At 44.6% G+C, this 144,179-nt stretch overlaps 1 protein-coding gene across 2 annotated transcripts; it reads right to left on the reverse strand.

The window, feature by feature from the left end:
- Nucleotides 1–36,192: 36,192 nt before the first annotated feature.
- On the reverse strand, nt 36,193–88,029 carry SYT10 (synaptotagmin 10). 2 transcript variants are annotated; one of them, XM_007067329.3, is made up of 7 exons: nt 87,649–88,029; nt 78,255–78,612; nt 70,092–70,656; nt 45,882–46,002; nt 44,510–44,681; nt 42,373–42,502; nt 36,193–39,882 (listed from the first exon to the last, which is right to left on the reverse strand). In XM_007067329.3, the coding sequence occupies exons 1-7, from the start codon at nt 87,800–87,802 to the stop codon at nt 39,811–39,813; spliced, it is 1,572 nt and encodes a 523-aa protein (XP_007067391.1). In that variant the 5' UTR covers nt 87,803–88,029; the 3' UTR covers nt 36,193–39,810. The 2 variants fall into 2 exon arrangements, with proteins under 2 accessions (XP_007067391.1, XP_043397042.1); XM_043541107.1 differs by having other exon boundaries at nt 39,694–39,882; nt 87,664–88,029.
- Nucleotides 88,030–144,179: the final 56,150 nt, after the last annotated feature.

Here is a 144,179-nt window from a genome sequence, read left to right on the forward strand (position 1 = left end):
ACAGAATTTTGTACAGTGTCCATCACCATAATATGCAAACACTTCAGTTGAGAATTTCCCTGTTCGACTCCATTTTTGAAATACAATTGCATAGCATTTCATCCCCAACAGAGGTCAAAACGCTTAATTAAAGTATTCTTTCCTTGATGCATTGCTTACCGTATCTATATTACATACTGGAGGAGCAGCATTTTAGGGCCAAAGCCTAAGGTCTTCACTCAATTTTTATTAAGTCTTTATTAGGACTTCAATAGGAGTTTTGCCTATATAAATACTGAGTAAAACTGAATAAGGAGCTCAGGATTTAACTTGGATGCTTAACTGGGATGCTTTTGGACTTTCAGAAGACCAACATATATTTGTTCTTTCAGTGCAATATAATGTTGTCAGGAGGAGTCAGACTCAGGTGGCATGCGATGATGGTTCAAGAAAGCACAAAAGTTATGTTTTCTCAATCCCTGCATTATCAAGAATAGGGTCCGTTAACCAAAGAAATTTAGAGACAAGTCAGTATACAATTATTAACAATGACTAATGGTGCATGTTTATTATTCTATTTGTAGGTAGTCCTCTTTCTTTTCATTTTCTCCTTCACTCAACTCCTTATCCCACAGGGAAACATTTTATATAACAGCATCTATGAATAATAATGTGATATGCAAGGCTTTCTGCGAACAAACAGGGTAAAGGAGTTCTGAGCATTATATGGAGTATTTTTAGATGCTATTGAGAGCACAACCGCAGGGTTCTAGAGACTGAAAATCTTTTCAGGTTCATGATGCTGCTCCGGTCATCTATAGAGGACAGGAATGGGAGCTGGGGAAGTTACCAGGAAACAGATGGGGAAGAGAGGAAAGGAAAGGAAAAAAAAAAGCGATAATAGGAAGAAAAAAGAAGAGATTAAAAAAACAAACACAGAGAAGGTTCAGTCATCCTAGCCATTCGTGGTGACCAAACATGGGAAATGATCAAAGCTAGGCAATGCCTTCCCTTGGAATGGTAGTGATCTCTGCTAAATAATGGAGGTTGCTGTACTCTATATTTGGGCAACGCCAGTGGCCCATTGTGCTCAGCTGCACACAGAAAGCAGGTAACCCAGGGAAGGGAGGTGGGGTTCCCTGAAAAGTGGTTCTGGTGACAGGAATTAAACTAGTGTAGCATGAATTTACTAACAATGCACCTATAGCATGAGGAAAGTAAAGCAGCCCGAGGAAGTTTTAAAGCATCTGCCATAGTACCAACAGCCAGCTGAGTATACAAAATGGAAGCAGAGGAGCTGCGTGTCTTGATTTCATGAGTTGCATTTTCTCTCCGCATGTCCAGAGTGTGAATCACACTGGATGACTGTGTTCTGTATGGGGCCATGTTTCTATGGTTTCCACTGTTCATCTGATGGGTGAGACAACAATTATATATTGCTTTAGTGTCACAGCTTTTCTTTTAGGCATCCCCTCCAGACATATTGTCACCACCACCTTTACTGCCACCACCTTCAACTAGCAAGAGTGCTAAAGTATGTTATGAGAAGTGGCGGTGGGGGAAAAAAAGGAAAAAATACCCCCCCCTTTTTATATAAGCCCCCTACAAAAATGAAATAAATAATTTTCAAAAAGATTTAAATAAAAACATTTTTTAAATTTTGTTTTCGTATTTTGACCAGCTCTAATTCAATCTCCTATTATGCAAAGTATCTGTCACATCTCTGTATCTACAGACAGCAAATGACTACAGCAAACTCTGCATCTTCTAACATAACAAACTACTGTAGCAAACCTCTACAACTAATAATGTCAGAAGGTGACTGTTTGAGGGTTAGTCTCATCTGTTTAGTGGGGGAAGGATGGTTAAGGCTGGTTTTGGAGCCAGCCATTCTGCTTTGTGATCTGTGTTATATGTTAGCTGTTGTAATGGTCCTTGTTTTGTGGGTCAGGTATATATGTAGCAAATGTAGCAATCTCAAAACAAAGTTTTCTTTGAATAAATACATAATAGTTTGGTTAAAATATATGCACATCATCACCTGTATTCTTTTTTACTCTCCTACTGATATGAGTGCTTTTGTGGTTTCCTCTTAGCTCTGCTCATCTGTGCTTTTCTTTGTTAATATAAAACACGCAGTACAATTTGTGTGTGTGTGTGTACACCCACCCCGCCCCCAGACTCAACAAAGCAAAACATTATATTTATTCCTAGAATAATTGGATAATAAACTCAAAAAATAAATAAATGTACCATTCACAACAGTTAGGGAAATTACAGGTGTACAGAAATTCACAAATATTGGGAAGAAAAAGCTTTTAAAACAGTTAGCACTTAACAAAAGGCAGTTGGGCATATGTGTTAACGTAGTCACTTTATAAGAGATGTAAATGCCTGTCTTTGAATCACACATCCAGCTGCACATGTATAGGGATCAAAACCTCAAAGATGATAAAAAGCCTTTAAAGTATTTTATTGTTAAGAAAGAGAGCAGGAAAAATAAAACAAAATAGCTTCTCTACAGGAAAGAGAGAACCAATCTTACAAGGAGTTACTGAAATGTATTAGTTTTGTGTGTAGGAAGGGGTACGTGATGTTATCCTCTATTGACATGAAAGGATGAGGTGGAGGAGGGAATGCCTGGGCCCCCACCAAGGTGATATCTATGGAGAGAAGATAGTTAGGATGTTCCAGTAGGCCACTGATGCAGTGGTCCAGTGTTGGGACAGCAATATCTCTGCTCAGAGTTCTGACACCCATTTACGGTCCATTAGTCTATGAGGGTGGACCACAGAAACAGGAGGAAAGGCAAGCTTCTACTTCAGCCTGGAGGAGACAATGATCTGCCCACAGCACAAGTCTAATAAAATACCAGCTGAAATGCAGGTCAGATTCAGTGTCCCCCCCAGGTAAATGATATAATCCAGAAACCACTTGGGAACTGGTTTCCATAGAGCCCAAGAGGTATCAAGTCCTACAAGAATCATTGTCGGACTGGCTACTGAAGTCACTTGGAACAATAAGCTTGGATGACCCTATGACAGGGCAATATCCCACTCCTGTCTTCTGCTCTGTCTACACAGACTCAGAGACCTTCAGCTGCTAAAAACCGCAGTGCAGTTTATTTATATTTACTCTTCCCACCACCTTACTGAGCCATACACCATATTATTTACATATTATGAGTTTTCCCTCTGTTCTCTGCCCAGGAGAGGGAAGGTCTCTCTCTCTCTCCACTCAGAGCTTTAGTCTGCCTCTCTCCCCCTTGCACTCCTCCTGTGCCTTCTTATACCTCCAGTGTAAATGGGCCAATTTGTTCATTAGTCCTCCCTCAGCCCATTAGTCGTTCCTCAGCCCATTCTAATGCAGTAATTGGGCTCCATCAGGTACTCCCTGCGGGGGAATTAATTGGTGTTTAAGTGATGAGAGCACTGGCTCAGCTGTTGATTGCCAGCACTCTGTCACAACCCCAACTCCTGGCTCCAAAAGAGCTCATTTCACTACAGCAGCTGGCTTGGCGAGTAGCAGTTTAGACTGTGTGTCACTCGGATAATGGGACTTCTACATTAGTTTCATTCTGAGACTCACAAATAGATAGGCATGCTGAAATGAATCCCTCTTTGAGGTGGAACACATCCTACATCTGAGATCAAATACAAACAGCACAACTGCTATTGATATGCCTCTGGTGGGCTCATGTTGACAGAGTAATCACCTGGACAAAGCTGCACCAACACAGGGCCAGTTGGTTGGTCAAACCCGGCCTTGAGTATATGACAGAGGTCAACAATCCTCCATGATGAAACCAGTGATGGTGATAGATTAGCAACTGACAGTGCATTGACTCAAAAGCTCTAGTGACTCTAGTGACTACTATTGACCAGGACTCTCAAGTGAAGATATGAGGTGGGAACTGATAGACAGAAAAGAAATGCCTGCTAGCCGGCCTGTGCTCAAATACTGCTATTTTCCTTCCCAGCTTTCCTGTGCAAATAGTGATCAGAGAAACGGAAGAAACTCTATTTTGGCATGACAGATCCAGAGTAATCAGTAAACGTGCTCCACCATTTCAGCCAGATAAATACGATCATTGAGAGACTGCAGCTATCAATGCTAGGTTTTTTTTAAAGAACCATAGAATGCAGTGCCACAGGCATATTGCCAGAACTCTCTTAATACATCAAACTAAAGTGAATCAAGTTAAATCACCATATACAAATTCACTTTCACCCCATGCCAGTGCATACCCCCACACCTCGTTTCCAATGCAGTTGCTGGACTCTTCCAGCCCAGTTCAGACATTCTTTGGAAATACTGTCATTTCATAGTTCACGTATCAAAATATATCAACTATGGAATTTAAATGAAGATGGCACCTAGATATGGGGCACATCCAAAGTCTACTGCAGTCAGTAGGAGTCTTTCTATTGACTTTAATGAGCTTTGGCCCTAAATCTGTCCAGTAGCATTTTCTTTAAAAACTAAGATGAAGATATTATGAATATCAATTGTACTGTGCCTCACTTCTCAATTATGTTTCATTTATGTGCATTTCTTGTAGCTTTGCATGTGTGATCATTAAAGAGAATCAATGTATATTTCCCTGCCACCACATTAATGGACCTAATCCACTGAAATACAAGTCAGAAATGTCCAACTGAGAAGGGGAAAATTATAGTTCACAGTTTGCTCTTTAAATATGCCAATTAATTCTAGAGAAATCAATTTAACACCAGAAAACTTCAAAAAAGTCTCCTCAACCTGCAGAAAACATGTTCATAAATTCCAAGGGGGATGGAAAGAGAAAGAAGAAAGTATAAATTCAGTTGGTTGTTACAAGATTTTTTCTCTCAAGTGTGTTGTTTTTCCATCTGTGTGTCGATTAAACCACTGTACTTAGAAAATGTTCTTGTTCAAGAAGAAAGTGTTCTTGTTTTAAAAGTGGATTTGCTGTTAGTTATATACCTCATGGGTCTCCTGTTTTAAAGCTTGTTTTTCTGTTATATGAATAGCCAAAGAAACATTGTAAAAGAACTGTCTGACTTCAGCCATACAGATTCTGTCTACCTTGGGAAAAGCCTATAACTATAAAAGACAAGTAAGAGTACTTTAGCACTAAAAGGTCCTAATGGAAAACTAAACATGAAACCCAAGTAATTTCAAGGCTAATGCATTAACTATGTTAATTGGCAGTGCTCCTCTACCTCAAAAACAATTGAATACATAGCTTTCTTTTTGTTTGTTTCCATAGTTTTATAGGCTTAAATTCTCTAGATTTGGAAACTGGTATTTTCAAAAGATGCTAATGGAGCGTGGCTCATCATTTTTATTGAATTTCAGTGGCGTTTGGTTGGATAACTCCCTTAGGCTTCATTGATAACACCAGCCGTAAAGAACAGCCTAGTTGCTGGCTAGTTGTGCTATGAGAAAAGTGCTATGCTGGTGTGAATGGATGCAGCTTCACTGACTTCACAGTGGAGTTTTGCTCATATGCACCAGCAGAGAATTTGGCCAAACAGTTCACAGGCTGGGCCACGAAGGCGGTGTCTGAATCCAGATCTAGAATAGGTCAGGCTAGGATTCCAGATTTAGGTTCACTGTTGAACCAAAGCTAAAGTCTGACTTTGACAAGGCCAGAGTTTTACAAAATTTCAGCCCTAAATGCCAGAAGTCTCATGAGATCAACGGAGCTGGTAAGATTTCCATCAAATCTATTCACCATATTGTGTTATTTCAACCACATTGTAACCCAAACTCTAGGAGTGTGTTCAGATCTAGAAATTAGAATCTGAACATTCATCTCTGAAAGTCTGATTTTGTGACTTTGGTTCTCCTTTAGAGTAAATTATACCCCACTTCACTACTATCCTAAAGGCACAGTCTCTGGGCCACATCCAGTGAAGTTATAGACAAGACAATTTGGTCTTTCAAAAATAACTAAGCATTCCCTAGTAAACCAGGCACCATATAGAACAATCTTTTTCCTGCATTCGCAGAACACTGTTTTGAGCCTAGCCCCAAATGAAGTAAAATAGCATAGCGTAGTGATTTATTTAATAGTGTATTCTTATTGTTATTAACTTTTTCATGTTTAAATACAAAGGACTAGATTCCTGAGGAGAGTTAGGACCCTAAAGTGGCAGTTAGGCATCCAAATTCCAGCATCAGGCACCACTAGTATTCACAACCCCCGTCCCCTCCCGGCTGGGTTGCAGCCAAACCCTGAAGGCAACTAAACTCATTCGGCACCTAAGTGTTTGCAGTAAAAGTTCCATATTCATCTATGTTTCTGCCTCTAGCATGCACTCTGCAGGCTTGCTCTAGGTGTCTGGATGCTGAAGCCCCAGTGTAATTCTTGAACTGGAGGAAGAGGTGCTCCTTCTCCTAACTTTTCTGCAGGACCTGATCTGGTAGTCATGCTCATAGACATTAAGGTCAGAAGGGACCATTATGATCATCTAGTCTGACCTCCTGCACAATGCAGGCCACAGAATCTTACCCACCCACTCCTGCAATAAACCTCTCACCTATGTCTGAGCTATTGAAGTCCTCAAATCATGGTTTAAAGACTTCAAGGTGCAGAGAATCCTCCAGCAAGTGACCCATGCCACAGAGGAAGGTGAAAAACCCGCAGGGCCTCTTCCAATCTGCCCTGGAGGAAAATTCCTTCCCGACCCCAAATATGGCGATCAGCTGAACCCTGAGCATGTGAGCAAGATTCACCAGCCAGATACCCAGGAAAGAATTCTCTGTAGTAACTCAGATCCCACCCCATCTAACATCCCATCACAGGCCATTGGGCTTATTTACCATGAATAGTTAAAGATCAATTAATTGCCAAAATCATGTTATCCCATCATACCATCTTCTCCATAAACTTATCGAGTTTAATCTTGAAGCCAGATAGGTCTTTTGCCCCCACTGTTTCCCTTGCAAGGCTATTCCAAAACTTCACTCCTCTGATGGTTAAAAACCTTCGTCTAATTTCTAGTCTAAATTTCCTAGTGGCCAGTTTATATCCATTTGTTCTTGTGTCCACATTGGTACTGAGCTTAAATAATTCCTCTCCCTCTCCGGTATTTATCCCTCTAATATATTTATAGAGAGCAATCATATCTCCCCTCAACCTTCTTTTAGTTAGGCTAAACAAGCCAAGCTCCCTGAGTCTCCTTTCATAAGGCAAGTTTTCCATTCCTCGGATCATCCTAGTAGCCCTTCTCTGTACCTGTTCCAGTTTGAAGTCATCCTTCTTAAACAAGGGAGACCAGAACTGCACACAGTATTCCAGGTGAGGTCTCACCACTGCCTTGTATAACGGTACTAACACCTCCTTATCTCTACTGGAAATACCTCGCCTGATGCATCCCAAGACCGCATTAGCTTTTTGCATGGCCATATCACATTGGCGGCTCATAGTCGTCCTGTGGTCAACCAGTACTCCCAGGTCCTTCTCCTCCTCCGTTACTTCTAATTGAGCATGTCTAACTCCCCACAAAACAACTGGGGATGGTATGTGTGAAGACAACTATCATAACTTTTGGCCCTGTCACAAGGGTGCTCACCCAGAGTGTGGGAGACCCTCCTCAGTTAAAGCCCCTGCTTCCCGCCTGAGGCGGAATAGGAAACTGCTACCATTCAGATGAGTGCCTTAACCATTGGGCTACCCTGATGTGGGGCTCCCTCAATATCTCCTGCTGAAGCTGTTCCACTGTGGATAAATAATTAAAGAGTTATTGGCGCAGGGGCCTGGATCCTGGGTCTTCAGCATCCTGGGTGAGTGCTCTAACCAGCAGGCTTAGAGTCATTCTTCTGCAAGTGCTTTCTCTTGCTGGAGGAAGGATTCTCCAAAGTGAAATTTAATCCAAAGTGAAACAGTTTCAACAGGATAGATTGCAGGATCCCGCACATCAGAGTATCCCACAGTCCTGTGGTTCTGGCATTCACAGAAAGGTGGCAGAGCCATATTCATATACATTCTCCCCCTTAGGCAGAGGAGGGACCTGAACCAGGGGTCGCCCACTTCCCAAGTGATTACGCTAACCTGGAGCTAAAAGTTCTGAGCGAGTCCTCTCCTGGCTTCTTTCAGAAAATGCCCAGGTGCCTAACTCCCTCGGAGGGGCAGGGCTTTGGACATGCCCCTCTCCCTGCCACTGTGCATTGGCTACCTTAGGCAGGGAGCTGCCTAGTGTGCTGGCTTTTATGAATTCCATTCTGAGGTGCCTATATCTGCCCATTCATTGTATAGGAAGCCTGAGTACCTAACCCAGGCTTTGTGAAGCTCAGTGATTTTCTAGGCACCTGCAAGTTAGGGATGATGATACCCAGCATCATCATGCCTAAGTGTTTTTGTGAACATAGCCTCACATCCTAAAACTTTTGGATTAGACTCTGCCTAGCTGTAATATGGGTCCACAGCAGGGGCTAGAAAGGCGCAAGGAGCCTCCGCTTACCTTTGCACAGCCTATGTAAGGGCTGGACAGACTTTCAGCTTCTGCATTAACAGAGCTGACCAGGTATACATGGGGGAGTGTGTGCTTCAAACTGCATACAGGTGTAGCAGGTTGTGCTCTCACCTGCACACTGGGTTGCTCTTTTTGTTCTGTGTTTGTACAGCACCTAGGGCAATGGAGCCCTGGTCAGTGATGTCCTTGGTACTACCTCAATACAAATAATATAATACAATACAAATAAATAAATACAATACTAATTCTGCCTCCCTGAGGTAGAATGCCACAAGTGCACTCAAGGGAGGGATGTGGCAGCTGGGTACTAATGCAGGGCGAAAAATCAAAAGGTCTGATCAGGCCCGTTCCCGTTAGTGAATAAGAAGAATGCAAAGGATATGTTTTGAGCCTGTGACCTGCAAAAGGGAGCAGAGCATGTGAGCTCCTTGTTGGGAGAGTGCTGGCAAAGGAAAGATTTGCAGGATCAGGTCCTGGATTTGTAAATGCACTTTTTTTTTTTAACCCTCATATGTTGTTTGTCAATTTCCTACTCCTATTAGCTATCCATTTTTCTAAAAGACATGTTATTTTGGTAATGCACGTCAATTTTAGCTGTTTTTTATGTGTTAGCAATTACTCACTATTTATAATGCATGCCGCCTGCTAATTAAGTGGTGAATGTTCAGATTGGTTGTTTACTAATCATATTATTTGACCTCTAACGAAGAAAGCTTTTCCTGGAGCTGTCAAATGGAAACATTTGGAAATAGCAGGTTTCAAGGTGTTTGGGCTAAAATTCAACTTTATGGGCTAAATTCTGCCCTGAGTTGCAGCCTGTGCAACCCCATGGAACTCAGTGGATATGAGTCACAGCAGAATTTGGCTCTATTGGGCTACTTAAAAAAGAAAAAAAATGCATGATAAAATAGATTATGGAGCACCCTACAGCAATGAGCTGGCTGCAGCCTAGTTTCCTCAGTCTGGGTTTCAAGGGGGCTGGAACTAAGCAATGAATCACCTGACAAGGGACTTGAAGCTACTAGGTGACCTGGCCAAGGGGTTTGTAACTTTATAAAAGGACACATTCTGCTCTGAGCTGGCTCTCACTTACCAGCCGTACACTGGCTGACAACAGGCGTACAGTGCAGGAGGAAGATGGGAGAAGGGGCAAACTTGCCTTACACACTGACTAGACTTAAGGACTCACATAGTCTCAGGGGAGCAGAACATGTAGGTTTACTCTGTTTTTACCTAAAAATCTATAACCCTGACATGCTTTGAGAATAAAATTAACTGTGGTTTTTGTCTCATGTGCAAAGTCTCTGTGTATTTCTTTGCTTTAACTGCCACGTGTTCCTCAAGGGGTTAAACAAATAATCCAGAGGCTTCACAGCTTCAGAGGAACTCTGGGGAGTAAGCAATAGCTACTGAGGAGGCTTGGGAGAGCCAGTGCTAGTTTCAGTGCCTACGCAGCATACCTCAGAAAGTGATGCTAGACAGAGGATCTGCACCCTGAGACTGTGCCTAAAACAACATGGGATCCAGTAATTAGGATCCAAACACAACAAAATGTGTCCACAAGGGAAACTGGTCTGGGTCGTAACAGTGGTACTTCTAGAGATGTCATAAAAACATGGCAGTGGGTCCCCTATCCATTCAGCAGGTCAGATCTAAGTGGTTCTGAAGGAGACACTTGCAATTGGATACCCTGGGTTTGGCTCAACTCTAGGTAACATACCAGTTGATGGACAAAATCAAAGTGACTGTAGAGTAGGATTCTGTGGAATTATGGAGAAGTTCTAACCTGGCTTCTGGTTTCGTGTCAACTTTTACTGTACAGCTATAGATGGGATCTCACTTTAAAATCCCATCTGGGTAGTGGTGGGACAGCTTTTCATTTCCAATCCAACTCCTTTACTCTATTCGGGTGGTGCAAAAGAGCCAGACTCTGGCTAGAACTACCCCGTGGAGAATTCCCCTGGCAAGGGGTAAGCTCATGTGATATGAGTAGATATGGCTTGTCAAGGTTCCTCCCCCACTCTGAACTCTAGGGTACAGATGTGGGGACCTGCATGAAAACCTCCTAAGCTTACTTTTACCAGCTTAGGTTAAAACTTCCCCAAGGTACAAATTAATTTTATCCTTTGTCCTTGGAATAACCACTGCCACCACCAAACTCTAACTGGGTTTACTGGGAAACTTAGTTTGGACACGTCTTTCCCCCCAAAATCCTCCCAACCCTTGCACCCCACTTCCTGGGAAAGGTTTGGTAAAAATCCTCACCAATTTGCATAGGTGACCACAGACCCAAACCCTTGGATCTGAGAACAATGAAAAAGCATTCAGTTTTCTTACAAGAAGACTTTTAATAGAAATAGAAGTAAATAGAAGTAAAATCTGTTTTACCTCTGTAAAATCAGGATGGTAGATACCTTACAGGGTAATTAGATTCAAAACATAGAGAATCCCTCTAGGCAAAACCTTAAGTTACAAAAACGACACACAGACAGAAATAGTCATTCTATTCAGCACAATTCTTTTCTCAGCCATTTAAAGAAATCATAATCTAACGCATACCTAGCTAGATTACTTACTAAAAGTTCTAAGACTCCATTCCTGTTCTATCCCCAGCAAAAGCAGCATACCAACAGACACACAGACCCTTTGTTTCTCTCCCTCCTCCCAGCTTTTGAAATTATCTTGTCTCCTCATTGGTCATTTTGGTCAGGTGCCAGCGAGGTTACCTTTAGCTTCTTAACCCTTTACAGGTGAGAGGATTTTTCCTCTGGCCAGGAGGGATTTTAAAGGGGTTTACCCTTCCCTTTATATTTATGACATGGCTCTTCTCCCAATCACTCCCTCAGTCCTGGCCACTCCCAATCACTCCCCTCGCCTGGGAAAGTGGCAGAGAGACATGGAGTAGGGATGCTGTGCTGATCCTCATATGTTGTATTGTCCTTTAGGGACCGTATGCTGATGGCAAAAATTAGAGAAGCCTTAGGCTGCTCTGACACCAAGGCTGGGACCAGCTAAAACAAGGCCACAGAATCAAGGAGCCATAACCAGCTGCCTGACTCCCACCTCTTACACTGAGCAGAGCTTGGATACAGGAAAGAGTTTTCTCTGACTCACCTACCAGAATAGTGCCCCTTAAACTACAAAATACTGGCTCATAACACACTCAGAAGGAAGAGTGCCACTAAATGAATCACCAACACTGCTTCCTGCAGCATCTGACTTCACTTAGATATCTTTGACTCCACTGTATATAGTCTGTCCAATAAACCAGGCTTTCTACACTCTTTCCTCCTTTCCTTGTTCCCCTGCATTAGAGTCAAGCCTGCTGCTTGGCTGTGGAAAGTATTCATTCTATATGTCTTGAAGCTATTTCTTGTGCTCCCACATCTGACTCTGTCATCTTTTTAAATTACTGAATGGGAAGCTTCCCAGGCTGTCACTGTAAGAAACAAAGATGCCAGCCATGAAGCTCTTTTTCTGAGTAACACCCACAAGTTCTTTACATTTGTGCATCTGGCTGTAGAATTACACTGCCTTGCAGTTTGCTTCTGTCTCCCTTGAGTAGCTTAACAACAACGGAAACAGCAGCAGCGATCTGCTCTTCAGACTGATGGGCACTGGTGCTAGTTTCCGACAAAATGGAAATACACTGTACTGATCATAATGGTATATGCTTCCCTTGATTTCTCTTCCACTTTAGCCTGTTTTTTCCTGTTTACCTCTGAGGATCTCTTTGATTGATAACGTGCAGTAGTCTAACAGAGGTTGAGCACAGATATGGTGACTATCTATTGCTGGGTCCTAAGAAATGCAACTCGTAGCATCTTTTGAAGGTTCTTACCACTATATTTTTAGCTCAGTTGTTTTTGTTAATAAATAAATAAATAAATGGCATAATGTACTGAGTAAGACTGAAGCTATTTTATTTGTGTGGATATTGGACAGGACTGTTTTATGCTTGTTGAATAACTTCAGACTCACAGGACTAATAGCTAAGAATAAAGCCGGGCTATGGATTGCTTTATCCAAAGGCTTTGGGAAGAATTGCCTAACACAAACTATGTACCCTTGATAAATCAGCAGCCAGCAGATGGAAAGTGATATGTAGTTTAAAGAATGACATTTGGAAGCCCTTTATTGAATACATACATAGATATTGCAATGACCTCTGTAATACAGGGATTGTGACTTCCTGGGCAGATTATAAAGAAGTGCACAGGGTTGCAATCACTCTAACATTCCCATATTACTAACTGGGAGGGGGGCGGGGGATGCCTCAGCATGGAAAACCTGGGTTGAGAACCATTGTTTCAATATTTGAGCATAACAGATGCTAGATGACACTTGTTGTGTTGTTGAAAACTGTAAAAATTACAAGCTGTCACTTTAAATTGCAGGGATTTTTCTGCTCCTGCTTGCAGGCTAAGTGGCTCTGTAGGGAAATGTGCAATCTGGCCCTAACAGCAGCACAATCAGCCTGCAGACAGCTGACGTAGAGTAAGGTGGTGTGAGTTGAACCACTCTGTTTTAGGGAGCAGCCTGCTTTGTCTCTCCCTGTTTTGGGTGTGTGTGTGTCTTGCGGGCTATTCTGAATTCTCAGAAATAAAGCAATGTTACATTGCAACCTTCTAGAAAGAGTATTTATGTTTTTATCTAACTTCTCTGATGTGTGCCATGAAACATGACACTTATAAACAGGTGTGCTGAAAATTAACCTGTGGTACTGTAAATTGCCATCAGATTCACTTGATCACCTAAAAGTATCACTTTGTTTTTGGCTTGTTGAGAAAATCTTTGTGAAGTCTCTAGGCAATATAGGGTGTTTCACACACCTTTAAATGTCTAAACATGTGTTTAGATTACGTACTAGGAAATACTGGAGAGGGGCTGCTTGGGGATTTTATTTTGTATGTGCCTTCAGAATGTTAATTGTCTTAGTTTCTCTTTTTGTGAAGTGCTACTAAATACATATAGGCGTTTCTTAAAGCTTCTGGAGTCAGATGACGGCATGAGCACCCCAGCTTCATTATAAAAAAGAGTCTAGTGCAGGCAAAAGCTTGAAAATGTGAACTCTAAAGGTTCTCAAACCACAGGGCAAATAAAATGAACCCAGTGTGCTACTGCTACACTTCTGCAGAGCGTGCAGCATACTGTCTCCATGCTAATCCGGCCGACTGGTTGGCATATGTGTGTGTGTGTGTGAGAGAGAGAGAGAGAGAGAGAGAGTGTGTAGGAGTGAAGCTATGACCCTGCCTCCTCTCCCTCTTATATTCCAAATGCTGTTGGTACTGCAACTGTGCTCAGCTGCTGCCCAGGGAAGCAAAGGGTGTGTATGTAGTGGAGGCTGTTTACATCGTTCCCTAATACAGTTTATTTAATGACAACTAGGACCACGGGGCTAGTTGTACAGTCAGATTTTTTCCTGCATTAGACATGCAGGCTGGAACCCGTAATTTTTGGTATTACCAGCTGAATAGAATCATAACATTTAATAACACACCTAAGTACAAACTAAAGAGCACTCTTGACCTGTTTTGAGAAGAAATAGCAGATAATAGCTGTGTCGGTACATGAACCATTACGACAACATAATGTGTTCCAACAAGCTTTCCGTGGGCACAAAACAATAATGCACTGACACTTCAGAACACTTCTTCTATGGTTTTTGGATGACATGTTACACTACTGAAATTGTATAAGAGTATTTCATCATTTTAAACCAAAATTTCATCTGTGCGCTCATAAAATCTGCAATGAGATTATGAGTTTGACATTTCCCTGAACGTCATAAAGATGAGAACAATGGCAATAACTGGTAAGCATCAATCAAAACTTACTTTTTAAAAAAACTATTTTGTATTGAATTTTCAAACTGAATGAAGGGGCTTGTTTTGAATAGCAGATTATACAAGCAACATCGCAGGGGATTCGGTATGTTTGCCGAGACCATAAACATTCCTAAAAAGTAGGCTCCAAAACACTGTGCTATCTCACCAGGCAAGTGTAGTGAACCTGAAGAAAATGACAGGTTTCAGAGTAACAGCCGTGTTAGTCTGTAATCGCAAAAAGAAAAGGAGTACTTGTGGCACCTTAGAGACTAACCAATTTATTTGAGCATAAGCTTTCGTGAGCTACAGCTCACTTCATCGGATGCATACTGTGGAAAGTGTAGAAGATTTCCACAGTATGCATCCGATGAAGTGAGCTGTAGCTCACGAAAGCTTATGCTCAAATAAATTGGTTAGTCTCTAAGGTGCCACAAGTACTCCTTTTCTTTCTGAAGAAAATGGTATCAGTTGAAATCATTAACTCTTTTCTTATGGAAGAAGATTAAAGACTATTCTGGCTTTTGCACTGTTGCACAGGCTGGGAAGGTACAAGGAGTTTTATGCAATTCTTGTGTCAGGCAAAACGACAGTCCTTGGATTCTGGGAGAGCAGAAGAGAACAACCACCTCATGCCCCTGGGTACAGAAACTAACTCAAAGGGGATGGGGAGTACTGAACAAGAAGTGCTGCTGAGGCATAAAGAGTGGAGCGTGCTGCACCATCTTAGTGGTTGATGAAGAGCACGTATCTCACCTGCATGCCCAGGAGGTCTTCTCCATTCCCAGTACTTGCTAGTAGTGGACATATTCTGGTCTACAGTAATGAGGGAGAGGTGAATAGGTTTGGCTGAAATAAAAACAACCTGGATATTTGCCAAATATCTGAATAAAATCTGACAAACTTTTTGAGGGTTTTAGTCCAGTTGTCAACAACCGTGTTGTTTACAGAACAGTCTGGGAAGTGTAAAATGGGTGGGTTAGGAGAACAAAACAATACTCCCAGCACAGGCTCTTCCAACCTTCTTAAGTAGAGCTTGTCAAACATTTTTAGACAAAAATATTTTTCATCGAAAAATGGGGGCTTGGATGACAATGACACTTTTCATGGAAAACATTCCTTTTGGTTCAAATGTGTCATTTTTCAATATGGGTTTCTCCCCATATTCTCTCGGGTTTTCTTCTTTCTCCCAACTTTTTCCAGTGTGGAGGAAAAGGGATTTTTTTTTTAAAAAAAAGATAAAGTGGATTTTTTCCCCACCAAAATTAAATGAGCAATTTTGATTTGTTTTCAAAACAAAAATTCCATTTAGAAAATTTTTATCAAAAAGTGAAAAAAATCACAAATAATTTCAAAGAAAATTAAAAAAACCCACTTTTTTCTTCTCCCCCGCACACCCAATTTTCATGAAACACAGTAATCTTTCTTCTGTTCTACTCTTGAGTCACTTGCCTTGGCCTGCTCCTAGCATGCCACCATCACTTTTCCCTGCATTGGCCTGTGCACTGTTCTGCAGCACTCAGAAGTGCTCATGCACAGCTGCTGAGCCTAATCCACCCCGTACAGTCCCAAAGCAGATCCTAAGTGCCATGTAAGGCCTTGTACTGGCTTTTTGCATCACTAGTGAATTTCAACCCATCTGAGAATCTGATGGTCTGATCCAAAACCCATCCAAGAAAAGGCTTCCTGTGCATTCAGTGGTCTTTGGACCAAGTCCTTAAAGTACCTTGCACCTTTTAAGATAAACCAAACCATTTCCCCTCTCATACAAGCGAGTTAATTTCCATTGGTTTCCTTTGATTCTCCTGTCCACATGATACTTGACACTGTTTTACTCACCTTTAAAAATATTTGGAAGACCACTCACACACTTATTAAGCTGTACATTTTCTATTCTCCTTTTCTATTTAGCAATTGCAAATACATTACATGAAGACAGAATAGGGCATGAAAGATGAGAGAGGAAAAGATGTTTCCTGTGATCTAGCTGACAGTGGTGCAATTAAACTGCCAGAAAAGAAAATACATGCTTTATTTGCCTAAGAGTGGTTTCAAGCTGAGAACATTTTGTCCTGCACATTTAAGGAAGTAATTAGCATATCTGGCATTGTAATAGCTTAGGTGATAGGCATCAGGATATTAGTCACTGCAGATAACTGCAGTATGGAACTAAAGACCATTACAAGGATTGTTGTCTTACATCATTTGTTTGAAGAGTAAAAATATAAATAAATCTAAATAAATTAGAATGTGAAATTACATAGAGTTTTTGTTTTTTTTTTGCAAACAGGCTTTGATTTCCTGTAATGATTTTTCAGTGCCCATTTCACCTCATTGCTCATCCTTTTTGAAAAACAGAAGTTGAATTTAATGGATAACCTCATGTGTCATTGGGTGCAGTATTGACTTGAGGTTCCCAATCTGAAACTTTGCCTGAAGATGATGCAGATAGTCTTGGTTACAGCTGTAATCAATGCTGTGCTCAAGGCACCATGTTGTTAACATGAATTAAGAACATAAGAATGGCCACACTGGATCAGACCAAAGGTTCATCTAGCCCAGTATCCTGTCTTCTGACAGTGGTCAATGGCAGGTGCCCCAGAGCAAATGAACAAAACAGGTAATCATCAAGTGATCCATTCCTTGTCGCCCATTCCAGCTTCTGGCAAATAAAGGCTAGGGACACCATCTCTGCCCATCCTGGCTAATAGCCATTGATGGACCTATCCTCCAGGAACTTATCTAGTTCTTTTTTTAACACAAGCAATTCTTTAGATTGACTTAATCATAAAAACACAATAAAAATGAAGTCCTTAATCTCAGCTGTGCCAAGAGGAGGGGAATAGGTTTCAGTACATAATCTTCTGACTTCCCTGATCTGTATGGCACGAGGGGGGAAATTCAACCCCTGGAATAATTCAAGGCAGCCTCAGGTCATAAATCCCACACTAATTTTTTCTGGGAACAAACTTCCAGTTACAAATAAACAAAACCAAGCAAACACCAAAAAACAAACCCAGAACAAAAGAACAATAGCAACAAAAACTCTTAACACCTGTTCCCTTTTCCAGACTCCCCCAATATATTCCTTCAATAAAACTCTCACATAGTGTAATTCATTTGAGCCTTTAAGAATACTTTATTTTCTTGAATTTTCCAAAAGGATGTGCCATTTTCCATCTGAAGTTGCCAATATATGATTGGAATAGCAGATGTGACACATAATACTAATGATATGCCAGGACAGACAGGCTCTGAGGGTGAAGAATGGGGTGTTATTTAAAACAATTTTTAATTAGCTTTTTTTAAAAAAAACTTTTGTGCATTTAATCTCGTCTTAAGCTGGAACGCTTTCAAACTGTGAAACAAATAATTAAGGAAATGTTCACTGTGGGCCTAATTCTCTTCTCATTTACCGTACCAGTGTGATTCCTTTGACTTCAGTGGAGATATTCCTGATTTCCAGTGGTGCAAGATAGAGGTGAATCCAGTCCTCTATCTCTAGGTTTTGAAATGAAGTCTTCTTCTTTTTTTCCTTGGGTATAAGAATCCAAAATATTGTTGACATTGTGGGTGGAAGGTAGAAACAAAGACATTCATTTTAAGCATGGCACTTGTGCTAATATAAGCTCAATGCCCAGAAGCTCTAGAGGGGAACGAGCTCTCTGCTCCTTCTGCTGAAGGAAAGGGGAAAGTGCTGCCATACATTGCTTCGTTCGCATAGGCTACCAAACCACAATTTCTCCATTGACACTGGGGAGTCACCATAACAGTACATGAACTTGGATTTGGGGAGGGAGGGTAGGCTCAGAGAAGGGAACAAGCCCTTACCTTGCAACAATGAGCTCATTTCCAAGCAGCCAGGACTCAGCTCAATGGTCCTAAGTGCTCTTGCCTCCCTTCTGGCGTCAGTTTCGCCGTACGCGACAATGCAGACTGAGGATTTTGCTGCAAGGGCTGTGACAGATGGCAGCAGCAGAGCTGAATGGGCCCTGAGGAGGCCAGGCCCACCCAGCATCTTAATAAAGCTGAATTACTAAGATGGGTTTGGTGATGGCATCTCCTGGTGGGACCAGGCAAGCAGCTCTCTTGAAACTGGAGATGGACCTGCGAAAAGACACTTGGACTACTGCTGATCCAAACTGTGAGCAGGAGCTTACGGATGGGTGAAGTGGGGTGGCCAAGGAATGGGACTTTCTCACTGGCGGGTGGGAGAGGAGTTAGCCAAAATTACTGCAAGGGGAGGGGAATCAATTGTATGCTTTATTTGTATATAAGTATTCTATTACTGTGTTTTCCCAAGTTAATGACTGTGTTCCCTTTCCCACAATAAAGGTTCTCTTGTTTGTGCACAGTCTCAGAGCACTTGTGCATGGGGATGTACAGCCTGCTCAGGGCACCCCAGGAGCATGCATTTAGTTTCCGTAGTTTCTGGGTACGGACTTGAGCTGGTATAGTTTTTCTAGAGGGACCCTACATATATTGAACCCAGCCCTTTTTTGCTGCTGTGGACCACCTGGCAGAAGGGTTACACTAGATCAGAATGGATTTTAGGAGTCTTACATTTTGGTGATCTCAGTCTAGCCCTCTACTGGCAATCCACCTGTATCACAAAATACCATTTGTTACTGCCTGTCACATAGCTAGAATTAAATCAGGAGAGTTCAGGTTGTCAAGAGTTATCTACAGTCTGTGTCCTTTCATCAAATAATTTATATACTGCGGCACTTGTGTGATTTATGCTTTGTAGGGCCCTCAGCTGGGGAAAATTGCGGTAGCTCTGTTGAAATCAGAGGCACCACGGACATTTACACCAGCTGACAAGTGGCTCTCACTGTGCATTGTCCATAAGAGATTTTGTTTTAAATTAAAATTAGTTTGCTACTTTCCAGGGCACAATTATTACCCCAGATTTGTCAAGAAAGAGAAATTAAATGACAAGAAAAATATATTTTTTAAAATAAATAAAGTAAAATAACGTGGTGGATGGTCAAGCCATGTATGTGTGTAGCACTCAGATCTGTAAAACTAGCAATGAAATGGAAACTAGAGCATAAAGTGAGCGCCATAGGAAAAGGAAACCCAAACAGATGGTGCTGTTTACCTATTGTACCCAGGCCTACAACTTTCACCCCAACCATTCTAAGACTTATACCATAGATCAGGGGTTCCCACATTTTTTTCCTGTGCCCTCCTTCTCCATGGGAGTCACATAACAGCCCCCGCCCCTTCATCTCCTGCCCAGTTGGGGCACAAAGTGACTCACTGAGGCGAGTGGATGGCGTCCGCAATGGGTGGCAGCAAGACCTGGCTGTCGCGATCCCCGAAGCCCATGGCAGTGAAGTGCAGCTCAGCATGGAGCGGATCAGGGTTCATCACCCTCACTGCCCCTGCTCAGAGCGTTTCGCTGCCGTGGGCTCTGGAGAGTTTAAAATATGTGGGGCTGTGGCCGGCCAGGTGTCCGGGTCAGGGGAGTGGGGATACCGGGAGTTGCCTGTGGTCAGTGAGCGGAGGAAGGGGAAAGCAGCAGGCTGCTGCCAGGGCAGGGTGGAGCTGTGCTAGGCAGGCCAATCGTGCAGTTTTAAGCCAGACAGCCCTGTTTATGTAAGAACACTGGACGTGGTTTTGTCCACTGTCATTGTGGATGCACGGAGGACGCCATTTTTCAGTGTGCACTGCTCACGCAAGTGGGGGAAGGGAGGGTCAATCTGCAAGATGGCGTCCTCTGGGTCGGCCATTCATGCAACTGAGGGGATGTCCAATATTCTGAGGATACACCAGTGTCCACCCTAGAGCACGCTGTCCCCAATCCCAGATCCCTGAAGACTCCCAGCACACTCTCCTCACTGCTGCCTTGCCTTGGCCGGGACACCTGGCCAGCAGCAGCCTCGTGCCCTGCCTTCTGTACCCCTAATAACCTTGTTGTGCCCCCCTTGGGGGGAGGCATGCCCCACAGTCTTCCCTAGGTAGCAGAAATGCAGAAAGTTGCAAATGTTTATTAGCAGAAAGTAGATTGTCATTGTGATAAATGTCCCCAAAACAGGAACTTGAAAAAAATACATCTGTGTGACTCTGACCTATACGAAATGGCCTTCAAAACAGCTACAGGTCACACAGGTCTGTGCCTCAGCATCCTGTTGTTAGAAGCCAACATATAACGATAAATGTAAAGTAATGGGGGGGGTAAAAAACAAAGGAAAATCAAGTCACTGAAAAGGCATTGCTGAATAAATATTTGCAGAAAATGCTAGTCCAAATACAGCATGAAATCAAAGGTGTGGACAAACCCTGTAAAGGATGGATTCCGGTTCATACTCATTTAGATTCACATGAATTTCATGTATCTGAATTTGCAGCTCACTCCCTGTTGCATGAGAGAATGTACAGTGTACACAGCCCTGGCCTTAGGGCTCCTGGTCTTTGGAGTGAAGACAGAGGTAAAGGAAGAGGGGTGGTGAAGGTGCATATAGTTCCTCCTTTTCTGTTAGAAGCAGATGGAGAGCTCCCTCGCCTGACTTTCAGGGAAGCTCATGCTTCCTCAGAGCTCCCACTTCTCCTTGGCTGGGTGCCATTTTGCAGCCAGAGGACTGTGAAGGGGAAGCAGCAGGAGGGACTGAAGGGTTTCTGGAGCTCTCAGTCTGCCCAGCAGGTAAAGCAGCAGCAGCACCTAACAGTACTTCCCCCACACCCCTGAAGGTAGGTGGGAAGTGGTTGGCGAAGGGCAGGAAGCAGGCTAAGTGTGGCTCTGTCCACAATGGAGTACATATCTCTTGTGAAAACAGATCTGTCCCTGATGAATTTTATACAAATCCCTCTTTAGAAATGTCTTAATCTTCTAAAAAGCAGGACATTGGCTGCTCCCAATAGGCTTACCTAGCGGCAACCTTACGAAGGCTGAAAGAAACTGTAAACTTCTTTACATTGTAAGCTCAGTATTCTAATCTTCCTAACCCAAAGTTTCCAAAAATCATGATACAGACCACCATATACCTGAGATTAACTTTAAAATAATCAGATTTTTTTTAAAAAATAATATTAAAACTTGGGTTCTTTTTATGTCTTTGGTTTGGGGTTTTTTTTTGAGTCTTTAGGGTACACTTGGGGCTGCTTTCAGATTTTGCTCCACAACCAGGAGAAGAAGCTTACTTTTTTAAAAAATGAAAGCTGAGATTCTCATGTATTTGGATGACTCTGGGGACTGAGGCTTCATGAAAACCAACCCAACTTCCACCATCCCAAATATTGCGAGACTCATGATAAAATTGTAAAGGTTGGCAACTGTGTAAATTCCACAGGGTAAGGCCCATGTTTGTTTTGTGTCTTGTAGAGAACTAATCCTGCTGTAGGGGTTTAACAAGCAAGGATTACAGCAATAATGACAGCTGGTTAGCTCCAAATGTCATTACTGAAAAATGACTTACCAGTCAGTGTATGGTGGCAAACTTGCTCCTGCGAAACCGGAGTCCTGACATGCTAAGTTGGCCTTGCACTATTAGAAGTTAACCTAACTGAGGTCAATAGAATTAAAATAGTGAAAATGAGAAGTGAGTCAGGCCTATTAGTTGGGTGGTTAAAAACTGCTCCACTGAATCCTGTTTGCATAATAAGCCCTCCCGCCTGCCCAAATGTTGCTTTGCATGTACAGAGAAGTTATTTGTCTTTGCATTTCTTTTCAGGGTGCTATTTGCTTGTTTGTGAGATTCAGTTGTACTTGAACTAAAATGCTCACCATTTGAAGAAGGCCACTGTACACATTCAAGAACCAAATGGGAAAGTAGCTTCCTTGCTGTTTTGGTTTATTAAATCTAAATAATATGAAGTGACACTGAATAGTGAAAGTAATTTATGTGACTGCTGTCACCCAGCATTACTACAGAAGATGGATGGTAAAACTCACTGTGTTTTCCTCTTTCCCAGGTAAACAGCTGAAGGAAATGTGCCTGTGTTTCTCCACTCTTGACCAAGAGCATTTTGATTAATATTGTCATCAGCAAACCCCATACTAGTGGGACTCAAGAGGAAAATCACATTCCTGGTGACTAATTCAATACGGACAGCAGCAAGCAGTTTGAATGGAACAGAGAAAAAATATTTTTAGTAGATTTCTCATGAGTCTTTAACTGTAACAGGCACTTAGTAAGAGTTGTCATTTAGCAGACTATTCTCCATTTCTCAGAGAGCTTTCAGAGTGATAAAATGATAGGTTTTTGTCTTTTTCAGCACCTTGCCTTTTATAGTCTCCTGTGAAAAGTGATTTATTTTACGCTCCAACTCATTTGGGAGAAATCTGCTCTTCAGAAGCATCCACTGATCGCCAGGGATAAGGAGTTGAATTTGGATGAAATAAAAAAACAAGATGAACCTTTGACAGATTTGAACTGAACCAAACTCAAACCTTTTTCATAGACTGAACAAGTTTCCTTTCCTTGCCTTCTTTTATTTTAACAGCTCTTTGCTATCTAGTTTAGGTAAGAAATATTGCATCACAAGAGTAGCTAGGCAACGGCAAGCCTTATGTGGACATTTGCAGCTTCCACTGATGTCATGGGGAATTGCAAGTAATGGCACTTTACAGGATTTTGTTGGTGGTATTCATCCCTCAGTGGGAACCAGAAAGGCAATTCTGTGGGATTTGCAGTCTAACAAAGCTTTTGGCTAAGCTTATGTTAAGCAATACTAACACTAGTACTGACTGTTACTTCCCAAGAATAATTACAGACCAAGAATTTGTTGGAGAATTCTTCTGCAATTTTTTAGCAAATACATTTGAGAGGAGAGGGGGAAAAACCCACCTGTAAACAATTTCCTAACAGCAACAGGAGTAAAATATCTTTAATACATTATTGATTATGAGATAGTTCTTTTTTTAGGGGCCAGGCCATGGCCTTGCCTATGTAGTCACCCAGAAGTGTAAGGGGGAATAAAATTCTATACTTCCTTACCTTATAGCTACTGGCATAGGGAATGGAGTGCGGGTTGCATGCCTTGTTCTTCCCCCCACTCAGGCAAATAAAGGGAAAGGGCAGGGAATGGGCCAAGCCGTGGTTCTGCCTCCCTTTCCCCAAGCAGCAGCCTGTGGAAATGAGTGAGGGTGAGGAGGTAGGAATCTGTTACTGATAAAGGACATAACAGATTATTGCACCTTGGAGCAAATGGGAAACAGGGAAGTAATTGTAACTTCATGAGTCCCAGTTCCTTCCCTTAGTTTGTCCTAGGTTGGCATAACTTTGCACCACATTGTACAGGGTTAGATGGATAGGCACAATCTAGCCCTATAAATATTGAACCCAAAGAACTATGGAGAGGTGTCCTGTGGAATTCTTCAACAGCAATTATTTTGCGTGGATGAGCGATCACCCAGCTCCATACTCTTGGTTCTTTCTGAAAGGGAAGAATGCAAAAATTCTTTCCTGAGCAATTCCATCAACCCCTAGTAGGGTCAGTAGCTGAGCCACAAAAGTCTAAATGATTCAAGATGGTCAGTTCCTGGACACATGGATAACTAAAAGTGTTATTCCTAAAGCTGGAAATTTTAGGCTGTAAAATCAATCAATCAATCCCATTTGATCATATGCTTTCACCATTATTCATACAGCAAATATTTCCAAAACATAGACTTTCAGCTTTTCCATTAAGTTTGTGAACTCACTGTTAATAATTTACCTTATGTTATTGAGTGTGCAGGGTGTCTCTCTTGGCTTGTGTGTACGGAACCTAACTTAAATAGTCAAATACAATTAAGAACTGATGTAAATATTTAAATCCAGGATCACTTGCAGGAAGCACACTGACAATATTACCAGAGAACGATGGCAGTTGAAATTTATGCTTAATTCGCTGCACTCTGAAGACAATCACAATTTATATGAGCAGTCATGTTCTTTATGCAGTACAATGAATGCACACATTAGCTTGTATTACAACATCTTAGGCAGGTTATCACAATCAGCTAGCTGAGATCCATGAAGCACCAGGGATGGATAGTTTCAGAGAGCTTTTATTGCTGCATTTGAAAGAATTAGGAAACACAATATATTCCTATTCAGGTACATGAACACCATCTGCCAAACTGCTCTGCTGCTGTTGGTATTTGCAGGATTTACCCCCTAAAGCCAGGCCAGAGGGATTAGAGAGAGAGTAAACACATGGCAGCCAAAGACGGATACTTAAGGGTACTGGCTGCTTGTGGGAGCCAGGTGGGATTGGCAAATGTATTATTTCACTTTTCTTGATCTGTTCTGGACTTTTCCTTCATTCTTTCCCTCAACAGTGGTTGCATCTTAGAAGTATATTAGACTATGTTTGAGTTTATGATTAAGTGACTTTATTTCTTACTTTATGTTGTATTGCTGAAGAGAATTTGTGGTAAGAATACAATCTGTGGGCCAAATTCTGCTTTCAGTGTTAGCATTTGGTTTATTCACTGTGAGTGGACAGTGAGAAATACCTTCCTTCTCTTGTTTTATTCCCTGTTTTCCTTTTGCTTGGTTGGTTATTTTGAATAGGTGTAAGATTGTCTGCAGCCGAAAAGGAAAAAGAGGGAATGAGTTTTCTCGTGTTTGTCCTGGATTATTTTTGTGTGACTTATCTCTTTTGAGGATTCCCATTTTACAAAGCAATGATCCCAAACCCTTTGAAGCCAACTGAAAGATTCCCATTGACCTCAGCAGGTTTTTGGATCAGGAGCCAAGAGCATCTGGGCCCAAGTTGTTCTTTTGTTGTTGTTTGTTGGTGTTCATGGACGATGGCACTTGGCTAAATTTTGGGACAGTCTCTTGTATATGGCTTTGGACTGAGAATCAAGAGGTTTGGATTTGGTTTCCAGTTTTGTCACAATCTTCTGTGTGACTTATTGCTGAGAGCAAGTATTTTTGTATTAGTGTGCCAGTATACAACATACAATTATGGAACAATTTAAATATTATTTATTCTTACCAGTTGAAAGATGGCCCACTAAGGGCCCAATCCAACTCCCATTAAGTCAATAGAAGTTGACTTTAATGGGAGCTGAATCAAAGTTCAATGGGACCACTTGTGGAATTAGGGCAAGAAAGATTTGGCCACTGCAATGTTTTCTAGGAAATATCAGGAAGTGCTTCTGCAGTATTATGAACCCCAAGCACTCACAAATCGTGACTCGGGCTATCAAAAGTCATGAGCTTGGCTTAAAAATTGTAAAGAATCTAAAAAATAATAAACTATGGGTGTTTTAATTTGCCTTCTGGCTCTTAAACCTTTAGGTTTCATGTTTTCCAGCTCCCCTCTGCTTCATGAGGTAGAAACTTACTTTTTTCAAAATCAAACCTGAAACTGTCAGCAATTACATGACCCCAGGAGCCAGAGTTTTAAGAAAAACACCTAATATTGCCAGACTCACGAAAATCTCATGAAAGGGCGGCTATACTGCTTCTAAGTGGAGAACCAGAGCAGCTGATTTTCCAAAATAACTGGTAACACTCGTGGCAGTCAGGACCAGTCTGCCTGATGAATGTGACTATTTAGTGTATTAAACAGGAAATATTGAGATTAAAGGCAACATCAAAAAGGGAATGACGTTATTCTTTCTTAATAAGGACAAGCAACCTTTCAAGGGAAACTAAATCATCGGATCACACTTGTAAAGTGAATCCCCACCATGAAGCTCAAAATCAAATTGCATTTTCTGTCTTAAGCAGACATTTCACTTGGAACTGATGAATTTTGTGACACCAGTGATCAGAAGCATGACTTGAAACCCAATAGAAAATACCGCTACTCTCATTTAGGCAAAATCATCTGAGCATAGAATGGGGCAATTTGTGATACATTAAACTTTATTGCCATATTTTACAAACATTTTCTTGTACAATAAATATGGTATTCTTTTTTAAAATTTGCACACCACACAGTAAAACTCATTTTATTTTTTCCACATAGAAATAAGCAGCTGATGGGGTGTAAAAAAAAACCACACGTGAAGTTGAAAGTAAAGCTAATTCAGTCTGGGTTCTAATTGTAATAATACCATCTTTCTGAAAGACATGTAATGAAAAGTCAGTGACGACTGAGAATATAAGACCAGAATCATCATTTACCTCCACATTATGTAGTCACTTATACCAGTGCAAAGTTAGTGTAAAAAGAACCAAATCAGAATTTTCCTTTCTATCCCACTGGTAGCAGTGTTTTAAACTTGAATAGGTGTAAAGGATAAGACAGTTGAGAATCGGGGACCTATGGTTTCTGTGTCAGACTTACAGTTACTTATTTTTGAATATTTAAATTAGGCACTATTATTCTCAATATTACACTGAATAATGTTATAGAAGAAATTGTGCAGAATAGTACCACACCAAATCCCCTTTGCTGCAGTGTGACTTCTTGTTTAAATTTCTTCTTCATTCCCAGATGTGCTGATTTTTACCCCACCAACTGGTGGCAGAAATGTATGCCTTTATTTGATTATGTTCTTTGCCAAATTCATTTATGTAGGTCATCAGAACTTGAAATAGCAAATCTGTTAGAAGAAAAAATGCTGAAGAAGTATTTTGGTACAGAGCATCAGTTCTCAAACCGCGCATTGGGGGGGTGGGGGGGAAGTGTCACAAACACATCTCAGAGGCTTATGAGCATTCTACCCTTCTCACTGTGATAAACAGAAGGGAGTTCCTGGCTAGGCCCTTGATCCTGTACCATTCAAATCAATTGAAGGGTTTTTTAATTACTTGAATGGGAGCAGGATCAAGCCCTAGATGCAAAGAGGGCCCTGATATAGAAAGAAAGGAGAATCATCATGTGGAAAAGGATGAGACTTGCTGGTATAGCCATTTACTTAACTATGGCCCCAATCATGCAATTGATCGCAGATTCTGCATGGGCACACCACTGCATCAACTCAGGATGCCACTGAAGTCTGCAGGTCTCCATGCAGGTGCAGCACTGCACCTGCACACAATCTCTTGCCAGACTGGGGCCTATATGTGTCTATTCCATGAACAAAACTCAGGAGAATGTGGGCCAAAAATCTCTGGTTACTTTCCACTGTTTGCTTTTTGTAAGAAAGACAAAAATGAATAATTTTTAATCACTTTATTTCTTGTTCAAAATACATATGAAACAAATAGAATAAAATTATATTTCAAATGTGTTCTTTTCTTTTTCTTTTCTTTTTTTATAAAATTATCACAAACTGTACACTTCATAACATCTTTTGAGGTTTCATTGTTACATATTTTTTCAGAACTGACAAATAGATTCACACTTTCTAGAGAATACATTGTAAAAATACTGTAATGTGTTACATCTCTTAAAGGCTAGTGCAAAAACATTTACTATCAGTAATACAATTATATGCTGTCAAGTTTCACAAATGGCTGTTTAGCGCGTACAAAAAGCCAGTAACACGAGTTCCAAAAAGTTTTTATTTTCTTTCCCCTCTATAATGCAGAAGCCATAGATATTGACTCGAACAATGGCTGGGTACCAAATCACAAACTGCATTTAAAAAGTCACACCATGAACACTGAATAAAAGGTACCAAAACAGTCAAGTATTTAACTTTAGATCCCAGTCAACCAATACCACATAGCAAGAAGAGGCGAAAGCTTAGAATAACTCTGAAGTTCTTCATAGGCTACATAGATTTGGCAAAAGTTGTGATCTAATTGTAAAGATTATCTTAAAGGTAGGCAGTTTATTGGCGATTTGGGGCCTAATCCAATGCCCACTGAAGTCAGTGGAAGGATGTCAGTGGGATTAGAATGGGCTCTTAATTCTAAAATGTTTTAGATTTATATTTTGTATTTTAGCCCTCAACTTTTCCACAGCCCAGGAACCCAATCTTAACTTCCAACCTTTCAGGTCATTCGCTCTTGAAAGCAACTTCACCATAAATAAACAAAATATTCTCTTGTGAAAAAAATAGAGTCCCAAAGGCTAAATCCTGTTCACATCACCTCATTCACATGAGTAGTTCCACTGAAATCAATGGGCTGGAATATGATTTGTGTTACATGCCTTCTCAAAGGAGTGAGAGGTGTAAAGAACCCCCTTTAGCTCCTACACAAATTAGTTGGGCTCTGATATGGCGTGCACAGGGTTAGGTGCCACTAACTTGGAGGGTGAGGAGTAAGCAGAGATAGGTGGGGAATGGATGGAAACTTGACTCTACCTCCCACATCCTGGTTAGTGCAGCTGAGCTGGTATGAGGGCTATTGTAATTTACTGCTAGTATAGGGTATGAGTAAGACTCTGATACAGCAGTCCATCTCTATTCAGCAAAGTACTTTAGCAGGTGCTTAACTTTAGGCACATGCCCAAGTCCCAAAGACTTTAATGGGACTTAAGTTTCATGTTTTTCTGTATAGGAAGAGACTTAAGCATGTGCTTAAATCTCCTAAATGACTGTCCCCAGATCAAAGTGGAAAGAGGGAAGGAACTGGGAACTGGAGGGGTGTCCTCCTGGTCTGCTCCCGGGGTGGTGCAAGTAGCTGCTACCCCTGGCTCAGGGCTGTGCCTATAAAGCCCCATATAGTCCATTGAGACTGCTCGTGTGAGCAAGGTGGCAGTGTTTAGGCCTACATTTGGAAGAAGCGAAGAAAATAAATGATCTGAAATATATATAATTTCTTAAATTAATAAGTAGTTTTCTACTTGGTATTCTTAGCAAAAGTATATTTTATTTCCTATTTTTCATAGAAATATATATTGAAAATAAGTGCTTCATGTTTGCTGTACAACAGGACGATCTAAGGGTGACACCGGAAAGGTCTACTCTGTCCAGACACACGCCGAGCTTCACTACTAATATGGCATCAGATGGAAAACTCTAGGCTACAATTAAAATAAAAGAGCCAATAAAGATATGTCTGACCTCGACACCAGGCTACAGACACCAGACATTTTTATTTACTGAATCAGGCAGCTGAGGCTTACATTGCTTGCCAATGCTAGTCAAATCAACCCACGTGACAGGCAACAGTTCATACTCTAGAGATGCACTGAAGACTTGAATGTAAACTGAATTGGCAGCAAACCAGAAGCATCAATACTGGAACCTTCAGAATTAATTCTGCTTGCCTCCAGTTGGTTTGCTGGGTTCGTTTCATGACATTTTTACCTTACTCGTATATTTTATCATATGCAGCCTGATCCAAAGCTCATTGAATTCAATGGGGATCTTTCAATTGATTTCAATGGGCTTTGGATCAGGTCCATGGGGCTGTGCTTCAGCCCCTTGTCATCTGTCTTGGTGTTGCAAAGAAATGACACACTAAAAGGAATAATAGAAAACTGGACACTGCCTGAACACTCATTTTTACTGGGTACATATAATGGCAGAGATGTAAAATATGACTTGGACATTTAAACAAAACTCCAAACCTCTCATTTTAATTAATATAAGAACAATTACTTCAAATACAGAAAGAACAGCAGCTTACCTGCTTAAAAAAATCTTGGTGTGAAAGACTGCTACAATTTTTACATATTGCAACTAAAATGGTAACAGATTTTAATAAGCCTCCTTTACCAATGCAAAATATGAAAAAGTGTATTATTTTTAAAAGTATATTCTTTTTAAAAAGCTAAATGGAATAACTTTGTGCTCTATTCTTTCAATAATTATTAAAGCTACAGTATTGTGTTATTTTGTGGTTTTATTGAGTTGAGGGTTTTTTTTCTTTTTGACAACAGAAAGGGTTGCAATTTTTTGTCCTACAAGTGTTTATCACTGAGAAGGCTTTCAAAGTACAGTGTACAGCCTTTTTCTTAGCATCTCATAAGAATAAATATTTCTGCTAACAGATTTTTAAAACCTTTCTTTGCATAATGTTATATCCCCTTCAGTTCATGAGTAGATCAATAGTACCACTTTTGCTGCTGGTAGATAACAAATTATCAAAGTTGCATCTCTTTTAATAAAAAGAGGATCACTTACTAACAACCCTCCTTGGGCAGGATTCTCATTTACTCCATTTGTGCATGAAGTGGTTTCAGAATCAGGCCTAAGGTCTTAAGAGGTTTCCCCTCAGGCACTGCTTTAATGTATACCACCTGGCTGTGATGCACAATGGGTGTCGGCCAGTGGTGCCAATTCAGATTTTTCCTATGATGGGGTGGAGTGGGGAGGGTTTCTTTCCCTCCACCTGGGTCTCTGTTCTAGTTCCTGCTCCTCCGAGGGAGACCTGGGGTCCATGTGGGACAGTGAGTCTCGCTTCTCTTATCCACACTGTGCATGAGTTGGTGGCACCAGGAGTCAAGCAGGCTCCCCAACCTCTGCTGTACAGGAATAGATACCCCATGTGCCAGATTGCTGCACAACTCACTGATATTTGGCCTGGTCTCCCATCTGTACGGAGGAGCAATTGGGTCAAATTTCAGTGGCATTGTGACCATGCAGCCGGAGCAATGCTCCAGACCACTTCAGCACTAGCTATACTAATTTGGTACAAGACCACCGCTTAAAAGTGGTCAGGCCATGCCCACCCTGGTTCTGTGGCATCCGGAACTTGGAGCAAGTGCAAAAACCCTGGGCTAGGGGAGGCATTCACTCCCTCCAATCCCCAGTTGGCACCACTGCCCTCTGCCAGGTGAGAGTAGCCAGAGCGCAGTCGTGCACGAGCCAAGGCCACTTTCACCCTAACATGGAGCACAAAGGTCTACCAGTGCAGATTCAATTTCAGGACTGGGGCTTAAACACAGTGAAGCAGTACATTTCATATTCAGCAGTCCGACTATACCCTGATAATAAACGTGTACTGATTTGGGGGAACCTGACAGATGAGAAGGTTAAAAGGTTCAACAAATTAGTCAAGCCCCTGTGCTAAGGGAATAATTCAAGTCATTAGACTCTCTTATCCTCTCTAAAGCTGAAAAGGAACAAAAAAATAACATACCATAAAGTGCTCTTTGGAGGTTCATTCTAATCTCCTTCCTCATTTTCTGTGATAATCAAGGCTCCCTTCGGATAAAGAAGTCCACTCACACACACTCATGTGCTAAATACAATAAAATAATTAGATTTGGCAATTCTAGATCCCCTTTCATCCAAAGGTCCTCAGATCTCTCCACAAACATTAATTAATTAAACCTCACAAAAACCCTGCAAAGTAATGACTCTATTAGAATCACTTCAACCTCTGCAGAAACACAGTCACCTCTGGGGTGAAACACTCACTGGTTAGCAGCAAACACCACCACTTTGCAATTGCTTAGGACAAGAGAAGAAGAACTCAGAATCCAATTGAACCTGCATATGTAACTTTAGATAGGAAAAACAAAATCAGTTGGAGTTTGGACTGGACACCAATCCCACTACCTCTATTCATACAGAAAGAGCTGTTGGATATTAAATGAGAAATACACTGTAATCAGGATTTCAGTTTTGTGAGTCCTCCTCAATAGGTGCAGGATGGCTACACCCATTATCTTCCTTCTTCAGGAAGCTGTCACAGAAAACTATTGACCCTGCTCCAGTGAATCATGGTCATCAGAGGTGCAGTAAGCAACATTACTCCCACCTTCTTCCCTTCCAGCAGGCAGCAGGGGAGGGAAACACACTATCCCTGTGCTGTTACTTGCTGCTAGATTGAGTGGCATGGTGACCCCTACATTGTCCTGTGGCATTAGTCTAACTATGGTTCAGATTGAAGAATGGTATCTTCTGAATCACATCAGCACTTACAATAAGTGCTTCCTAGTGGGTCTTCCATCCAAATACGCACCTGGTCTGTAGGGATTGGAAAATGTGCTGGGCTCATCGCACAGAAGGCTGGTCTGTTCTAATCTGTGCCAGCTGCCAATGCCATTAAAAACCATTACAGCGGCAGGGGATCAGTGGGTCATGAGGAAGCTCTGGCTATGTCCCTTTTGCCCGAAGTATGCTGCAGGGGGGAGGGTAGGCATCATTATGACACCACGTTAACACCTTAGAATCCTCTTTGCAGGGGAGCTAGAACTGCTGGGTTTAGGGACACTGCTCTAGGAATAGGCAAAGTGCCTGCAGTATGGCTCAGGCCAACTGGCACAAACACAAGGCCATGGAGAATCAGACCCAAAATATTCACTTTTTTTATGGAAGTGGAGCTTGCTGCATATACATTTTGTGACTCAGTCCATACAATGTCACTTTACCCCTACCTTTAATTTTGTCACTCTTTTTTTTTTTTTGGACAAGCTTTTATAAAAATCAAGCGCTCTTCAGAGGCTCAATTGGCTCTTCTCCCCTCTCACCATGAGTTAGTGACTCGGCTGCTAAAAAAGGGAGCTAAATGTCTTGTTATGCTGTTAAATCCTCATTTCCCTTTCTCCTTCATTTTCATGCAGCTCTCACTCTGGATTCATTTGATTAAACAACACAGGCCCCCACGTCCATAATCTTTCTCCCTCTCTCTGCTCCTAAAGGAGCTTGGCTTTCCAGGTGAAGAAAAATATTACTCTTACATTTTAAATAAAATCTCAAATATTTCTCATTTTTATTTTTGGGGGGTAAAATATGTGCATCTACAACAGTGTGTTCAGGTGAAAACTTTTATTGACATTCATTTGGGATTGTCTGCTTAATATATAAATGGCAAAGCTACCTGCGAGTGATGCAGCTGTCAGGGTTACAGGACTAACGGCAACTCTGTCCTCTTCCTGTGAGCGCCCCCTCAGGCATCAGGCCTCATGACTTTACCTCTCCTGGATGGAATTCCCGAATTCCCCCATTTTTAGACCAGGCCCTGGGCTACAACACCCTGTGTATTGACCATTCTTACCCAGCACATCTAAATGGGTTTAGTTAACTCTGGTTCTTCCCTTTGGGAGTCTGTGACCAGTGATGTACATAATGTACAAATCACTTCCATAAAACAAATGGATTGTTTATTTTGGCAGAAGGAAGAAAGCATTTAGAGAAAAAGAATTTTAAAATGCCCACAGTTTACATGCATGTCTATTTTACCTAACTGTTTGCCATACCCTGAGGTAATCTAGGCAGGCCTCACTTCTGCAGACCCTTTCAGCGGGTGCCTGCACCTTAGTCTGGTTCCTATGAACAACTCCCCCATCTCCTGAGAAAGAGAGAAAGAGAGAGAGACCGTCACTGCTATAGTCCTTTTGTTTTTGTGTTCCCAGGTGGTGAGCTTTCTGAACAAAACTAGTTTTGCAGGTTGACTGGGGAGGAGGTAAAGTCTTCAAAGATAACAGTTCAGGCATTGTCCCTTAACAACTCTCAAGCATTTGAGGTGTGGTGTATCTTGAGCCATGCAATGTTTTTGGAGGTGCTGTCTATCAGGTAAGACATACAACCAAAGCCCTGAGCACTTACGGTCTTTAAGAACCTTGTAGCACTTTTCACAAGATAGGAGATATTAGTTCCATTTTCCTCTTTGGTATATAAATCCCTCATGTAGTTTCATTTGGATAGATTATTCTCTTGGATTTCCAGCCCTTATTTTCCTGTGTGTTGCTGAACAGCTGCCAACTTCTAACCCAGAAATGAGAGAAGGCATTTCTGTATATAAGAACTGAGTTCATTTCATATAATGCTTTGGGATGAAATGTACTATATTAATGTAAGGTTTCAGAGTAGCAGCCGTGTTAGTCTGTATTCGCAAAAAGAAAAGGAGTACTTGTGGCACCTTAGAGACTAACAAAATTTATTTGAGCATAGTGGGCTACAGATCTGAAACTCATACCTGTAAACAGCCCTTGAGGCAATGATTTGCTCTTCCGTGCCAGAGAGACGCCTGTAACAAGGACAAGACTGCCACATAGCAGATTGACAGGTTTCAGAGTAGCAGCCCTGTTAGTCTGTATTCGCAAAAAGAAAAGAAGTACTTGTGGCACCTTAGAGACTAACCAATTTATTTGAGCATAAGCTTTCGTGAGCTACAGCTCACTTCATCGGATGTAAGGTATCATTTGTCATGACCATGACAACAGACAGTTCAGCATCTCACTTCATTTCTATACTTGCTGCTTCTGTTTCTCCCTCCCACAACCTTTCTAGGCACCCTCTATCACTGCCTCAATAGTGCATTCAGGCCCATCATGAAGAATGAATACACAGCATGAATATCACAAAGATTACCTGCTCTAAAGAAGTGTTTTGTTCCACCAACTTTGCAGTTGTGCGGTTCTTATCACAATCTCATCCTGGTTTTATCCTATGTTTTCAATAGCTCTGTATTCCATCATGTTTGGCAGTTTTACAATTTTCTGGAAGTTGAGTGCTTAGATTTTTGAATGATCCTCATAAGCCAGCTGGAAGTGAGTTTGTGAACAAAAGGTCAAAACTGGGTCTCATTTCATATAAGAGGAATGAGGAGCCAAGAACATTTTCTCTCTAAAATATTCAATAATTCTACCCATCGCTGGCTTATTTGACTGACTTTAAATCATCTCTGGTCCAAAAGCTGCCTCACAATCTACTTAGCAATGCACATTTAGGTCGTATTTTATGTCAACAGAATTTTCAAGCACATTCATTTGAATGCACACAAAACCTGTACTTTGAGTCAGGGAATCTCTCTTCCTATATGTTTGTTTAGCACCTAGCACCAATGGAAGCCTATTTCTCATTGGGCTTCTGGATCCTATTGCATCGTAAATGCTAAATAATCATGATTACATATATTGTGTGTGTAAGTACTAGAGTATTTTCAAAAGTAGATTTTTGCATGCTCAGATAAATACTTTCTCAAATTTTGCTGGCATATTTATTGAACTCCTTTGTAAATGTAGCTTTTTAAACACTAAAATAGTCCCGTTACATATGTAATGCTGCTATGGCTTCCCACAGGGCAAGTTACTTTAGATCAAGCCATGATCTGGGACTTTCAGTGCACTGTAGCAGCATCTACATGGGATATTACTCCATGGCAAACTGTAGAGTAACACCCTGGTTTGCCGGGCAGTACCTTGCCAGGTAGATAAGCCCCTAGTGAGTGTTAATATAATTTCTTAAATTCTCCAACATTTATGCTTTTAAAAAAATGATTTAAAGTGTTTATGTGCAAAGTATAAATCTACCAATGAAACTTATGAAGCATCATAGACCGTTTATATCCCAGAAACCATCTAGGTACATATTTTCTTCCTGGGTTAATCATCATCACCCTAGAAACTGATAGTCAAGGCTTCCAAATAGATAAAATAAAAGCCAACAGAAAATAAATGAAAATACAAAAGTAAGAGTAAAGGATGACTAGGTAAGGATTCCCTGGAAACTGAACAAATTGCTAAGCCTTATGGGTAGATGTGGTTAGAAATTAGTTTTTTCCTGAGAAAAACTTTGATGAAAATTAAAATTGCTTATTTTCATTGAAATGTTATTTCTGAATTTTTTGGTTTTAAACTGAATAATTTGCGGTTTTGATCACTGAAAACCAAAAGTATTTCAAGTTTTTGGATGTTTTGTTTTTTGATGAAAACCAGATAAGAATATAAAAATGGCCATAGTGAGTCAGACCAATGATCCATCTAACCCAGCATCATGTCTTGTGACAATGGCTGGTGCCAGATTCTTCAGAGGGAATGAACAAAACAGGGCAATTCATTGAGTGATGCACCTCCTGTTGCCAGTCCTAGCTTCTAGCAGTCTGATGTTTAGGGGCATCCAGAGCATAATTTTCAACAAACATGGAAATTTTTGAGAAAAAAAAATCCATTTAGTCAAAAAAGCCATTTTGATGGAAAATGTGTAACCTGATGTATTTATGGGTTACTGCAGTCCCTGCCCTGCCACTCAATCTAGCAACAGCTAGCAGCACAGAGATAGTGTATTTCCCCCTCCGGCTGCCTGCTGGAAGGGAAGGAAGTGGGAGTAATGCTGCTTCCTGAACCTCTGATGATCATGATACACTGGCGAAAGGTCAGAGGCTTTCTATGGCAGCTTCCTGAAGAAGGAAAATAATGGGTGTAGCCATCCTGCACCTATTGAGGAGGACTGAGAAGGGCTTTCATAGATTCTAAGGCCAGAAATCCTCTTGAGGCAGTACAAGGGAAAGTCAGTGTCAGATCACTGCTGCTTGAATACAAACCTGGTAGAGAAAAGGTTGTAGGAAAAAAGCGGCGAGGCGTTGGGAAGATGGAGGGGGAAGAGACAAGTCAGTGGAGTTTGGCAGATCTACAGTCCAGATTAAAGAGGGCGATGTGTGAACTGGATCAGCCCAGTTTCAGTGGCTATTTGTGAACATCTGCTTCTGTTTGTTTGCAGCCCCACTAGAAACCCAAACCTACCCTGGTTTTCAAGTTCCACTCAAACTTTTTGCATAGACCTACGGACAGCTTCATTGTAGTTCAAACTGTGTTTTATGGGTTTTTTTTTTAGCTCATTAGTATGGTGGGGAAACACTTCATTATTTACCCAAGAAACCAGAATGGCTCATAGGAGAAATCTGCATTTTGGCTTTTCCATTTTATAGTGTATTATTGTAAGTATATATAAGAGCTGAACAATTTTTTTGGAGCCACTTAATCCATCATGTACATACAGTACGTATAGGTGGAGTTTGCTGTTCTGAAAGCATTACAAATTCTGTAGTACAAAAAAATTTCTTATGAAAAATAATTACTGTGCCCAGCCAATTCAAGGTAAATTCAGGCTTTTAGAAATGTGAGTTTTTCAAATTGCCAGATGTTATTGGAATATATTTTACGCAAACCACTTGCTAAATTTGATTGTGTTTAAATCAAAATAATATTTATGACATTTCGAATATGCAAATATAGGTAATCAAAACATTTCTTCAATTTTTTTGCACCTTGTCTACAAATTAAGCACAATTATGTTTCTTGAAAGCTGGAAGGAAAAGTGATTTATTCATTCACGGAGACTTTCTTTGCTAAATTTTCACTCTAAGTGAACTTTTATGACAAAGCTGTACACTTTTAACATGGTGGTCTTCAGAAAAAATGGTATCATCTAAGGCTCCAAATCCTGCAAGAAGCTACACACGTGCATAACTTGTGAGAAATCCCCTTGAAAGGAATGGAATTGCTCACATGGTAAATGAAGCACAGACTTAACTTTGCAGGATCAATACTCAAAGGATCAATGAAAAAATAAACCATTTTACATTACTTAAATACATCACTGATAAGGGCACAATAAGAAAAACAGTCTATAATCTACAGCTAGACTTTTTTTGAAAGTCGGATGCCTAAATTTAAGGATTTCAACTCATATGAGTAGGCACCTAATTAAGCAGCCTGGTTTTTCAGAGGGGCAGAGCACCCACAAATCAAGTTTGAAAACACAAGCCATTATTAATAATTTTATGAACAAAAAAAAGAGCACAAACTGGATTATTATTCCTTTGGTTCTGGATAATAATTTAAATCCAAGAAAGAGATCATTTAAATATCTTGCCACTTATAATAAAACATACATGATATTAATAGAAAATGATGAAACAGTTATAAACAAGATATTGTTCATTAGTGAACACTAATGCTACATTTGATTGTGAACTTGTTAGCTTTTTTTGGATATTAGATGCAAAAAAGTGCAAAGAATATGCAGTCAACTGTTACAGTACCACATTACAAAATAGTAACTTTTGGGGCACAAAACCCCATTTCCTATAATACTTTATATTAAGATAAATGTATACTCAAAATAGTTTTTGAATCTCGAGATATATAACTATGTCTCTATATCAGCCTTGCAAAACTATCACGAAAATTTACCAGCCCAGGCACAAAATCTCATGATGATGATGGTGATGAAAACCAAATTACAGTTTACTCTCCTATTTAAAAAATTGACATGCCCAAGGCAAGTGGATGAGTAAAACTTTGCAAGGCTGTATGTATATATATATATTTATTAAAATATAATCTTGAGGGTTAAAATACCATGGGACAAGAGGACCAAATCTCTAGAAGGAAACAGTTTCTGTAGGATTCAGCAAAGGTGGCTTGCAATGAATTTTTTCAACAGTTGGTCCCTTTTTTTGTTTTTGTTTACAGTAATATATAAAGAAGGCCTATGTGTTTGTGTATGTAATTATTTTATGCTTGGTTTTACTAGAACATCAAGACTAGCTTTCTGTGGTTTTTCTGGAGGAAATAATAGACATCTAAGAGCATGTTTACTGGGAGCTATCACACCTTAATGAAAAAGCTGGAGGTGATGGATTTTTATAAATATATTATTTATCCAAAATGTTAGTCACTGAAATAAATACACATTGACAGAGCCAACCAAACCCAAAAGATTTTTTTAAGTCTGAGTAAAAGTCCCCTCCTCTCAGTTTTCATTCTCTTGACTTCTGTCATGTCAGAATTTGGTAGCTCTCCCAACGTTACAGAGTTTTTCTGCATAAACAGGACATACATTTCTAATTTTAGGCTGTTTTGGGATTTGTTTTTAAACTGAAACCTTTCTGGCTTTCTTTATATGTCAAAAAGAAACAAGCAAACAAAGAAACAGAAAAAAGGGAACAACTCTAATTAATTTTCCTATTGTAGCTCATCTTTAAAAGTCCAGGGCCCAGTCCTGCAGCCTTTTCTCTGTCCTTACTCAGTACAGATTCTCTCACTGAGCTAAACTGGAGTTTTACTGAGACTTGGATCAATACTGCAAAGTAACGTGCTAGTATTTATTCAGTTTTTTAACCAACTAGCTTTAACTGATGCTCAGTTTGTATTTTTTTTCCTTGAATATTCTTGAGTTTACTAGCAGGAATGTTCTATGAGTTAGTAACATTTAAGTTTCTACCTCACTATATTGACAGAAGGCAAATTTCAAATTCATAATCACAAGTATTTTCACTGGATGCCTGATTCTAAGAAAAACACTTATCCAGTCCTATTGAATTCATAGGAACAGAACAGAACCAATCCCATGTGAACAAGGCATCCAGTCAAAATAGCTTGGATATCAAATACCACATAGTTGTCTCCATAATGTCAGTAGGATTGTTGTAAGGGTTCAACTGCATGCATTCATTTGCAGGATATGGTCCATAGGACCTGAACTAAAACCAAATGAATTCAATAGGATCCTTTCCATTGACTTCAGTGGGTTCTGGTGCGGGCCCATGGTGAGCAAAGTAACGTTCAAGACAATCATAGAGAAACTGGACATTATGTTGTTAGAATTGTCTTTTCCTAGTACATCAAAATCTGTAAACGTTTTCTTTAATGGTCATATACGGTTTAGTGCAAAATTTATAATTTAGATGCAAGTTACAAAGTAAGTGCGGTATATGACAATTTTGCTACTTTAAAAGGAATAGCATCATAAACTCCATTTATTTTCAAGTGCTAGTATATATGTATTTGTTTTTTTCTGATTTCCTTCCATTTGCAAAGAAACAGGTTGTATCAAAACAATACTTTATGACAGAGAGAAAAATGAATATCTTTGCATAAGGAAGGAGTATTTTGGCTCAAGTGAAATTCATTCTTAAGAAATTATTAGAAACTCTAATATAAGACTTAGAACAGGAAGAAAATCTATTTTAATACAAAAATATGGATACAGTTCATCTCAGGAAGCCAAACCTTTTGTTAATGTAGGTGTGATGGACATGGAGCTTGGACACTGGATGTGATGAATCCGTTCTCGTGCCCTAGGGTGTAGGTGGTGGTTTTGGTGATGAACAAGACCCCTGGCTATCAAAACTGGTTGCCTGGCCAGGTAACTGAAAGAAAAGTTTTAGTTTTACAATCATCATCAGGTCTCTCCACTCATCATGGTTATTTCTGAGGATGAGAGAGTCATAAGGACCCTCTCCAAAAGAAGGAGCTGAATTGTACCTCCAAATGAAAAAGACATTTTTAGAAAATGAAAACTTAATCTGAAGTAATTTTTATGCCTCAGGACACCCCTCCTGGAGAATTAACCATGGTAAGGAAACTTTTTTGGGGGGACCTCATAAGGACCCTCCCTGAATCATTCCATTTGGGTGTAGTTTGCTTCACCATCTACTGAGTTCTGTCTCCAAACCGTGCATATATGCTGGAGAATCCAGGAGGAGGCCAGGAACCTCTGTGCAGTGCCCTCTGAACTGTTCTGGCTCCAGCTTCCTCTCTCTCACACATTCCCTGAGAGTGTAGCTCCGGCAGACACTCCCCAGCTGCCACCGCCCTGGACGCTTCTTTAAGGGTGGTTCCCCACAGTAGAGGGAGCCATGAAATAGTCAGTGCTGCCTCAGGTTGTATCAGCTCTCAACTGGGTTATCTGCAAGGCTTGATTGAAGAGAAGGGGTGAACAACATTTGTCCCCCTGACCCTAATCCTAGCCTGCTCCCTAATGAACCCAGGCTGCACCCTCCCAGCCCAAAAGCCATGACTCCAATGGGTGTTATGGATCTGGCAGGATGTTGTCCTAAGACACTGAAGGGGATCTTCTCAAAGTTCACAGTTACACACAGAATTTCCCCTGCCTTAGGAGTAGAGGTTTCAAATAAGAGACTGTTTTAGCATTGCTGTATGTGGTGTGACAAAGTTCTGTCCTTGCCTCTATGGGTCCTGCATTTCCTGGCGGATTTCACTAGCCTCAGAGGCTCACTGTGACCCTCCACGTAACCCTTCTTTCTCTAGAGACAAGGGTCACAGTCTACTGAGCCATTTTCATCATAAGCCAGCGAGGGAGGTGAGGAGAAGTTATCCTTCCTTGCACAGTCTCTGTTGTCTCCCAGTCTCAGTGATTAATCAGGGGGCAAAGGTGTGGGGGAGCCCAGGCCCACCCTCTACTCCAGGCTCCAGTCCAGGGACCCTAATAGTATCAGCTATGGTAGCTGACCTTTTAGAAACATGACATGTACAATTCCCTGGGCTACTTCCCCCACAGCAGCCCTCACTTCCTCAAGCTCCACTTCACCCTTACCTCAGGGCCTCCTTCCTTGTGCCAGATATAGTAAGTACTACACAGTCTCTCCAACAGCACAACTTCCTTCCACAGCTCCTGACATGCACACCCACCTGACTGACTGCGAGGCTTTTAACTAGTTTCAGCCAGCCCCTGATTGGCTTCAGGTGTCCCAATCAACCTACCATTCTCCCTGCCTTCTGGAAAGTTCTTAATTGGCCCCAGGTGTCTTAATTGACCTGGAGCAGCTGCCATTTCACCTATCCTGGTATCAGGGATTTGTTAGGTTGGAGCTAATATATCTATCTCCCACTACTTTTCTATAGCCATCTGGCCTTGCCCCGTCACAGTGGCTACTGGTGTGTAGCCTCAACTCAGCCTACTTAATGGAGAAATCTAAACTCAATATTTTAGTGACACAACTCTCTTTAATGCTAATGATTTCAGATAAGAAAATGATTGCCCTTGAAATATTTACATTTACCACTCCAAAGTAATTTAAAAAAAAGGAGTTCTTGTGGCACCTTAGAGACTAACAAATTTATCTGAGCATCCGATGAAGTGATCTGTAGCTCACGAAAACTTATGCTCAAATAAATTTGCTAGTCTCTAAGGTGCCACAAGTACTCCTTTTCTTTTTGCGGATACAGACTAACATGGCTGCTACTCTGAAACTAGTAATTTTAAGCAACCCTTGGTAATCTCAAAATAAACACTAGGTAGCTGCTAAAAAGATTTGAAAGAACTTTATATCAAAACCTTGAGAGCAGAGCAAGGCAACTTCTGAAGTGACACTTTCAGATCAAAATTAAAGCCCTAAATCAGAACCTCACTGATTAAAATAACAGCATAAATCAACAAAAGCATTCTTTAGATGTGAACCGAGTCATAGATTTCTTCTGACTGTCCACTATTTAGAGAAAATTCAATCCATAAACGTAAGAAACTTCCTATTCAAGTGTAGTGCAGGAAGGTTTAGGAAGCGAAATCCATCCCTGAAGCCCAGGGTCAATTTCTGACCCCTGGCCTGCCCCAAAGTGGATCTCCATACCAGCCTTTTCAGGGCAGGGCAAGGTGCTTTTCTGCAGTATGTAAGGTATGCACAGGCATCCCCGCTTGGCCATTCAACCCTCTCTCCCCCATCACACACAACTCTCATGCAAGATTTAAGTGGTGTGGAGGATCTTCCACAAGCTCCTCACATGGGGAGTGGTACCCACACCTTAGTGACTGTCATGATTCTCAGAGGCTCATGGAAATGAGTTATTAAATGCAGAGAGATGTAGCAACAAGTTGGCTATAGAGATATTCTACTTCTTACCTCTACCAATGGATGCCAATGAGTAATAGGTTTACGGGGGTAAGCCAGCATTTCATTCCAGTGATCTCTTCCAAGTCCTTCAGCATCAAGTCCTGTCCTACACACCCCGATCACCTCATTGTGTCCTACTCTGAGGATTACAGAAGGGCAGAGAAAGCTTTTCGTAATGCAGATAGATTTATTAACATCTTTGAACCATAATGCAGTTTGATTGGTTTAGCACAAAATGTTTTTGAAGATGCCCGAAGTGTGCACATTATTGTTATTAATCATATTTATTACAGGATGACTGAAAAATCCCAGTCAGGTTTGGGGCACCATTTTGTTAGGAGCTATAAAATCACAGATGAAGAAATTGGCCCTGCCCTGGAAAGCTTACAGTTAAAGCCCTGCAAATCTGTGGATATCCACTTTAAATCCACAGATATCTGTGGATGCGGATAACCACGGACCATGTTCGCAGATTGGATGCAGATACAAATTTGGTATCTGTGCAGGGCTCTACTTACAATCCAAAAGAACAGGCAAAGAGTTGGAGACAGGGATAACATACAAATAAATGACCTTGGTTTTGAGTATGCAGTGTTGCGGCTGTGTCGGTCCCAGGATATTAAAGAGACAAGGTGGGTGAGGTAATATCTTTTATTGGATCAACAACTTCTTGGTGAGAGAGACAAGCTTTTTGAGAGTTTACACAGAGCTCTGCTTCAGGCCTGGGAAACTTACTTATTGTCACAGCTATTTCTGTATTGGAGCAGGTTCTCTTGGGGTATTTGGGTGGCCCATTCCATGAGATGATCTACTTCTCTGGTGGAGTGTCCTTGTTTGATGAAGGTGGTTAAGTGTGTTAAGCTGTGTATCCCAAACTTTCTCCTTAGAGCATACTCTATGGTATCTGAGTACCTGGCTGTAGCTAACAGATTTCTTGGTGTATTTGGGGTGGTTACAGGACCTATGAAGGTAAGCATCGTGATCCATGGATTTCTTGTATATAGTTGACTGTAGGTTTTGAGTGTCACAGGTTAGTTAGTTACATGTTTTGCTGTTGTGTTTTAAATTGTGGGGAGAGGGATGATGATGAGCAGGAATTGGAGGAATGAGGGTCCATCCAGGATCCAAGAGTAACTGCTGATCTTAAGGTATATTTTTCATCTTTAGTCTGTCGTAATAATTAGAACCTCAGGTACAGAAACATAAAAGGTAGATCTATCCTTCTTATCAAGGCATTCAGGGGTGTAACCATGACTGGCAAAAATCTTAACACCAGCTAAATGCTTAATAGTGCTGACTCTAACATTGATCTATTGTGTGACCTCGATCAAGTCACTTTCTCTCTCTTTCTCATTTCTTCCCTCTGCAAACAGGCAGTGATACTTATCTTCCCCTATGACAAAGCCTTTAATTCTGAATGTCTCTGGAACTCAGGAGTAATAGTAGGTGTGAGTGAAGTAGGCTCTGCCCAAGCACTATTCTGTCAATCCATTTCTAACGTAACTTGCAACCCCCAGGCTATTTTACTCATAGGGATGACGCTGTCCCCTTTGTGCTAGGAAACTGTCTGCGAAAGGATGGGCGGGGATGGAGCTCTGCCCATATCAGAACATAAGTGGGCGATGCAGTTGTGGGGTATTTCCCTCCTCTGTATGGAGACAGGAAGTAGGCAGGGCCAGGGTAATTGAGCTGAAGTAATGAGTCCCCTGGTTGAATTATCAGCAAGAATTTAACCCAGGGTCTATAGAGCTAAAATTTTTTCTATTGCTTAAGCTAAAGGAATAACTCCATTCGCTGGAAGTTTTACAGACTTACAAACCCTTACACGGTCTAGCCATGGAGTCGCGGGGCGGGGGGAAGAGGGGAACGGAACGGACAAAGACTCACACTGTTAATGTGGTTACATTTACATGACAATTTCCGTCATGTTTAATTTTCTTCATACCATCATTAATGACACTGATAAACAGAAGTAAACATTGAAAGGTATGGTAGCTTTGAATCCTCCAGCAGAGGATTCAAAAGTGTTATTTTAGTGACAGTGGATTTACTTAAAACACGAGGCAGTTAAAATAATAAATCAATTGCAATAATGAGGAAACCACTTGCTGAAGATTAATATTTTCAGGGAACAAATTGTACTTACCGATCATAGTCCATCACAGCAATGGAGAGGCTGACCTGGTCCACATTCTCTGGAGGGATATCGAAGATGATGGCCTCATTATAAATTGGATTAAGTGTGTTTTTCTTTGTAGTTGTTTTCCGCTTTTTCAGCCTTCGACCCTCACACATCAGTGAGACTTTGACATACGGATCTGAGTAACAGGAAGTCATTTTCACACACTAGTCTCAATGCAGTTGAAATGTAAAGCAAAAGAGCAGCAAATTCTTAGCAAGTGAACATTCATGAAAACCTAAGTTGTATAGGTATTAGTGACATAAGACAACCAGAGCTGTCTCTGCTGCAATTTCAGTTTCCTGTCTACTCAAAAGAATGGTGCAAGCAGATAGAATAGATACACCCACCTCTACCTCACACTCAGCCAGTAGCTCTAATGTTGACCTCTCCACCTTAACCAGTTCTCCTAAAGTTTTCCTGTGATAACCATATTAGTTACAAAATAAAAGGAGGAGATTTTCAAAAGTGCAGAGGGCAGTTAGGTACCTAACTCCAATTGAAAGTGAATGGGAGTTGTGTGCCTTTGAAAATCTCTCCCCATGTTTTTAATGCTTCATTTTCTTTTAATTATCTTCCGCTATTATTTTTGCAGGATAGATTAATTCCCATTGTCCTACCCCTCCAGAAAGCAAAGCAAAACTTAACTAAAAAACAAACAAACAAACCCCAAAACTTTGTAGGTGAAAATCAAAGTACAATTTAATGCCAACTGTATCAAAACTTTCCACTGGCTATAGAGATTTTTAATGCTCCACTAAAGGGGTGTTTTCTGAAGAGCATTTCCATTCTGAAAAAGTGTCTTTGGTACAACAAGACTGTGGATTTACAGGTTTGCCTCGCAGTGCTTTCTGTATCAAGTTTCAGTTTACAACTTTAAAAACAAAACAAAACAACAGTCCTGCAAACTCAGCCTGAACTCTAACAGCCAACCAGTGTTTTATCTTACTCAGCATCAAAATAATAAATGTTGAGATGGCCAAATTATACCCTCTCTTTCACCTGCATAATCCCATTGTCTTCAGTGAGTGCCCTCAGTGACTATTGCTTTCAATGGCTTTGCATGGAATTGTTTGGAACTTTGTAAACAATTTGGTTGATCATGCAAAAGATTAAACAGAATCCTTATTTCACTCTTTCTGAGCCATGTTGTCTCTGCACAGCTAATAAAAAGAAAACGCAGGAAAAAACAACAACCCCTATTTTTTCCACAAAACTGAGCAGATATGACTCAGCATATTCAAAATATACATATTTGTTGAGTAAGAAGTTGTTGTTTTAATATAGCTACTTTTCAGACCAGAACCCCACGTTGTTAAGTGAAAAGAAGAATACCCACCCGAAGCGCCAGTTACATCCATCGCTTTGAGATTTCTACATTTGATTACTGTTAACGTCATTCGCCCGGCAGTAGGTAAATAGCAAAGGGAAAACATGATTTCACCCAAATCTATGCTTTCCTGAAAAGGAGAAATGTGGTTAGAATTTTGTGCATTATGCAAACAGTTCAAACAATCCAAAACTGTTGAATCATTCAAAAAATGAATGCAGAAACCTATTTTGCTGAAGATCCAATCTCATTTAGATGTGTTTATAAAGAGATTATAAATAAACTTTTCCAAAAAAAAATATTTGAAGTACAAAAATAATTAGAAATGGAAGAATATTGTGGTGACTGGCTTTTGAGTTTCAGACTGAGGACTTTAGTTCAGGAACAACCTCAGAACTCTGATGTTCCAGGCTGGTGGGACCAGAGGCATGTTGCATTCAGAGTGAGGAACAAGGAATGCTGAATGTAGGATCCTTGCATGCCCTGGCTCCTTAGAAGTCATGGAGAGATACTAATGTCAGCTCTGGAAGGGACTTCGTGTTCTACCCTCCCAGCCAGGCAGTAAGGTGGTGAGGTATCAGCCTAATGTATATTCACATAAATTTAAGCCAATTCCACAAACGTGTGAACAATTTGTGTGGATGTGAAAAATTTGCCTCATTTTGTGAGCATTTAGAGAGGTCATTGTGCTTGTAAAAGTCATCAACATGAAGCTCTTTACCATTTCCTTCTTCTGTGATCTATTGGTCAGATAGAAGGAAGGAAAGAGCAAAGTAGCATTCCCTACACTATCTTGTTCCTTCCTGGGTGCAACACAACCTTTAGGAAGGTGATGTACAAACCTGGGAAAGATGGACAAAGTCGAAATAAAATTTCTTCCTATGGAACTTACTCATCACATTACATAGAGATATTATTTACATACAGGAGAGAGACACTGGCCAGAGATGGAACAAGGAAATAAAGTGGCCCTGTTGCATAAATATGAAGCTTGAGAACTGAAGGATAAAAAAAGAGATATGAATTATGGAGCCTTTCTCCCACGCATGTGTACAGTAATTTCCCTACAAACCAAATATATTTGAAAGCAGATATGGTAGATATTGTTCAGGTATGTTTCTTCAGTGAAATCAACAAACAAACAAACACTTTTTAAACCTTAAAAACACAAAAATGGACAAAAAGAAAGTTGTATAGTAAGAACTAAAGGCTCAATCCAAGACTAACGGAAGATAAGGGAGGTCTTTCCATTGACTTCAAAGAGTTTTGGCTCAGGCATCAATACCTGTAGTTATATGGGTAGTGAGAGATGTGCTGTAGATACTTAATCTTAATACATTTGAAGTTGGCTTATAAATATATCATGTTACTGGGCCATTTATGGTCAAACAATTATGGTACGTGGAGGAGAACGTGAAACATTTTACCATAATATGCCGGATTAATAATGCCTGTGTAGAAGGTGATACACAGTATGTTGCTGATAATTATGGGCCAGATTGGGACTCTTCATTCACATTGGTGAGCAATTACTCTCATGAGCAGTTTCATTGACTTCAATGGGATTTAAGTGCATGACTAAATTTAAATTTAAATTCAAAACCTTTTGTAGTGATAAACACCCATTTTTTCATGGTCTGTGTGTATAAAAACATCTTCTGTATTTTCCACAGTATGCATCCGATGAAGTGAGCTGTAGCTCATGAAAGCTTATGCTCAAATAAATTGGTTAGTCTCTAAAGTGCCATAAGTACTCCTTTTCTTTTTGCACATATAAAATAGTTTCCTTGGGGTTTTGTTTTGAAAATTAATAGGTTAATAGGCATGTGCCTATGAAATTTTCATTGCTTGACAAAGGTTCCAAATATTTCAAAATGACTTTTGCTCACATTCAGTCCACATCAGATGGAATTGACCACTTCACCTCTTCTCATGCCTCTTATTTTGTGATACATTACTTTCAATTTTATAAATTACAATGCATTAAAAACACTTCTGGAAAATATGAATAAAACATAAACAAATAAAAAGAGACATTTTCCCACCCATTCACAAAAGGAGTGAAACGCCTTAAATTACCTTTAACAGTTTTGTCATATCTGCATGTTTATTCTAATACAGCCCTTTCAGTTATTAGTACTAATTTACGTACATGGGGCCAGATTATGACCCGTGTATTTGTATGCAGAAGGTACTCTCTTTGCATGGATCCCACCCCATTACACATGGAAAGAGAGTGTAACTACCTTCATACCACCATCCCCTCCACGTCCCCTTCCCCGCAACAAATACCCTACAGATGCTTCTTAACATAGTCTAAGATCCATGCTGGGGGAGGGGATAGAGATGGACTGGCCCAGGTAAGGGAGTGGGCTGGCCAAAGGAAAGACAAGTGGGACACACATCATCCTTCCATTTAGTCCTGTGGCTATTAAGAGAAAGAACTAACATAGCCCAGGTGGTATGATCATTCCTAAATAGCCTTTAAGACCCATGACCACCTGGCTGACCTGAGGGCTACCACAGCCAAGGGGATTCCTTGGCAGAGTCTCTCTTTGGCTTTGTCATGCATGTTAAGGTTTACAGCTATGATTTGTGATCTTAAATGGGAGTTTCTCTTTTAAATTAGATTTCCAAACACTTCTAATGGAAACAAATGAAACCACAGTTTCCAGAATACTCACGTAACCTAAAGTGTTGGAACGTTTGTATGATTCTTTTTTTGTTAATGGCTATTTGTTTACTAAGCATGAGCATGGTGCTCAGCACCATACCAAAAGTACAGATCGGACACAGATTGTTCCTGAAGTGCTTGTACAATTACAGCTGGGCAAAAATTAATGAAAGAAATTGCAAATGTTTTTCAAAATTTTAATGAAAAGTTGTAAGCAAAATCAGATTTACTAAAGGAGTTGACCACTCCATAAGCTAGTTGTAAAAACAGCAAAATATGTTGGGGGGAAACTTTCAAAAAATAAAAATCACAACATATTTTTTGGACTTTTCAAAATTGAGAATGTTTCCCCCTGCAGTTCTACTTACAATCTAAAACACAAACAAATATGGGACAGGAAGATCCAAAGGATGATGGTTACTTAGATCTTTTAAAAACATTTCTTACAAATATCATAATTCAAGTGAGAGTGACATATTATGACTTTGTAATGTCTAATCTTTGGTTCAGTAGGCGATTGCTAGAATTATTCATGCATTAAAAAGCTGTCATTGAAAGTGTGTGGAGATGTAAGTGATATTGTAATGCAAGGGTGAGAGTGATATAGCAGTATAGCACAAATTATGTTATATTTGGGATGGACGCATTGTGCCCAATTCTTCCCTCAGAAAACCAGATGCGGGGGTAATTTGTTATACTTGAATGGAAAAGTTCTCATTGTACAGACTTGTAAATTCTTAGGATAGTTACTATGTCTTCCTCTCTGCATTCTGCAGTGCTTAATAAATAATAAATAAATAAATAAATAAATAATTCATGGCTCTGGGTCATCCCTTTTTCATCCATTTAAATATTCCATATACAATGTAGATGGAAAATGACCTTGAAAAATTACTATCCAAACACCAAGTATTTAACAATATGTTGGACATTGAAGAGAGTATGCAGGTTACCTTGAATATAAAGGAAAACATTATTTCTAAATTTCCAAAGTCTTCTCTGTTCCACATACTGTTACATATATCACAGAAGGAAAACTGAGTCATCTGGGAAGCATGGATATCACAGGAAAAGTAGGCTATTTGGAATGGCCTACACCAGTTGTAGTAGTCTTATTCCATTGCAGTCCATTTATATGGTGACTGTTTAAAGTGACCATCAGTTAGGAATAGATTGCAGCTGCTTTCAGCTATAGTACAGTAGATCCCTGTTCACCCAAGCCTCCATTAGCCAGCTTTCCATATTAACTGAACAACCAGCATACACCCTGAATGGTTGCTGATGAAACAACTCCATGATTGTGCAATGAAAAAGAGAACCTTTCATCTAAAACAACGCAAACTGTTCAATTTTTTCCAGCCATTATGAACGAGTGCTGCTGTAACTACCGCTGTGCTGTATACAGTATTGTATTTTAATGTGATACTTTATGCATATTATATATTCTTATTGTTGTTAGTTGTTACCATTGGTATTGCTGTTTGTTGCAACTTAAAACGCTAATTTCTGCATTTTTAAAAACTGGTACTGGTTACTAGAAGTAACGTTTCGTGTATGCTGTAAATAAAGAAGAGCGCTATGTTTTAATGCTTTTCCAGGAGGGGTCAGCTAGTTTAAAAGCAACTCTGCATCTTTAAACTAATGGATAGAAAGCTCTTAGCCCATTCTCCTGATTGTGCAAATTTTGGATTATCTGATCTGACCTTGGTCCCAATTAGGTCAGATGAACGGGGTTCTGCTGTGTGATAACTGCTCAGGTGATTTCACCCATTACACTGACATTTGTGCTCTGATGGCTGCACTGCTGGCCTATTGTAGAGCGAGTGTGCTTTAGAATCTTACTACTAGTAAATCTATTTTTTTTATTTAGCGTGTGCACAGTCGCCTCGCCAAGTGATGGCATCTTCAGTGGCGTGATGCAGTTCTTCTAGGCCACCGCTGAACCTAGTCAGCAGGCATTCGTCGACAATGTGCGTCATCGTCTGTGTTGCTCCACAGTTGCACAAAGGGCTGTCACGAAGGCCCCAGCGATACTGGTTGGCTGCACAGAGACCTTGTCCGGTCTGGAACCTGTTCAACAGGGACCATTGGTGATGGGGCAGGTCAAAACCAGGCGGGAAAATTGTGGGGTTGGCAACGAGGGACTGGTTGGGGATTATAACAGATATCCATTCCTCTTGCCAGAGTGTTTCTGCCCTAACATCCTGGTGTCGCAGATGAGATCATAATGGGCGACGTGATGGCAAACGTGCAGCTGGTGGTTTAAAAAGGTCAATGTGCAGCGGCAGGCTTGAGTTGGCGCATACTTTCTCCAGTAACTTGCCAGTGGCAACCTCTCGTCCGATATGAGGAGGAGCAATATTGCTCAGAACTGGGAGCCATGGGAGTGGAGTCGGATACAGGGTGTCGGAGGTGATACGCATGGTGGCATGTAACTACTTATCCACCAGTTTGGTGTGTGACGATCGGCTCCATACTGGTGCACAATACTCCACCACCAAATATGAGGTGGCAAGAGCTGACGTCCGCAGAGGTGGGGCATGAGCACCTCATGACGAACCTGGCAGTTTGCTAAGAAGATTTATTTACTAAATAAATTAGTAAATCAGGCCCAAATGCTCCTCCCAATGTCTGGGGCAGTGGGGGGTGGGGGGAATATTTCCATCCAGGGTGCAGAGTGGCTGAAGAGCAGCTCCACAGAGGTTACTATGGCCCAGTGAGCCCTTTCATGGGACTTCCCGATCTCCACAGGCTGAAGGCTGTGTTTATGCCTAGAAGCAAGGCTCTATACCCTTGTATTGTCTACACATATATCCTCCAGAGTAGCTGCTGAACTGCATCCATGGAGCAGGAGGCTGGTGTTACCCTTAAATGACTAAATAATATATAGTATAATCAGTCTACCTGAGGGAAACTTATTGCCCTATGTCTTGTGACAACAAATGAGTTCTGAATAGACTGGAATAGATACCATCCCAAAGTATCTAATCTCATCTATGCCATTTATAATGTGTCCATCACTGAAGAATCAAGGTATCAGAATTGAAATGAATGTTTCACTGAGATAATCCGTAGATTCCATCTCAAGATCCTCTGTCACTGGAGACTGATACCACAGTGGTGTCTAGAGAGAACTGGTATGCACAGATTGCCACGAATGACTTGGAATTCTCTTGCTCTCTGGGTTCAGTATAAGCCATTTCCATATCCTTTGGAACAGTCTCCTGACTTTCTATTTTTAATTTAATTGTGGTGGCACTGATATCTATGTGAGAGGCGTATTTTTGGTAAGTGTGGAATGGAGGTTACTAGTATTTTTGTTCTGTTCTTCTTTTATAGATCTGTTACGGCACGTGGTCCTTTTTCATATTTGTATTAATTATGTATATTTTGCTAAGATATCCAGAAGTATATGGGAACAAAAAATTAAAATGTATGATTATAATATATATGCTGGGCAGTGATTCATATAGGTGAAATCCATCCTTGTGCAGAGGAGTAGCACAAAGCCTATGCACCTCCTATTTTGAGGGCTTGAATAGTGCATATGTAAATGACACTAGCAAAGATAGAGTTTTTGTCCCCCTCTAGAAGCTGATACGCTACAGCTCTCACCTACTAGTCAGGGTTCTTTAGCTCAAGCAGCGGAGGTTCATACTTTTAGTGCTGAAAGTCCCATATTCAAACCAAGCTAATGGACCAAGCAAGGATGTATACGTACACGCACAGAGAGACTACCATGAGATGTGGGTCTACATAGCTGCATCTACACTTGCAACTGTACACAGTTACATGTGTACTGTTATGCCATAATCCCCTTATTGTCCACATCTGAAGCCCTAAAACATGTCCCTGAAAGAGAGTAAAAAGCAAGAAAGCTAGTACACCCGAGGGGTGTGGGTAAGTGCATGCCTCTGCTGGGGCATAGCCTCATACTCATTCTACAGTGTAGTGGAGATGAGGGTTAGGGGTGTGTACGAGGTCACAAGTATCAATAGTCTTCCAGGGCCATCCCTGTATTGAACCTTTTGCTTCCTCAGCCTTAGGCAAAGGTCCCTGACCACCCTTGGCCAGCAGTAGTAGTGACCTGAGAACCTCAGAAAAGTTTTCTGGGTGAACTCTATCGATCAGCACAGGCAATCATGGAGCACATTCCAAGAGCTGCTGCCTGGTCTCTGGAGCACACCTGATCAATGTGTGGTCAGAATACACCATCCTTTACAACTTCACCCAACAGGAGCACAGACCTGTACGAGGAGATTTTTCAGAGGCTGGAGGAAACGGGCATTTACTGGACTCCATCCTACTGCCAGGAGCTCATGAAGCACCTCAGACTTCTGTACCAAGGGTGAAGGACAAAGAGTTGCTCAGAGGTGGGGAACAGGGGGATCTAGCTCATGCCCATGCTCTGATAAGCTGGACTAGGTGCTCTTCAGGGCTGCAAGAACAGAGTCTGAAGTGACTAGTGACTTATGACCCCGTCCTCAACCCCACTGGCTTCATCATACAATGGGACACCAATGACAGGCATTGGGGACCTTGGAGGAATTCCTGGAGGAAGCCCTGGGAGTCATGGAGGAGGAGGAGCATGTGATTCTGCCTCTACCTGTCAGACCTGGTTGAGGAAGCCCTCCCTGAGGAGCCTGAGGACGACCCAGAGACACTGCAGGAACCAGAACCCAAGGCTGGTAAGTTACAATACACCCCCACACTCCCTGGAAATATTCCCTCTTGCTCCGGTGATATGTGCCTGAAACAGCCCCTTGCCTTCAGCCCCCTGCTCCAACCTGATATGATCCCCAAGCCAGACACAGCTGTAAATCAATTATTTTATTGAAATTCCATACACCACTGCAAAGTATTTAGCAGAAACTATAACAGATAATTAAAAAGCAGTCACTGTGAACCTGTGCCTGTGTCTTTCTTGGTCAGCACTGAGACTGATAGCCCTTTGGCTGTGCAGACTGGAAAGGAGGGAGGAAGAGAGGGAGTGGGTTTGAAAGGGCCCAGGTGGGGAAAGAACAGTTTTGTGACATTTATGTTTGTTCAAAGACCCCAAACCACACATCCCACTTATCCTCCATCTTTCCATCCCCATATGAATGGGAGCTGCATGGAAGCAAGATGGGGGTGGTTGGTGGCTTGGGTGCTGGCCTGCCGATGTTTGGCAGTGGAAAGGGAACTGTCTGATTGTCCAGCGAAAGCCATAGTCATTCATTCTCCCTGTGACCATTTCAAATTTTTATTACTGTTCCCAGTCCCTGGTGTCTAGCCTCTCCCTGCACTGAGCCACCCTGCAGTAGCCAGCAGAAGATAGGGTGGGTGAAGCATCTGCTTTGCCAGTTGCACACACACAGTGCTATGTCCCTTAGCAGTGGAGAGGTAACAGGCTTGAGGTGTTAATCTGAAAGTTCAGGGAAGAAAATACACTTGCAGCACAGCTACCCATTTCCCTGTCCTTTTCCAGTGCTGGTCGCTGGACATGGGGCCTGAACTTTCTGGTGATGCAGGGAAGGTTAGAGGGTGGGTGGATGTTCGTTGTGGTTCTTTGTTCCTCTTCCATGGAACTCTGTCTGCTAGCTTAAAATACAGTCAACTTCTTCTTGAATTGCTTCCCAGTCCTGTAAGCATAATTCAGCAAATGTTTGGTGTAGGAGAGATTCAAGCTGGTTGTTCAGGTTCTGTGGCAGGGCAAATGTGTTTGGTCCACCTTTGTAGCTCTCCAAACCCCTCCACTCAGCAATATGTAGAGAGGTGACCTTCAGAAGAAACATTGCACTAGCATAGGAGGCCAGATCTCCTCCACAGGACTGGTAAACCACCGCTCTTTTCCATCCCAATACCTCAAAAACTGCTGTGTTCTCCAAATGATGCCTGCCTTTTCAAGAACAAATAGATGCCTGGTAATGTACTCCCAAAAGGAACCAACCCCCACCCGAAATGGCTCCTTGATGCACTGTAAACATTACAACATTTTAATAACAGTACTGCAGGAACCTTACCATTATTTGCCTCAGCTCCTTCCTTGTGGGCTGCAAAAGTTGTCTGAGAAGGAAGGATGCTGTAAACAGTTGCATTCCTGTGATATTAAAAAGTATAAACATTGTGGCCTTCAGGAGCACAATTAAGTTGTGTGTGTGTTGGGGAGAGGGTGTTCATAGGTTCCTTCAAAAGAGAAATGAAATATAACACTACCCTTGTGTTTGACTCAGCAGGATGTTCTGATGCCAGCGGGGTACCCATTCTGCCAGGAGGGCAGGAGCAGCACTGCAGAGACAGAGGAGGCAGGCAGACAGACCTGGAGCATCTGCTCATTGGAATACACAAGAGAAGTCAGGAACAGTTTTGCTTTCTTTGGGCATGGGACAATCAGGCTCTTAGGTAGGGTGGGGCACTGATGAACCAGTTCCTGAATCTAGAGCAGGGGTCGGCAACCTTTCAGAAGTGGTGTGCCGAGTCTTCACTTATTCACTCTAATCTAAGGTTTCGCATGCCAGTAATGCATTTTAACGTTTTTGGAAGGTCTTTTTCTATAAGTCTATAATATACAACTAAACTATTGTTGTATGTAAAGTAAATAAGGTTTTTAAAATGTTTAAGAAGCTTCATTTAAAATTACATTAATATGCAGAGCCCCCCGGGACTGGTGGGCAGGACCCGGGCCGTGTGAATGTTGCTGAAAATCAGCTAATGTGGTGCCTTCGGCACACGTGCCATAGGTTGCCTACCCCTGCTCTAGAGTCATGCCACAGGGAATGGGAGTATGCCCCTTGGGCAGAGGATCATGCACTCATGCAGTCACTAGTACAGCTGGGGGTGGAAAGCTTTTGAGACCCACCTGCTGCTGTTGCCTGGGAACAGGCAGCACCTCCTCCTCTCCCTACTCCTCTTCCAGGTGCCTCACAGGCTGCTGCTTATCCAACACTACCCACTCCACAGTGAGGAGGAACACGCTGATCTCCTGGCACAATACTCTTCACCGGCACCCAAAAACCCTTGCTGGGAGAACTCCTCCAGAGCATACAGATGTTGAAAAATGAGCCTGAGCGCCACCCAGTAGCCCAGCCAGTGTTCATCCCTCACATTCCATGCAGGAGATGTCCCCTCATCTCCCCCACACTTTTTCTCATCTAGTCCCCCCTTGTCAGGGGAAGGGGCAGGACAAGGAGACAGGTCCACAAAAGTAATGTTTGCACATTGCTCAGGGAATTTGATCCATTTTTTGGTTCATTCGCAGAACCTGTTTTTGTTCTATGTTCCATAGACCTTTTAAATAAAAGTTATTGTTCACTTCACTTGGGTGGGCACCTTGCTTTCCGAGTATCATCAATGGGATATTTCCCACACATTTGGGATGGGTCAGCAGGATGGATAGCAAATGACTATCAGTTCTGTAACTTTCTAATGCAGTGATGCCATAGAAGGACAATGAATTTTCTGTCCCTCCCACAAATCCTTCCCCCCCTGCTGCCATGAATTTCCCAATGTTTAACAAAGAGAGAGACAGAGAGAGAGAGAGAGAGAGAGAGAGATAGAAAAGAGAGCAGGGTTTATGACAATGAACAAAGCTCTGAAAAAACTGTTGCTGTCCAATGCACCAGAACGAAAATCAGAGGAGTTTACTTACAATGTCTTTATGGCTTTGTCAATAATTTAACTGACAATACAGAGAAAGGAAACAAAACTAAACTAACACTGAAGATGTCTTACGCTGAGCAGTGCTTTTACGACTCTTCCTCCTTCACCCCGTCAAACAGTTGCGACATGCAATCAGGGGAGTACTCCCGCATAGCGGCTGATCAGTTCTGTGATCACTAGTTGCAGAAAACATTAGTGAACCCCCCCCAAAAACCTTACAGAACTGTTTTTCAGTTACTTTCAGAATGATTAAGTACTCCCCAGAGAGCACCATGAAACAGAGTTGTTAACCTATAACAAAAAGATCACTACTCAGTGCTGGCGCTGAATTGCTTTTAAACCCTCAAAACCAAAACCACAGCCAAAGGGATTGACCCTAAGGAGGAACCCTCACATAATGGTCTGCTTTCATTTGGTACATTAACATGGGTGAAATTCTGTGGCCTGCGTTGTGCAGGAGGTCAGACTAGATGATCATAATGGTCCCTTCTGACCTTAGTATCTATGAATCTATGAAACATAAGCTACAGGGATCAAAACCCACCAATGGATGCCACAACACAACTATATAGCAATGCTCTATTGAGCTTCTACAGCAGCACCGTAGCATCACATAGCATCCTTTGGTGTCCCTTGGCACAGACCAAAGTCACCTTCTGGCCCCCCACTGTTCCATGGTGTGCAAGCAAATAGCACCACAAATGTCTCTTGCCCTCTAGGAGCTGTGTGCACATGTTTGGGATCTGGCTGCCTGTCTTGTGCCTGCTCAGTGCAGAAGTATTCCCCCGTATCCTCACATAAATTGGGCAAGGCACAGCATACCACGATTATGCAAAATGCATAGGACACATGGGTATCCAGAGGGGTCCAACAGTATCACCAGCAAGATTTCAGCCTCCCAAATACACACTCCACCATCATTCTGCAGCTACTTAGTCTGTAGCTGAATTCTCTTTTTCTTGGATCAGCAATGTTGGATACAACTTCATGAGCCAAGTTAGGAATGGGTCCGTGGGGTGCCCCAAAATAAATGTCAGATCAGAAACACTGTATATAACCACGTCATTTCTGGGGAATAAAGTTCCTTCTTTCCCCCTGCAATACAATCCCAGTCCCCTGAGCACCCTGGCATCATAGACTTTTCCTGTGTCCCCAACATTGGTGATCATGCACCAACCACTGTGGTCCACCAAGACTTCGAGAATGAGTGAATTGTAACTTTTTGGTTCACATATTCACTTGCCCCCTTTGGTGGATAAAGTATTGGGATGTGTGTTCCCTCGATGGCCCCTGCACAGTTCAGAAACCCGTTCCTCTGAAATCCAGCTATTATTACAGGGACATGGGTTATGGCAATCACTTGTGGGCAGATCTCAGTATTGATAGCCTGGGAAACCTATACAGCTACCACCCTGACAGTTGACTTCCCAACCTCAAATTTGTTTGCAACTTACCAGTAGCTGTCAGGTGCTGTAGCCACCCGCTTCTGTACTGGTATGGGTTTCTGAAATTGAGTGGCATGGCACTGGAGGGTTGGTGCCAGCTCCTCACATAACTCCAGGAAGGTTTGCTTCCTCATTTGGAAGTTCTGCAGCTACTGGTCATCCTTCCAGGTTTCCAAGACGATGTGGCCTGACCATGCTGTGCTGGTTTTCCGGGACCAGAAGTGGCAATCCAGCCATGAGCATACTACTGCAATCGCAGAATTCAATATATCTGTTCCATGGGACTATAGTGGATTTTCATTAGTCCTCTCGGTCAGCTCTCTTCAGCATCTCAACTATTTCTGGACCAATTCCATCCAGTATAAGTGAATGAACCTGCATGAACATTTGTCCTGCAAGCAGGAGCAGAACCATATCATCATGGACTTGGCTCTATGTCTTCCACACGGTTTGGTAGAAAGGAGAGGTGAGTGAGAGTTGCCATTGTCAACTGTGTGAAGGTAGCATCTAGTACCAGCAACACAAAGCCAGGCAATTCCCAGAGTGTCTCCTGTGACACACAGGTCCCTGGGATACTGTCCCTGCAATGGTAGTGCTACCATCTTGTACCAAATATGGGGCAGCATGGACACAGGTATATATGCCTGTGCACAGTGTCTAGCTGTGCCCAGCACTGCATATGTAGACACTTGGCACTGGTATGGGTTCCATGTATTAGTAATACTTGGAAACGTACATGGGGTGTACATACAGACATAGCTTATATATTTTATTCACCCGCCCATAGTATTCTTTTCTAATAGTTTGGGTCCCTCTGGGTAACATTTTTGAAGGTGCCTAAATGACATAGTAGCCAAAGTCCCATTGACTTTGAATAAGTTGTAGGCACCTAAATCACTTAGGTGCTCTTGAAAATTCTACCCTATATCACTTTATGTCACAGCAGTTCACCTCAGCCACCTGACCAGAGTATCTCAGTGCTATCAGACTTCATAAAACCAAGGTGTAGATTGTCTGCAATGTTCACTTTTGTATCTCCAACACACTTGTTTATATGACCTGTGACTCAAGAGATACAAGCACAAAGAATTCCAGTCCAAAGTTAATCAGATAAGTATTTATTTAACTATAACATCAAGAATTAAGCTTGCCAGAGTTTATTTTAGAAGCAGACTTTTATACTGAATGTTTTATTTTATTCATAATGGCTACAGGTTTTTTTTCTTTTTTTTTAGGCAACTCCAGTGAAGTTTTCCAAATTTCATTAGTGTATTGTGAGTTTTTCCTCTTCTTAAATTAAATTAAAGTTTCAGTTAAGAGCTAGCCTTACTGAGAGATACTGCTTTACTTTCAGATCCACACTGCTCATAATGATTCACTGCCAAAGGCTTGCAATAACTTGTACAAAAAAAAAAAAGCAACACTGAGAACAGATACAATAAAACATCCACTTGGTGGTGAGTATCTTTTATCTATTTGTTTCCTTGTTGTGAACACAAGCCATTATACAGAACCGTGGAACTGAAACAATGGTAAGCACTATACCAACTTACATTTATTTCTATTGCTCCCTGTTTATATGACTAGCCAATATATTTCTGTCATGGTGAGGCAAGAGAGAAATACAAAAATAGGAGAAACAAAATTCAAAATAAAGGTGTCCACTATTCATATCAACTCTATTATTTAACTATAAAATATAGATTCCTTAGACAGCATTAAATTCTTATCCTTCACCTAGGGACCAACTCTACAACCACTCCTAAGTGACCCTGTACATGTAAAACTCCTGTTAGGTTCAATGGGAGTTTTTTGAGTTCACTGTCTGTCAGCTGGGAGCTTGATCCAGAGGCCACTGAAATCAATGGATAGATTACCATTGTCTTGTAATCACTGTCATCTGGCCCACTGGAGAAAACTAAAGCTCCACCCATTCTCTACCTCTACGCACCTGTGTGGGAGAGGTAGCAGTAATTCTGCAAATGCTGCTAGGCATGATGCAGGTAACCATGCAGAAGTGTAAGGAGGTGCCTCATACGCCCTTGTTCCCCGGTGGAGTGCCCAGGATGGTCCATGACATGGCCCTTAGGACTTTAGTTGCTGGAGAAAGCTTCACTCTTTCCCACTCAGACACAGACTTATGGGTTTTCCCAGTTGTTCTCAATGGTTTCCATATCAAATGTCTTCAGTACACAATTAAAAACACAGTTCTATAGCTGCAAGCCCTGCAAACTCAACTGGGAATCAAACAACGTCCTTTCCTACTCTGATAACATCATCAGAAATTCTAACCCAAATGAGGCATGTTGGTGATGTAGCTAATCTGAAGCCTGTATGCCTATTCCCTGCAATATCAGGGAAAGATATTGCAATAAGAATGTAGTAATTCTGTTGATGAGAGAGCTGGGACAGATTCCATCTCACTTTCCAATAGCTTTGTGGGTTCTACAGTGCTAACAGGAACAAAAGCAAACAGGGAGCAGATCTGTGAGGTAAGAAGGTGTCATTTTTGCATTATCATTTTTCTGACCATAACTGTGGTCTAAGAAGTTACTGTATTGTCACATCATTATTCCCTCTCTGATTTTTCAAACTTCCCAGGTAACTCAAATTAACTCCTTCAGCAGCATTTCTCGGTTCACTACTGCCATGGGCTAGTTAGATGTTACAAGGGCTTGGAACTTTATATTGTTTTATTCATGCTAGTTGGTGATTAATTGCTAGTATTAAAATAATAACGATCCATTTAATTAATACTGAATTACAATGGACATCCCCTAGAGTACTGTTGATGACATTAATACCATTCAGATTATTACAATGAAAACCAGAGGAATTCATAACCATTTAGGCTATTATTAATCAATATTTAGTCACTTTACCAGAAATTTCCTGTTAAATATGATATAAATGGTTTTTTAATACTAGATAGTGTGTGACAATAAAATAGCAAAAATATTTGTGGGCAGCATTTTCTACTTCTATATGCCATTATGTAGATTTCTAGCAAACCATTCTACACATCTTCGTTATCACCACTTGTTGGTTCACTTTCCAAATGAATCTAATTTACGCTATTATTTTATTAAATAGTGAGTCCTTTTTTCAGTTCCACAAGATGACATTAAAAATACCTACAATGGTCTCATCTCCCTCATAGACAGTGAGCTCCAGCAGCATCAGTTAGCTCTAGTACACAGTCTCTAAGTGTTACATTATACGATACTATTTTGAAAATCCAAATGATTTAGGACCCTATTCTGCCACTTTTACGCACATTGAACAGTACTTTACTCTGGAATATTAATATTAATTTCAACAGAAAGCTGGCAGAATCCGTCCTGAGATAGTCTGAAATGACAGTAAAGCACAAAAAAGATGTTTTCTGATTTTTAGGGACATTTCAGTGTTCCTGGTTTCCACCAAAAAATGTCCGAATGAGTTTTAACATACAGAACAATTGCACATTCCAATATTCAATCAGGGACTAAATAAAACAATGTTGAAAAATCAGATTATTTTGTGGGTTGGGTGGAAATTAAAGAGGAGATGGGCCTTGGCCTCCAAGAGCCTGATAGAATTGCTCTCAGAATTAGGTTACAAAAATTATAACTGCACTAGAGAAACCAGTGTCATCTCAATGAAAGATTACATAGGACCCAAACTAACAATTGTGATGGTTGTCTGTCTGTGTATTATGAGCTCATCATTGTAGTATTTACCTTGTAAAAAATTACATGAAGTCACATGGGCTTTTCAAAAATGCCTCAGGCAGATAGGAGCACTAATCCTATTGACTTTCAATGGAATTTATTCTTTTCAAAACACCATCCCCAGATGATATTTTGTTCTCTTCCCTTATTCCAGGCACATGAATTTCATTCTTTTTTTCCTTCCCAGCTTCATCTATTGACTTAGTTATTCTGCTGGGAGATTAGTGTTATTGTGGGAAGCTAGGCCACGGAGATGGGTTTTACGTTTTGACCTGAAGGCAGTGATGGCTGGTATTAAAAGCTGCTAATAGCGCAAACAACATCAGCATATCCAATTAGCCTCTATCCATAACTACAAGAATAGCATCTGAAGCCTGAATAGGTCTAGAGCGAGGTATATGTGATTGTCCATTTTTAAAAAAATGTGGTATACAAATACTTACACCCTATTCAGTAATACCTTCCACTTATTCATATTCAAAGTGCTTGACAGACAATAATTAATCCCATATCACTGCTTTAGCTCTTGGATTTAATCTTCACTCACAATACTGTGTCTATAAGGATGCATATCTTGCACCATTACTATCTCCAGTTTACCTATGGAGAAACTTTGACACAGAGATGTTAGTGACTTATCCAAGGACAAAGGAGTCATTGTCATAGCTTGAACTAGGAGTCAAGAGTTTCTTGCTCCAAGTCCTTTAATAAGAACACTATATAGCATACCTCTTCCTATTGGTAGTCTGGTATCCAAACGTGCAGAGGCACACAAAGATTAACCTGCATAGATTCTACATTTATATCAATAAAAAGCAGAGATTTTATCTGTACTTATACAGTACCCAGTACACTGAGGTGCCCATCCTCATGGAGGCCTTAGGATCCTACTGTAATGTAAATGTAAATAGTATCAGCTATCGCTAATGTGGCATATGGATCAGATTTAGAAAGTATCAGAGGATGGAAGGTTATACAAGAACACTTAAACAGGGCTGGAAGGGGTTAACGTGGCTAGGTAGGCTATTCACTCCACAGGCTGCACCTGCAGGAAGAGCCAGGGAGCAGGGAATTAATTGCAAGCAGGCTCAGCTGGGCAGGAAGAGGCAGAACCTATAAAGCCAGGAAGCTGGCAACAGATTGAGGCAGCAGTCACTCCCTGGGAAGAGGGAGGAGGGTTTGGAGCTGGTACTCCCAGAAAAAGTGGGGAACCAGGAGTGGTAGAAAGCAGTCCAGGGAAGAAGCAGTAGGGGTTGGGAGAGTACAGCCCAGAACCGCTGGATTAAGGGTCCCTGGACTGGAACCCAGAGTAGAGGGCAAGCTGGGGTTCCCTTACTAGCCACTAAAGGATTGGCACCTGAGGCAGTGAATGGGAAGACTGCCCAGGACTGCTGAATGAAAGACTCTGATAAACCCGGAAGTGGGAGGACAAAGGGTCAAGTCACGAAGAGAACCCTGTGGTTCCTGAGATGAGAGAGGAGCTGCAGACATGAGAGAGAGATGGTGTGACATCGTGTGACCACATGAAGGACGTCGATCATGAGAGCCAGAGTGACCAAGAGGAGGCTCCAGACAAGCAATGAGTGGAGCACCCCGTGACAGATTTAGAAATATAAGAGTCCAACCCAGCAAGGACTTCACATGCCAAATTCTCATTAAGACGGAGTAGACTATTTCTTTTACTGGGGTTCTTTGCATATTTCTTTATATTAAAAACCATCAAAGTGCAGCTGGAAGGATTCATTTATTTCTTCATTGGTTGCCTTTCATTTTTTAAAAATCAGTGGATACAATGAGCATGTTTTGTGTACATACTGGTTTCATTTTCTTGAACCCTGTTACAACAGATTGAGTGAAGTCTATGACTCCAACCTTGGAAAAGGGATGGCAATACACTTAGGCACTCTAAGGGAGCCGAATGTGACCGTATATGGACTCTCTCAAAAGCTTTGAATAAGAATCAGGTTCCATGGATCTAGAACATAAGATACTCCCAGAGCTTCCATATATCTGCAGCCCCTCATAAGGAGTCCAAGAATGCATCATTATCCTGGATATGGTGTTAATTTAAATTCTCAGCACATTTTACTGTTTCTATCAAATGGAATATCTTGATATCGTTGGGCATACTAAGAAATTTTACATAAAATATTTAAAATTCTCCATCTCTCAATTGACAACTATGTGTACATATGCTTATGCTTGCAAAATGCATTGAGTTTCTTATAGATTTCATTTATTAAAAATATTACATTTCTATGTGTAGTAAATATTACCTAGATGTATCTCTTGTATATAACTAATTTCTACTGTGTATGGTAAGAAAAAATGACATAATAAAATCAATATTTTCTGTAATATAATTAATGCAAGTGTTCAAAAAAATTTCTTCTGTACATAACATATTGTTAGTTAGACATCTATTACAAAATTTCTGTGACTGGCTGAAGATTCCAACTCACACATTATCTTTTCTCAAATGAATATGTCCATAATAGTTGGGGGGGAACGGGAGAGCCAGTAAGCTGGTCTACACAATGAGACAGGAAAACTACATTAAAGTTAATTTAAGACAGAAGATGAATACATTTCATGCTTTTGACCAGAAAATCCTGGTTGAACTACAGCATAGCTCTTGGAAAGACATCCAATCTTGATTTAAAGACTTTGAGTGATAGAGAATCCCTCATATTGCTATGTATATTGTTCTAATGGTTAATTACCCTCACTGTTAAAATGTTCACTTTATTCCTGGTCTGAATTTGTCTAGCTTCAGTTTCCAGCAATTGGATATCATTATCCCTTTTTCTGCTAGAACCAAGAAACCTGCCACCAGAAACCTTATCCCCATGTAGGTATCTTTTAATGTAGAAAGGGGGACTAAGGGAATTCTTAGCCATACTCTACTTGCAGAACAGGACATGAATATTTGTCTGTGGGAGGGAGGTGGTCCTGGGAGGGCTTGAAAGTATGAGGAGATGCGACTCACCCTTTATTTGGTGAGTGTTGCACCAATCCCCAGATCCAGACCTAGGGTTGGCTCCCAGTTACCTACAGTGTCAGTAAATCTCTGGGCATGCTTCCTGTGTACTGGAAAGCATGCCTGGACCCATTGGCCAGAGGTAATAAACCCCACAAAACAAACAAACCTGTCCAAAACATGGGGAAGATGGGAGTGAGGCAAGGGGGAAAGAAGTATCAGAGGAATATACCTATGGGTGGTGTCTCATTCACCTTGCTCCTGCTCCAGACATTCAATTTTTAAAATTATCAGCTGATCACTAATACGGGCAGGCCAGCTTGTGATGAAATCCATTTCCACTAAAGCACATTCATGTACCCAAGCATAGCTTTTCTCATTCCACATTAATGGCACTAAAGGAAGCAGAAAAGTGCATAAGTAAAAAAAAAAAAAACTGTTCAAGGCATAAAGTTTACTCTCAATGTCTGCTGAATCAGTTTGAGCACCTACTTCTCAAGGCATGACCCAAATCCTATGGACTTTACTGGCCGGATCCAAAACCTTTTGGCATCTTACCATTGACTTCACTAGACTTTTGAATAGGTTCTTAGAGTATAAATTCCTCTTCTTATCTACTTAAGCATTGCTTAACCCAGTGCAGAATTGGACCCTCAGTCTTACAGTTTCTGCAATGTAAGAACTGGAAATCGTTAACACTACCCTGATTTTCATGAATATAAAATAGCTAAAATAAACTCCAAAATAATCCAAAACACAAGTTCATGGTAGCACATTCCAGCTTGTATATGGTAGTGATTTATTATAGTATAGTTTTATTTTGCCAGTAAAAATAATCCAGTCAACTACTGAAAAAATGTTGTTAATAATTCAAAGATTCAAAAAGTCTATAAAGTCCCAATATGGTTATACATAACTACAAATTACTTTAATTTTCACATGTTCATTGGTAGTCGTTTCTAAGTGGTAGCCACTTTGAAAACAGGCTATTTGCACTAATTCAATACTGTACATAAAGTTGTGTTTACAGTTATAAGCTCCTTGCTGAATGACTGAAGCTCAGAACACAGCCACTACTTCCTAAACTGCATACTTATGATTTGAAATTGTAAAATAGTGGTTCATTAACACCAAACAAGATACTACCACGCTAAACTAAGCACTATAATTAGGCGGTTTTGTTTCTCAATGCTGAGGAGAGTTGTACTAATATCAGCAGCCAAGAACAGCAATAATTCTCAGCTACATGCATATTAGCATGTCTCTCCCAGTAGCACCATTTGGTATGGCATTCTAGTCTGCCCAAAAAGATGTCCAATAAGTTTAGAATGACGAGATCATTTTGGTTTATCAAGTAAAAGGTTTGCATTTTTGCCTGGTCTAAAGGACCAACAAACATTTAAATGTAAAATCTCTCAAAACCCACCAGAATTAATAATAATAAAAAAGCAATGCCATTGGGCTTCTTTTCTGCAAAGAACTTAAGGCACTCATTGAAGTCAAAGCATGTGAAAGTTAAATACATACCTAAGTGCTTTGCTGGATCAAGGCCTATGCCAATGGAAAGCTGGGATTTTAAGTTTTAAGCCCTGAATGTTCATTGGAAACATAAAGAGATGTTAATATTTTTACCTCAGCTGTAATTTCAATTGAAGTCTAAAAGACCATTTGAGTCCCATTTGCTGCTGACATCATGAATATTTGCTGTTTCCACCTTCAGGAGGAAGATGTTTGACTTATTTAGATATTATAGTATGATATTTTCTCTACTTAGTCTGATTTGCTTGTGAAATCATCAGCAGTATGAGTCTCAAATGGCCTATTAGACTTCTCTAGAAGAGGGAACCAGATGGTTTTTCTTTACCTTTTGTGTGACTAACTGAATTTTCAGATATTTAATATACTAAAACAAATGTATTAGCTGGTTGACACTCATGCTTTATCATCATCTATAGGTAGGGCCCTACCAAATTCGTGGCCATGAAAAATGCATCAGGGACCGTGAAATATGATCTTTTGTGTGCTTTTACCATACAGATTTCACAGGCAAGACCAGCGTTTCTCAAACTGGGGGTCCTGACCCAAAGAGAGCTGCGGCGGGGGTGTGTGTGTCACAAGATTATTTTAGGGGGGTTGCGGTATTGCCACCCTTACTTCTGTGCTGCTGCCTTCAGAGTTGGGCAGCCAGAGACTGGCGGCTGCTGACTGAGGGCCCAGGTCTGCAGACAGCAGAGTAGAAGTAAGGGTGGCAATACCCTACCATTCCATCCTTACTTCTGCGCTGCTGCTGGTGGTAGCTCTGCCTTCAGAGCTGGGCTCCCAGCCAGTGGCCCTGGCTCTCCAGCTGCTCCGCTCTGAAGGTAGTGCCACCACCAGCAGCAGTGCAGAAGTAGGGATAGCAGTACCTGCAACACCCCCTAGAATAACCTTGCAATGCCCCTCCCAACTCCTTTTTGGGTCAGGACCCCTAAAATTACAACATCATGAAATTTCAGATTTAAATAGCTGAAATCATGAAATTTATGATTTAAAAAATCCCATGACTGTGAAATTGACCAAAATGGCCTGTGAATTTGGCGGGGCCTTATATATAGGTATATGTCTACATTGCAGCTAAACACCTATGGCTAGTCTGTGTCAACTGACTCAAGCTGGGGCTGAGGGGCTGTTAAATTGCAGTGTAGATGTTTGGGCTTGGACTGGAGCTCAGGCCCTGAGACTCTTCCCCCCTGGCAGCGTCCTCGAACTCAGGCTCCAGCATGAGCCCGAACATCTACACTGCAATTTTAAAGCCAAATAGCCCAAGCCGCAAGAGCCCAAGTCAGCTGACACGGGCCAGCCATAGGGATTTAATTGCAAAGTAGATATACCCTTAGGTACTCAAATGGCACCCGTTACCATAGCATCTGATCTGAGTGCCTCACAATCTTTAAAGCATTTATCCTCATAACACTCCTGGGCTGTACTATCATTTCAATTTTGTAGAATGAGGAACTGAGACAGAGACAGACTAAGGTCATGTCTAGACTTACCTCTGGAGCAATCGATCCAGAGGGGGTCGATTTACCGCGTCTAGTGAAGACACGATAAATCGACCACTGAGTGCTCTCCCATCAACTCTGGTACTCCACCGGAGTGAGAAGCGTAGGCGGAGTCAACGGGGGAGTGTCAGCAGTCGACCTACCGCAGTGAAGACACCGTGGTAAGTAGATCTAACTACGTTGACTTCAGCTCTGTTATTCATGTAGCTGAAGTTGCGTAACTTAGATCGATGCCCCACTAGTGTAGACCAGGCCTAAGTGCAACATCATCCAAGAAGCTTGCAGAAGAGCAGGGAATTGAACCCAGGTCCAAGGCTAGCATTCTGAATCATCCTTTCCATGTTTAAGATCCACTGTTTCATGTACTTGCCAGGCCAAAGAAATATTTTGGCAGTCTGTTAACTCTTCAGAGGTATTGGTACTGGACCTATGATCAGAAAGAAAGTAGGTCCCTGTATCCTACCCATATCTGCACCACTGAGCTGCACCCAGAAGCTAGAACCTCCAAAGCACTACCATCCACTTGAATCTAGCAGTACCCAGTGCCACCACTTCTGATATGCCTGTCCTGAGGGTGGAGAGAACAAAGGGGAGGGTGATTCCTTCCTCCCTGAGGTTTGGTAGGGGTAAAAGAAAAGAGGAGTTGTCTTCCCACATTAAAGAGGAGGAATGCCTCCAGTAGCCTGTGGTCTGTAATTCGGCCAATCCACCCCTCTAAAAAATTGCATGAGTTCACCACTATATCCCAGCTCTTGCTTAGACTTTCAGTCAAGCTGATCACTTTGTTCAGGAGGAAATAAATTAAAATGCATATGAGTGATTTTTTATTTTATTTAATTTTTAACTCCACTGGTATTGTACAGAAGATGGAGCCAACAGAACAAACCATCCTAAACTTGTAGAATTAATTAGTGAATGTTTGGAAAACCCTTCAAGATCCTTGGAGGAAAGGTGCTATATAAGTCAAAGCATTATCATCATCATGAAACAGACTGACCTTCAAGAATAGACTTCTAAAAACAAAATAATATGCTCAAGAGGACTAAGAAAATGATGAGAAAAACAATTTCATATTCAGCCAAGAAATATTTTAATGTTACCTATGAACCTTTAAAGTCTGCACAATGTAGCAACCAGGGCTGACGCCAGAAAGGGCAGTGGAGGTAGCTGAGACAGTTGTTCCAGTCCTGTGCATGAGATGTTGGTGCTCATTGGTACCTCTAGTGGTTGGTCAGTGCTGATGCACTGCTCTATAGAGCAGCACAGGGTCTCACTAAGTGCAACAGCAACAGGAGGCTAAGGTGACGATGCCATTAGCAGCTGCAGCTGTAGAAGAGAGCCAGCAGCAGGTGACTGCTGAGGAGGTGCCAGGCAGCATGAAGAGAGCCTGAAATGAAGCCCTGAACAGGCCCTGGCTATTCCAAGATCCTGGAAAAGGCGCAAAATGGAAGGCAGACTGGGAATGGGGAAAAACAGGGGCACAGGGGACACAAGGGGAGGGGAGATGTGAAAAGATGAAGGAGGGTGAAAAAAAACAGGGCAGAGAGACGAGGGTGTGTGTGTATGTGAGAGAGAGAGAGAGAGAGAGAGAGAGAAAAGGGCACAAACAGAGGGCAGAGAAAAGGGGGGAACAGCAAATGGAAGAAGGGAGCCAAGGCCATCAATGTGAAGGGGGAAGGAGGAAAACAACAAATGCGGGACAGAGACAAGGTAAGAGGGTGAGTCCTCTGGGAGAAAAGGGGAAAACAGAAAGGATGGTGTAGAGCTCCCACCTGTGAGGGAGCAGCCCTGCTTGTGTTTTATCTCTTAGACCCACTAAATCTTAGGGGCAGCGCTGGCAGCAGCCCACCTCCTACTGAAAACGCATGGATAAGGAGGGCATATGGCTCAGAGTGACGTAGATACCCTCAGTACAACAAGATAACAGGAAGTTTCCTTATGAACAGTGTAGTATTTTAGAGAAAACTGATTTGTTTTCTGAAACCATCTATCTGATTCCGAGTGGAAAAGATGAGTTTGGCCTTTTGACCAGTAAAGGTAAGGTTGGGAGGTAGCATTTCTTAGTAGTTGCAGCATGTCTCCTATTTGCTTCTGTTCATAGTTGAATTTTATAGGCTACAGTTCTCACTTGAAACAGTAAACCAATTCTCTCTGTTTCCAAATGCTCCCCCATATGTCTTTCTGCTCTCCATCAACATTGAGTGTCTACAGTAGACATTAGCAACAAAGAATACATAGATATTTCATATAGGATACCCTGTGCATGGGACAGCTGTTAGAAATCATTTTAGACACTGGATCATCTTAACCTCCATCTCTTTTTTCATTTAGATTCCAATATGTGAAAGGCGGTTAATAATACCAAGGTGGTTTCATGGCATATCAGTACATGAACATTTTGAAGGACAACGTGGAAATGTACATATGTTTTGCTAACAGGAAAATATTAATTGTTTCTTTTAAACAGTGATACTTAGGGGCGTTTGATTTAATTAATAAATCTAATTTCCATTTGTGTAGTGTGTCATGAGGGTAACTATGTTCCCAGAAGAGTTTTTTTTAAATTACATTTCACGGCTTCCCAATCATCTTATTTTCCATGCTCAAAGGAAAACACTGGCAACTCTTTCTTTCAATCTGTGCTGATAGACAGTATATGCTTTCCATAAAGTACAAAGGAGAAATGAAAATATCATCAATTTGAACACTTTTGGGACACATTACTTACTGTGGTGGCACAGTGGATGTCTTTCCACACAGTGGCTTCCCTGGAGAGATCAGAGACTTCAAAAAAGTTATCAAGAATAACTTCCCCAATCATGTCATGTCTAGAAAATCTGTCAAAATCATATACACTGAAATGCAATTTCCTGTTGCTGAGCTGATCATAGGCTACAGGAAACTGAAAGGTTTCATCAAAGACAGGATTTAAAGTCTTTCTGTGAACCCGTGTCTGAAACTTCTTTTTCCTGTCTGGGAGAAGGTAAATCTTAACATACGGGTCTGAGGTTCCTGTGAAGTCTTTAGCAGGTAGCTCTAAGGCTTTGACAATGGTAACAACAAGGAGTTCATTTTCATAATCATACTGTAGAGTAAAGTTAAGTTTCCCACAGATTTTCACATCTTCTTGCTTGTCTTCCGAATCAACAGACTTCTGTTTATAGAGTTCTGGTTTTATTCGCCCAATGCTGGTTGTTGTCTCACCCCGTTGTAAAATCGGATCTGTCCCCATGTTAAAATCAACACTGGACACTTGCATCTGCCTTGGCAAGTGCCTCCTGAAAGAATTATGCCTGTACACACAAAAAATTAGCTTGGATTATCTCCATGAAAATGTATGGGTTTTCCCCAAATAAAAATAAGAACAAAAATTCTAAACAAATCAAAGCTTAGGTTTAAAAACAAAGAAATTGTTGTGGAAATCCAGTCTTGAACTAAGAATTACCATTAACACCATACAACATAATTTTACATGAAAATGGAACTTCATATCCCAAAGGACACCCAATTTCCTAGCAATACAACACATACCTTGTTTTGAAAAATGTGTACCTGAAACTGCAGTGGAAATTATATGACTCCCCAAACTTCAGTAAGACTAAAACATCACTGTAAATTAATACCTTCATTTTTATGGTAAGTGCCATATGATTTTTTTTAATAATCAGAATTGGCCAGGACTTCAGTTTTATATCTCATAAAATCGGAACTCTAACACTGATCCCTAGCACCATGCTGGGGGTATTAGTACAGTGTTGTTACACAGGAAAAAGTACGGCCTACCACTCATCATCAACACTTCCTGCACCTCTTGGGCATTCCTTGGAGGTTTTCCATCTAAGTATTTAACAGGCTCAACACTTCTCAACTTGCGAGATCTGTAAAGATCATAAGGTACTAGGCCTGCAGGTAAAAGTACAGCATTTAACCAGTAGAGGCCCTGATCCTGTAAAGATTTATACACATGCTTAAATCTTTTCAGGATTAAGATTATAGTTGGATTCTCGACTGGTGATTTAACATTTAATTCTAGTCGTTCTACCGTTTAAAGCTTTATTAGACATTTGTTTCTTCCATTTTTTCCTGTTTTCCTATTCATCCTACAGTGTGTCAGAAGATGAATTCACTTAATGATACCAAAAGAAATTATTTTAAACCCTCCTAATTTGGATTGCAGTATAGTACATTCATGATACTTAAGGCCTTATGCTGTCTACAATAACAGTGGGAAATTTGCCATTGCCTTCAAAAAGAGTAGGATCAGGCCTATTATGTGTTTTACAGTAGTATAAACTGTAGGATAATATACTTACTATATTTAATCTGGTGAAGACTTTGTGTAACCTAAATGTCCATTTGATTTTTCTGCCATTATAAAATTTCCCTAGTAAACTGTGCTGTAACAAAGTCACAGATTACTCCTATGACTACACTTATACTTAGTTGCCATTAAAAACCAATTTAATTGTCAGAATTTCCTCACTTTTGAACAATCTATTACTTATTAATGCCAGATGTAAATGTGCATTATTGCTCAGTTCTCCCCACTGTTCAGCATGCTGAAACCAAGAGGAATCACAGCTGTATGTTTATTTCTTTAAACCAGGAAAACAAATTCTCCATTTGAAAATGATCATGAGTAATTTCATGGAAAATATTCTTATTTATGCTGTATGGGAGAGGCTGCACAATGAACCAAACTGCTGTGGATCCTCTGAGAGCTGCACCCAGGGGGCAATCTGCAGCCATTAAATAATGAACAAGAACATTTTCCATTCTGGATGCCTTAGGGGTGTTGACTGCAGGGAACGGTTCTCAACACAGCCATAATTTGGATTTGAACTGGTTACAAGAAATCTCAGTATTTCAAACCTGAAAGTTAGATGACTAAAACACATTTCTGATCACACACATTTCTGTGTCAGAGAGAAACTCTCAAGCTGAACCCTAACCAAATTTAAAAAAAATAAGTTAAATATAGGCTCAGGTGCCACAAATGTCCTCGAGTCCACCTGCAAATTTGGAGGGATTTATAATCACACATTTTTTTAAAATCTTTTTCTCCTCCATGCTGTATGAAAAAGTCTACACAAACAACAGGAGACTCTGACTATGCAGTGGAAACTGTGAAACAAACTGCTGTCAGAGGAACAAAGTAAGCAAACTAGAAACATACAAAAAATGTTCTTTGATCTCTTGCATTTATAATAATCTGTGGTAGCATTTGTAAAAATAGTAGGTAACATTTTTTGAACAAATCTAATTTCTAAGTTGCAAGAGTCCTTTCAAAATTAAAAATATTCACACACACACATACACCCTGTAATATCCTCCAGTGAAACTAGTCACTGTTTTTAAGTGTCACTTGATAAAACAGTGCAGCTGTAGGATTGCTCTCTGTGGGAACCAAGGCTCAGTAGCACTTTTACTCTACTAAGCCAATGCCCTAATTACACAGTACTTAGTGAATGTTCTGAGTCACAACTTTTCAACAAGACAGATAATTACTCTTTTAATTATTAAGGTGCTTCACTGTTGTCATGGCAACATAGTTACGTTCCTTTTTTCTGCAATAACAAAGGGATTAATGACTGTTATACTGAAGTGCAAGGATCTCAGCCAATCGCATTGTGGAGATGCTGCACAGTTACAGACTCATACCTCTAACAGGGCTTTCAGTGACAAAAGAGTGCAGGCCCATGCACTCTGATTCACTACTGCCCCTAAAATCGTAATCATAAATAATGATACTTAGCTCTTATATAGCATTTTTCATTCGTAGATTTGAAAGTGCTTAAAACTGGCATCCACATCCGCCAAACAAGCATGATTTCCTCAAATCATATGAAAAAAACTTTGTGTCATAAATGTTTACTCCCTAGATATTTTCCAGTAATAATAATATTAGTAATTCTATAACAATTAGTAACATGACAGTGCTTTCTGTTAACTCAGTAAGACTCACACCCAAAGAAATAAGAGCAGACAGATGAGACTATGATTAAGGCACCGGACTGGAAGTCAGGATATATGAGTTCAATTATTAGCTCTTTTACTGACTTCCTGTGTGACCTTGGGCAAATCACTTAGTCAGTAGTTTAGCCAAACATATAAGTACATGCTTAACTTTAAACATGTGCTTAAATTAATCCCTAGAATGGAACATAATCACATGCTTAAGTACTTTGCTGAGTATGGATAGACCTAAGGATGTGCTTAAGTACTTTGCTTTAGGATCATGGTGACTCAGTTCCTCATCTGTAAAATGGGGGTGAGGGTGGGTTTTGATAATACTCCTTTTCTCCCAAACTTAAGCTATCTTTTCCAGTTAGATTGTAAGCTATTCAGGGCCTCTTTGTATAATGGGGCTGCATTTTCAGTTGGGGCCTCTAGGCATTACTATAGTACAAATAATAAAGAGTAATAATTTGGCCTTTGGCTTTAGAGTTTACTTAACCCAATATAGGATTATTAACTTGTACAGAGAAAGCACATTCAAGTTATAAACTAATTATAAAATAATGAATAGTATAGAGCAGACAGTTTGGACACACTTATTTCTCCTTTTATATGGTACAAGGATATGGGGACTTACAATAAAATTGTAAGGCGGTAAGTTAGTCTGTTAATGGTTGCTCCAGCCATTAAGCATAAAGGTTTCTCTCTCTTATTTTTAATCATATCTAATGTAACTATTATGTTCTAATTATCTAAATAAATGTCTAATTATTTTTTCAATCCTAGACTCCTAGTCTGAATCCTACTGTGGTAATTAGTTCCATAGGTCAATTTTGCCCTGCATTTTTTCCCCATTTGATCAGCTTTAAATTTGTTGCCTTTCACTTTTGTTGAAAATTCCCTTGGTCTCGTATTATAAGCAAGGGTAAATAGATGCACTCAATTTACCATGAATTATTTTGAGTACTTCTATCATCTCCCCTCTTATTCCTCTCCTCTCTAAACTGAACTGTCCCAGTCTTTTCAATATCTCCTCATAGCAAAATCTCTCCATGCTACTAATGATTTTCATTTCTTCCTCTGGAACTCTTCTATTTTTGCTATATCTGTGTTGACTATAGTGGGAGTTCTGAGCTCAACACCTCTGAAAATCTGTTTGTGCGCATGTCAACGTGGGCACCCAAAAAGGAAGGCATCCAAAGTTAGAAGCCACCTTTGCAGATTTGGCCTTAGTGACTTTCTCGAGATCACACAGTGAGTTAGTGACAGAGTTAAAAATGGAATCTGAGTCTCCTCATAGTCTTGCATTCACCCTACTACGCAGTAGCTGCCTCCTGCAGATTTCAGCTGCCCCCTTCCTTTCTCTATTTTGATTAATTTCTTAAAAAGCAAATAATCTCTCCTGCAAAAGCTACTTTAAATTTTACTCCTACTTAGTTAATTTCAGTGGATGAGCTGGAGGAAGGAAAGAAGAGGAAAGAAAAAAGCTGGGCTGAAGTGGGATTGATTTGGGAGTGTCACGAAGTAGGAAAGAGGAATTTAATAATTTCCACCATGAGACCAACTTCTCTTGTAGAGATGCTATAGATTGTTCCTCTGGATAGTTTCAAGTCTCACTTTCTGTTACAGTGAATTAAATCAAGAGCTGTTTAATAAGCCCAGTTTAGATTTTTCAGTAGTTAAACTAAAGTTGCAAATGGCCAGAGGGCCACAAACTGCTTCTGAAAGGACTTCTGGTATCCTGGGGAAGAAAGAGACCAAACAATTCAAGATCTTTTTCAAAAGATGAAGTTAGATGAAATTTGTTAGAAAACAAATGTAGGTAAGAGTATTTGTAACTTACGCCCCACTAAGAACTCCAGAATGGATGGCTATGTTACAATAAATAGCTCAAAATGATTTTTAAAAAGTTTTTTCCTTTCTGAAAATGTAAATGATCAGTAATCATTTACATATCATAAAAGTAAGAACATACGCTAGGGAGTGTGTTCCTGGGCCTCTAGTGAGTGTAGTTCTCGAGTGGATAAAGGTACAAACCCAAAATGTACCCAAGAGGTGCAACAATGCTGCAGAAATGTTCATCCTGTTATAGTTTACTGCTTAGTTGGGATCCAGACACTGAAGAGTGACTTTTTTAATAAGTCAACCTTCTTCATATTATTACAAACTATAACGATACAAAATGTTCCAGTTAAGCTGAGAAACCTCATTTTTCTGAACATGTCTCTGTGTTAAAAATACTATCCAGAAATTGTGATCAGACACATTGTTAGGTTTTGAATAATGTATTATATGATTATAGTTATAATCAGTTAATATCATGCAGTTTGTTTGATTAATAATTAACTAATGCAAGAAGACCAACAATATATCTGATTTGCATGACAGACTCCTGTCCAGATTGTCTGCTCTAAATCTAAGTTCAGCATAGGTAATGGGGGCTATTAAGGGTTGGTTACACTCTCGAATTCTCTGCTCCAGTACAGGTTAGAGAAGCCTAGGAGCTACTCTAACTTTAGCCACCTGGCAAAATTTACTGATCAGCTATGCTCAGCTGGCAGATGGTCTGAGTGCAATGCATTCTGGTCATTTTCTGTTGTGACATGCCCTTTCTGAATAGTCTTCTGCTGAGAGTGGTATAGAAGCCAGCTACACCACTTCTATGCTTGCTAGGGACTCTCCTACCGCTACAGGTATCCCAGCAAGGAAGCTGTAGCAAGATTCTCAGAGTGACACAAAAGGGACTGAGCAATCCAGTGAATTGACCTTTGTGTCTGCTCTCCTGATATATAAAGTTTTGGGTCATGATAATTACACTACTGAATGTGAGAGGTTCAAGGAGCAGTAGGCAGACAACTATATGAAACAAGTGTAGGTATGGGGAAAAGGTTTTTGTAAATACAGAAAGGACCATGTGGAAGGCTACTGTGAAGCTTTTATGGGGGATCTGATTCTAAAAATACACAAGGAAGTATTTTGTATGATAGACACTCAGCTTTGAGGGGAACCCTAAAAGGGCTATGTCTCCAAAGCTCCAAATGGCAGCTCCAAAGCCAGGAGAGATGAAAGGCCGATCTGAGTGAAGTTTTCCCCTTGATAATCTGGAATGAGCAAGAGAGAAAGACCCCCTGGAAACACTACCAGCTGATACAAGTGAGAAGAGGAGAAATAACTGCTTATATTCCTTAAGATTGTCCTCGGCTCCAAGACTTTTTATGGTTTTAGGGTCTGATCCAACGCCCATTAGAAATCTACAGGACTACTTCCATGGACTTGAATGGGCTTTGGATCAGGATCCTAGGAGTTGTTTCCTTTCCTATATGATACCACACGAAGTACTTGGGTTTGTTCTGCAGCTAGATATTTCTTCTATCTATTCATTGGAGGTTTACACTACCTGATGGAAATTTTGGAGTGTGAGAAGTGATGGTATGGGCAAGAACCTTCCACTTAATATCAAATTATTCTATGTAATATTCTCGTCATGTTAAATGGTACCAACTTTGGTCTTTCTCTGGCCAGAATGACAGTTATGATTTCATGGATACCTCTCCAGCATTTTAAAAAAGTTCCATGTAACAAGTCAGATTCTGTGCTCTGCCTCTTAGGAAGTGGAGCACTGGACTTGGAGCCCAGACAAAGTGGGAGAAAAAGATTGCTTTAAGTCATCTGTGCATCCTCCTAATTCAAGGATGTTTAAGAGGATTGTGCAGTTCCTGGTGTGAGTGAGACCTTCCCTAAGGAATGTTTTGATTTATGAAAGCCTCACATGGCTGCTTCACAGCCTGGAACAGTAGCAGAACAAAGCACTCCAGCCACTCACCATCCCATTCAGAATACTCCCCCAGCAAATCCCTATGCACAAGAGGTCAATATAAGGTTCTCTACGTACATATATGCTGGGCATAAAGGGGCCACTGTGTGGGACAGAATCTGTCTCAAGATGTCATCTTCAACATTTGCCTGAACTGTTCATGTATTTTTGCTTCAGTTTCAAGTGTACATTGTACAAATCATTTATTGAGTAAAAATGAAATACTTTATATTTAGCATTTATTGGTTTCATTTATGTCATGATTCACAGCACATCTCTTCCCCGCTTTCATTTTCCCTGTGTCTAAAAAACATTACTAAATTATTTCAGATGTAGTGATTGATGTTGTATTTCACTGTTTAAATGTCTCATGTGCATTAAATACTTAAGTCACAAAAAATTCTTTGATACTACAGGCACTACTATGTCACAATATATCTTTAGTTCACCACATATTGACATAATCCAGTACTTGAGAGGGACAAACAGTTGGTATTCTCTAAATTGTACCAGGGCTTTCAGAGCTGCTTCAGGTTTATTAAAAAACCTTCTGTATTATAGGTGTAATGTATTAGGAATATTCCACAAAGAGGTATATTTTGTTGAGTGTGGAAATTTTAATGCTTTTAAAATGTCAATCCACATCTTAAAGAAATGTGCATCAACCACATGTTTGTAATTTATTTTATGATTCAAATTTTCAGTTGATGGAGCTGTAAAAATATGCATACTAATTGTACCTGAAAGCAGGAGATGTTCTATAAACTTGTCTGGCTCTGGCAAATTGCCCTAAAAGATCCTTCCTTAATAAAAGTTTGTATGGAAATGTGTCACAAGTACAAATACATTTTTAAGTACAATAGTGACAGACATAGACTTGATCTTTGCATTTATAAACAATGAAATATTTCAATTTAAATTTTTGAGAGAGTGTTCTTTATGGCTGTTTACTGAAAAATTTGCAGAAATGTTGATGCTTTGGGCTTAATATGACTGTTTTCCCGAAAACGTGTAAGCACTGGACTGAGAACGCTCCAATTTTGAGGCCTTAATTCACAACAAAACGCTCTGGCTCTTATCTATACTCCATAAAATGCTATAAAACTGAGTTTTCCTTACCTGGATGAGGATGTAGGCTCAGTGATCTGCCTCTGCATGCGTGCATGTTTAATTAGATGTTCTTTCAATGCATTCTGGACTTCTGCTGGAATATCAGGTGAAGTGTGGCTAATTTTCATTGCAGCCTCAAGTACCTTCACTGAAGGTTTCCCATTTTCTTTAATTTCCTTTTTCTCATTGGTTTCGAAAACCTCAGTAGGAGCACTACAGGTGCTTTGAGGGATATTACTGGTATTAGAAATAAGAGGTTTGCTTCTCCAGCATGGCCAACACAACTTCCAAAAGACAAATAGCGAGACTACCAGCAAGGCAAGCCCACAGAAGCTGACGACTACTGCTAGCAGACTGACTGAGATGTCTGCAAATAATCAAAAACAAAGATTGTCAAGACAGTCAAGCACAGAGAAAAAGAAACATGACACAAGTAAGGAAGCAGAAGATTTTAGATATTTCTCTTGTACAGAGCTTTCAGGATATGACAGATTAACATTTTCAGTCTTGCAGATATCTAAACAATATACATTTTAAAAGTTTTACCCACTGATAACAATTTAACTAAAATTCTATTAATTATTGCTTTGTTTACCAGCAAATGGCCAGTTTCTGCCAGTCTTACTCACACTAAAATGAATGGGTGTACATGAGGAGTAAAGTGCTAATCATTGAGAGGAAGCGTAGCCTGTCTTTCCATTGATTTTAGTGGGCTTTGGTTTAGGCCTTTGGTGGACTTTAGGTTAGGCCCTTGGGTTAAGCCCTGGCAAGAACTTTCATGGAGTAAAACCAAGAATGTATCTGACTCAAAAAATTAAATCACAGAAGCTATCTTCTTTGAGTACACATTAATAGATCATCATGTGCACCCTGGCAGATATATAGTTGTTCAGCATCTTCCAAACTTTAGTCACATTAGGAAATGTGCATTGGATGCATTGGAAACATGTCAGAAGCCCAAAGGTAATGCATAATTTGCATGAAATAGAACAGGATACAGCTGCTCTCTTTTTTAACAAGTATGGAGGTACGACCAGCACAGGCTAACATCTGAAAGCTGCTCAGATCAAGATGGCATTTAGCGTGCTGGTACCTGGAGTCTCCATGGGCTATCCCTCTGTACTGAAAATGAGGCTCACCACAGAGCACATTGTAGACCATATGCTGCACTTTAGCTACCCCTGCTATCCAGCATTTGATTTGGTCTGCCACCATGGTGAACATGTCTAATAACATTACCAAAGTAAAGAAAACAGATTTCATCTCAGCTTTGTGAACAGATTCAAATTTCAAGGGAAGGTTGACGTTTGGTAGTGCCAGTAGGAGTCCTCATTAGGAGAGTTATTATATGAGACACACTTCAGTTTGATTTTTTTCATTACCATGTTATATTATAAAATATAGACTTAAAAATCCTCAACCCCCTTGTCTTTTGAAAAGGGCCTTTCACATGTTTTAAAATTATTCAATCGGCCCCAATTAAATCTTGTGGAGTATTCTTGTCCCTTAAGCAATTGCTGCTACTGCTTGCTCCGACAAGGGTTGACAGATCTACAGCTAATACTTTGCATCCAAAGCTTCAGGCTCCATGCAGCTAAAATGAACCAGCTGAGAAGCACATAGAGCAATATGTAAATACAAGTTTGCTAAAAAAATCACAGAAAGAAAAAATCCTTGAACTACACAGTGGTTCTATGAAATGGTATGTAACTCACTCTTAGGGGGATTAGAAGCACAATTGAAATTAGAGAAGTTTGTTTTTTTAAACATTATAGTTATGATTTCCAGATACATATCTTTCAATAATAAATATTGAGCTCAAGGTCCATATACCATGATAAGGGATAACCGTAAAAAAAGAAAAAAAAGAAAGGTTTAGAGCCTTGAGAAAATTTGAAAGGACCAGAAAAACCTTGGGGTTTAAACTAAGCCAAATCAAAATAAAAAGGGCACTTAAAAATCAAAACGCAGAACATTTTATACTAGAGAAATGAAACAATTACAGAATTTTAGACATATATATTTTGGCTCGTTGTCTAAAATTCTGGAATTGTTCTATTTCTCTTGTATATAAAGATTTATCTCTTCATATATTAAGTAACCCTTTAGAGCTAAATTGTGGCTTGCCCTTACATAGCCATGATGGAGTAAGAAGGGAGTAAGGAATTGTTCACTCCCCTTGTTTGGCTTGAAAAACTGAAATTGAAACCTGTGCTCTGGGACAAACAGGCTAGGTTCACTTCTGAGTTGCTCCCAGTGAACTCACTGGAAAAGGGGTGAAGGAGCAGGCAGAATCACAGTTCCACCTTTCCTAACCTCACTCATCTAGTGGCCAGTCACACAGCAGGAGATTGGAGGGAGCATACTGCATGCTTTAAATGGGTATAGGCAAATTACTCCCTCCTATGCAACTGGAGAGCTGCAGAGGGCATTGTGCCTCACAGAGGCAGAGTGTTTGCCAGGGCTACTCTGGGTGGGTGTTGCTTTGCTAGGTTCTAACCTCAGAGCTGAGACTAAATGCCAACATTTAGCCCTTAAAAATCCCTTTGAGATCAATTTTAAGATTAAAAAAATGCATATTGCTAATTTCTACCACACAACAAATTAATATATTACTACAGCTAATCATAACAATTGTGAAAAACAAACAAGTTTCAATGAGAATCATTCATTCTAAGGACAGAAGGGACCATTAGATCCTCTGTCTAGTCTGATCTGTATTTCACAGGCCATTCAGTTTCAGTAACTAATTTGAATTTGTCTGACTTCAGCTTCCAGCCATAGGTTCGTTATGCCTTTCTCTACTAGAGTAAAGAGCCCTTTAGTACCCATCATTGTCTATCCATGAAAGTAATTATACACTGTAATCAAGTTGTTTCTCAAACTTTTTGATAAACTAAACAGATTGAGTTTTATGTAGAGAGGGGTGGGAGATGGTTCCCCATCCCAGACTGTGATGAACAGATAGTATTAGCTCATTTCCTCCGTTCTGATGGTCACTCAGCTGAGCAATTATTAAAATTACCCTGCTGTCATATTAAGCCAGAATTCATTCAAGCCCATCTGTGGAATAGTATTAAACCTGAGCTTTCCAAATCCTATGTATCAAATAGGAAATGTCTCCTATAATGTCTTTTTCACAGAAAGTTTGATTTGATAAGAGAAAATATCAAGAGACATTTCTTCAGACAGGAGTCTCTTCGTATACCCATCAAGGAAGTTTAGTACTTAAGGCTGAATCTGTCAACAGGAATGGATTGTATGCCCTATATGTCAATAGTGTGCTATTTGTCCCTAACTAAGACTTAAACCTAGAGACAAATTAAGAGCCTAATTTAATTTTTGGATGCAGATGGATGTACATTAATTCTGTTATGGCAAAAGTCATGGGTGTCTGTATTCTGAGATGGCTGTTCTAACCTGCTCTGGGTTCAAAGATGGGTCAGGAAATTGGGGACCTGTAATCAGCTCCCTGACAGTCTCATCCCCGCAGCTGCATTCAGCCATTTACCTTTGATGGTGTCTAGAATAGGGCATCTCAAGTTTTGTTCTTATGCTTCACAATATCTTATAAGAGCTGTGGATTGCATTTAGCATTCCTGTCCTCATGTTGTGCTATGGGTGAAAACATGTGCAGATTGAAGTCAATCACAGATCTCCCATTGACTTCAATAGGGCCAGGATTTCACCTCGGGTATTTTTTGTACAGCATCCAATCATTTGCCATGATTTCATCTCCACAAGCTAATAAGAGTTTATGATTGCAATTACCTGTCATTTTTCTGTTGGTTTTCCAATTAAAATGAGTCCTTCAAGCTGTTGTATCTTTGGGCCATTTTGTATTTCTCATTTGAGTTTGTCACATTTATTTTTGGAAATGCAAAGTGACTGAGTAGTATTTACTTCAAATTCTTCTTCCTGTAGCTCCTGGCTTTCACTGTTTATAGACACCCTCGAAAATACATCCACTACAAAAAGCTTATTGTCAGCCAGTATTTCACATTAAACAAGTACTCCATGAAATTTCATGATCATTTTCTGAATTCTAGGCAGTGCTTTGCACAATAATTTCTGTAATAGAGCATCCAACAATTTATGGTCCGTATCGACTTCAGTTGATTTCAGCTCATAAAATCATGCACTACCAAACACACTGCCTGCATTTCCTTTTCAATCTGAATGTAGTTTCGTTATATTTCAGTGCTTTGGAAACATATCTCACTGTTAACCCACTCTGATGGCATCTGAATTTGCTCAATAAGTACTTTTAGGTTATTGCTCACTGCTAATGGACCTGATGGTTGCACACATTTTTGGTGGCACACTGGGATATATATGAATGTGTGATTCATTATCTCTTGAGAGAATAACAATCCAGTCATCAAATATATTTTTCATCCTGAGCAGCAGACAAGTTACATATCCATTTGATCATTGGTACTTTCAGATTGCCTTTCAACCCAAGCATCCACAAGACTTTCCTTTTTCACTATTTCAGACTCTACTTAACAGTGTGTCATTATACAGTGTAGTCTATAGGAAGTGGGTAATGTCCTATTAAATAGTTTGTGAGTCCTCTAGGGTATGTCTACACAGGGATAAAAAAAAACCCCATGGCTGGCCTGTGTCAGCTGATTCAGGTTCGTGGGGCTCGGGCTTTGGGGCAAAAAATTGCTGTGTAGATGTTCAGGCTTGGGCTGGAGCCCAAACCCTGGGACCCTACGAGGGTGGAGGGTCCCTGGGCTCAATCCTTCAGCACATAATTCTCATGTGCACGGATGTACATACTGCTATTTAAATGTTCTGTATTCAAGTGTTTAGATATTTAAATATGTTAACATTGTTAATATTTTAACAACAAATGTGTGTTTGCATTACTTTTCTGGTGTCAGTAAATATTAAATTATGTTTGCTAACAGGGTTTTAATTAGTGGGATTGTTTTTAATTTAATCTGAGTGTAAATTGAGTTGATGAGCATCATCTGACGGCAATGGTTTGAAGAGGAAGAAGTGTTTGCAAATAAATGCAAATGCTCCTTCAAAAATCAGTCATTAATTGAAATTCACATTTATGTTCTAGCTGTGAGAGAAAAGATTATCTCAGTTAAATTGCATGGTCAAATGCAATAATTGAAGAGAGACCAACACTGACCATCGACTTTCAAGTATGATAATATGGACATTTAATATAGGTTTTCGTTTGTATGATCATTCATAAAAGGCATTCACTATATTAAAAGAAAGGCAAAAGCTCAGATTGTGCAAGCAATGTCCTGTATCACCCAATGACGTCTTGCACTGCTAAGGAATATAACTATTCTGTCTGTAGAGACATGGTTACTTTCAAACACAAATTACGTTATAGTACAATTGATAGTAATCTTAATGAACACTGATGCTCAAGTAGAAGTATACATGGCTACAGAAAAAGCTTCCCATTCTTCAATGGAGAGATAAAAAAATGTGTAGGAGGAGGAAATCATTTTTTCATTCATGTGTCTTTGGAGTAGAGTGCCTACTATTCCATATTTGTGGTAATTCATTGATATGATTTTACTAATATGAGCCAACTAATATGATCTCTTAAGCATCCTATATGACACTCTAATAATTTTGGACTAGATTCTGCCACCCTTATTCATGTTGAGTAGTTCCTTATTTGGCAAGTAGTCCCATTGATATTAGTGGGACTATTTACTAGTACTACTCTCTGAATATGGTACTACATGACAAAAGTGGCAGAACTTGGGTACGACTATCTAACTTTTGGCCTGATCCTACTGCTTTTCTTCAAATGAAACTCTGCTGTGGTCATGGGCAGATTGTGAACCCCTTACAATAATTAACAGCCTCTCACAGAAGTAATCCCGATGACTTTAATAGCACTACTCATGGAGCAACTGTTCACCACGGAGAGTTAGGGGTTTGCGGTCCAGCACCCAGTGAGTTCAGTGGAAGTTTTGCTTGAAGAAGAAGAAATGCTGGATCATGTCTTTTATCAGTGTATTAGTGGTCTCATTTAATGTAAGGAACAGTTTAAAAATGTTAGTGAGTTTTAAAACACACATCTACATATTGATGAGAAATGAAGAAAATGTCATACTACAGAAAATAATGCCTTTATTTTAAAACATGCTTTATGTTTATTCATGTGAAGATGCCCTAAGATTCTATAGCTTATTAAAATGATGTAGATATACTCAAGACAATGTATTTGCTGAAGAGATAATTTTAGCAAGCATTCATCAAATGGAAGACATGTAATCTAATATCCTGATAATTTAGAAAATACATCCTCTAGCATTATTTTTTATGTAAGAAGTGTTTCTAGTAATCTTATGAGCAAGCAATTTTGTATTCTCACCTCAGCCACCTTTACTTCATGACAAATTGTTATTGCCGCAGAATACAAAATTTAAAATCCCAGGCCTTTTGGCAAACAGCTGCAAATTGGTTAAGCATTATGAATTTAAAATACTGATAAAATTGCTGGCTTTGAAGAAATGCTAAAAATGAAGGTATGCAATCTAATATGAAAACAGGTGCTGAATTTAAATTTCTAAACAGGATAATTTGCTTTATCAGTACCTTGGAGAGCACCTTTGTATCTTTCATATATTATTCCTTTATATTACATTTATGTTTGTTAAAATAAAATTAATAATGACCCTCAAGAATTAATATACAGTGCACTAGGTGCTCTTTTACTATAAGTAAAGCAACCCTAGTGTAAGATTTTGAAGCTCAATACCAACTACATCTCCATTTGATATGATTCAATCTGGATCAAGATAATTAACATATGATGGATTATAACAAATATGCTAAAATATACTATATTTAATTAAAAATGCTAGCGGGAATACTGTGTAGTTCAACCAAATGAAAAATAATCAATCACATCCACTAGCAACACTTTCGCATACACAATCTATTAATCTGTCTATCCATTTATAGCGTGTACTATATTGTATGTATTCCTCGCGAACACAGACACATTGAAATACATACACCTCTTCTCCCCCCCCCCCGTTTCCCCTCCCAACCCCCACCCCCCCTCGATGCAGATAAACTTCCTTCTGGATTCTGTTCCCACTGGAAACTTTGGGACTTTTCCCACAACTCCAACAGCAGTAGAATCACTTCCTTTGTTCTTGGCTCAGGTAAATAACCACATAAAATGATCCAGAGGCGCCAGCTAGCGTTAACTTGATTAGAGGGATTTCATTATGGATCCTTGTATTCAAGGTGTGTAAATGCACCTTAGAATAAAACTTGGCACAGGGTGCCTTAGCCTATGAGAAAGAACTAGAAGGGTCGTTGTTGTTATGGTTGTTTTGGTTTTGTCAACAGGAGTTGGAAAAAAATTAGATCCTCATTCCTCTCTCTTTTTAGGTGGGAAGTTTCTCTGTTCTGAAGTGGGATTGTTGAGTGCGATAAAACTCCACCTTACTGCTGAATATGCACTAAAGACTTTGGGCATTAAAAGAAAAAAACAAACAGTGGGACATTTATACTACTGCTATTGCTTTTCATAATGATTTTTAAACTACATGTTTATTATTTTTCTCTGTTGTTCAGGTCTCGCCTGCGAGAGCATAAGAATAAAGCACCAAAAATAAGTTTAATTTTTAAACCCTCCCTTTAAAAACATTACCAGAGAAAAGTCAACGGAATCATGAACTATGACAAAGTAAGGTGAGAGAGCTGAACTGAGCCAGAAACCCGGGACAATGCAGAAATTAATCAGAAATTCATTCCCTAACCTTGATGTGCCGAGGTACAAATAGTAAGTGTCCAAATATGGTACCACTTGAGCTCCGTTAACTAGGCAAAATCTTTGATAGATTATCTTGCTTCTGAGGATTTAAATCAGTCCCTTATTTTCTTCAAGTCTTCCCTGATGGATCCTAGAACAGATCTGACCCCAAAGCACTTCACTGAATCTACAGGTTTCCATTTGTACATTCCCATCAAACCTAGGCAATGTAAAATACACATCCTTAACAACAACCTCACCCTTAAACGAGGGCTCATCCTATGGGACTATTTTATTAAAATAACTGTTCCTTTCATTCATAAAACTCCTTGGTGTTGCCAGGCTTTATGGCTTTATCATCAGTAAGAGATCGCTGCAACAGCTGGTCATCCAGAAACAGCCGAAAGGCACACAAAGGTACATTGATGGATTGGTTTGGGGTCCCCCAGGATATTTTTCTCCCATAACTATAACACAATATACCTTTTTTTCATAGTTAAAACTTCAACAACAAAAATCTGGTTTTCACATTAAAAAACATCTAAACACCGTGTCTCGGCTCTGTGAATAGGGTTCCTGTCCATTTCCTTCCCTCCACTCCCTCTAAATCTCGAGCAATGTTATGTAGAGCAAGCCTTCATTTGAAGCGCTTCCGATTCATACAACCTGTTGGCTTGGTGGCTGCCCGACTGAAAGCCTGTGCTCGAAATATCGCAAGGAAACATAAGGGCCACTGGGAAGAACAGAGAAGGGGAGACGTGGGGTAAATCATACATGTAGACTAACACTTCCTTCCCCCGGAACATACACCATTGTTTATAACACTAAACCAGCAGCCTCTTCCCCCTCCCTACATCGGTGCAACAGGAGCAAATAGTTTTCCAGCCTTAAGAAAGGAAAATTTCCTTGCAGATAAAGCAAGAAACAATTAACAATGGAAGTTCAAGTGTGTGCGCGCGGGAGGGGAAGACTAGCACTGGAAAGAGGGGAAAGGAGATGGGATACAAGGCGGGATATTTCCTGTTGCACAAATCCAACCAACTGTTGGGCTTTCACTCTGGGGGTGATTCTCTCTCTCTCTCTTTCCTCCACTCCCTGTTCCCTGATCCAAGGTCCTGACGCCCCCCGCCCCCCGCCCCCGCAGCATTTTCCTTTCCTTTGTACTTCTAGTCCTCACGCTCTGCAGCATCGCTACAGCAGCAGCCCCTCCGCACAACGCGGGAACCTTCCCGGAGCTCTGCTTTACAATCAGCGCCGTACAGAGCAAATGAGACTCCTGGGCACCAGCGTTTGCTGTGCTTGCGCTGAGTGCGGTCCTGAGCACTTGAAGACAAACTGCTTCTGGTTATTGTTATTTTAACATGGATTCTCCCCCTGCCCCCCCTCCACCTTCACAGGCAAAGCAAAGAAAAAGTTCAACTTTCCGAACGCCCACACAACCTGCTGCCGCTGCTATTACTAGATAACCGTCCCACACGCGTGTTCCCCCCTCTTTGCACCAAGGAAGCGAAGCAGAGGCAAGGAGCAGAGTGAGGGGGACGGGGGACGGGGGGGGGGGGAGAGGGTACTGGAAAGAAGCTGGGGGGAAGCAGCAGAAGACGAGAGAGGAGCAGGAGAGGGGGCTCTGCAGAGAGTCCACTGTACCTGTGCTGCCTATACCTTGCTTGGTGGTCTCCAAGGGGAAGAAGATGCCTGAACATTTCTCCCGCTCCACCTGGCCCCCCAGGCACAGCTCTGAGATGATCTGCAGCGCCTTGTGACACAGGCTCCCCACACCATCCTCCTTGTGGAAACTCATCTTCTTCTTCTTCTTCTTTTTCTTCTTCTTCTTCTTCTCCTGCCTCCTTCCCTCTTCTCTAAGCCATCGCTTGCCTGGGAAGGGTTTTCTGGATGTCACTAAAAAGCCACCCAGCTACCAAGTCACCATCCCCGGAAGAAAAAGAAAAAAAGAAAAAGAAAAGGGGAGAGGGAAGAGCAGCGAGAGAGCCAGTGCAATTGACACGTTGCAAGTGAACCAAGGCTCTCATCAGTAAAGGGGGGGTGGGGGCGCAAGGGGGGAGGGAAAAAGAAAAGGAGGGAAATAAAATAAGCATCCACTTAGCAACGCCTTTTGTGCCTAGCAGGCTTCGGTAGGCAGCGGCGTCCAATGGCAGCAGAGCGCGGGCGCTTGCCCGGGGAGGGCTACAGGTGGCGGCAGCGCCGGGCGGGATGGCAAGGCTCCGGGGGAGTCCGTGTCCCAGCGTGTTCCCGGGGGCGGGAGGAGCAGCCTGGCTCGCGGAGCTTTGAGGGGCGCCGCTCTCCAAGGACACTTCTTGCCTCTGTGCCGTGCCCTGGCCCCTCGCTGACACATCCCTGTCCCCTCAGGGTTTCCCCCACCCAAGCAGGAGCTCGGGGGAGGGGGGGAGGCGAGGGGGGGGGGGGGTTGAAATATGACAGTCCCCTTCTTTACTCCCCTTACATGCACATTCACCGTAGTCCTCTGTTGAATGTCAAAGGTTGCCTTTCATAGCCCTGGGTGCTGCATGCCTGAGCTCACACTCTGCAAGAACAGAAAGGAAATTGGGTTTTCCTGTTTTGTTTGATGTGAAACTCCTTGGTTTCCAATTCACACTTGATGGAACATGCTGAGATTATTTTTAAACACACTCGTCTTAATTTGGTGAAATCTTCACTTGTTCAAATGGCATGGATACTATAACCTTGCATAACATATCATGCACAGTAGTATCAGATTTCAGAGTAACAGCGTGTTAGTCTGTATTCGCAAAAAGAAAAGGAGGACTTGTGGCACCTTAGAGACTAACCAATTTATTTGAGCATGAGCTCAAATAAACCATTGTTTCATGGTGTCTGTGTATAAAATGTCTTGTGCGATTTCCACAGCATGCATCTGATGAAGTGAGCTGTAGCTCACGAAAGCTCATGCTCAAATAAATTGGTTAGTCTCTAAGGTGCCACAAGTCCTCCTTTTCTTTTTTAGTAGTATCAGAGGACTTCAGTCACCAGATCACCACAGGAGCTCTGGTGTTTAACTAATTCTTTACTTGTAAAGATATTATTAGGCTTGAAACTGTCCAGTTACTAAACAAGTTAATGTCTTACAGGTGCTTCATCACAGATTTAGATGTTCTTGATACTTTGTGCATACTTGATCATTTTTTAAAAGTCCAACACAGTTTCATTCTCAGTTCAGAGGGTTCAATAGTTTTAAATAAGGAATCCACTGTTTAGGGGAATTAAGGCTTTATACTATTACATTAATAAACTCCTTAACAACTACAAAGCATTTTATATAGTGATGAAATATAGTCTATTCCATGACTTGTGTATATTTTTCAATGCTAATCACTGTTCATTAGGCATAGGTTGAAAATAATTTTGGTAGCAGTTTGCTTAGTTAAACAGCCACTAGTCTGCTCTAGTTTGCTACTTGGATTCTTGTGCTTCATGAGCAAGAACAGTTAACTTGTTCATTATTGAACTTTTTTCCAGTATGGAATTTTTAATCTCTCACTGTCAAGTTAATTTATAATTGATTTCTAATAAAATGTAAAAACCGATAATGTTCCTCCTGCAATTTTTTTATGCATAGACAATTAAGAACATAAATTGTTTAAGTATTGTACAGTATTTCTATTTTCCATTCTGAAAGTTATGTATTTTGAATATAGAGGATATGAATGTGTGTGTAAAAATAAGTTTTGTTAGATGAAGGCATATACATTTATGCATATTAATTCATATACATTTACTTTTTCTTAGCAAACTAGTGTAGGACTTAGCACACTGTAATACAAGGGGTATTACAATAATAATACAAAAATGCCAGGTTTTCTATAATGTCTTTACTTTTCTATATCCAGATAATTTTCTGGGAACTACGTACAATGTTAGGATTCCTAGCATAGCACATCTAGTCAAAGAACTGTACAATCATAGCTGAAGCTCCAAAAATTCATGATGTCAGGGTTCTCTGCTGATTGGGAGTATACATTCACAGACAGATTGGGACACTATCGCCAACAAATGACATTGTCATAAATGGAATTATTGTCCCCACCATTGTGCTGGGGGACCCCGGGTACACGCTATTACTTATGAAAGCATACTCTGATATCAGAGGTCTTGGCAAAAGAAGGTTTAATTACATTCTCAGTAGGTTTAGAATGGTGGTTGGGCTTTTGGCAGATTGAAAGCCCACTGGCACTGTTGACGGAACGGTTTGGATTCCATTGTCATCAATGTTGTCCACATTATTGTAGCTTGCTGTCGCCTCCACAATTTTTGTGACTCCAAAGGTGAGCCATTTGCCCTTGAGTGGACCTGTGACAGTAATGGAGTGCTGAACTGTACACTCAGCCAAAAAGTGCCTCTGTCATAGAATCAGGAGGCTTTGTACACCCACATTCTGCCTTTGTGTGAACAATGGAAGAGGGAGAATGGTATGTTGATTAATCTATTTGTACAGCAATGTTAACAGTAAATGAAGTACTGTCTGCGTACAGTGTTAGTGTGTGGGGAGGGAATGTGTTTGTCATGAATTTTTAGTCATGGTTTAGATAATTGCTTATGTAATGGGGGGGGCATTGCCTTTTGTGACATGAACTGTGGATTTTCATTATGGATTGATCTGAAAAGATGTATTGAGAAATTGTGTTTGGATACAACTTCCTAGATGTGCCTTATTATGTCTTTATCTTTATTCTTTCAATACACTTAGTGTACATGATAGGATACAGTGAAGGTAATGAACTTTCTTAATGACAAATGTTAACATGGCTGTATTACAAAAAACAAAGAAAATAAAACAATATTAAAGAATTGTCAGGCAGGCCAGCTGACATTAAAACACCAAAGCTAGTAATGAACCAAAGCACATAACAAATACTGAGCAGTGCAAAACAGTGTAACTAATGCAAACAAATAAATTCCCTACTTCTGCATGTCTCCTGGCCCCATTCTAATTTCCCTTTCTACCACGTTTAGCATGCACTTGGCACTAAATGAGAGTGGAAGACTGCAGGGGGTATGTGTGCCCTGTGCAATTAGCATTCACTCCCACTTTTAGGGGCAACCCAACCATAGTATTCACCAATGCATTCCTGGTCTGTGGAGAGGTACTGTGGAGGGGACTCAGGATGTGGTGCAGGAGCCTGACCACGGCCATTAGTGCAAGCAGCAAACATGTCTTTCTGCTGTGTTCTGCTCTGCTCCATCTTCCTCCTTCAGTCACCATTCCTGGTCTAGAAACTACACTGCAAATCTCTCCTATACTCTGCAGCCTGTCTGTGCCTTTTCCCTAGCCGTGAATCCTTTTCCCTTTGGTACTGTACCTGCTTGTTGGCCCTATCCAAGATGTTCACCATAAGTTCATCATGGACAGGCATCCTTTTGGACTGCTTCATGACTGTTCAAAATCCCTGGCTCTTGCTGGGCTGCAGAAGTGGAAAGACCTGAAATAGACATCAAACAGTACATTATTATCTCAGTACTTCAGAAAAGGTTAAGTACATCCTCAGAAAAAGTTACATTTTGAATCGCAAGGCCAAAAAAAAAAAGCTTTCTAAAACTCAGCTTCAGTATATTCTCAGAGCAATGCTTACGATCCCAGGTGCTCTGTGCACATAACACAGTTAAGCAGAGTGAAAAGGTTGAGCACAGAATGGTAAGGTGACATTTACAAATGCTATATGTTTAAAAGTTACAGACCATTTTAGCCTTGGTGTGTGTGGGTGTTTACTTCCTAAGCTTTCTCAGTCTTTTCAGGCATTCGACCTTCTGGAGGATAACAATCCTAGAGGTTCCTGAATGGCAAAGGAACATTCTGCTCCAAGCTACTGATTGGAAGCCAGCTGTGTATGCCTCGGAGGTTTTCAAGTTTATGATGACCGAGCAACACATCTATTAGCGGAGTGGGCTGATGTCCTACAGAGGAGGGCCTGAAAAATATACTCTTCCCAGAAATGTGACTACCTATATGAAGTTCCTTCTACAGGAGAAGTTTGCAGCTATGAGCTGTCATTGGGTCAAAATTCATGGGGAAAATCAACAGGATGCTGGGCTAGAGTCCACATGTATTACTGCCTCTGTGTAAACTGCTGAAAACTCTCTGCATTCCTGCCGTTACTGGGTGCAGCTACAATTTATGATACAGCCTGCTCTGACTACATCTACCTATGGACTACACGCAAACAAACATGACAATATGGACTCTCAAAGAACTTCATAGCCAGCCCCCCTCCTCCTTGGCACATTTCTGGACTGCATAAACCCAATTCTCTAAAATACAGCAAGGATTTAGTCATCCATGCGCTATATTTTCCCACACCCTGCATACAGCAGATGATTCATTGTGCTGTGGGATGGCCGATTTGCATGATGTGGTGTACTAAAAGGGTAGCACCCCACCAAATCTTTGTAATAATGTGCAAGTATCTAGTAAAAAGTTTAATGTTAAATGCTTGTTTAACATTTAAGGTAGGCACCACACCCCCCGACCCCCTTCCAGAGCCTGCATCCCCACCCCTTTCCCACACACCCCCTACCCACCCCAAACTCCCTCCCAGAGCCCACACCCCATCCCCCTCCTCCTGCACCCCCACCTCCTCCCCAGCCCAGTGCCTGCACCCCAGACACCCTCCCCCATCCAAACTCCCTCCCAGAGCCTAACCTCTCACCCCTTCTGCACCCAAACTCCCTCCCAGAGCCTGAACCCCAATCCCCTACCCCAGACCTCCTCCCCCACCCAAACTCCCTCCCAGAGCCTTAGGCAGGTGGGGGTGGAATTTTGGGGGGTGGGTTCTGGGTGGCATGAGTAACATTATTGGCCCACTGGGAGGATTTGAGGGCTGGCACTGGCCCTAAGGTAAATTGAGTTTGAGACCCCTGCTGTATATGATGGAAACCACTTCAAGCCAGGAGATGCTGCAGCACCCCCAGATCCCCTAGTTCCAGCACCTATGCTATGTTGAATTCAGTGGAAAAACACTCAGTGATATCAATGGAGCACAGGTGTCACACAGGTAGTCTGTGGCAGAGCTCAGAACTGAATATGGACTTCCTGAGTGTAAGACAAAGTAATACTCAATCTTTACTTCTATTAACACTAGGAGTTCTAGTCAGATTTATCATCTTCCCTCTGTGCATATTCAGACCTCCCATTAACTTCAGTAAGAGCTATGCATATGGCTTTAGGGTATGTCTACATTGCAATGTAAGCCTGGGCTCAGACTCCAGCTCAAGCCCAACCCCCCTTTACATCTACATGCAAATCTGTCTGACTCGGGCCAGTAAGCCCTCAGGACCTGGGACCTGGGGTGGCAGGATCTGAGCCCAAGTCCCACTGGGTCCAAACTGCATAATTTTGCAAGGTGGCTGCAGCTTGTGCCTGGGTGCCCAGGCTCATGTCCTGAGAGTCTGCCAACACTATCCCATGGGTCAGTGTTCCTTGCCCTTTCTATCCCAAGACTAGCCAATCAGCTCCCAGGAAAGGGAAGCAAACCCCCTGGTTCTAGTACAGCTGTTTGGCATTTAACTCTTCCATTTCATTCCAACCACCGAACTGCAAACAAAATGAACCATCTCCTGCATTAGCTATGGCCACCAAGAAGTAGTCCTTTGCCAAGCATGCTGCTACCTGGTCATGGCACCACAGTCAGAGTCTCATCAATCTCTGGTGCTAGGTAAGTAAGATGTTCAACTTCAGTAAGAGCACCAGAAATGACCACATGTACCAAAAAATAACGGACAATCTGGAAGCACTGGGGATGCTTTTGCCACAGGGGCACTTGGGGCGCGGGCAGCGTGCGGAGGCACAACCCCGCCCCACCCTGGGGCTGCAGGGAGGGGCTGGCAGACACATGGAGTGGGCATGTAGATGCTGCTCAGCTCTGCTGCATTGCCGGGGCCCCGGGCCATTGTGGAGCGCCCAGGGGTGACCCGGGGAGAGACCGAGCCCCAAAACTGCTGGAGCCCCATGGCCCACATTGGGGAGGTTTGTGGGCTGCAGGTGGCCCGCGGGCCATGAGTTTGAGACCCCTGATATACAGTTTTGTTCAATGGCTCTCAGCACCCCTCTTATAAAAATTGTTCCAGCACCCCTGCCACAGAGTCAAATTTTCCACATATAAGATGGGAATAAAAATATTTCCCTTCTCCTACCCTTTGTATGTCTTGTCTATTTAGATTATAAGCTTTTGGGAGCAGGGTGTCAGGGGACTGGGTCATAGACAGTTAGGCCTGTGACGAGTTCGGTCACAGAGCTCCCCCTTCAGACTATCACCTGATGTGCTGGAATTACCTCTGAGCCCGTTTTCCCTGCCAGCTTGGGACTCCAGAACCATGCCTTATTGATCCAGATATGCTAGCCTGCTGCAACACAGACCCAGGTCTGGTCCATGCCCCCAAAGCTGCTCAGCAGGTTACCTGCCTCCAGCACCCAGACACCCAGTTCCCAATGGGATCCAAACCCCAAATAAATCAGTTTTACTCTGTATAAAGTTTATACAGGGTAAACTCATAAATTGTCCACCTTCTGTAACACTGATAGAGAGGTATGCACAGCTGTTTGCTTTCCCAGGTATTGATCACTTACTCTGGGCTAATTAATAAACAAAAGTGATTTTATTAAATATAAAAAGTAGGATTTAAGTGGTTTCAAGTAATAACAAAACAAAGTCAGTCACAAAGCAAAATAAAGCAAAAACATGCAAGTCTAAGCCGAATACATTAAGAAACTGATTACAGATAATATCTCATCCTCAGAGATGTTCCAATAAGCTTCTTTCACAGACTAGACTCCTTCCTAGTCTGGGCCCAATCCTTTCCCCTGGTACAGTCCTTGTTAGTTCTAGCAGACATCTTAGGTGGAAAACAGGGGCTTTCTCATGACTGGAAACCCCCTTTGTTCTCTTCCACCCCATTTTATAGCTTTGGCACAAGGTGGGAATCTTTTGTCTCTCTGGGTCCCCCCCAAATGGAAAAGTACCAGATTTAAGATGGATTCCAGTATCAGGTAACATGATCACATACCCTGTGAGACCCTAGCCTCCATTCTTCCTGGGCTGGCCCACATGCACACAGGAAGGTTTGTAAGTAAACAGAGCCATTTACAACCAATTGTCCTCGTCAATGGGAGCCATCAAGATTCTAAACCACCATTAATGGCCCACACTTTGTATAATTACATTAGGACTTCAGAGTTATACTTCATATTTCTAGCTTCAGATACAAGAATGATACATGCATACAAATAGGAGTAACACATTCAGTAGTTTATAACCTTTGTTATGATACCTTAAAAGAGACCTTTTGCATAAAGCACATTCCAGTTACATCATATTCACACTCATAAGGATATTTCCAAAACATATGGAGTGCAATGTCACAAGGTCTAGTGGCCAGAATCTGAATGTCAGAGCCCAAGGTCAAAGCAGAATTAGAGGCAGGGGTCAGATCTGCGGTCAGAGTCCTAATGCCAGGGCTAAGGGTTGAGACAGTGTCAGAGTCAGGAATCAGAGCCAACCATCAGACTTGGATTACCTGGAGTTGAGAGCAAAGCTGATTCCAAGGCAGAAGTAAGTCTGGGACAGGACTGGAATAAGACTGGGTGCAGGGCAGCGTCTAGGCTAGAACAGTGGTGGAGCAGTACTTGGAGTAAAGTGACCACAGGGAGGTAGAGAATCCACAATCATGTGAGTTGAGCAGTCAGCATGCTACTGCTGCTGCTGGGTTTACGAACTGGCCTGCTAGCTTCCTCAGCCAATCTGGCAGCATAGCTGACCTATTAGGCTGTCAGAGGCTGAGCAGGCACAGCTGCAGGGCCTTACTCCTGACCAGGGTCCTTCTCTTACTATGTTTACGGACAGTGCCCATCACAATGGCACCTTAATCTCAGTTGGGGCCCCTCTGCACTGCCATAATTCACTTACTGATTATTGTTATTAAGCACCTATGTAGGGTATAACACAAACCAATTAAAAAAGAAAATTGTACATGGTTGTTTTTTAAAAGGTTATTAAGCCTGGGACTTTCAAAGGAACCAAAGAGAGGTAGGTGCCTAATTAGTTGGACACCTAACTTCCTTCAGTTCTTTTGAAAATCTCAGCTTGAAACCCTTGCAGTTTGTAAGGGTGCAAAATAAATCCGTAATTACTCCTATCCTTTTATCGAATGCATCTGCATTCTAAATCGGAAACCTGGATATAAACTTTTTGAATTCATCAGGGGGAAAAAAAGTGTTGCTGAGAGATTAGCTAAATGAATGGCTGGATGTGTTAGAGCTATCTTGTCCTCAGTCCTGGGAAGCCATACATTTTGCTGTTGGGGAGAGGTTGTTTATACAAGGTGATTCCTTTTTTGTTTATTCAGGGGATTAATTTGGAAATATTTAATCAGAATAAGAGTCATAGTATTTCCCTCAAACTTGTCCTTTCAATGGAAAATTGTGAATCTGAATTGGAAGTGGTATGAAAGCTTTTCATTTTTTCCTAGCTGGTTGACCTCATGATTTCATCACATGCCCTTGTGTCCAAGAAGCTTGATTATTGCATTTCTCTCTTCGTAGGGCTCTCTGTAAGGCTGCTTCATTACTTGTAGCTTGTTCAGAATGCAGTGGGATGATTACTCATTGGTTCAAGCTGTGATCATATTATGCCCTACCTGTACTTGTAAGCTTGACTACCAGTAATTGGCAAATTTATATTGGGTCTACTGTTTTGTTTTTTTTAAAGGCTATAAAAGTGTTGACACTGGCTAGAAATTTGCTCTTTGAACTTTCTAATGGCCATTATCTGTGCTCACAAAACTGATGTCGGATTAAACTAGCCTGGGATGCAAAAGACCTGGGATCAATCCCCTGCTCTACTGGAAATTTCCTATGTAACCTTAGACCAGAACCTGGGGAGTTTATTCAATGCCATATGGATGGATGCAGGGCAGAGGTGAACAATGAATGTTATAATTTTGGATTTCAAGAGTCAGGGTTAGATTCTCAGCTGGTGAAACTGGCATAGCTCCATAGATTTCTATGGGGAAGCATGGTGGTCTACTAGGTAGGGAGTCGAAGAGACGTGGATTTTATTCCTGGCTCTGCCATTGACCTGTAGTGTTACTTTGGAGAGGTCATGTTACTTCTCTGTGCTTCTATTTCCCCTCTTACCCTTTGTGTGTCTTTTCAATTTAGATCATAAGTTTTTCAGCACAGAGATTCTATCTCACTGTGTGTTTGTACAGAGCTTAACACAGTGGAGTCCTGATCTTGGTTGGTACCTGTAGGTGCTACTAGAACACAGATAAGGGCTTGTCTACACAAATACTTAGTTCATGGCAAGCTGGGATGTAAATCTACCCCACGGTAGTCTGCCATATGCTAAACGTCCTTGCTGCCATACACTAAAAGTTCTGGAGTGATCTTTGATCTACTCCCCTTTCAAAGCAGAGTAGTTCAAAGTGCACTACATAATTTTTCATGTATGGCAGCAGGATCCGCACAGACACAAGGGGCATGGCTACACTTGCAGATCTAGAGTGCTGTGAGTTAAACCAGCCCTTGGAGAGCACGTAGGAAAAGCGCTGCAGTGTGTTCACACTGTCAGATTCAAGCGCGGCCACATTAGCAGCTCTTGCAATGCCACAGAGAGCAGTGCATTGTGGTAGCTATCCCAGCGTTGAAGTGGCTGCAACATGCTTTTCAAATGGGGGGGGGTGGAGTGTCACAGGGAGTGTGTGGGGGGAGAGAGTTGCTTTTTTGGGTTCTGAGTGTGTGTCATCATGCTCTCTTGTAAATTCAGATAGCAGCAGACCCCACTCCCCAGCCTCTCTCTCACACACTCACAGCAAGCACCATTCCACAGTTATGGCTTGCTTTGTTCTGGTGCAGATAAGCATGCCGGCAGTCAAAAACGGAGCTTTGAAATGGCATATCCACATTCCTACAGCCGAGTTCAAAACAATGACCAGAATGGCCACTTGTCTTAGGGGATTATGGGACATTTCTGGAGGCCGATCACAGCGCAGTAATGCAACACCTTGTTCACACTGATGCCCGGGCGTTTCAGCCGAGGCGCAGCAAGCGTTATGCTTCTTGTGCAGGTGGAGTACCAGGAGCACTCCAGCTGCAGAGTCCAGGTGCGCTAAGTGCCTTGCCAGTGTGGACGGGTCGAGAGTTAGGGCATCCGGGGCTGCTTTAATGCTCTCCAACTTGCAAGTGTAGCCAAGCCCTTCGTGTGCAGCAGACCAGTGCAGGATAGGTTTACACTCCAGCTAGCTGCGAACTAAGGCCTGGTCTGCACTAGAAACTTACATTGGTATAGCTACATCGCTCAGTGGTGTGAAAAATCCACACCCCTGAGAGATGTAGCCACACCAACCTAACGCCCAATATAGACAGTGCTGGTTGATGAAAGAATTCTTTTGTCAACCTAGTTACTGCCTCTCAGGGAGGTGAATTATTTACACCGAAGGGAGAATCCCTCTTGTTGGTATAGGTAGTATCTACACTGAAGCACTCAGTGGCCCAGCTGCATCGCTGTAGCATTTTAAATGTAGACATACCCTAAGTATTCATGTGGACAAGCCCAAATCAGTTTACTGCAGCTGAGAATCTGGCTCTCATAATTTCTTTGGTTTAAGGATCAATAATTGGGAATATACAAAACAAGCAACAAAACTGGAGAAAGTTACAAATTTCATCTTCAGGTTTTTAATTTATCTGTAAACAAGTTAAGTAAAAATGATTACATACACGTTCACTTTTAACTGGATTATCTTTTGAAATGGATTTTTAAAACTATATAGCAAAACTCCAAGGCACTAAGGATTGCTTTAGCTTGCCTGAACATTTTTAACCCTCTAATTTTGAATAAGAAGTGTCTTTCACTGCTAATGTAATAAAAAACAGCTGTCCGATAGGCATTATTGCAGTTATAAAGCAATCCACAGGGCAGAGCCTGTCAAAGCTGAGCATTCCGAACAAGAAAATTTTGAACAAAGGCTGTCATAAAGAGTGGAATGGTATCTGCAATAACAGACTAACACATTATGGCTGTAGGGTATGGGAATGCTGCTTTCATTCATTCATTTGCTTTCAAGATAAAGGGATGTGGATGAGATCACTTCGGTCAGAATTTGAATTCCACTCATGAGGTGAAAGTTAGTGCACTAAGTCACTGCATGAGATAATTGTGTCATCCTCTTTTCTGACATCAAGAGATAACTGTTCACTTTGCTTTGTGATCCTATAGCTGAAGGTCAAAATTATTCAGGAGGCATCTTCTAATTCTTTGAGACAGTTCTAAATGTACATGGAGAGAGATGGCCTTGTGGTTAAGACATTGGAGAGTGACTCGGGAGTTCCAGGTTCAAATCCCAACTCTAGCACAGTGTTATTGTCGGTCCCAGGATATGAGAGAGGCAAGGTGGGTGAGATAATACCTTTTAATGGACCAGCTTCTGTTGGCGGAAGGGACAAGCTTTCAAGTTTCACAAAGAGACCTAAAGAAGAGCTCTATGAACTTCACACACCGAGGTGTAGGTGGTGTGACCTAGTAGTTAGAGGAGACTCAGAGGGGAAAACCAGAGGTGTGATCAGAAGGCAAACCAATGGTTGGAGCCAGGAGTCAAAACGGAACCGAAAGCCAGAACTAGAGTCATAGTCAGGAGACAAGCCAGTGCTCAGAGCCAGGAATCAGGAGTTCAGTGCTAGGCAGGGACTAGGGCTGGAGTAGAGCAGGCCAGGATTGGAGCAAGGGCTGGACAGGAAGTAGGTCTGGCACAGCTGCAGGGTTGGAAAGCATCGAGCAACTACTTTGCTGTTGTTGCTACAGGGCTACAGCGGTGATGTGTTGGCTCTTCTGACCAATCAAGGACGACAGTCTCTCAGTGAGGGCCCACCCAGTTGAGCTCATTGAGTTGCTAGATGACTGAGCCCACAGGCAGCTGAGTTCCTAATGGTGAAGCTCAAAAGCTTTTCTCATACACCAACAGAAGTTGGGTCCAATAAAAGATATTACCTCTAGCACAGTCTCTCTTGTGAATTTAGGGAAATTGCTTCATTTCTCTCAACTCCGCCATCTGTAAAATGGGTACAATAATCATTCCTTTCTCCCATCCTGTGTCTTTCTTGTCCATTGAGATTATGAACTCTTTTGAGCAGGGGTTGTCCCTTAGTGTCAGAGGTGGTCAAGAATTGCTTCAATTTTCACTCACATCAAAATTTGAAATGTCAATTTTTGATTTTTCCCCCCCTCACCCCATCTCTATGTGCTATGTATTAGTACAGGTTCTTAGTTGATATCTCCAGGCTCTACCTTAATACATGTAACAGACGTGTATACACACTTTGTATAAATGCATGTTGGCCTGATTTTCAAAAGGCTGAGTATACACAGCTCCCATCGATTTTTAAAGAGTTTGGTGCTGTTATTATTCTGATTTAAATTCCATTGGGTTAGACAAAGCAGTGAAGGTCTCATAGGACTTTTACAGATACCTGAAATCAGAGCCACATAATGCTTGAGTTTTTCTAGAAATGTTTCTCAAAAAGACTTATAGCACAGAATAATTTATGGAGATTTAGGAGAAGATATAATTGCTTAAGATTAATGTTTAGGGAGAGGAGAGGAGATGATTACTAAAATCTTTTATTTCCAGTTGCCTTTGTACATGATCAGTTGTTTTGGCATCTCAAAGTCTTGAGTCCTCTACGCATAGTTGTTTGCTTTCCAGTTACTAGTTGGTGATTAAATAAAAAATGCTTGTCTGATAATTCATTAAAGTGTGATATGATCTTTCCTGTGGCAATTTGAGCTGAAGTAATAAGCACGGAATTGGGAGTCAAAAGGTCCTGATATCTAATTCTGGCTCTTACACTGATTGTGTGGACTCAGTTGCCTCATCTGTAAAATTAGCATCACAACAACATTTACCTATCTATTTACAGCAAAAGAGGTTGTGTAGATTAATTTGTTAATGGTAGTAAAATGCTTTGAGCAAGTAAAGTGATATATAAATGCTAAATATTAATATTATTACCTGAAAAAACCTATGCTAGCTGACCTCTTACCATAAAAACAAAGATGGGTAAGGCCTTTCTGTCTTGGTGGCAGCTAGCCCAGCTCATGCTGGTCTTGGAAATTTAGCCATTCCTCCACCATAAATTACTGACAAGCTTGTGACAGCTAATGAGAGGCCACAGACCTTAGTGAGGCAGCAACAACTTCTATCCTGTGGTGACAGAGAGATGGACCTTATTTTCATTTGGGGGCGCTGAGAAGTCTGGCTATGGTAGATCTTCTAGAACTTCCCTCACCTGACAAGTTGCCCCTCAGGTAAAGTTTCTTGAGATATAAGGGGGTTATTGTATCATCTGCCACTTAGCAGGAATGCTTCCTTGTCTGGGCCCTCTTAGGCCCCACTCACAGAACTCTGGACCTGCCCTATCTCTTCCTGGGAACCTCTCATGTGCTGTTCAACAAACAGAGGAATGGAAGGTTCACACCAAAAATAGTAAACCCAAGCATGTATGTAGGAGACTGTAGTCATAGAAATACACTCTGTTACAGCAGGTAGCATGTTAATAACGTTGGCCCTTCTTTTCTTTCATCATGGAAAGGAACAATGACTTACTACTGAAATTTCTTCAGCTAGAGATAAGAAAACCATGTTGGCCCAATGCTGTGGTTTGGAAAATACACATGCTTGAAAAAGTCATTAAAAAGAATAATAAAAATTGTTTTTTCAAAATTTTCCCAGGGCCAGATTCCCCAGTATACTTTGACTGCTCTGATGATACAAAGAAATCAAGGACCTGAGTGAAGTAAAGTTTAAGGCTTGATTTGTGTCATTAAAGCAGCACAAAGCACCCAGACTGTACTGGTGAATTTGGCCCATCATCTAATACATTCCAATGTCTGCAAGCCAGTCAGATTGCCAAGGGCATGCTCCTTATTTACTTCTAAAAGTTAATACAGTATAACTACATCCCGTCCAAAAACCAGTTAATTGATTTATCCAATACTTTTGTTTCGCTCTTACAATGTCTCAATCATAAGAACTGAAAAAGGAATTCTGTCTCCCATTTTGACTTCCAGAATGTTTCATTTGGAAGTCCACCAAGAAGGATTCTGTGGCCCACTGGTCCTGATCCTGGTCTTATTAAAGTTAAGAACTGAATTAATTTCTTATCACTAAATATAATGGGAGCATGATTAGACCATATAGACCACAGGGCACGACTCATTGAGCCAATTCATAGTAGTATGGTTAAATAAACATTAATTATGATAAACAGTTCTGCTTGGCTATGGTACATTAAGAAGCCTTCTCTCTAAGGCAATCAGAATAAAATAGGTCAAATAATTGTGCAGTGAATCTGTTATCTGCTGCAGCAGTATCCACTGGACAAAATTACTACATATATATCAGTCATTTAGTTCAGCATAATAAAAATAATTAGACCTGAACATTGCTTTAAAAATGCATCAGTTCTGCCTTGACATTTATTCTTGATAAATGAGCTTCACTTCAGCATTTGTGTAGCAGCAGGAGACCTTTATCTTGTGACATTGTTCTATTCCATTGACATTATTTCTTAATTATCACTGCCATCACTAGTTTGGAGCCCTGCATGTTATTGGTGAAATTCAGCTTTGGCTGAAGTGGGCACGACACTGTTCGATCTCAATGGGAACTGTGCTTGCTATGCCAGGGTGGAACGGGGTACTCTGTTCTCAGGCACTGTTTGTAAGGATTGAGCTTTGTATATTTACTGCAAATTCTTGAAAATTAGTACAGAAAATTAATTTTAAAAATAAGAAGCCACATAATACAAATCTCTTGGCCAGATCCTGGTCCCTGTATTTGTCCCTTTTACACTATTCTGTTGGCACCAAGGGGAAGGAAAGCTGCCTTAACAGGGCAACCAGTGTAGCCATCTCCTTGGTGGGCTGGGGACTGGAGCTGGAATGTGGTGCTTCTGGTGAGGAGCTGTCCCAAGGGATAACCGAGAATAAATCAAATTCTCTCTGTTGTGCTCAAGCCTTTAGTACCTGAAAAACTGCTGCATAATAATTTTGCTTGGCCAACAATCTGCTCAAATGTGAAATATTTCCTTTACAAATCCTGAGAGAACCCAGTAGCCTGTGTCCACTTCCCTAGTAGATCTTGATAAATAAATAGTTAGACAAAAAGGGTGTCAAGGTTCCTTCCCCACTCTGAACTCTAGGGTACAGATGTGGGGATCTGCATGAAAAACCCTCTAAGCTTATTTTTACCAGTTTAAGTTAAAACTTCCCCAAGGTACAAACTATTTTACCTTTTGTCCCTGGACCTTATTGCTGCCACCACCAAGCATCTAACAAAAATAACAGGGAAAGAGCCCACTTGGAAACGTCTTTCCCCTCATAATTCCCCCAAGCCCTACATCCCCTTTCCTGGGGAAGGCTTGATAAAAATCCTCACCAATTTGCATAGGTGAACACAGACCCAAACCACTGGATCTTAAGAACAATGAAAAAGCAATCAGGTTCTTAAAAGAAGAATTTTAATTGAAGAAAAAGTAAAAGAATCACCTCTGTAAAATCAGGATGGTAAATACCTTACAGGGTAATCAGATTCAAAACATAGACGGAAAGGAGTACTTGTGGCACCTTAGTAATCCCTTTTTTTTTGCTATACAGACTAACACGGCTGCTACTGTGAAACCTGTCAAAACATAGAGAATCCCTCTAGGCAAAACCTTAAGTTACAAAAAGACACAAAAACAGGAATATACATTCCATTCAGCACAACTTATTTTATCAGCCATTTAAACAAAACAGAATCTAACTAGATTGCTTATTAACTCTTTACAGGAGTTCTCACCTGCATTCCTGCTCTGGTCCCGGCAAAAGCAACACACAGACAGAGAGCACCCTTTGTTTCCCCCCCCCCTCCAGCTTTGAAAGTATCTTGTCTCCTCATTGGTCATTTTGGTCAGGTGCCAGCGAGGTTATCTTAGCTTCTTAACCCTTTTCAGGTGAAAGGGTTTTTCCTCTGGCCAGGAGGTATTTAAAGGTGTTTACCCTTCCCTTTATATTTATGACAAAGGGCTATATTGAAAAAGAAACATAGCCACCTAGAAAAATCACTGAGATTCACGAAGCCTGAGCTGAGTGCCTAGGCTTCTGGTACAATGAATGGGGAGAGGCGCCTTAGAATGGATTCACAAAGCCAGCACACTTAGAGGCTTACATTCTTGTGCATGCACACACCTACACACACACGCACACACTCTCTCTCTGCGCCAGTGTTGAAACTGCTGCACTGTGATAAATAATGAAAGATTCATTGGAAGGAGCATATGGGGGCTGGAGGGAAGAGAACAAGAGAATTACTCTGTAGCCTGGTGGTTACAGTACTCATCTGGAGATTGGAAACCCAAGATCCTGCTCCACTTAATTTTTAATGTATTTATTCAGAGTGGAACAGCTTCAACAGGAGAGACTGAGGGAGCACCACATCAGCATATCCCATAGCTGAGTGGTTATAGACACCCCTGGGAGGTGGTAAATGGTTGTTCAAATCCCTTCTTCCCACCAGGTGAGTACCCTAATCACTGGGCTAAAAGATATGAGGGATGTCCTCCTTTTCTCTTCCCCAGCTGTTTTGTGTAAGCTCATGCCTAAGACCCTGCTTCGGTAGGCGAAGTCTGAGCATGTGGACAACTATCCATCTTCTCTTGATTTGTGGATCACTCTGGGGCTTAGACATCTGGATGGCTGTTGTGAGGCTGCAGTGAGCATGCTCAGAGGCAGAAGCATGGGCACCTAGGGAACTTTTACTGCAAGAGGGAGGTGTTGAGCTAGTTTAGATGCCTATAAGTTGTGGGGGCAGCTGAGTGGAGGTTTTGTGAATCCCAATGGTGCCTGATTCTAGGATTTAGGTGCCAAAAGTGGCAGTTAGGAGACTAGGTCCTTTGTGAGTCCAGCCAAAAGACACTATTTGTTCTCTGATTTTGTAATAATCAATCAGCCATGAATCTCCAATTGAAAGGAATCTCCAATCATTCTAATGGACACGGCCTCAGTTTGACATAACCTATCATTTCCAGCTTTTCCCCCCTTCACTTCTCTCATTTTAACCAACACTCTTGCTTGAGTTTACATGCAGAGTTTACAAACCACAGACTAGACATAAATATGACGTTTTCATAGCATACAGGGGACATTTACCTGCCTGTGGAGTCTGGCACACAGATTCCCATTAGCGACCAGATTGCAGCTGTTACTCATTGTGAGCGCATAAAGGATGAATGCTGATCATGTGCCCATCACCCTAGTTGGGCCAGGCCCCAACTTCTCTCTCCCCCAGCTGACAGGATGGGCAGGCCTGGTGCAATGGCAGAAGTGTGCTGCACCCCCATAAAAGGGAATAGCTTCCCCTCCACCTGTGTACTAGGGAGCTTTAAGAGTCAGCGTTGCTCCCAGACCACCCCCCTTATGGGGTACAGTGGCTTTGCAAATGGCACAGATAATCCTAATTAAATTGCTAACCAAGCATACCTCAAACTCCTGTGTATTAGTCATCAAATTATATGTCCTAATACACAACCTTTAAGTGGTTCAGCAGTGTTGAAGAAATCTAAAGTATACTGCAATACCCCTTAGCCATAGGTACTAGTTATTATTAAGGCTATTTCTTATTAGGGTTACTTCACTTGAGATCAACTATACTGTTTTGTGTTTGTTACCTGTTTTAAAACTGCATTAATAAAACTCCATTAATAGATCCTCCCCTCAGGGATGTCTCTGTCCGAACCACATGCTCCTATGCACCTGCCGGCTTTCCCCAGCCCTTAGTTTGACAACTGCTCTATGACCTTTTTAATTTTAAGTGCCAGCAATCTGGTTCTCTTTTGGTTTAGGTGGAGCCCATCCTTCCTGTATACGCTCCCCCTTTCCTAAATGTCTCCCCAGTTCCTAATAAATCTAAACCCCTCCTCCCTATGCTGCCATGGCGGTCCTGGACTTCAATCTCTTACCTAACAACCTAAATTTGGCCTCCAGGATCTCTATCCTATCCTTCCCTATGTCATTGGTACTGTGACAAAGTTCCTCCTCTGCTTTGGTGGGTCCTGTGCTTATTGGTGGATTTGCTCACCTCAGAGGTTCATGGCAGCCCTCAGTTTGGCCACTTTTGTGGCTCAAATCTGCCGTTCACTCAGTTAGCCTCATCACTGGCCAGCAGGGGGAAAAAAAGAGTAAGAACAGTCCCACAGTTTCTGCTGATCCACCTAGTGGATTGGGGAACAGGCCAGAGACCTTCCCCTCTGGTGCAACCCACAGTCCAGGTCAATTCCTCCGGTATCAAGTAGGGAGTTGGGGGAATGGAGGGATGGGGGGAACCCGGGCCTGCCCTCTACTCCGGGTTCCAGCCCAGGGCCCTGTGGATTGCAGTTGTCTACAATGGCTCCTGTAACAGCTGCATTATAGCTACAACTCCCTGGGCTACTTCCCCATGGCCTCCTCCCAACACCTTCTTTATTCTCACCACAGGATCTTCCTCTTGATGTCTGATAATGCTTGTACGTCTCAGTGTTCCAGTAGTACGCCTTCTCACTCTCAGGTTCTTGCACCTCTTGCTCCCAGCTCCTCGCATGCACACCACCAACTGAAGTGAGCTCCTTTTTAAACCCAGATGCCCTGATTTGCCTGCCTGTCTTAATTGATTCTGGCAGCTTCTTGATTGGCTGCAAGTGTTCTAATCAGCCAGTCTGCCTTAATTTTTTCCAGAAAGTTCCTGATTGTTCTGGAACCTTCCCTGTTACGGGAGACGGAATCGTTTTTCGCTCGCTCCTGAGCTATCTGCTTTCCTCTCTTTCCTAAAGCCCCCCGGCCCGGATTTTTCACACTTTTCCTTTCGCTTAGTTTCCCCCCCCGCGTTTGGGCCGGACGCTTTGTTTTTTTGGTTTTGTTTTTTCCCGTTTTTCTGAGCTGCGTTAGTGTGCTGGCCGGTTGCCAGCACCCCCCCCCCACTGCCTGCTTCTGGACTTTGCTTTTTGCTTAATTGAAACCCCCAGAGGAGGGGGGGAGGACTGCCGACCCGCTGTCCGGAGAGGGGAGTGGACGCCCCCAGACCCAGCTGTCTTGTTTTTTGCCTGGATTTTTTCCTTATCATTACAACATTCCTAGCTGCCGAGAGCCTTGGGACAGAGCCAACAGCTGCAGCAGACGCCAGAGGCCGGAGAACTCGCCCGGGCAGCTATGAATCATCGTGGAGAGAGGCCGTAAGACTGAGGGATTTCTTTTGAATTATACCCTCGGAGGGGGGGGAGTTGACTGCGTTTCAGCTGCGTCGGTGGCGGCACAGGGGTGTAGCAGGGAGCTACCCCCAGATCCATCGGTGCCCCCAACCCCCCCCACCACTACTACAACTATCACGGCCCCCGCCGCTTCGTCCCTGCTGGCAATCTGCCATCTGCCTTCGGATCCAGCTGTTTGCTTTGGACTTTGCCTTTCGGACCGGGCATAACAACCAACCAAACGAGACTCTTTGGACAATTGTGGTGGGTCGTCCTCCCTCCACCCCTCCCCCCCGGATTGTTTATCCCATAGCCTACCCCTACTACCGGACCCCGATTTTTGCCCCCCCCCCTCCTTCCAGTGTCTTCCTGTCTCTCCCTGCTTACAATGGCAGAGAAGGAGGAACGCAAGACCCCTCCAATGAAATTGGTCGTCCCTCCCCCATCTGCCCCCCTGCCCACCCCTCAAGATCTCCCCACCGCCTCCATTGTTAGAACCCCTGCCACCGCCCCCGCTGGGGCATCGGCAGTGGGAGGCACCGGGGCAATTACTACTGCTGCTTTGGTTCTTGCCCCATTAGATTCTAGGAACCCCCCCCCAGTTAGACGGAAAAATCGAAGCGGGCCAAAAGGGAAGGGCCCCGCTAATGCCGCTGGGCCCTCCATGGCAGAGGCCGCCCCCACCACTGTGGCCTCGTCATCGGTCGTGGCACCCCTCCCAGCTGTTCCCTCCACCAGCACTGCGACCGTCCCTCCCCCGGCCCCCAGGACGTATGCCCGGGTGGCGACAGGCCCCCCCTCACCTGCCGCCTCCTCATCTCGCCCACCCACTGCCTCCGCTGCCACCACTAGCAACCGGGGCCCTCTTCCCGCCCTGACCAGGAAGCACGGTGTCCGTTGCCTCCTAGTGCCCGCCTCGCCCCACGTGGAGGCATACGTGCAGGCGTTGGCGAAAGTGGTAGGACCCATGGCCATTGTGGCGGCCTCCAAGATGTATGGGAAGGTCGTTTTCTTTCTGGCTTCGGAGACTGCCGCCCAGGAGGCGGTGGAGAAGGGCCTAGTGGTGGGGGGGGTGTTTCTCCCCCTAGAACCGCTAGAAGATCTGGGCGTTCGCTTCGTCCTCACCTCCGTTCCTCCCTTTTTACCTAACGTTGCCCTGTTACCTGCTCTTTCTGCCCTGGGGAAGCTTGTCTCTGCTATTAGCCCTCTCCCGTTAGGCTGCAAGGACCCCGCCCTCCGTCACGTCCTTTCGTTCCGCCGGCAAGTGCAGATTTCACTGCCGGCGGGGGTGCGTGACGGAGAGGCGCTCGAGGGGTCCTTCCTAGTTCCCTACCAGGGAGCCCGCTATAGGGTCTTTTATTCCACCGGAGAGGCCCGGTGCTACCTCTGCCGCTCGGCGGGGCATGTCCGCAGGGACTGCCCTCTAGCCCGGGGGGGAGGGGCACCGGAGACCCCCGAGACCCGGCGGGATATCGGCCCCGTTGTTGCCGACACCCCTGGCCACCCGGCACCTGAAACCACCCCTCCTCCCACCCGATCCACCGCTGCCCCCGTCCGGGCCCAAGAGGCACCTCTCCAACAACGCCCGGGCGACCACGGGAGTCCCACTCTTGCTGTAACCACCTCGGCAGAGCCTATGGAGGGGGGTGTGGCAAAGCTTTTGCCGGGTGCAGGAGAGGGCTCGCCCCAAGGAGAACCCCCCGCCCCTAATGCTGCCTCACCGCTACCCCCCCGAACCCCAGAATCTCTGCCTCCGCGCCCCGCTCCGTCCCCTGCTACTCAACCCCCGGACGACGCCATGGAGGGCTGGACTGTAGTCCAGGGGAAGCGAGGCAAGCGGAGGGCTCGAGCTCCGCTGCATTCATCTGACGCGGAAGCCCCCCGGAAGACCAGGAAGGGAGGTACCGACCTTGAGCCTCCCGCCTCGGCCACGAGTAAGATCCATTCGCTGGTGTCGGGAGGTGAAGATAGACCAGCATTGGAGGGTGGAATCCCCCCTCCGCGGGGGACCCTCCCCTCCGAAGCCCCGGAGGAAGCCCCTTCTAACCGGATACCACCTGAACTCCCTACGAACCCCGACGTGACCGTTGAGGCGGGCCCTAGCGGAGAGGCCCCCGGGGTAGTGGGAGTCGGCCTCTCCTCTGTGTACGCAGAGATTGAGGCCCTAGATTTGACCCCGGTCACCCAGGGAGGGGATGATTTACTGCCGGCCGGCCTCGATTTGGGCAATCTTACCCCAGGCCCCCTTTCCCCATGTTCCTTCCCCCTGACTGCCTTTCCGGGTGAGCACCCCACAGAAAGTGGTTTACCACCTGATGCCATGGCTGCCACGACCACCCCGGAGCCAGTACTTAGCATTCCTCGGAGCCCCCTCCCTTGCCCCTTAACCCCCGACCCTGCTCGGGAGGCACCTTCTTTCCGCTGCTCGCCTCCTGAAGCCCAGGGCCTCACCTCTGCCCCTGGCCCCACCCCTATTCCGGTTCAGTTTCCCTCCTCCTGCAAGGCTACCGCCGCCCCTGGGGTTATTTCTTTTCCGCCCTTTGCAGATTCCCCCCAGGGAGCAGTCTTTACGTTTTCTAGTTGCGACTCCTCAGGAGTTGCACCTTTCCCCCTGCCATCCCCGTCCACCCCAAGGCATGAGATGGAGTTAATAACCCCAGCCTGTCAGACACCCCGTCGGCGGTCCGCACCCTGCCTACCCGCCTTAGCGGACCACGAGGCTGTATCAAGAGCCCCACCAGGGACTGCTCTGGGAATTGTAACCCCACCCCCCCATGAGCTGCAGCATGCACTACGGGAGTTCTTAGAACGATGCCGTGGTGCCCGCGGTAGGGCACAGCTGGCTCTCCAGCAATGGGGGGACTTTGATCGACTCCTTCGGGCCGCGAGAGCCCTTATGAGGGAGGGCAGAGGGCAAGGGAAGGGCGGTGCCGCGGCCTACGAGCGGGCCCGCAGCTTCCGGAGAGATTTACTTACTCACGGGATGGGACACGGGTTGCTACGCGACCCGCCGGGGGCCTTGAGCACCCCCACCAATGAGAACTCCCCACCCCCCCAGCCCTCCGCATGACACCTCTCCTTATTGTAACCCTGAACACCAGGGGCTGTAGGATGGCTCTCCGCAGGTCCCAGGTGCTCTCCTACCTTCGGGAGGGGGGGTACTCTGTGGTTTTCCTGCAGGAGACCCACACGGACCCAACCGCCGAGGATAGGTGGCGGCTGGAGTGGGGGGACGGGGTATACTTCAGCCACTGCACGACTTGGCAAGCTGGAGTGGCGACCCTGTTCTCCCCCACCCTGCGGCCCGAGGTGCTAGGGGTCACTGAGGCCGTGCCGGGCCACTTGTTGCACCTCCGAGTTCGTCTGGAGGGGCTCGTGGTCAATCTTGTTAATATCTATGCCCCGCAAGTGAGTTCACAGCGGCCACAATTCTACCAGCAGGTGTCCGAATTTCTCGACACCCTAGATTCACACGAGTGCCTGATCCTGGGAGGGGACTTTAACACCACCCTCGAGGAACGGGACCGCTCGGGGGCCGAGCCGAGCCCGGCCGCCGCGACCATTCTCCGAGACATAGTCGACTATCACTCCCTAGTGGACGTCTGGCGTGACCATCACCCAGATGATATTTCCACGTTTACCTTTGTTCGGGTGGAGGCCCATCGGTCACACCGCTCTCGGTTAGACCGTATTTACCTATCCCGTCTCCATCTTTCACAGGCCCACTCCTCCACCATTCGGCCGGCCCCTTTTTCCGACCATCATTTGGTTACCGTCACGGTCTCCCTCCGTGCAGAGGGACCGGGGCCGGCTTACTGGCATTTTAACAACAGCCTGTTGGAGGACGAGAGCTTTGTGATGTCCTTCCGGGAGTTTTGGCTGGCCTGGCGGGAGCAGTGGCGTGCCTTTCCCTCGGTGCGGCGCTGGTGGGATTTAGGGAAGGTCCGCGCCAAGCTCTTCTGCCGCAACTACACTCGGGGCACCAGCCGACGGAGAAATGCGGCGATAGAGCAGTTGGAACGGGAGGTCTTAGAGCTGGAGAGGCGCCTGGCCGCCAGCCCCGGGGACCCGTCCCTCTGCGGAGCGTGCCGGGAGAAGCGGGAGGAACTTCGAGCCCTCGAGGACCACCGGGCCCGGGGTGCCTTTGTCCGGTCCCGCATCCGCCTCCTTCGGGAGATGGATCGCGGCTCCCGTTTCTTCTACGCCCTGGAGAAAACGAGGGGGGCCAAAAAACACGTCACCTGCCTTCTAGCGGAAGACGGCACCCCCCTCACGGATCCGGAGGAGATGTGTGGGAGGGCCCGTGACTTCTACGCAAACCTTTTCTCCCCGGATCCGACCGATCCTGGCGCTTGCGGGGTGCTCTGGGAGGAACTCCCCACGGTCAGCGTGGGCGACCGAGACCGGCTAGAGCTGCCTCTCACCCTGGCCGAGTTCTCGGAAGCCCTCCGTCGCATGCCCACCAATAAATCTCCGGGCATGGACGGGCTGACCGTGGAGTTTTACCGTGCGTTCTGGGACATCCTTGGCCCAGACCTAGTCACTGTCTGGGCTGAGTCCCTGCAGAGCGGGGTCCTCCCTCTCTCGTGCAGACGAGCGGTGCTCGCCTTGCTGCCGAAGAAGGGGGACCTCCGCGACTTACGAAACTGGCGTCCCCTCTCACTCCTTAGCACGGATTACAAAATCGTAGCGAAAGCAATCTCGCTGCGGCTAGGGTCCGTGATGGCGGACGTGATTCACCCGGACCAGACCTATACTGTTCCGGGTCGCAGCATTTTTGACAACCTCTTTCTAGTCCGAGACCTTTTGGAACTCGGGCGGAGAGACGGTCTGTCGTTCGCCCTCCTGTCTCTCGATCAGGAGAAGGCTTTTGATAGAGTAGATCATGGGTACCTCCTGAGCACCCTGCGGGCGTTTGGATTCGGACCTCAGTTTGTGAGTTTTCTCCGGGTGCTGTACGCCTCCGCGGAGTGTTTGGTTAGGCTCAACTGGACCCTGACCGAACCGGTCAGCTTCGGGCGAGGGGTGCGGCAGGGGTGCCCCCTCTCAGGCCAGCTGTACGCTCTGGCGATCGAGCCTTTCCTCTGTCTCCTCCGCAGGAGGTTGACGGGGTTGGTGCTGCGGGAGCCGGAGCTGCGGCTGGTCCTGTCGGCGTACGCCGATGACGTCCTCCTCGTGGTCCAGGACCCGGGCGACTTGGCGCGAGTGGAGGCATGCCAAGCCATCTATTCAGCAGCCTCCTCCGCCCGAGTCAACTGGGTCAAGAGCTCTGGCTTGGCGGTGGGGGGCTGGCGGCAGGTAAGCTCCCTCCCACCCGCGCTTCAGACCATCCGGTGGAGTGCCGGCCCTCTGCTCTATCTCGGCGTTTACCTTTCTGCCACGCATCCTTCTCCGCCGGAGAACTGGCAAAATTTGGAAGGCGGCGTGATTGAGCGGATCAGGAATTGGACGAGGCTACTCCGATGTCTCTCCCTTCGAGGGAGAGCACTGGTGCTTAACCAACTAGTCCTGTCCACGCTCTGGTACCGGCTCAACACCCTAGCCCCGGCCCCGGGTTTCCTGTCCCACCTCCGGAGATTGATTCTGGAGTTCTTTTGGTCAGGATTGCACTGGGCCCCTGTTGGAGTTCTTCATTTGCCCCTGAAGGAAGGAGGGCAGGGCCTGAAGTGTCTGTACACTCAGGTCCGTGTTTTCCGCCTCCAGGCCCTGCAGAGGCTCCTTTATAGTGCAGGTAGTTCGACGTGGAGCATATTGGCGCATGCCTTCCTACGCCGCTTCCATGGGCTCCGATATGACCGGCAGCTCTTTTATCTTTGTCCGAGAGGTTTTCCGCGAGACCTCTCCGGGCTGCCGGATTTCTACCAGGACCTCCTCCGGACCTGGAAACTGTTTTCAACGACCAGGTCCGTGGCGGCCATCGTGGGGGCAGATCTCCTCACGGAGCCCCTGCTACACAACCCCCAACTTCGTGTGCAGGCGGCGGAGTCCCGCACGGTGCGCCAGAGGTTGGTCCTGGCGGGAGTTACGAGGGTCGGGGACCTCCTGGACTATGACCGGGGAGACTGGCTGGATCCCCCGACGCTCGCTCGACGCATGGGGCTCTCCAGCCTTCGCACCCCCCGGCGCGTGCTTCAGGAGGTGGAGGCCGCCTTGACCCCCGCCGCTCGGGCTTATGTTAGCCGAGCCTTGCGCGAGGGCGCACCCCGCCCATCCTCTACCCCAGGCCCGCCGGACCTTTCCATCGGGCCCCTACCCTACCGATCCCAACACACCCCTCATCCTTTCACTGCAAGCCGGCTGCATGAACTGCAACCGGTCGGTTTTCAAGTTGCACCACGGCAATATTTATATACACTCACGCTTCATACCCTTCACGCCCGCACCCTGGTGTCCCGCCCCGATACAAAGTGGCGAGATCTCCTACCACCTTTGGAGGGTGAGCAACCTCGGTGGGCCAGCCTGTACTCCACCTTGGTCCCGAGGCCCGTCGGGGACATCAGTTGGCGGCTCCTTCACGGGGCTGTGAGCACGGGCGTGTTTTTGACACGGTTTACTTCCATCCCGGATACTTGTCCTTTTTGTAATGTGAGGGAAACCCTGGCGCATGTCTATTTAGAGTGTGCCAGATTGCAGCCCCTTTTTCGGCTCCTCACAAATCTTCTATTGCGCTTCTGGCTTCATTTTTCTCCCCACCTCTTCATCTACACACTCCCCATCCGTGGCCCCACCAAGTCGCGGGATCTCCTGGTTAACCTCCTCCTAGCTTTGGCTAAAACAGCCATTTATAAGACCAGAGAGCGGAGGTTGGCTCATGAGGCGTCCTGCGATTGTAGGGCCGTTTTCCGATCCTCAGTACATTCACGCATCCGGGCGGAGTTCCTCTGGGCGGCGTCCACCGACTCCCTTGACACCTTCGAGGAGCGGTGGGCGCTGTCCGGGGTTCTCTGCTCGGTGACCCCGTCCGGTTCCCTCCGCCTGACCCTCTGATTGAGGGATGGAGCGAGGGACGCCAGCCACAGCCGTTAGCTGCTGTGAATACCATCATTATTGTCATCTAGGAAGGGTCTTATAATACATGGGTGTACCCCCCTCCCTCCCAACCACCCACCCCACAGCCGTGCCCATCTTGTCGGGCACTCTCAGGAGAGGGAGGGTCGGTGACCCTGGGCGCGGCACTAGGTAACTCGAGGGGGTGGAAGACCACGAGTGTCGAGGAAGCCCCCCCGCTCTAGGCCACCAGGTAACTCAGGAGGGTGGAAGACCACGAGTGTCGAGGAAGCCCTCCCGCTCTGGGCCTGGGCTAACCTGAACACCTCTCCCTCCTGAAAGCTGTTGTGTTATATCTTTTGATTGCGTTGTTTTGTTGCTAAGTTTTTCTTTATCTTTTTGTAATTTCTGTAACTGTTACAAATAAACTTCTTTTCTGTTTCAAAAAAAAAAAAAAAAAAAAAAAAAAAAAAACCTTCCCTGTTACGGGAGACGGAATCGTTTTTCGCTCGCTCCTGAGCTATCTGCTTTCCTCTCTTTCCTAAAGCCCCCCGGCCCGGATTTTTCACACTTTTCCTTTCGCTTAGTTTCCCCCCCCGCGTTTGGGCCGGACGCTTTGTTTTTTTGGTTTTGTTTTTTCCCGTTTTTCTGAGCTGCGTTAGTGTGCTGGCCGGTTGCCAGCACCCCCCCCCCACTGCCTGCTTCTGGACTTTGCTTTTTGCTTAATTGAAACCCCCAGAGGAGGGGGGGAGGACTGCCGACCCGCTGTCCGGAGAGGGGAGTGGACGCCCCCAGACCCAGCTGTCTTGTTTTTTGCCTGGATTTTTTCCTTATCATTACAACATTCCTAGCTGCCGAGAGCCTTGGGACAGAGCCAACAGCTGCAGCAGACGCCAGAGGCCGGAGAACTCGCCCGGGCAGCTATGAATCATCGTGGAGAGAGGCCGTAAGACTGAGGGATTTCTTTTGAATTATACCCTCGGAGGGGGGGGAGTTGACTGCGTTTCAGCTGCGTCGGTGGCGGCACAGGGGTGTAGCAGGGAGCTACCCCCAGATCCATCGGTGCCCCCAACCCCCCCCCACCACTACTACAACTATCACGGCCCCCGCCGCTTCGTCCCTGCTGGCAATCTGCCATCTGCCTTCGGATCCAGCTGTTTGCTTTGGACTTTGCCTTTCGGACCGGGCATAACAACCAACCAAACGAGACTCTTTGGACAATTGTGGTGGGTCGTCCTCCCTCCACCCCTCCCCCCCGGATTGTTTATCCCATAGCCTACCCCTACTACCGGACCCCGATTTTTGCCCCCCCCCCTCCTTCCAGTGTCTTCCTGTCTCTCCCTGCTTACAATGGCAGAGAAGGAGGAACGCAAGACCCCTCCAATGAAATTGGTCGTCCCTCCCCCATCTGCCCCCCTGCCCACCCCTCAAGATCTCCCCACCGCCTCCATTGTTAGAACCCCTGCCACCGCCCCCGCTGGGGCATCGGCAGTGGGAGGCACCGGGGCAATTACTACTGCTGCTTTGGTTCTTGCCCCATTAGATTCTAGGAACCCCCCCCCAGTTAGACGGAAAAATCGAAGCGGGCCAAAAGGGAAGGGCCCCGCTAATGCCGCTGGGCCCTCCATGGCAGAGGCCGCCCCCACCACTGTGGCCTCGTCATCGGTCGTGGCACCCCTCCCAGCTGTTCCCTCCACCAGCACTGCGACCGTCCCTCCCCCGGCCCCCAGGACGTATGCCCGGGTGGCGACAGGCCCCCCCTCACCTGCCGCCTCCTCATCTCGCCCACCCACTGCCTCCGCTGCCACCACTAGCAACCGGGGCCCTCTTCCCGCCCTGACCAGGAAGCACGGTGTCCGTTGCCTCCTAGTGCCCGCCTCGCCCCACGTGGAGGCATACGTGCAGGCGTTGGCGAAAGTGGTAGGACCCATGGCCATTGTGGCGGCCTCCAAGATGTATGGGAAGGTCGTTTTCTTTCTGGCTTCGGAGACTGCCGCCCAAGAGGCGGTGGAGAAGGGCCTAGTGGTGGGGGGGGTGTTTCTCCCCCTAGAACCGCTAGAAGATCTGGGCGTTCGCTTCGTCCTCACCTCCGTTCCTCCCTTTTTACCTAACGTTGCCCTGTTACCTGCTCTCTCTGCCCTGGGGAAGCTTGTTTCTGCTATCAGCCCTCTCCCGTTAGGCTGCAAGGACCCCGCCCTCCGTCACGTCCTTTCGTTCCGCCGGCAAGTGCAGATTTCACTGCCGGCGGGGGTGCGTGACGGAGAGGCGCTCGAGGGGTCCTTCCTAGTTCCCTACCAGGGAGCCCGCTATAGGGTCTTTTATTCCACCGGAGAGGCCCGGTGCTACCTCTGCCGCTCGGCGGGGCATGTCCGTAGGGACTGCCCTTTGGCCCGGGGGGGAGGGGCACCTGAGACCCCCGAGACCCGGCGGGATATCGGCCCCGTTGTTGCCGACACCCCTGGCCGCCCGGCACCTGAAACCACCCCTCCTCCCACCCGATCCACCGCTGCCCCCGTCCGGGCCCAAGAGGCACCTCTCCAACGACGCCCGGGCGACCGCGGGAGTCCCACTCTTGCTGTAACCACCTCGGCAGAGCCTATGGAGGGGGGTGTGGCAAAGCTTTTGCCGGGTGCAGGAGAGGGCTCGCCCCAAGGAGAACCCCCCGCCCCTAATGCTGCCTCACCGCTACCCCCCCGAACCCCTGAATCTCTGCCTCCGCGCCCCGCTCCGTCCCCTGCTACTCAACCCCCGGACGACGCCATGGAGGGCTGGACTGTAGTCCAGGGGAAGCGAGGCAAGCGGAGGGCTCGAGCTCCGCTGCATTCATCTGACGCGGAAGCCCCCCGGAAGACCAGGAAGGGAGGTACCGGCCTTGAGCCTCCCGCCTCGGCCACGAGTGAGATCCATTCGCTGGTGTCGGGAGGTGAAGATAGACCAGCACTGGAGGGTGGAATCCCCCCTCCGCGGGGGACCCTCCCCTCCGAAGCCCCGGAGGAAGCCCCTTCTAACCGGATACCACCTGAACTCCCTACGAACCCCGACGTGACCGTTGAGGCGAGCCCTAGCGGAGAGGCCCCTGGGGTGGTGGGAGTTGGCCTCTCCTCTGTGTATGCAGAGATTGAAGCCCTAGATTTGACCCCGGTCACCCAGGGAGGGGATGATTTACTGCCGGCCGGCCTCGATTTGGGCAATCTCACCCCAGGCCCCCTTTCCCCATGTTCTTTCCCCCTGACTGCCTTTCCGGGTGAGCACCCCACGGAAAGTGGTTTACCACCTGATGCCATGGCTGCCACGACCACCCCGGAGCCAGTACCCAGCATTCCTCGGAGCCCCCTCCCTTGCCCCTTAACCCCCGACCCTGCTCGGGAGGCACCTTCTTTCCGCTGCTCGCCTCCTGAAGCCCAGGGCCTTACCTCTGCCCCTGGCCCCACCCCTATTCCGGTTCAGTTTCCCTCCTCCTGCAAGGCTACCGCCGCCCCTGGGGTTATTTCTTTTCCGCCCTTTGCAGATTCCCCCCAGGGAGCAGTCTTTACGTTTTCTAGTTGCGACTCCTCAGGAGTTGCACCTTTCCCCCTGCCATTCCCGTCCACCCCAAGGCATGAGATGGAGTTAATAACCCCAGCCTGTCAGACACCCCGTCGGCGGTCCGCACCCTGCCTACCCGCCTTAGCGGACCACGAGGCTGTATCAAGAGCCCCACCAGGGACTGCTCTGGGAATTGTAACCCCACCCCCCCATGAGCTGCAGCATGCACTACGGGAGTTCTTAGAACGATGCCGTGGTGCCCGCGGTAGGGCACAGCTGGCTCTCCAGCAATGGGGGGACTTTGATCGACTCCTTCGGGCCGCGAGAGCCCTTATGAGGGAGGGCAGAGGGCAAGGGAAGGGCGGTGCCGCGGCCTACGAGCGGGCCCGCAGCTTCCGGAGAGATTTACTTACTTACGGGATGGGACACGGGTTGCTACGCGACCCGCCGGGGGCCTTGAGCACCCCCACCAATGAGAACTCCCCACCCCCCCAGCCCTCCGCATGACACCTCTCCTTATTGTAACCCTGAACACCAGGGGCTGTAGGATGGCTCTCCGCAGGTCCCAGGTGCTCTCCTACCTTCGGGAGGGGGGGTACTCTGTGGTTTTCCTGCAGGAGACCCACACGGACCCAACCGCCGAGGATAGGTGGCGGCTGGAGTGGGGGGACGGGGTATACTTCAGCCACTGCACGACTTGGCAAGCTGGAGTGGCGACCCTGTTCTCCCCCACCCTGCGGCCCGAGGTGCTAGGGGTCACTGAGGCCGTGCCGGGCCACTTGTTGCACCTCCGAGTTCGTCTGGAGGGGCTCGTGGTCAATCTTGTTAATATCTATGCCCCGCAAGTGAGTTCACAGCGGCCACAATTCTACCAGCAGGTGTCCGAATTTCTCGACACCCTAGATTCACACGAGTGCCTGATCCTGGGAGGGGACTTTAACACCACCCTCGAGGAACGGGACCGCTCGGGGGCCGAGCCGAGCCCGGCCGCCGCGACCATTCTCCGAGACATAGTCGACTATCACTCCCTAGTGGACGTCTGGCGTGACCATCACCCAGATGATACTTCCACGTTTACCTTTGTTCGGGTGGAGGCCCATCGGTCACACCGCTCTCGGTTAGACCGTATTTATCTATCCCGTCTCCATCTTTCACAGGCCCACTCCTCCACCATTCGGCCGGCCCCTTTTTCCGACCATCATTTGGTTACCGTCACGGTCTCCCTCCGTGCAGAGGGACCGGGGCCGGCTTACTGGCATTTTAACAACAGCCTGTTGGAGGACGAGAGCTTTGTGATGTCCTTCCGGGAGTTTTGGCTGGCCTGGCGGGAGCAGTGGCGTGCCTTTCCCTCGGTGCGGCGCTGGTGGGATTTAGGGAAGGTCCGCGCCAAGCTCTTCTGCCGCAACTACACTCGGGGCACCAGCCGACGGAGAAATGCGGCGATAGAGCAGTTGGAACGGGAGGTCTTAGAGCTGGAGAGGCGCCTGGCCGCCAGCCCCGGGGACCCGTCCCTCTGCGGTGCGTGCCGGGAGAAGCGGGAGGAACTTCGAGCCCTCGAGGACCACCGGGCCCGGGGTGCCTTTGTCCGGTCCCGCATCCGCCTCCTTCGGGAGATGGATCGCGGCTCCCGCTTCTTCTACGCCCTGGAGAAAACGAGGGGGGCCAAAAAACACGTCACCTGCCTTCTAGCGGAAGACGGCACCCCCCTCACGGATCCGGAGGAGATGTGTGGGAGAGCCCGTGACTTCTACGCAAACCTTTTCTCCCCGGATCCGACCGATCCTGGCGCTTGCGGGGTGCTCTGGGAGGAACTCCCCACGGTCAGCGTGGGTGACCGAGACCGGCTAGAGCTGCCTCTCACCCTGGCCGAGTTCTCGGAAGCCCTCCGTCGCATGCCCACCAATAAATCTCCGGGCATGGACGGGCTGACCGTGGAGTTTTACCGTGCGTTCTGGGACATCCTTGGCCCAGACCTAGTCACTGTCTGGGCTGAGTCCCTGCAGAGCGGGGTCCTCCCTCTCTCGTGCAGACGAGCGGTGCTCGCCTTGCTGCCGAAGAAGGGGGACCTCCGCGACTTACGAAACTGGCGTCCCCTCTCACTCCTTAGCACGGATTACAAAATCGTAGCGAAAGCAATCTCGCTGCGGCTAGGGTCCGTGATGGCGGACGTGATTCACCCAGACCAGACCTATACTGTCCCGGGTCGCAGCATTTTTGACAACCTCTTTCTAGTCCGAGACCTTTTGGAACTCGGGCGGAGAGACGGTCTGTCGCTCGCCCTCCTGTCTCTCGATCAGGAGAAGGCTTTCGATAGAGTAGATCATGGGTACCTCCTGAGCACCCTGCGGGCGTTTGGATTCGGACCTCAGTTTGTGAGTTTTCTCCGGGTGCTGTACGCCTCCGCGGAGTGCTTGGTTAGGCTCAACTGGACCCTGACCGAACCGGTCAGCTTCGGGCGAGGGGTGCGGCAGGGGTGCCCCCTCTCAGGCCAGCTGTACGCTCTGGCGATCGAGCCTTTCCTCTGTCTCCTCCGCAGGAGGTTGACGGGGTTGGTGCTGCGGGAGCCGGAGCTGCGGCTGGTCCTGTCGGCGTACGCCGATGACGTCCTCCTCGTGGTCCAGGACCCGGGCGACTTGGCGCGAGTGGAGGCATGCCAAGCCATCTATTCAGCAGCCTCCTCCGCCCGAGTCAACTGGGTCAAGAGCTCTGGCTTGGCGGTGGGGGGCTGGCGGCAGGTAAGCTCCCTCCCACCCGCGCTTCAGACCATCCGGTGGAGTGCCGGCCCTCTGCTCTATCTCGGCGTTTACCTTTCTGCCACGCATCCTTCTCCGCCGGAGAACTGGCAGAATTTGGAAGGCGGCGTGATTGAGCGGATCAGGAAATGGACGAGGCTACTCCGATGTCTCTCCCTTCGGGGGAGAGCACTGGTGCTTAACCAACTAGTCCTGTCCACGCTCTGGTACCGGCTCAACACCCTAGCCCCGGCCCCGGGTTTCCTGTCCCACCTCCGGAGATTGATTCTGGAGTTCTTTTGGTCAGGATTGCACTGGGCCCCTGTTGGAGTTCTTCATTTGCCCCTGAAGGAAGGAGGGCAGGGCCTGAAGTGTCTGTACACTCAGGTCCGTGTTTTCCGCCTCCAGGCCCTGCAGAGGCTCCTTTATAGTGCAGGTAGTTCGACGTGGAGCATATTGGCGCATGCCTTCCTACGCCGCTTCCATGGGCTCCGATATGACCGGCAGCTCTTTTATCTTTGTCCGAGAGGTTTTCCGCGAGACCTCTCCGGGCTGCCGGATTTCTACCAGGACCTCCTCCGGACCTGGAAACTGTTTTCAACGACCAGGTCCGTGGCGGCCATCGTGGGGGCAGATCTCCTCACGGAGCCCCTGCTACACAACCCCCAACTTCGTGTGCAGGCGGCGGAGTCCCGCACGGTGCGCCAGAGGTTGGTCCTGGCGGGAGTTACGAGGGTCGGGGACCTCCTGGACTACGACCGGGGAGACTGGCTGGATCCCCCGACGCTCGCTCGACGCATGGGGCTCTCCAGCCTTCGCACCCCCCGGCGCGTGCTTCAGGAGGTGGAGGCCGCTTTGACCCCCGCCGCTCGGGCTTATGTTAGCCGAGCCTTGCGCGAGGGCGCACCCCGCCCATCCTCTACCCCAGGCCCGCCGGACCTTTCCATCGGGCCCCTACCCTGCCGATCCCAACACACCCCTCATCCTTTCACTGCAAGCCGGCTGCATGAACTGCAACCGGTCGGTTTTCAAGTTGCACCACGGCAATATTTATATACACTCACGCTTCATACCCTTCACGCCCGCACCCTGGTGTCCCGCCCCGATACAAAGTGGCGAGATCTCCTACCACCTTTGGAGGGTGAGCAACCTCGGTGGGCCAGCCTGTACTCCACCTTGGTCCCGAGGCCCGTCGGGGACATCAGTTGGCGGCTCCTTCACGGGGCTGTGAGCACGGGCGTGTTTTTGACACGGTTTACTTCCATCCCGGATACTTGTCCTTTTTGTAATGTGAGGGAAACCCTGGCGCACGTCTATTTAGAGTGTGCCAGATTGCAGCCCCTTTTTCGGCTCCTCACAAATCTTCTATTGCGCTTCTGGCTTCATTTTTCTCCCCATCTCTTCATCTACACACTCCCCATCCGTGGCCCCACCAAGTCGCGAGATCTCCTGGTTAACCTCCTCCTAGCCTTGGCTAAAACAGCCATTTATAAGACCAGAGAGCGGAGGTTGGCTCATGAGACGTCCTGCGATTGTAGGGCCGTTTTCCGATCCTCAGTACATTCACGCATCCGGGCGGAGTTCCTCTGGGCGGCGTCCACCGACTCCCTTGACACCTTCGAGGAGCGGTGGGCGCTGTCCGGGGTTCTCTGCTCAGTGACCCCGTCCGGTTCCCTCCGCCTGACCCTCTGATTGAGGGACAGAGCGAGAGATGCCAGCCACAGCCGTTAGCTGCTGTGAATACCATCATTATTGTCATCTAGGAGGGGTCTTATAATACATGGGTGTACCCCCCTCCCTCCCAACCCCCCCCCCACAGCCGTGCCCATCTTGTCGGGCACTCTCAGGAGAGGGAGGGTCGGTGACCCTGGGCGCGGCACTAGGTAACTCGAGGGGGTGGAAGACCACGAGTGTCGAGGAAGCCCCCCCGCTCTAGGCCACCAGGTAACTCAGGAGGGTGGAAGACCACGAGTGTCGAGGAAGCCCCCCCGCTCTGGGCCTGGGCTAACCTGAACACCTCTCCCTCCTGAAAGCTGTTGTGTTATACCTTCTGATTGCGTTGTTTTGTTGCTAAGTTTTTCTTTATCCTTTTGTAATTCCTGTAATTGTTACAAATAAATTTCTTTTCTGTTTCAAAAAAAAAAAAAAAAAAAAAAAAACCTTCCCTGTTACGGTGACGGAATCGTTTCCTTACTCGCTCCTGAGCTATCTGCTTTCCTTTCTTTCCTAAAGCCCCCCGGCCCGGATTTTTCACACTTTTCCTTTCGCTTAGTTCCCCCCCCCGCGTTTGGGCCGGACGCTTTGTTTTTTTGGTTTCGTTTTTTCCCGTTTTTCTGAGCTGCGTCAGTGGGCTGGCCGGCCGCCAGCACCCCCCCCACTGCCTGCTCCTGGACTTTGCTTTTTGCTTATTTGAAACCCCCAGAGGAGGGGGGGAGGACTGTCGACCCGCTGTCCGGAGAGGGGAGTGGACGCCCCCAGACCCAGCTGTCTTGTTTTTTGCCTGGATTTTTTCCTTATCATTACAACATTCCTAGCTGCCGAGAGCCTTGGGACAGAGCCAACAGCTGCAGCAGACGCCAGAGGCCGGAGAACTCGCCCGGGCAGCTATGAATCATCGTGGAGAGAGGCCGTAAGACTGAGGGATTTCTTTTGAATTATACCCTCGGGGGGGGGGGAGTTGACTGCGTTTCAGCTGCGTCGGTGGCGGCACAGGGGTGTAGCAGGGAGCTACCCCCAGATCCATCGGTGCCCCCAACCCCCCCCACCACTACTACAACTATCACGGCCCCCGCCGCTTCGTCCCTGCTGGCAATCTGCCATCTGCCTTCGGATCCAGCTGTTTGCTTTGGACTTTGCCTTTCGGACCGGGCATAACAACCAACCAAACGAGACTCTTTGGACAATTGTGGTGGGTCGTCCTCCCTCCACCCCTCCCCCCCGGATTGTTTATCCCATAGCCTACCCCTACTACCGGACCCCGGTTTTTGCCCCCCCCCCCTCCTTCCAGTGTCTCCCTGTCTCTCCCTGCTTACAATGGCAGAGCAGGAGGGACGCAAGGCCCCTCCAACGAAATTGGTTGTCCCTCCCCCATCTACCCCCCTGCCCACCCCTCAAGATCTCCCCACCGCCTCCATTGTTAGAACCCCTGCCACCGCCCCTGCTGGGGCATCGGCAGTGGGAGGCACCGGGGCAATTACTACTGCTACTCTGGTTCTTGCCCCATTAGATTCTAGGAACCCCCCCCCAGTTAGACGGAAAAATCGAAGCGGGCCAAAAGGGAAGGGCCCCGCTAATGCCGCTGGGCCCTCCATGGCAGAGGCCGCCCCCACCACTGTGGCCTCGTCATCGGTCGTGGCACCCCTCCCAGCTGTTCCCTCCACCAGCTCTGCGACCGTCCCTCCCCCGGCCCCCAGGACGTATGCCCGGGTGGCGACAGGCCCCCCCTCACCTGCCGCCTCCTCATCTCGCCCACCCACTGCCTCCGCTGCCACCACTAGCAACCGGGGCCCTCTTCCCGCCCTGACCAGGAAGCACGGTGTCCGTTGCCTCCTAGTGCCCACCTCGCCCCACGTGGAGGCATACGTGCAGGCGTTGGCGAAAGTGGTAGGACCCATGGCCATTGTGGCGGCCTCCAAGATGTATGGGAAGGTCGTTTTCTTTCTGGCTTCGGAGACTGCCGCCCAGGAGGCGGTGGAGAAGGGCCTAGTGGTGGGGGGGGTGTTTCTCCCCCTAGAACCGCTAGAAGATCTGGGCGTTCGCTTCGTCCTCACCTCCGTTCCTCCCTTTTTACCTAACGTTGCCCTGTTACCTGCTCTTTCTGCCCTGGGGAAGCTTGTCTCTGCTATCAGCCCTCTCCCGTTAGGCTGCAAGGACCCCGCCCTCCGTCACGTCCTTTCGTTCCGCCGGCAAGTGCAGATTTCACTGCCGGCGGGGGTGCGTGACGGAGAGGCGCTCGAGGGGTCCTTCCTAGTTCCCTACCAGGGAGCCCGCTATAGGGTCTTTTATTCCACCGGAGAGGCCCGGTGCTACCTCTGCCGCTCGGCGGGGCATGTCCGCAGGGACTGCCCTCTAGCCCGGGGGGGAGGGGCACCGGAGACCCCCGAGACCCGGCGGGATATCGGCCCCGTTGTTGCCGACACCCCTGGCCACCCGGCACCTGAAACCACCCCTCCTCCCACCCGATCCACCGCTGCCCCCGTCCGGGCCCAAGAGGCACCTCTCCAACAACGCCCGGGCGACCACGGGAGTCCCACTCTTGCTGTAACCACCTCGGCAGAGCCTATGGAGGGGGGTGTGGCAAAGCTTTTGCCGGGTGCAGGAGAGGGCTCGCCCCAAGGAGAACCCCCCGCCCCTAATGCTGCCTCACCGCTACCCCCCCGAACCCCTGAATCTCTGCCTCCGCGCCCCGCTCCGTCCCCTGCTACTCAACCCCCGGACGACGCCATGGAGGGCTGGACTGTAGTCCAGGGGAAGCGAGGCAAGCGGAGGGCTCGAGCTCCGCTGCATTCATCTGACGCGGAAGCCCCCCGGAAGACCAGGAAGGGAGGTACCGACCTTGAGCCTCCCGCCTCGGCCACGAGTGAGATCCATTCGCTGGTGTCGGGAGGTGAAGATAGACCAGCATTGGAGGGTGGAATCCCCCCTCCGCGGGGGACCCTCCCCTCCGAAGCCCCGGAGGAAGCCCCTTCTAACCGGATACCACCTGAACTCCCTACGAACCCCGACGTGACCGTTGAGGCGGGCCCTAGCGGAGAGGCCCCCGGGGTAGTGGGAGTCGGCCTCTCCTCTGTGTACGCAGAGATTGAGGCCCTAGATTTGACCCCGGTCACCCAGGGAGGGGATGATTTACTGCCGGCCGGCCTCGATTTGGGCAATCTTACCCCAGGCCCCCTTTCCCCATGTTCCTTCCCCCTGACTGCCTTTCCGGGTGAGCACCCCACAGAAAGTGGTTTACCACCTGATGCCATGGCTGCCACGACCACCCCGGAGCCAGTACTTAGCATTCCTCGGAGCCCCCTCCCTTGCCCCTTAACCCCCGACCCTGCTCGGGAGGCACCTTCTTTCCGCTGCTCGCCTCCTGAAGCCCAGGGCCTCACCTCTGCCCCTGGCCCCACCCCTATTCCGGTTCAGTTTCCCTCCTCCTGCAAGGCTACCGCCGCCCCTGGGGTTATTTCTTTTCCGCCCTTTGCAGATTCCCCCCAGGGAGCAGTCTTTACGTTTTCTAGTTGCGACTCCTCAGGAGTTGCACCTTTCCCCCTGCCATCCCCGTCCACCCCAAGGCATGAGATGGAGTTAATAACCCCAGCCTGTCAGACACCCCGTCGGCGGTCCGCACCCTGCCTACCCGCCTTAGCGGACCACGAGGCTGTATCAAGAGCCCCACCAGGGACTGCTCTGGGAATTGTAACCCCACCCCCCCATGAGCTGCAGCATGCACTACGGGAGTTCTTAGAACGATGCCGTGGTGCCCGCGGTAGGGCACAGCTGGCTCTCCAGCAATGGGGGGACTTTGATCGACTCCTTCGGGCCGCGAGAGCCCTTATGAGGGAGGGCAGAGGGCAAGGGAAGGGCGGTGCCGCGGCCTACGAGCGGGCCCGCAGCTTCCGGAGAGATTTACTTACTCACGGGATGGGACACGGGTTGCTACGCGACCCGCCGGGGGCCTTGAGCACCCCCACCAATGAGAACTCCCCACCCCCCCAGCCCTCCGCATGACACCTCTCCTTATTGTAACCCTGAACACCAGGGGCTGTAGGATGGCTCTCCGCAGGTCCCAGGTGCTCTCCTACCTTCGGGAGGGGGGGTACTCTGTGGTTTTCCTGCAGGAGACCCACACGGACCCAACCGCCGAGGATAGGTGGCGGCTGGAGTGGGGGGACGGGGTATACTTCAGCCACTGCACGACTTGGCAAGCTGGAGTGGCGACCCTGTTCTCCCCCACCCTGCGGCCCGAGGTGCTAGGGGTCACTGAGGCCGTGCCGGGCCACTTGTTGCACCTCCGAGTTCGTCTGGAGGGGCTCGTGGTCAATCTTGTTAATATCTATGCCCCGCAAGTGAGTTCACAGCGGCCACAATTCTACCAGCAGGTGTCCGAATTTCTCGACACCCTAGATTCACACGAGTGCCTGATCCTGGGAGGGGACTTTAACACCACCCTCGAGGAACGGGACCGCTCGGGGGCCGAGCCGAGCCCGGCCGCCGCGACCATTCTCCGAGACATAGTCGACTATCACTCCCTAGTGGACGTCTGGCGTGACCATCACCCAGATGATACTTCCACGTTTACCTTTGTTCGGGTGGAGGCCCATCGGTCACACCGCTCTCGGTTAGACCGTATTTACCTATCCCGTCTCCATCTTTCACAGGCCCACTCCTCCACCATTCGGCCGGCCCCTTTTTCCGACCATCATTTGGTTACCGTCACGGTCTCCCTCCGTGCAGAGGGACCGGGGCCGGCTTACTGGCATTTTAACAACAGCCTGTTGGAGGACGAGAGCTTTGTGATGTCCTTCCGGGAGTTTTGGCTGGCCTGGCGGGAGCAGTGGCGTGCCTTTCCCTCGGTGCGGCGCTGGTGGGATTTAGGGAAGGTCCGCGCCAAGCTCTTCTGCCGCAACTACACTCGGGGCACCAGCCGACGGAGAAATGCGGCGATAGAGCAGTTGGAACGGGAGGTCTTAGAGCTGGAGAGGCGCCTGGCCGCCAGCCCTGGGGACCCGTCCCTCTGCGGAGCGTGCCGGGAGAAGCGGGAGGAACTTCGAGCCCTCGAGGACCACCGGGCCCGGGGTGCCTTTGTCCGGTCCCGCATCCGCCTCCTTCGGGAGATGGATCGCGGCTCCCGCTTCTTCTACGCCCTGGAGAAAACGAGGGGGGCCAAAAAACACGTCACCTGCCTTCTAGCGGAAGACGGCACCCCCCTCACGGATCCGGAGGAGATGTGTGGGAGGGCCCGTGACTTCTACGCAAACCTTTTCTCCCCGGATCCGACCGATCCTGGCGCTTGCGGGGTGCTCTGGGAGGAACTCCCCACGGTCAGCGTGGGCGACCGAGACCGGCTAGAGCTGCCTCTCACCCTGGCCGAGTTCTCGGAAGCCCTCCGTCGCATGCCCACCAATAAATCTCCGGGCATGGACGGGCTGACCGTGGAGTTTTACCGTGCGTTTTGGGACATCCTTGGCCCAGACCTAGTCACTGTCTGGGCTGAGTCCCTGCAGAGCGGGGTCCTCCCTCTCTCGTGCAGACGAGCGGTGCTCGCCTTGCTGCCGAAGAAGGGGGACCTCCGCGACTTACGAAACTGGCGTCCCCTCTCACTCCTTAGCACGGATTACAAAATCGTAGCGAAAGCAATCTCGCTGCGGCTAGGGTCCGTGATGGCGGACGTGATTCACCCGGACCAGACCTATACTGTCCCGGGTCGCAGCATTTTTGACAACCTCTTTCTAGTCCGAGACCTTTTGGAACTCGGGCGGAGAGACGGTCTGTCGTTCGCCCTCCTGTCTCTCGATCAGGAGAAGGCTTTTGATAGAGTAGATCATGGGTACCTCCTGAGCACCCTGCGGGCGTTTGGATTCGGACCTCAGTTTGTGAGTTTTCTCCGGGTGCTGTACGCCTCCGCGGAGTGTTTGGTTAGGCTCAACTGGACCCTGACCGAACCGGTCAGCTTCGGGCGAGGGGTGCGGCAGGGGTGCCCCCTCTCAGGCCAGCTGTACGCTCTGGCGATCGAGCCTTTCCTCTGTCTCCTCCGCAGGAGGTTGACGGGGTTGGTGCTGCGGGAGCCGGAGCTGCGGCTGGTCCTGTCGGCGTACGCCGATGACGTCCTCCTCGTGGTCCAGGACCCTGGCGACTTGGCGCGAGTGGAGGCATGCCAAGCCATCTATTCAGCAGCCTCCTCCGCCCGAGTCAACTGGGTCAAGAGCTCTGGCTTGGCGGTGGGGGGCTGGCGGCAGGTAAGCTCCCTCCCACCCGCGCTTCAGACCATCCGGTGGAGTGCCGGCCCTCTGCTCTATCTCGGCGTTTACCTTTCTGCCACGCACCCTTCTCCGCCGGAGAACTGGCAAAATTTGGAAGGCGGCGTGATTGAGCGGATCAGGAAATGGACGAGGCTACTCCGATGTCTCTCCCTTCGAGGGAGAGCACTGGTGCTTAACCAACTAGTCCTGTCCACGCTCTGGTACCGGCTCAACACCCTAGCCCCGGCCCCGGGTTTCCTGTCCCACCTCCGGAGATTGATTCTGGAGTTCTTTTGGTCAGGATTGCACTGGGCCCCTGTTGGAGTTCTTCATTTGCCCCTGAAGGAAGGAGGGCAGGGCCTGAAGTGTCTGTACACTCAGGTCCGTGTTTTCCGCCTCCAGGCCCTGCAGAGGCTCCTTTATAGTGCAGGTAGTTCGACGTGGAGCATATTGGCGCATGCCTTCCTACGCCGCTTCCATGGGCTCCGATATGACCGGCAGCTCTTTTATCTTTGTCCGAGAGGTTTTCCGCGAGACCTCTCCGGGCTGCCGGATTTCTACCAGGACCTCCTCCGGACCTGGAAACTGTTTTCAACGACCAGGTCCGTGGCGGCCATCGTGGGGGCAGATCTCCTCACGGAGCCCCTGCTACACAACCCCCAACTTCGTGTGCAGGCGGCGGAGTCCCGCACGGTGCGCCAGAGGTTGGTCCTGGCGGGAGTTACGAGGGTCGGGGACCTCCTGGACTACGACCGGGGAGACTGGCTGGATCCCCCGACGCTCGCTCGACGCATGGGGCTCTCCAGCCTTCGCACCCCCCGGCGCGTGCTTCAGGAGGTGGAGGCCGCCTTGACCCCCGCCGCTCGGGCTTATGTTAGCCGAGCCTTGCGCGAGGGCGCACCCCGCCCATCCTCTACCCCAGGCCCGCCGGACCTTTCCATCGGGCCCCTACCCTACCGATCCCAACACACCCCTCATCCTTTCACTGCAAGCCGGCTGCATGAACTGCAACCGGTCGGTTTTCAAGTTGCACCACGGCAATATTTATATATACTCACGCTTCATACCCTTCACGCCCGCACCCTGGTGTCCCGCCCCGATACAAAGTGGCGAGATCTCCTACCACCTTTGGAGGGTGAGCAACCTCGGTGGGCCAGCCTGTACTCCACCTTGGTCCCGAGGCCCGTCGGGGACATCAGTTGGCGGCTCCTTCACGGGGCTGTGAGCACGGGCGTGTTTTTGACACGGTTTACTTCCATCCCGGATACTTGTCCTTTTTGTAATGTGAGGGAAACCCTGGCGCATGTCTATTTAGAGTGTGCCAGATTGCAGCCCCTTTTTCGGCTCCTCACAAATCTTCTATTGCGCTTCTGGCTTCATTTTTCTCCCCACCTCTTCATCTACACACTCCCCATCCGTGGCCCCACCAAGTCGCGGGATCTCCTGGTTAACCTCCTCCTAGCTTTGGCTAAAACAGCCATTTATAAGACCAGAGAGCGGAGGTTGGCTCATGAGGCGTCCTGCGATTGTAGGGCCGTTTTCCGATCCTCAGTACATTCACGCATCCGGGCGGAGTTCCTCTGGGCGGCGTCCACCGACTCCCTTGACACCTTTGAGGAGCGGTGGGCGCTGTCCGGGGTTCTCTGCTCGGTGACCCCGTCCGGTTCCCTCCGCCTGACCCTCTGATTGAGGGATGGAGCGAGGGACGCCAGCCACAGCCGTTAGCTGCTGTGAATACCATCATTATTGTCATCTAGGAGAGGTCTTATAATACATGGGTGTACCCCCCTCCCTCCCAACCACCCACCCCACAGCCGTGCCCATCTTGTCGGGCACTCTCAGGAGAGGGAGGGTCGGTGACCCTGGGCGCGGCACTAGGTAACTCGAGGGGGTGGAAGACCACGAGTGTCGAGGAAGCCCCCCCGCTCTAGGCCACCAGGTAACTCAGGAGGGTGGAAGACCACGAGTGTCGAGGAAGCCCCCCCGCTCTGGGCCTGGGCTAACCTGAACACCTCTCCCTCCTGAAAGCTGTTGTGTTATATCTTTTGATTGCGTTGTTTTGTTGCTAAGTTTTTCTTTATCTTTTTGTAATTTCTGTAACTGTTACAAATAAACTTCTTTTCTGTTTCAAAAAAAAAAAAAAAAAAAAAAAACCTTCCCTGTTACCTTACCCACGGAAAAGGGACCTACTTAACCTGGGGCTAATATATCTGCCTTCTGTCACTCTCCTGTAGCTATCTGGCCTGACCCTGTCACAGTACCTACACGTACCATGACCACCAGCTCCTCCCCAGCACTACACATAAGTCTATCTAGATGTCTCGAGAGATCTGCAACCTTCGCACCGGGCAAGCAAATCACCACACAGTTCTCCTAGTCATCGCAAATCCAGCTATTTATGTTTCAAGTGATCAAAACACCCATTACTAATCACAGAATCATAGAATATCAGGGTTGGAAGGGACCTCAGGAGGTCATCTAGTCCAATCCCCTGCTCAAAGCAGGACCAATCCCCAACTAAATCATCCCAGCCAGGGCTTTGTCAAGCCTGACCTTAAAAACTTCAAAGGAAGGAGATTCCACCACCTCCCTAGGTAACGCATTCCAGTGCTTCACCACCCTCCTCGTGAAAAAGTTTTTCCTAATATCCAACCTAAACCTCCCGCACTGCAACTTGAGACCATTACTCCTCGTTCTGTCATCTGCTACCACTGAGAACAGTCTAGATCCATCCTCTTTGGAACCCCCTTTCAGGTAGTTGAAAGCAGCTATCAAATCCCCCCCCATTCTTCTCTTCTGCAGACTAAACAATCCCAGTTCCCTCAGCCTCTCCTCATAAGTCATGTGTTCCAGTCCCCTAAACATTTTTGTTGCCCTCAGCTGGATGCTTTCCAATTTTTTCACATCCTTCTTGTAGTGTGGGGCCCAAAACTGGACACAGTACTCCAGATGAGGCCACACCAATGTCGAATAGAGGGGAATGATCACATCCCTCGATCTGCTGGCAATGCCCCTACTTATACATCCCAAAATGCCATTGGCCTTCTTGGCAATAAGGGCACACTGTTGACTCATATCCAGCTACTCATCCACTGTAACCCCTATGTCCTTTTCTGCAGAACTGCTGCCTAGCCTGTGTAGCTATCTGAGAGGGGGCAGTGCACAAGGCCTGGATGGTATTCAGCTAACAGATGTGAAGGAAATAAAGTGTAAAATAGCAGAAATACTGACTTGAATATGAGATCTAGCCTTTGAGACCACCGTCTACTAATGTGGTGAGAATTACAGACCAGTAGGCTTTCCTCGAGTCTGGGGGAATTGATAAATAAAATAACAGAGGACAGAATAGTACTAAAATGGTAGATTAGTATAAACTGACTGTCAAAAAATGCATCTTCTGTAAGGAAAAGTCATGCCTTGTCTAACTAAGAAGGAAAACAATCACAGGGTAAAGGCAAAAAGCCCTAAGCATTGATTAAAAAGTAGTGATACAGGAAGTAAAAAAATCATAGTGGAAAGAAGTTAACAGAAGTGGACCCCAGAGATTGATATTGGCACTAGTGTTCTTTATTAATTACTATAGTAGGTAGTGGATAGTGAACTAGTGAAGTTTGCTGGTTAAATTAATATGTAATTATTTAGAACCAATAGTAGGAAGTGTGACAGTTTTTATATTATGAATGGGAAGGGTCTGTGATTAAATTGTATTAGTTGGGAGTTTTGGAATTCTCTAGATAGTTTCCTTTCATAAAAGGAATAACAAACAGTTGTTCTTGGTAGCTGTGACCAAACAGTATTTATACTTAGTGTTCTACAGCAAACTTAATTTTTGAGCAATATTACAGCAAAAAGCCAGAATAGTCATTTCATTTTTATTGTTAGATAAAAAAGATGTATAACTTTAGATTTCTCAGTGCAGAAACTTCAACTATACATTCTTCTTACTTTTTCTGATCTATAACCATTGGATAGTCACACAACAATATTGAAGTTAGGTGTTTTCTATCTCCTTCAAATAACTTACAATCTATTAATGTGATACAGTACTCATTTAGGACCTAAATCCAAAACCTGTGGAAGTCACTAGAAAGACTCTCGCTAACTTTTAGATAAAGTGTCTGTTATTGAAAAAAATGCACCAATTTGTTGTTACATAATCAGAGATAATTAAAACAATATTGAGAGGAATACAATCCCAAACAAAAACAAGAGAGTCATGTAAAATGTATTTTTGAAATACACCAGTTTCAAAGCCTCACATATCGAAAAAGTCTTATATCTTTTAATAATGCACCACCTGCAACTGCCTATTTTAATATATTTTGTAGGTATTGTACTTTTAAATTTAAATAATTAATATCTTCATCTTAGTTTTCAGCAGAGGGCCTTTGGAACAAATCATAGATCAAAATAATACGCAAAAAGACACAGACCATGCACATGGTATTCATCAAAGCCCCTCCTGTGCTTTAAATAAGGCTGCTACTTATTTACATCTGTTTAAAATATAAAACAACTGTTCTGAAGGATAAAACTTTCCAAAAACTTGAGCTTACTTCTATATTTGTCCTCATACTCTCCTAAGTCTTTCACAGCATGATGTAAGTAACCTATTAAACTTCGCAACAAAGTAGTTTGTTCATTTTTATGGATTAACTAGCTATATCTGATAAAAAATTTAACAACTTTTTAATGAACTAAGTCTGTCTTCCTGTCTACAGACATAATGAATGGTGTGTATACAAGTCCCTGCAATAGAAATTCTTCTTTTTCTTAGTGCATTAAAAAATGCATAGAAGAAAACATTCTGGGTTTATTTCCAGCAAAAATTAACTGTTACTATAAAGAATGAGGTCCTGATTCCTTACATGTGTTACTCCAGCTTTTACAGCAGTGTAACTTGACTGATATCTGGAAATCCGGAAATCATCAAAATACAACACCAAAACCAAACTCAAAATTTATCAGAGCTGCGTACTTTCAACACTACTTTATAGTGCAGAATGCTGGGGAATGAGAAAGTATGACATGTCCAAACTGTCTTCATTCTATACAACCTGCCTCAGAAAAATCCTCCGTATCTTTTGGCCCAGAACAATCTCAAACCAAGATCTATTGACACGGTGCAACCAAGAGGATCTGAGCACCATTGTTGCCAGGAGATGGACCAGTCACGTGCTTCAGATGGCAACTGATTCCACCACCAGTGTAGCAATAAGATGGACACCTGAAGGCAAGCGAAAACGAGGCCACCCGAAAACAACAGGGCGAAGAGCTGTGGAAGCTGAGCTGAAAAACCTGGGGCACAGCTGGGGAAACATTGAAAGATTTGCCAGAAACAGACAGGAGTGGAGGAGCTTCGTCACTGCCCTAAACACCAGAGGCATAATAGGAACATGATGATGATGAACTTCACTGAAAATATTTACACCAGCATAAAACAGAAGTAATATTGGGCCAAAAAAAAAAATCAATAATGTTACACTTCATAAAGAAAACACTGAATATTCAAATTAACTTTTAGAAAAATGCTAATGTTTGTATTAATGTTCAGTAAAAGAATCTAAGTGTCTCACTTAGACACGTTGGAATGCATTTGAAACATAACTTTCAGACAAAAAATTCTCTTGAATCCTTTTAATTGGAATAACAATTGTGCATAATAGCTTTATTTTATTATTTTAAATACTCAATCATTTTTATTCTATAAAGAAAAAAAGTTTTGCTCCCTTACACTCTGCCTGCAAATAGCCTAACTAATTTTTTTGAAAAATATGTATTATATATTTTCACAAATGGAAATCTTTTGGGCCTGATTTTTAATGGAACATCAACCCAGCTCAGCCTAAGCACACAATCTTTGTACAGCTATAAATGTGTATACACACATATACACACACACACTTTAGGCACAGTAGCATTTTTGTGACCAGGTGAAAAGTTTATGACATCTATGTGACAGATAATGATTTTGTGCATGAACAGTTTCCTGCTTACGCAGGTGTTATAATGTATTATATATTACCCCTGCTTTGTGAGTGCTAAAAAAAAAAAGTGCTTACGAATATGTTTGTTTGTGTGTGTGCATAAGTGAAGTGTCACTGTCTATTCCTTTCCTTCTAGCTGGTTTCCCACACAATATAAATGTGATTATTTTTCACCGTTACCATGCCTTAGTGCAAGGGTTCTCAAACTTCATTGCACTGTGTCCCCCTTCCAGGGCCAGATTAAGACCTTTAGAGGCCCTAAACACTGAAAAGATTATGGTGCCCCCCCCATATGTAATTCAATATAAACACAATACTATACCATAAAATAAAAATTTATTTTTCAAAATAAACACAAAACTTACACGTATGCTGAAATTAAAATAGTTTCTTTCTAGATTTTCTGATTGCAAAATCTTATATCAAAATTCTGGATAAGTTCATCGAAGCTGACTCGCCGAAGCATGTCCGCTTCCATACACAATAGGGCAAGTGAATCAAATCTGTCCCGATACATTGTTGTTCTCTGAGGGTTTTTTATTCTTTTCAGCTGAGAAAAAGAGCATTCTGCGGAGCAGTTAGTAATCATCAATGTTAGAAAAAATACGTAGTGCGATCTCTACATTCGGAAATACACATTATATTCCGTCTTTCAGTATCGTGTCATGAAGATCAATGTGACTGAATTTCATTTTTCCTGTTTCATTAAACTTTGCGTGCATATAACAGTGGAACTGCCGTACTTCTCCACAGAGATTCATGTTCAAGTCAACAGCGTATGAGTCAACTAGCTTTTGGGAATCTTGTGAATATTGTTCGTCAGATAAGTCCATATCGTTTAGAAAAGAAAATCTTCTTGATACTTCTTTCTACACTTCACCTCTCCTCTTCATATGAGCTTCAAGTGTATCAATTATAGCATAGTAAGTAGATACGCGAAATTTGTCTCTAGGATTCAATTCTGTTTCTGTTGCACTGCTATCATTTGCTTGTTTTTTCCTGATTTGCTTGCGGGACTGAGCTTCTTTGTAGTTAGTATCAGGCAAGATATATTTTGAAATCATTCCTCAAAGTGTGTAAGTGGTCTGCTAATGATTGACAGAGGTCTGCACATGTTTTCACATCCAATTCTTTTTCTTGGAGAGCTTGACTTGTGTGGTAAAAGTGTTGTAAAATTTCATTCCATATGGTCAACATGAATACAAACTCTAGTTCTTGCATCTTGTTTGCAATGTTTTCTGCCTCTTGTATAGTTTCTCCCTTTTGTGATTGGTCTTCAGCTATACTTTCTAATGCATCCATAATCTTTGAGTAGGCCTCCCGAATTGCACTTGTTGCCACTGCATGTGCCTGAAAGCGAGTATTAGAAAGAGATTTCAACACATGATCATTGCCCAAATATGTTTTAAGAACTGCCCATCGGTGTGTTGAGGCAGAGAAAAATGTATAAAGTAACTGGACTGTTGAGAAAAAACTTACTGCCACTGGACAACAATCAACAGCACTGCGGCCAACAAGACTGAGAGAGTGTGCAGCACATGGTATGAATATGGCATATTTGTTCTGTTCTAAAAGCTTCTTCTGTATTCCTTGATAACGCCCTGACATGTTGGCAGCGTTGTCATAAGACTGACCTCTGCACTTTGAGAAATCAATTTTGCAAACTTGGCACAGATAATGCCGTACTTGATTTGCCATTTCTTCACCAGAGTGGCTTTTCAAATTGAGGAATGTTATAAATCGTTCAACTGGTTTTCCATCTGTGGGAGACAAGTATCTTAGCACAATACTCAACTGATCAACATGTGAAAGATCAAGTGTAGAGTCGACAGACAAACTGAAGTACCCAGCAGTACTTATTTCATCCACAATAGCTGAACGAACTTTGTCACTCATTAGACCAATGAGTTCATCAAATATTGTCTTGGATAAGTATGATGGGTTACCTTTGCCAGCATTCCCATATTTTGAGCTATGGCCTGCTAAAAATGGGTCAGACTGAGCCAGAAGCTACAACAATCCCAAGAAATTTCCATTCTGCAATGATCCAAATGTGTCATTTGATCCGCGGAAAGGCAGACCACGTTCAGCTAATGTTTGAACAGCTATAACACGCTGCAAGACATGTTGCCAGTATTCACACTTCCCTTTAATTTGTTCTTCCAAATTTTGTATCAATCCAAAGCCCTGTCTTTGATTTAAATATGTCAACATTGAATCTCTGTGAGTAGTGCTATTTTTATGTTGTTCAATTAAAACAGTATTCCGCCAGTCACTAAATCCATCTGCAGCAAACTGGGATGATGAAGGTTTATATGCAAAAAGTTTGCAAACAAAACAGTACACAGACCCTGTTGAATCACAGAATCATAGAATATCAGGGTTGGAGCAGGGGGTTGGACTAGATGACCTCCTGTGGTCCCTTCCAACCCTGATATTCTATGATTCTCTGAAGGGACCTCAGGAGGTCATCTAGTCGAAACCCCTGCTCAAAGCAGGACGAATCCCCAACTAAATCATCCCAGCCAAGGCTTTGTCAAGCCTGACCTTAAAAACTTCTGAGGAAGGAGATTCCACCAACTCCCTAGGTAACGCATTCCAGTGCTTCACCACCCTCCTCGTGAAAAAGTTTTTCCTAATATCCAACCTAAACCACCCGCACTGCAACTTGAGACCATTACTCCTCGTTCTGTCATCTGCTACCACTGAGAACAGTCTAGATCCATCCTCTTTGGAACCCCCTTTCAGGTAGTTGAAAGCAGCTATCAAATCCCCCCTCCCCCTTCTTCTCTTCCGCAGACTAAACAATCCCAGTTCCCTCAGCCTCTCCTCATAAGTCATGTGTTCCTGTCCCCTAATCATTTTTGTTGCCCTCTGCTGGACGTTTTCCAATTTTTCCACATCCTTCTTGTAGTGTGGGCCCCAAAACTGGACACAGTACTCCAGACGAGGCCTCACCAATGTCGAATAGAGGGGAACGATCATGTCTCTCGATCTGCTGGCAATGCCCCTACTTATACATCCCAAAATGCCATTGGCCTTCTTGGCAACAACGGCATACTGTTGACTCATATCCAGCTTCTTGTCCACTGTAACCCCTAGGTCCTTTTCTGCAGAACTGCTGCCTAGCCATTCGGTCCCTAGTCTCTGGCGGTGCGTGGGATTCTTCTGTTTTAAGTGCAGGACTCTTATACTGCCAACTAGACATGGAGCCATTGATCACTACCCGTTGAGCCCGACAATCTAGCCAGCTTTCTATCCACCTTATCGTCCATTCATCCAGCCCATACTTCTTTAACTTACTGTCAAGAATACTGTGGGAGACCATGTCAAAAGCTTTGCTAAAGTCAAGCAACAACATATCCACTGCTTTCCCCTCATCCACAGAGCCAGTTATCTCATCATAGAAGGCAATTAGATTAGTCAGGCATGACTTGCCCTTGGTGAATCCATGTTGACTGTTCCTGATCACTTTCCTCTCCTCTAAGTGCTTCAGAATTGATTCCTTGAGGACCTGCTCCATGATTTTTCCAGGGACTGAGGTGAGGCTGACTGGCCTGTAGTTCCCAGGATCCTCCTTCTTCCCTTTTTTAAAGATGGGCACTACATTAGCCTTTTTCCAGTCGTCCGGGACCTCCCCTGATCGCCATGAGTTTTCAAAGTTAATGGCCAATGGCTCTGCAATCACATCCGCCAACTTCTTTAGCACTCTCGGATGCAGCGCATCCGGCCCCATGGACTTGTGCTCATCCAGCTTTTCTTAATAGACCTGAACCCACTTCTTTCTTCACAGAGTCCTGGTCACCTCCTCCCCATGCTGTGCTGCCCAGTGCAGCAATTTGGGAGCTGACCTTGTTCGTGAAGACAGAGGCAAAAAAAGCATTTGAGTACATTAGCTTTTTCCACTTCCTCTGTCACTAGGTTGCCTCCCTCATTCAGTAAGGGGCCCACACTTTCCTTGACTTTCTTCTTGTTGCTAACATGCCTGAAGAAACCCTTCTTGTTACTCTTAACATCTCTCGCTAGCTGCACCTCCAGGTGTGATTTGGCCTTCCTGATTTCTCTCCTGCATGCCCGAGCAATATTTTTATACTCTTCCCTGGTCATTTGTCCAATCTTCCACTTCTAATAAGCTTCTTTTTTGTGTTTAAGATCAGCAACGATTTCACTGTTAAGCCAAGCTAGTCGCCTGCCATATTTACTTTTCTTTCTACACATCAGGATGGTTTGTCCCTGTAACCTCAATAAGGATTCTTTAAAATACAGCCAGCTCTCCTGGACTCCTTTCCCCCTCATGTTATTCTCCCAGGGAATCCTGCCCATCAGATCCCTGAGGTTGTCAAAGTCTGCTTTTCTGAAGTCCAGGGTCTGTATTCTGCTGCTCTCCTTTCTTCCCTGTGTCAGGATCCTGAACTCGACCATCTCATGGTCACTGCCTCCCAGGTTCCCATCCACTTTTGCTTCCCCTACTAATTCTTCCCTGTTTGTGAGCAGCAGGTCAAGAAGAGCTCTGCCCCTAGTTGGTTCCTCCAGCACTTGCACAGGAAATTGTCCTCTACACTTTCCAAAAACTTCCTGGATTGTCTGTGCACCGCTGTATTGCTCTCCCAGCAGATATCAGAGTGATTGAAGTCTCCCATGAGAGCCAGGGCCTGCGATCTAGTAACTTCCGTTAGTTGCCGGAAGAAAGCCTCGTCCACCTCATCCCCCTGATCCGGTCTATAGCAGACTCCCACCACGACATCACCCTTGTTGCTCATGCTTCTAAACTTAATCCAGAGACACTCAGGTTTTTCTCCAGTTTCATAATGGGGCTCTGAGCAGTCATACTGCTCTCTTACATACAATGCAACTTCCCCACCTTTTCTGCTCTGCCTGTCCTTCCTGAACAGTTTATATCCATCCATGACAGTACTCCAGTCATGTGAGTTATCCCACCAAGTCTCTGTTATTCCAATCACATAATAATTCCTTGACTGTGCCAGGACTTCCAGTTCTCCCTGCTTGTTTCCCAAGCTTCTTGCATTTGTGTATAGGCACTTGAGATAACTTGCTGTTTGTCCTGCTTTCTTAGTGTGAGGCAGAAGCCCTCCCCTTTCGCATTCTCCTGCTAGTGCTTCCTCCCGGTATCCCACGTCCCCACTTACCTCAGGGCTTTGGTCTCCTTCCCCCGGTGAACCTAGTTTAAAGCCCTCCTCAGTAGGTTAGCCAGCCTGCTTCCGAAGATGCTCTTCCCTCTCTTGGTTAGGTGGAGCCCGTCTCTGCCTAGCACTCCTCCTTGGAACACATCTCATGGTCAAAGAATCCAAAGCCTTCTCTCCGACACCACCTGCGTAGCCATTCATTGACTTCCACGATTCGACAGTCTCTACCCAGGCCTTTTCCTTCTACGGGGAGGATGGACAAAAACACCACTTGCACCTCAAACTCCTTTATCCTTCTTCCCAGAGCCACGTAGTCCGCAATGATCTGCTCAAGGTCATTCTTGGCAGTATCACTGGTGCCCACGTGATGGTGTTGATGGTGAATACAGTAGCCATTCTCAGGTGTATTTCTCACCATTCGCTTTCATGCCGAAAAATGTTTTTTGTGACAATATCTTGTTTGTTTGCCATTGGTAAATGTCGGACGTGATTTCTCAAATGGCTCTGTGTGCTGTTGACAGTCATTTGGTCCACGATCTATCCAGTAAGCTATATCATCGGTACTGAAATCAACCCACATACCAGGATCTTTTCTCCTATTATTTACAGCATGAGCAGGTTCAGTCTCTGACACGTCCACACCTTCTAGAACAATGTCTGTTTTACCACCAGAAATAGGATGATCAGTTACAGTCTCTGACACATCCACATGTTCTGGAATGATGGAATGGTGTTCACCAATAGAAGAAGGGTCAGTCTCTGAAACACGTATAGGTTTTGGAACGATGTCTGTGCTACTGAGAGAAGATGTTGCTTTTGATGGATTCGCTTTGAAAAATGATGTCAGCTTTGGAAGATTTTGGAAAATTTCACTAGTTTTTTGTTTCTTTTCTTCTGCCAGTTTACGTTTCTGTGCTCCACTCAGTTGGTTACATTTCATCCTGCCCCTTATCTCAGTTATCTGAACTTAAAAATAAAAAAATTACATAACGTACAATATTTTTATGTGTGTGTATATATATATATATATATATGTAAGAAAGAAAAAAAATGAATCAAGTACGTATAACTCAGAAGAATATATCAATAATAAAATATAAATTTATTGCAATACATGACAGGATCTGATTTCCTCACATTATTTCGATCTACGTTAGTAGGACGCCCCCCTGGTTTAGGTGGGGATAAGTAATAAAAAGAGAACAGAAAAATGGGGGAAGAGTGTGTAGTGGAGTGTAAGGAAGTCTAACAAAGTTCTGATTTTTCCCATGATGACTACTTTGATGCTTTTTTTGAAATATCAAATATCAAATTTTTTCAAAACAAAAATCTCATTTTTTTTGGTGCCCCCTGCTTTGCTGGTGCCCTAAGCATGTGCTTAGTCTGCCTATTGAGTAATCCAGCCCTGCCTCCTTCCGACAACAAAAATTACTACATGACCCCAGGAGGGGGACCGAAGCCTAAGCCCTCCCCCCCGCAGGTCCCGCTGCCCCAGGTCGGGGGGAGGGAGGGGACAAATCCCAAGCCTCCCAGCAAGGGGGTCCAAAGCCAAAGCCCAAGGGCTTCAGTTCCAGGCAGGGGGCCTGAGCCCTGTGCCTTCGCCACCAGGGCTGAAGCCCTTGGTCTTCCACTTTGGCCCCAGGTGGTGGGGCTTGGGCTTCAGCCCTGGGCCCCAGCAAGTCTAATGCTTGCCCTGGTGACCCCATTAAAAGTGGGTCGTGACCCACAGTTTGAGAACCGCTGCCTTAGTGAAATGTACTTGGATGTTTGTGTAAGAACATAGGGCCATGACCTACAAGGCACTGTTGGAAACTCAAATCCCCTAAGTATCCACAAAAGAGGTGCAACAAACAAGTCAACTTTCCTGCACCATTCCATAGTATGCCTCAAATTTGATGTGAAATTATAGCCTCTAGGGTGAGAGGGCAATTCAGCCTCCATGTCCATTAACTGCTGGGCATGACTTTTGAGAAACTGTGATGTTGAGGCCAGTCCTTAGTATGCTAGACATGAAGATGAATGACTAAAAGTATTAGCTTTAGTTAAGATGCTGTGGACTTTCCCCACACAACTTTACAGTACACCTCACTCATGAATTTTAGTACCCTTCTATTTTAGTATGAAGCCCTTATTGAGCTGACACTATTAATCATGCTGCACTATGCAGAAGTTCTTTGAAGCTGACCAGTGTGGACTAGGAAGAGATGATCAAACTCATTTTTATTTGTGACCTAGGCTGGCACTAGAATTTGAAGCTAAACTGACAGAAGTGAAAAGCTAGAGTGCTAATCCACGGTTACCTAGCTTCCAGTCTTGCCTCACGTACTTTAAAAGTTTTAGTCAGTGCTGTAACACTGTGACAGAAGCTCAAGGCTTTTATCAATTGCCTAGTCCTGTTTATTTAGGTATTGTCTTTAAATATGCTGTAGTCCTGAAAAGAACTTTATCATCTGTGCTCCATGTCCAAAAAGTAATTACTCTGAAATTAAAATAGGACACAATTTCTCAAGAGAAGAAAACAGTTTGTGCTTTAGCATTACTGGAGAAAATATTTATTCATTACAAACTCACTTCAATGGGTTTTGTAAATGTATGCACTGTTTTTGAAGAGATGGGCACCCAGTCAGAAGAATGTATACATGGGGATGCTGCTTGAAATAGTAGACTTTAATTCTTTTACCCCTGCAGATTTAAACTACAGTGCTATAATATTGCACCATAATTCACAAACTAAACAGAATATTAACTATTTATTGTTTTAGTTTACGTATAGGTTGTAAAAAATCACATAACGAGGCCAAAAACACTTGCCTCAGTCACCCCCAAAATTCCTGTTGAATAATTCTTGAGCTATAGATTGTGCATGAAAGGTTTGTTACAAGTATTTTAAATTTGAATAGTGTTAGTTAGTTTTAAATATCTATGTATGACACTTGATAAATATAGGTTTCCCATTTGGATAAGTGTAACTTTTAAAAATCAGATTTGCAGTTTGATTACTGATGTTTCTTAGTTCTTGTAATGAGGTTAGTCCGGCTGCAGGAGTCTTCTTCTGTGGCCTTTGTGAGGGCAGAAACAACATAGTTAGTCGTCAGCCCAGGCCCTAGGTCAGGGTGGGGCATGGTGAGTCAGGGGTTCAGGCCCTCAGGCAGGGGCTGAGCAACAACAGTATATAATAGTGTGTCCAGGACCTTGGTCAGGGAGGGGCAATGGTGAGTCAGGTGCTCAGGCCCTCAGGCAGGGGCTGAGCAACAACAGTTTATCAACCATGTGCCCAGACCCTGGGTCTGAAGGCCTGGGAGAGGGGGAGACTGCCACCCGCGAGTTGAGTGGCAGGGGGGACCCAGGCCCTCCCACTCCACTGTGTCCCAGCCTGGGGCCCCAGCAGCAGCAGAAGACCTGCTGCTGCATCAGTGGGGATCCTGACATGGGTTCTGGCAGTGCTACAGCCAGACTAGGGTCAGCAGTCCCTGGGCTACTTCCGGACTCCTCCTCTTGAGGTACCTGGGTCAGGCTGGTGTCCTCAGGGGGGTCCAGAACCACAGGTTCCTTGGGATTGCTGGTGCAGGGCAGGCTCGGCAACTCCTCCAGGTAGCTGGCCTGGGGCAAGCCTGGACAGCCCTTGGGTCCACTGCAGGTTGCTGAGGCTTCCCAACCAGGAGGTAGGCCAGAGGCGTCTGGTCTCCCCGGCACCTGCTCTCTCAGTGAGCTCTGGGGTCGGGCTTTTATACTTCCTATGCCACGCCTGAGCCTCTGGGGGGCAGGCTCAGAGCTCCCTGGCTCCACCCACTCTGTTGTCCAGAGGGGTTCGTCTCTCTCTGGGGCGGTGGGGACCCACACCGCCTCACTACCATTCTCAATTCACTTTCCACAGATATTCTCCAATTTTTACATAAAATTCAGTGTTTTATTGTCTATTCCTGCCAGTAAACTAGTTTGTTACAATATTCAAATATAAAAAGGGGCATGAATACAGTGATAGCAAATGAATATCCATGGACGTAGTTTTGCACTGTTTGCTCAGATCTGGGCTGGACCAGATGCTTTTTGACCAATGGAATAATTTTTCACAGTTGAAATAAATATTTCTAATGTTAATATTTTTAACAACCATAGGAACACACACTTTATTTGCACTGGAAAAGTTTACAATGGATGTAAAACAAGAATAATCCTGCTGCACAATGCTGTGTACAGTAACAGCACTAAAAATGTTAGATTAAAAGAAGGCCTTTAATCAGGTTAAAAAAAAGAGTCAGATTTTCATCACTGAAAACATTATTTTAATCTTGGCAGAATTCAATTATTTTTTAATAATAGCTGATACTGATTTTTTTTAAGGATTTTTTTCTATTTTTATCTATTTGAATTTTCTGTTGCACAAAATTATGGGGTTTAATCATTTTAAAATGATCTATTTACATTTTCACAGTTGTGGGATATTATGGCAGGGTCAGGCAATTGGGGGCAAACAATTTTTTAATCACAGATGTTGAAATTCAAAGAGTTAATACACAATATTGTCAACGTCATGTGTCAAAATATACAGAGTAAATATCCTTAAATCCAACTCTAAT

The sequence above is a fragment of the Chelonia mydas genome, chromosome 1, assembly GCF_015237465.2.
Source record: "Chelonia mydas isolate rCheMyd1 chromosome 1, rCheMyd1.pri.v2, whole genome shotgun sequence".
NCBI lineage: Eukaryota > Metazoa > Chordata > Testudines > Cheloniidae > Chelonia > Chelonia mydas.

What these genes read in the sequence shown, in the direction of transcription:
- SYT10 (XM_007067329.3), bottom strand. Translation starts at nt 87,802, where the DNA reads ATGAGTTTCCACAAGGAGGATGGTGTGGGGAGCCTGTGTCACAAGGCG. An exon ending in GCAAGGTATAGGCAGCACAG is followed by an intron (nt 78,613 to 87,648) that starts GTACAGTGGACT and finishes GATTATTTGCAG; the next exon opens with ACATCTCAGTCAGTCTGCTA. An exon ending in GCTGTGATGGACTATGATCG is followed by an intron (nt 42,503 to 44,509) that starts GTAAGTACAATT and finishes TGTAATCCTCAG; the next exon opens with AGTAGGACACAATGAGGTGA.